Source organism: Neltuma alba, unplaced genomic scaffold, assembly GCF_004799145.2.
Source record: "Neltuma alba isolate B1F8T4 unplaced genomic scaffold, ASM479914v2 tig00012014_pilon, whole genome shotgun sequence".
Classification (NCBI taxonomy): Eukaryota; Viridiplantae; Streptophyta; class Magnoliopsida; order Fabales; family Fabaceae; genus Neltuma; species Neltuma alba.
In genome coordinates this window covers 707,593-851,771 of record NW_021636585.1, presented here as the reverse complement: position 1 = coordinate 851,771, position 144,179 = coordinate 707,593, and the positions used below count along the sequence as shown (strand labels likewise).

Sequence of the window (144,179 nt, the reverse complement as noted above, 5' to 3'; positions counted from 1 at the left end):
ATAGAGAGTTACATCAGCTATGGTAATATTTCTCTTAACTATATGTGTTATCTTTGTACTATTGACTCTGTCTCAGAACCTTACTCATATAATGAAGCTGTAAAGAATTCAGATTGGGTAAAGGCTATGAAGTGTGAGATAGATGCTCTTGAAAATAATAGGACTTGGGATATAGTGCATCTACCTAAAGGAAAGAAAGCTATAGGGTGCAAATGGGTATTTAAAATAAAGTACAGACCAGATGGGAGCATAGACAAATATAAGGCTAGGTTGGTAGCTAAAGGATATACTCAAAGGGAGGGGATTGACTACCATGAGACTTTCTCCCCGGTTGTTAAGATGGTAACCGTTAGAGTTATTCTTAAAATTGCTGCTGTAAATAAATGGAATGTTTACCATATGGATGTGAATAATGCATTCTTGTAGGGAGACTTGAAGGAAGAAGTTTACATGTCCTTGCCCCAGGGCTTTGAGAGCAAGGGGGAGAACATGGTGTGCAGGCTAAGAAAGTCTTTATATGGGCTTAAACAAGCCTCTAGGCAGTGGAACTGCAAACTAACTTCTGCTTTACATGATGCTGGTTATTTTCAAAGCAAACATGATTATTCAATGTTTACTAAGCAACATGTTGATGGTCTTGTCTTAATATTAGTCTATGTTGATGACTTGCTGATCACTGGAAACTCAGAACAGGGAATAATGGAGTTAAAAGACTATCTGCACAATAATTTTAAAATCAAGGATTTAGGGGACATGAAGTACTTCTTGGGAATTGAAATTGCTAGATCTAAGAAGGGCATTATGCTAACACAAAGAAAGTATTTGTTGGATCTTCTTGTTGACACAGGCTTGAGTGGATGCAAGCCACTCACCATTCCAATGGCTCAAAATCTGAGGTTAAGAGCATATGAAGAAGGAAAGGATAGCAAAGCATATTTGCTTCCAGATCCTGCACGCTACAGGCGACTAGTGGGTCGTTTAATATATTTAACCAATACTAGACCTGATATTTCTTTTGTTGTGCAGGTCTTGAGTCAATTTATGCATATCCCAACAAAGACACACATGGCTGCAGCACTTGGGGTGATCAGATACTTGAAAGGGACACCTGGCCGTGGTATCCTCCTAAGTGCTGAAGGAAATTTCAGACTCAAGTGCTTCTGTGATGCAGATTGGGGATCCTGTCCTACTACTAGAAGATCAGTCACAGGCTATATCTTGAAGTTGGGAGGTTCATTAATCAAGTGGAAGACTAAGAAACAAGCTACAGTTTCTAGGTCATCTGCAGAAGCTGAATACAGGGCCTTAGGTTCTGCAGTCTCAGAAATAGTGTGGATGGTTGGATTATTGAGTGACTTAGGGATCAACCAGACAGAGCCAGTTGATGTTCATTGTGATAGTAGAGCGGCTATGCATATTGCAGCGAATCTAGTGTTTCATGAGCGCACGAAACACATCGAGATTGATTGTCACTTTGTGAGAGAGAAGCTCCTGCAAGGATTGATCAAGCTGCTGCATGTCCGATCTGCCAGTCAAGAAGCTGACCTCCTCACTAAGTCTGTGGGTGCTGAAACATTGAATAGGATGTTGTCCAAGTTGGGTGCTGTTGACATCTTCCGCCCTCCAACTTGAGGGGGAGTGATGAAATATATAGGGTGTTTTCCATCTTGTGTATTGGGCCTATAAGGCGCGGCCCGTTTACTTTGATTATTGTATGACTTAGGAACTTAGGGAGCTTGCTGTGTATAGTCTATAAATAGTGGATCGGTTAAGTGTGTAAGTGTACATTGATTTTCCGTTTTCATGATTAATAGAAAATGACCAGTTCTTCTGGGCCCACTCTCTTTGTCAACACAAAGTCATCCTGAAACCCTATTGATCCCTGGACCAGTTTATAGTAGTTACCCCTCCCTTAGCTTTCTAAAGACTGTGCACGGAAACAAGGCTTAATTATTTGATGCTTGGAAAAGGAAGCAACCATATCCGAATAAAGAGAAACATCATGGGAGGCCCTTTTAACTAGCAGCAAAACCGTGTATCAATATTTTCTGTCCACTTCTGATTCCGATAGACCCAAATATAATACAAAATCCAACAGAAAACGAGTGCTGATTGTTGAACCAATGCGGAAATAATGTGTAACATGTATTGATCGTACCATAACTCTCTCCCCACATGAGTACGCCAAGACAGAACAGATGGAAACCAAATTGCTCTCGCTTAATGTCAGTCAAAGAACAAATGCCATTTAGTTTCAATATCTTCGCCACAGATCACACATTGTAGATCCACCTGAAGATGATGATCATTTAAAGTAGACTCAAGAGGCAATGAATTCGAAAACCATCTCCATAAATAAAATGTTTAACCGTGGTATTAAATTCAGTTTCCTCATTAACACCCAGAATTGATTAAAATCCAATTGACTTATAGGTGTTGATTGAACCAACGACTGGTATCCTAGCGCCACAGTATAGGTGACCCTCTTATTTCCTTTCCACATAGTTCTATCCACACCATCAAGTAAGGAGAAAGGTGCCTTAATGGTTCACAAAGCAGGAAAATTAATTTATGATTCCAAGTTCCTCTATGTTGCAGCAAGAGATCAGCGACTGATGACAAAGTCACAGGCCGTGGACACCGCATTGACCGCCAAAGGCGGCTAAAGAGGCTTATGGAAGACCCATTACTAACATTCCAGACTAACTTTGACAGTATTAAATCCCGAACCCCACAACTATCTTTCCAAATTTGTGACTGCACCCAACGAGACACAATTAAACCGTCTTGCGTGGAATGAACATATTTAGCTTTGAGAGTCAAACCCGATAACGAAGAATCCTGAGCAATGATCGTACGCCAAATTAAATGTTTTTTGCTAAGGAAGCACAATTAAAAGCGAGTCTTTCTAAAACTCCAAACCTCCCAAATGCTTTGGTAAACGAAGTCTGTCACAACTCAAGTGCAATTTCTTTTTTCCATCATTAATACCCCAGAAAAAATCTGCCATCTTCATGTCAATCTGATGAGCCAAATAACGCGGAATCATATGGAAGGATAGTTGGTATACCATCATGGAAGAAATTGCAGACTTTATAACTGTAATACGTCCTACTTGAGAGAGAGTTGAAGCTTTCTTAATCCCTCAACAAATTGATGCTCCCCCCCTAGTTCTTTAATAAAATGGGATCGATTGTTTTTCGGAAAAATGACACAAAAATAATATTTAAACTTGAAAATCCCAAAATGGTTACTTGAATAAACAAAATCCAAATTTAAGTATAATTGATCAATTGGGATTTACAAATTTGCTGAAATGACCATATTGTCGTTTTTTTTTAAAATTATTTTTGAAAAACCAAATACCCTCATTGGCCGACAGGTTGCTGGAGTGCGCTCCGATGCCAACACGACCGCCAGAGCTCAAGTGGCCGCTGTAAATCGGTCGCCGGAGCTCTGGCTGCTGGCAACTATTTTTTTAAAAAATTTTACAACTTCAGTAACACGATTAACAAGTTTAGTATAATAGTTAACAACAGGTTTTGTTATAAGTATCAAATAATTAAATAACACAACTCAAAATATTGATTAATACTGGATTTGGTCTTAATTATAATACATCCTTTGTAAACTACAAACAATGTATTATAATTAGGATCGGAGGTAGTATTAGTTAAAGACAATATATATGTAAAAAAAAATGTGACTTATTTTCTTAAAAGACCCTTATTTTATTCAGAAGGAGATTAAGTGGGTGAGGGAATAAATAGCAAAAGAGATGAGAGACAATAAGTGGAAAAGAGAGAGACATAATAAGAGGTAAAAATTAAAAGAAAATGCATGCAATAGCTTATAAAGAAAATCAAGCTCCTTCAAAGATTTAATTCAATGCGTATATTTTAAACCAGAAAAAGTATAAGTTTGGATACAAGTCAGATGTGATTTATAGTAAATTTCTTAAAGGTAAGACCCAATTTTTTTTTTCAATTTCTTCTCTCTTAACGTTTCAAAAACCATAAGCATCAAATTTTTACTTATAATGTATTGTAGCTTGTACCCATAAGTCAAATTGCTCCTATCACAAACACAAACACTGCAATTAACTTTTGACATCCTTTGTTATTAGATTCAAATAACTAAATTGTGTGGTTTAAGAAAATTATTAAAATTAGTTAAAAATAATAAATATAAAAAAAATATACTTTTTCTTTCAAATATGTCCTCATTATTTACAAGTAAGTAGGTGAGAGTCAGGGGAAAAAAATATAAGAGAGAATATATGGGAAAATGATGACAAGATAGAGTATATTAATTAACAATAAAATGGGTAAAAATTTGTTTAATACCACTATAGTCTGTTTTAATTGTCACTTGTGGTAGTTTCTCACATGCCAATAGGATCATTAAATACATAAAATCTTTTACTTTTACCCTTATTAAATAGCTACCATCTCTCTTCACATTTATATTTGTCGCTCTTAATTTAATTAATAGGGATATAATTAAAAATAAAACACTAAAAAAGTACAAGTGACAAATAAAAAGGACCAAAATTTCTTCCCACAAGTGATAATTGAAAAGAACCAAAATCTCTTCGTACAAGTGACAATTAAAACGTACCAGAGTGATATTTAGACAAAATAAACGTAGACCTTATAAAAAGATACGTACGAATTCAAAAATTTAAATCTTATAGTATGTATCAGATGGAGTATATTATATCATTTATATTTACATCCTTTTAACTTATGTTCTGAACCAAACTTCTTTTAAATAATTCTCCAATTCTAAATTAGAAAATTGATTTTGATTATTATGAAAAACTTTAATTAATTTTATTTCTCATATTTATCATTTTGAAAACTAATTTATTTAATTTATAGACGGATATATAATTTAATAATACATAGCAACATTTCAGAAAGATCATGTCAAACTAATTTATTTAGCTTCCTTAATTTTTTTAAATTAATTAAATAAATTAGTTAAGTATCTCTTTTTTTTTTGGTGTACTAAGTATCTCTTATATTAAAAACATGATAAGTATAAATCATTTTGTCCCTTGTTAAAAAATGCCTAGTGACATGAAAGTGTTTGTATGAACAAGAGGTCATAAATTTAATCATACTTTCTTGTTTTTATAAGATCCTAATTTTTAAATTGGCTCCATTCTTTTCATGAGATTCAATTTAGAGTTATCTAAACATTAAATATATTTTTTACCAATTTAATTTCTTAAACCACATGATTTGGTTATTAGGATTTTATAAGAAGAACCAAATTAAAAGGGTATGTTGTTAATATTTGTTTCTCTAATTTAAAATAGTCCATTTCCTTAAACATGGGTAATACGCAAATTTGTTAGTGAGTAGTCCCTTCGGGGATATCCGATAAAAAAAATTTATTAGTGAGTAGTAATTTATAAAAGGATTCTTCGAACCCGTAAAGCCCACGTTAATCTCGTTGAGTTCCTTGATAATCAACTAACTAAAACTTATTTTTCATTAAAAAAATAGTCAATGTACTGTCATACTTTTCTTAAGGCCAAGAAATGACCTGACATTCAATTGAAATTTGAAACAGGCTCTACACAACAATACTTTTTTCTTGCCGGAGCTCTATATTTCTTCAAAGTGGGCCAAGAAATAAATTTCGACTGGGAGGTGAAGGAGATCCCTTTATCTTTGTGAGGGACGCGACACTCGAAGCCTTGATATCTTGCTCGCACCGCAAACGATAAATTTTATTTATTTATGCTTATTAAAAAATTAGTTAAAATCAGTTTAAAACAATAAATATGTAAAGTATGTTTTTTTTTAAAAAATATGTCCTTATTAATGAAGAGAATAAGTAAAAGATATAATAAATAAATCAAACAGGAAAGAGAATATATGTTATGGGTAAAATTAAAAAAAAATGCATTATGTTTAGACAAAAATGAATGTTATCTTATTTAAAAAAAATAAAGTCCCTTTAACACAATTTATCTTATATTTTGAACCGGAGTGAGTACTAATTTGCATCCAACTTTGTGCTCCATGGGAAGAATAGTGGCAAGAAAAAAAAAAGAGCTGACCCTGAAAGTTGAAGCACCAATTATGTTACTAAGAAATGTTGATCAGGCCTAAGGTTTAGGCAATGAAACTCGTTTTCACATGACAAAGTTTGGGAAGACTGTCATTAAGGTTATTACATTAAATGGATGTAAGCTGAATTAAGGAGTGTTAATTCATAGAATAGATATGAATCCATTTGAAAGCCGGTGGATCTTTCATATGAAGAGGAGGCAGTTTATAGTAACAAAGTCTTTTGCAATGACGATCAACAAGAGTCAAGGAGAATTATTGCGGCATGTTGGTTTATTCTTGACAAGGCTTGTCTTTGCGCATAATCAACTTTATGTTGCACTGCCAAGGGTTAAAAAGCATGGTCTTAAAATAGTTCTCAATCAAAGCAATGGCAGGAACAGCAAGACAACGAATCTTGTCTACGAGGAGATCTTTCAGAATGTTTAAATTTAACACGGATTGTGTTAAAAGTTTTGATAATTGTGTTACAATCATGTGTTTTATATGAATTTGTTCAGTTTAAAAGTTACATATATGATTTTTGCAAGACTAATGTAGCAGTTAAATTGAGCAAGAATAGCTTTGTCTATGGTTGGTGCTTCGTGTATCGTGCAGGGATGGTGGTAGTTAAGAGAAATCAGAGAATCGAGAAGTTCATAAGACACTACTTCTGTTATCTTGAATTGGCTCTGTGAAGGGTAATGCAGAGAAGGAGTAAAGATTGAAAACATCTTTGATTGTGACAAAGGGAGAATTACATTTACCATCATATAAAGCCAAATTTCTCTTCATATAATGTTGAGAAGGCAAATAATTCCACATACTAATGAAGAGTGACCATCTCTGTGAAGACGAATAAGAGTATCTTTTAACCAACCCTTAAATTCTGAAAAAATCATTGAGGGATTCTCATTGAGAAGCACCCAAACCAGAGAGATCTGCTGAGTGGACAAGAAATAAATAGATGATCCAAAGTCTCTTCTGCTGCACATCCAAAAGGACAAGATCTAGAAGTATTCAAGTGGTGATTATTTAGAACATCACATTAAGATTAGTGCACTATGTAAGAGCTTCCAAACAAATAGTTGTTGTTTAAACGGGGGAGAAAGCTTCCAAAAAAGTTCTAGAAATCATTAGTTCTATTACCATCAAGAGAGAGGAGATAATAGTACCTATCATTGACCTTGCAAGAGCCCGAGGAATTGCCATTTTAATATACTACTTCCGGTCTTTAATATAAGACATCGTTTGACTTTTATTTCGGTCTTAAATATAAGACACCAATCCACTTTGTTTATCATTTTTATCTATTTTTTCCATAGTAGTTCTAACCAATATACTTAATTAGCAAGGATATTTTAGGAAAGATAACACCTACTTATTACAAATAACTAACTTATTAACTAGTTTTCTTAGTCTACTCAAATTAATCAACTAACTTTTCTATTTAAGACAAGAGGTAGTAATTGATTAGAGGAATTTAAAATGGAAAGTGGAGTTGTGGGGTTTACATTAGCATTTTTTTTAGACTATAAGGTGCAAACTAGCGAAGAATTTAGCGAATTAGTTAAAATGATTTATATCATGATGAGTCACTTGTGCAACAATCAATGCGAGCCAGAAAATTAGAACGTTGCACCTGCTTCCAAAATTCATTGGTTAACTAGAACCTTCCACCAACTTCTTTTGTTCTCTAAAACTCGGCCTTCCACGTGTCTTGCTTTCACATCCACGTGAACAACGTGCGTAATTAATTTATTAATATAGTATGAAACTGAAATGCTAACATTTATTAACATTTGCTAGCTAGTTCAGATATAAAGAGAAGTGACAACTTTCTTGATATTGGGGGAAAAAAGTCCGTTGTTCGTTTTTGGGAGGATGGACAACTTTAAGCTCTCTGAGTTGACAAGACTATGCAAGGAATGCATGGTGAATATGGTGGTCAACTCGGGGTAAGTGTGTAGTGATAACAACTTTAGTTATCAGAAAATGGAATTGCAACCAAGAATTGGTTTATTAACTATGCTTATCAGATTTTTCATGTAAAATATAGTCAAGAATTGTATGCAAAAAGATTATTTTAGGTCTAAATCTACTTAATATTCATCTACATCTACGATGTTTTGTATTTCATTACATTTTGCCAAAATGCATGATCATAGTTCCTTGAAATTCTTCAACCCAAATTGAGCGAGAATATTGATGGTCATGTGGCAGTTCAAGAAAAATGCCGAGACAACACATACAATCTTATTCTCAGATTGGTATCAGACACGAGCCCCTTAGTCTCTACTAACTTTGGGTGCCACCTAGTTGAACCTACTTTACACCCCAGTCTCGAGACATATCTTGCCCTTTCTTTTAAAGAGTTTCATTCTTGCATTGTTTTTTTTTTTTTTTATGAAAGTGATATTCAAACTTGTGCAAGGTCTGATACCAAACCTTAAGAATGAAACGCTAAGCATCATACCAAAAGCTTGAGTTAAAAGTCCACACTCCAAGACTCAATACGTATTATTCCCTTCCTTTTAAAGGAGGTTCGTCCTCAAACCTATTTTTTGACGGAAGTGAAATTTGAAATCACGTAAGGTCTGATACCAAACATTAGGAATGAAATACTAATCATCATACCAAAAGTTTAAACCGATAGTAGAAAGCACCCCAATTTCTTTAATCCAAATCAGATGCAATCCCTAATCTCTACCAACTTTGGATGCCACCTAGTTGAAGTCGATCTACACCCCAAACTTGAGATGTATTATTTGCCAAAGAAGATAAAAAAGTTGAGTAATTTGAAAAGTTTATCTCTCTCTTTTTATAATGATGATTCCAATACTGCATAAATCCTTGTTGTTGTTCCATCCCAACTCACTTGTTTAAAAGTTTGCAACGACAAAAAGAGTTGTTTTTATTTTTATTTTTTAATTTATCCTATTAAGACTATAAAAATATTGTATTAAGATTAAAATGAGAGGATGCTTTGTCAATATTTAATTACACAGCTATCATTTAAATTTGATAAGTTAACTTTTTTTCGTTAAGTTAGACTAATGGTGTTAAGATTGAAAGACTAAAAATGTATTTTATAAACCTAAAAGATTAAAATAAAAATTGATATAAACATAAAGGATTGAATGCATATTTTAGCCTATTATTATTAATATTGTTGTCCTATTTTATTATTATTAAAAAAATCCTATTAGATATAAATCTACTTTCAATATGGCTAAAAGAAGCTTGTGATATTTTAAGATTTACTCAGATTTTTTTATTATTTTCTTGGTATTTTATTATCATTTTATTATTTTTAAATAGACATATAAATTATGTGCGTGATTTTTTGTTTTCTTCTGTTACAGATACATACACAATATTGTGATTTTTTTTAAATGTTAACTAACTTTTAAAATTCTCAATTTTATTTATTTATTTATTTTATATAAAATCAAATAGATAATTTAATTTCTCCCTTATGCAATCTATTATCCTATTCTTTTTAGACATATTACTTAATCCTATGTCTTTCTTAAGGGCACTATTTTCACTTTAAGTCTTTAATAAGAATTGGGATAGTCAACTTATAATAATTAAATTTTAAAGCTTAATGAAATGTTATTAATAAAAATTAATTACAAGACAAATCAAAAATTTAAAAACGCACTTGTTAATTTGATTAAAACAAGGGCATTGATTAAGACATAAACTACTATTTTTTTTTTTTTTTTTTTGCATAGTCTTAGTTTTCCTTGAGCTGGAACCTTTTGACGAGTAAATGAAGATGTTTCGAGAGTCTTTTTTTGAGGGAAAAAAAGAAGCAGAATAGAACTATTATCAAGGAAACAAATTGAATACCCACAAAAACATATCCACACTTAAGTTTGTAGAAGGGAAAGCACATGATGCCTTTTTCTCCTTTCCTTTTGTGTTTTTTGGGCCAAAAACAATTAAATTTTCTTTTGTTAGATCAATTCTTCAAATTTTGCCAGTAACCTGTAAGATAAAAAAGTTTTTAAAGTTTTGAAAAATTCACTTGTAAATTGTGAAAAAGGCCTGTGAAAAATACATAGGATGAATTCTGAAGCCTGTTGCAAGTTGATGGAATATATGCAAAAAAACTCGACAATTCAAAGTGAATATGAAATAATCCCTGCTTTGTTATTACTAAACAACAATTCACAAATGAACATGAAAAGTAAAGATTTTAATTTATAGGATAAAGTTTAAGGTCTGTTTCAATATGATGCAGCTATACAAGTATCCCAACTAGAGTTTCTCTTTGTTTGGTAATACAAATTACAAACCCAAAGCACACCAACCTACACTCAATTTTGTATCAATCTTCAGCGAGTTTCTACATAATAGAGAGTCTTCTACAAGGCATGCTTCACTTGAATCCTCTGCATTTGTTTGAACTGAGAATTCAAGTTACCTCGAGAAACAAACGGATGCATCAAGGAACTTCAGCATGCATACCTTGGATAAAAATGTGAAAAAATATATGCACCACGACAGCCCATCATTGAAATAAAAAGACACGTGAGTATATGTGAAAATATGATGTCAAAAAGAGGATAAAGTCACAATAGAAAAGCTTTCAATAATGAGAATAATGGTTTGATAAATGTATTTGATTTAACTTAACGGCATATAATGGTTCAGAGCAGACATGTTACAAAAATAAACTCCAATGGCATATAAGGGGGGAAAAAAGCTTTGAGATATTGGATGCTCTTTTATGGGTACTTCTAAAGTATTTGAGCACCTTATTCCAAATTAAATTATATGTAAGTTAAGTAAATTAGTTGGGTAAAAACAATAATATTATAGATAAAATGGGCAGAAGTTTCATTTTAGGGTTTGTTTGACATGAGGGAATTAATGAAAAGGAAGGGAGGGCAGGAAATTTTTTAATGAGTTTGATTTAAAAAATTTTAAAAATGGATTAAAAGCTTCTAATTAATTTATATTACTCTATTGTCTTACATCTTATCTTTATTAAAATTTTATAATCCCAATTCTCTAGTTTTTTAAATAGAACCCATTAAAATTTTTACTGTCATTTTTACTTCTTCATTTCTCTCGTACCAAACATAAGGTTAGGATCAAAACCAATCTCCTATAATTAAGACCAAAGAAGTATGTCGTATAAGGGAAAAAAAAACCAAAGAAGTATATTATTATGGCCAAGATATATTTTAGAGTAGCTAAGAATATGTTCCTACTAAATGCATGAGCATGAGTTGAAGCGGAATCTTGTAATCAATAGAAATAGATTTTACTGCTAAAGAGATGGAATAGAATGTCACCTGAATCATTTTCTTCACTTGAGAATTCGTCCTCTCCTATAATTAAGTTAGATATCAAGCTATTGGTTAGTTTGAGAAAAATTAACAATATCAATGGAAGGAAAGGAAACATTAGTGCCAAAAGAGGAAAAAAGTGTCACCTAAATCATTTTCTTTATTGAAAGATGTCAGCAAATATGCAGTCAATTGTGTGAGGATGTCAAGGTCCTCATCAACTGGAGAAAAGATATTCTTGAATTTATGAAGCGAATCTTGTCCCCACTCTGCTTCACTCCATTTAAGAGCTTTCCACCATTCTATTTCTCCTCTTATCACCTTTAGCTTTTTGATGACAATTCTGCAATGGAAAGACTTTGGAGTTTTGGGCAGTAGTAAAATCCCATCTGCTCTAAATTTCTCCCAATACACACTCCATTTGAAATGCTAGTTAGTTCAGGTACGAAGAGAAGTGACAATTTCCTCAATCTTGGGAGGAAAATGTTCATTGTTCGCTCTTGGAAGGATGGACAACTTATGATGCTACTTACTTTGGGACAGTCTTCAACTATAAGCTCTTCCAAGTTGGCAAGACTACGTAAGGAATCCATGGTGAATAAGGTAGTTAACTCAGGGCAAGTGTGCAATGTCAACAACTTTAGTTTATGAAAAATGAAATTGGCAAGAACTGGCCTGTAAATGATTCTCCTTAGATTTTTCATGCAGAATATAGTCAAGAATTGCAGGCAAAAAGATGCATTATGATCTGAGCCTGCTCCGTATTCGTCCTCATCTCCAATGCTTTGCATTTCATTACATTATGCCAAAATGCATAATCGTAACTTCTTCAAATTCTTCAACCCAAATTGAGCGAGATTGTTGATTTTCATATGGCGGTCCAAGAAAAATGCCCAGGATTTAGAGAGAATGAACTTTACTTCATCAGAAAAATCTTGACCATTTACAAACTTTAACCTAGGACAACTTTCTTTGAATATCACCTCAAAAGACGGCGGTACACGTGATATCATTCTTGGCTTGTGATAGCCAATAACGAGTCTAAAATTAGATAGATGCCTTTTTATGGGATTCAAGAAATTAACTCTTGGAATATATATATCCAATGCCTGCAACAATTTTAATCCATTGATTTCTGCAAGAATGTGTTCAACATTGTTGAACCACCATTCATTATCTGAGTTAATACCAATCTTTAGTACTTTCAAATGAGTGAGTTTGGATAGAACATCAAGAGGAACCACTGCAAAGCTAGAATCATCATTATAAAAAGAAAGAGATATACTTTCCAAATTGGTCAACTCTTCTATCTCTTTTGGCAAATGTGTGATCAGTGTGCCATCAAGATCAAGTGTTGTGAGATTTTTGAGTCGCTTAATCTCTGCGGGAAGTTCCAAAAAAAGCTCACAATGGTTCAGATAAAATTCTCTAAGCTCCTGTAGGTTGAAAAGTGAGCTTGGGAGTTCATGTATGCTCGTGCATGACAAGTCGAGGATGCTAAGCAGAGGCACATGATTAAAAAATGAGGATGGAATTGTCATCAAATTAAGGTCGTTGTCTCTCAACAATAAAATTCTTAGTTTGGGAAGATTTGTGAACCGGGGAAGATGTGTAATCAAAGTGTCAGAAAGATCGCACACCTCAAGATCTTGGAGTTCCCAAATTTGTGGTAGTGTCTCCAATCGCTTACACCCGGCCAACATCAATTTTTTAACATTCTCAAGTTTATTAATCTCTGGTGGCAGTTCCAGCAATTGCGAATAGTTTTCCAAAGACAAAGCTTCAAGCTTCTGGGGTTCTGCTTCTGGCAGTGTTTCAAACATACAGCCTTCCAAATTCAATTCTTTAAGTTGGGGCGGCAGGGTATTTGGAGCATATAAATTTTGTATGTGAGTGTTGGATAAGTTTGGAACTTGGAGGTTTGAAATTGCTGATGCCAATACTCCTTCACTCAAGCTCTTAGGAATGTTCCCTCCGAATGCCCGTAAGATAATTTTAATATCCTCAGGCAATAGGATATACCGACCAAGGGTGTCTTCAAATTGCAACAAGACAAAACATTCCATGAAATTTTGTAAGATACTTTTTGCTTCTTTCTTCGAGCCTATTAACTGTTGAGAAAACCAGCAAGTAAACAAATGATCATCACTTATCATCAAATCTTGGGATTCGAAGACCATTAAACACCTTACAAGACGAACCTTTTCTCTCTCAGAAGTTACATTTGCCCATATGATGTTGAAGAATGCATTCACTATTGGTTCACGATCATGATAACACAGATTTTTCAATGCAAGTTCCCAGATTTGAACATCTTTCACCCCTTTCAGTGACTTTGCCGTCAGAACAATGGCAAGAAGATGGCCACCACATTTCTCCACAATTTGCACTGCAATTCTTTGGATGGCAGTAGATGAGTGTAGAAACTCATTGCCAACATTCTTGCAGAAGAACACCCAAGGCAACAGATGATCCTCTGTCTTGATTGTCAGATCCACTTTCTCGCTCGATTCATAATTTTGCCGTGCTGATGGTAATGTTGTTATAAAAACCACGACATCTTCAGAATCCCTTTTAATTGGTAAACTCACCTTTTGGGGGTCTAATTTTTTGTCATCATCCCCATCCACCATAAGCACTAAATGTCTGCTTCGTTTGTAACTCTTTGTCGATGACTCTGTACTGGTAGTTTGGTGGTGCCATGTTGGAGGATTTGAGAGCACTAACTCTCTTTTGATCTGCTCATCAATGTGATTAAGATCAACGATTTGAAGATCATCAAATGTTGCACGTATTTGAGAATGTGCTTGTATTTTTTCCACAACAGTTCGTTTTTCTGCATCATTTCTGGCTGAAAACCATATGTTTTGAATCTTGTCATCTGAAGTTAAACTGTGGTTCAGTTGATGGACAGCAAGATCAGTAGCTAAGAGGAGAATAGGGTGGGGAACATGTTTGAGGGGTGTCTCCTTGCTGACGCTACCACCACTTATGATCTCTTCTGTTATCCCCCGTGGTATAAGTACCTGTACATATCTCAGTGGGCTTGCCTAAAGAAGATGTTGAACACTTCTCCTCAAACTATCAAAACTAAGCAGTTCCATCTCCAGTGAATTATAGACATCATTGATCCATTGCCGCAGAAGGTGTTCATACCCAATTCTCATGGGGTAGCTCAAGATGAGGTGTATAAAGTTCCATATTTTCATCAACCTTGACACATCTTTCCCAAGATGCTGTTGAGGGAAAACAAAAAAAAAACAAAAAAAGATTCTTCAAGGAAGATATCATCAACAACAATGACAACAAAAACATTTTAATTAAGAGTGAAGAACATGGTAATTTCCCTCATTTTTTTTCTTTTAGCTATAAACTTGCTTTTGTTTAAAAACTATTTAGGAGTGTTTAGATGGAAACCAAACCATGATTTTAAAAATAATTTTACTGATATACAAAGTAAATATGTGAAAAAATATGTTTCGATTTACGGAAAAATACTCTTAAAAAGCATTTATGGGGATATCCAAACACCCCCCAGTCTGGGTTTAGAAGCAAAGCAACCAGAGCTCAAAAAGTGCATGAAGTGGGGGAACAGTGCAGCTTAAGAAGCTCACATCATATATCTGTCAGATTGGTTGAGATTTCTCTCATTCCCAATTCTTATTACTCTCATGGGGACAAACCTTTTATAATATATCCTCGTCAAACTTACACTTTCGTTCATTCTTCGAAGAATGGCATGCAGCTCAGCCGACTCAGACATTCTTCGTGCTGGTTGCGAGGCTTTCAAAGTTCAAAGAATAATGCGTTATATAAGAGATAACTGAAATTTTGACATTGAAACGAACAATATTATTACATTGAAAGTTTCATCCTACAACACAAAAGCATACATGTTACAGATCAAACAGGTTTTCAAATTAGAGGACTTCTTTGGAACAAAATCCGTACTTATGACCCCCAAAATCTATCAAAATTCATCCTACAATACAAAAGCTGTAACCTTTTGACAAGGAAATGAAGATTTTTTGAGAGATTTGTTTTCTGACAGAGAGAGAGAAGCAGAATAGGACTATCATCAAGGAAACTAACTGAATATCCCCCAAGAAAAACACACTTGTTTATTTTATTTTTTCAGGAGGGAAAAGCTCATGATGCCTTTTCTCCTTCTTTTTGTTTTTTGGGCCAAAAACAATTAAATTTTCTACTAGATGAATTCTTCAAACTTTGCAGGTAGTTTGTAAGGTAAAACTTCTTGAAGTTTCGGAAAATTCTGTGAATTTTGAAAAAGGATTGTGACAAATACATAGGATAAATCATCAATTTCATAATTTCACTCAGAGGAGGGCTAGTCAATCAATGATAAAATGAAAAAGATAAAACCGCTGGCTAAATTTTAGATTATACAATTTGATTTTGAAATTTGAGAGGACTAACAGAACATCGCAGAATGACAAAAATTTTGCATTTCATTCTCACAGGATAAGCCTACATAATATATCATTGTCAAACTTACCACGTATCTATTACGATAGACACGCTGCTCAGCTGACCCAGACATCATTGGTCGTGCCCATAGCCGCCGGGACAACTTTCAAAATCCAAAGAGAATAATGTGTTACTAAAAAAAAAGAAAAAAAGATTTTGTTATTAAAACGAACAACAACAAAAATCTAACTTTTTATTTGTTTATTTATATTCTTTTTAGCTTTGCCAACCGCCATTCACAAACAAACACAAGGGTTTTTTTATCTTGAAATTAGATATTTCAATTAACTTTCATATAGCTTTCAACCTGGAGAGCTTGATTTATGTATATGATATTTTTTTTTTGTTTAACTTAAATGCTCACCTCTTCTATTTTGAAAATATACATTTAGTCAAATATATTAACATAGTAAAAAAAAAAAATTCAGTGTGATACATATAGCTCACCTGTTGGTGCGGCAAGTAACAAAATTAAAAAAATTCATAAAAAACTCTAAAATATTGCTTTTTAATTAAAAGTTATATTAAAATAAATTATGTTTATTAATTTACCCTCACTATGCTAAAGGCTTAATTTATTTGTATCCATTGTTGGTTTTACAATTCCCAGCCAAGAACTTGCAACAAAATTATAAAATAATCAACTTTATAATGATCATTAATTATATTTATGTTAAATAGGATTATTTTGGTCCGATAAAAAGTCTAATAAAATTATTAAGGGCTAACTAACTAATGGTTAGGTGGCTGACCAAAAAACAAAAAACTAATGGTTAGGTGAATGGAAGTGGAATCTTTAAAATAGATATGAGGTCTATGTAATTTAACTTTTAATTATAAAGAAGCAACATGGTTTCATGGTTTCGTTCTAATGGAAGAGGTTAATTTAAATACAAGGTTTGAAGCACTTATTAATTTGATTAAAACAAAGACGTTAAATATATATAAGCTAAGGTTTCTAAATTGTTTTTAATAATCTTAATTTCCTTATTAACCTGGAACCTTCTGACGAGGAAACAAATTGAATATCCACACAAAAACAATTCACACTTGTTTATTTTATTTTTCAAAGGGAAACCACATGATTCTTTTTCTCCTTTCTTTCTAATATATTAAAACATTAAAATTAATTTTTATTTAATTAAGTTTTATATTTGCAATAAACAGTATTCTTAATTTTTTGGCCAACAGTATTCTTAGATCTATACCATATATAATATGCGATACAGACGGACTGAGTGTGTCATCACTCTTAAGGGAACAATTGGAATTTTATGTTGTTAGATCAATTCTCCAAAATTTTCAGGTAATTTGTAAGGTAAAAGTTCTTCAACGTGTGAAAAATTCACTTGTAAAATTTGAAAAAGGCTTGTGAAAAATGCATAGGATGAGTTAGTTGTGAATTTGACAATTTTACACATATTATTGAAGGAGGTAGGAGGACTTGTAAATCATCATAAAATGAAAAAAAAATTGAGGAACCCATATGAAAAACGCCAGTGGCTAAATTGTACTTTTCATAGTTTGATTCACAAATTTGAGAGGATTTATAACACAGTGCAAAATGATAAATATTTTGCACTTGGTTTTTAGGTAAAAAAATAGTGGGAAAGTTGTGAAACTAAAAAATAACTTATAAAAATGGGAGGAAAATCCGTAAACAGGCATAGAAAATTTAAAGACGCATACAAACTACATGGGTCGCACTTTTAAATCTTACGGGTTTGCATGCATATTGTTCAAGAGAACTTGTATATAATACTACTTCTAGTTTTTAATATCAAAGCTAGATAACTAATATGAAAATATTAATAACATCAGTTAAATTAGTTCTTTGGAAGAAATATATAATCAAGAAGACGTTGCTTCTTGGAATAGTTTGTTACTCACCGAACTGCCACTAGGGCTGTCGGACTTGGATGAAGTCGTCCCTCCTGATTGCGGGGCCTTTCAAAAATCAAAGCATAATGCATTAAGAAGATATCAAAATGTAATTAACATACATGATCGCACCTGCGGCTAGTTTTTACCAATCTTTATACTACCGTCAGTTCCTAATATAAGAGCTAATTTGACATTTAATCTGGTCTTAAATACAAGACTCCAATCCATTTCGTATCATATTTATCTATTTTTTCTCAAGGTATAGTTCTTGTAGTAGTTGCACATGTTAAAAGTTTCATTGAATGATAGTTCTAACTAATACACATGATTAGTAAGGGTATTTAGGAATGACAATACCTATTTATTACAAATAACTATTTTATTTAATTAAGTTTTATAATTGCAATAAATCGTATTCTTTATTTTTTGGCCAACGGTATTCTTAGATCTATAGCATATATAATATGCCATACAGACGAAATGGGTGTGTCATCGCTCTTAAGGGAACAACTGGAATTTTATGTTGTTAGATCAATTCTCCAAAATTTTCAGGTAATTTGTAAGGTAAAAGTTCTTCAACCTGTGAAAAATTCACTTGTAAAATTTGAAAAAGGCTTGTGAAAAATACATAGGATGAGTTGTGAATTTGACAATTTTACACATATTATTGAAGGAGATATGAGGACTTGTAAATCATCATAAAATGAAGAAAAAAAATTGAGGGACCCATATGAAAAACGCCAGTGGCTAATTTGTACTTTTCATAGTTTGATTCACAAATTTGAGAGGACTTACAACACATTTCAAAATCATAAATAATTTGCACTTCATTTTTAGGTAAAAAATAGTGGGAAAAATGGGAAGAAAATTCGTAAACAGGCATAGAAAATTTAAAGAACATGCACGCAAACCACATGGGTTGCACTTTTAAATCTCACGGGTTTACATGCGTATTGCTCAAGAGAACTTGTATATAATATGACTTCTAGTTTTTAATATAAGAGTCAGATAACTAATATGAGAATATTAATGAAATCAGTTAAATTCGTTGTTGGTAAGAAATATATAATATGGGGAAAAATTTTAATTTGGAAGATAAAAATAAACTGAAAGCTTATATTTATGATCAAATATAGCCAGCCCCCAATTATCTCTTATATTAATGACTGCAAGTTGTAAAATTTAAAATTTTTTATAACTGCCAATTATAATAATGGTCCAGGTCAATAGCGGTCAAATGATCAAAGGTGGACATTTTGGTCATTTCCCGTATATAGAAATGATTGTCAAGAAATCAAGGACTTGTTTGGTTCCATTATCTGTTATATGTTCTTAAAATATGTTTGAATTTTTTGTTTGAAAAACATACTACCACTGCTCCTTAATATAAGATTTAGTTTGATTTTTAATTTGGTCTTAAACGTAAAACCTTAATCAACTTTCTTTCTCATATTTATTCTTTTTTTTCCTCAAAAGTAGTCTCTATAGTAATGATAGTTCTAACCAATAAACTTGATTAGTAAGGGTATTTTAAGAAAGGCAATATCTATTTATTAATTTTTTAATTTACTCAAATTAGTCAACTAGTTCTTATGTTAAGGACTTATGTTAAGAACCAGAGGTAATATTTCAGGGTGAAAAATATTTACTTTAATAGCGTGATTGTTATTAATACAAGTGCAATGTTCTTTGCCTCTTTTCTAATTTTGTTGAAGAGAAACAAAACATAAAAAAATGTTATGATTTGTTGCTGTTGTTTCTTAGAACAAATTTTAACTGTTTTGTTTCTCAGAACATATAGCCGAAAACGCATCTTTAAATATTTTTTTATTGTTTTATTTTTCAAAACCAACAACTGTTTTGAAGGAAACCGCACAAACCTTATATTTTGAGATGATAATAGCATGAATATAATCAAGAAGACGTTGCTTGTTGGAATAGTTAGTTACTCACCGAACTGCCACTAGAGCTGTTGGACTTGGATGAAGTCGTCCCTCCTGATTCCGGGGCCTTTCAAAAATCAAAGCATAATGCATCAAGAAGATATCAAAATGTAATTAACATACATAATCACACCTGTGGCTAGTTTTTTATATAAGAATTAGTTTGACATTCAATTTAGTCTTAAATATAAAACTCCAATCCACTTTATCTCTTATATTATTTATTTTTTCCCCAAGGTATAGTCCTTGTAGTAGTTATATGTGTTAAAATTTTATTAAATGGTAGTTCTAGCTAATACACATGATTAATAAGGGTATTTAGGAAAAACAACACCAATTTACAAATAACTAATTTTTCTAATATATTTACATTAGTTAATTAGCTCTTATATCAAGTACCGGAGATAGTAAATTATTCACATGTCATCAGCGCATGCATGGCTTTGTTCCTTAGCTGAATTCCATACTATCTCCCATCCTTAACATAAAATCTAGTTGACTAAATTGAGAAAATTAAGAAAATTAGTTAAGTCATTTATTTGTAACAAGTAGGTGTTTTTTTTTCTAGAATATCGTTATTAATCTTGTGTATTAACTAAAACTACTATTTGATAGAACTTTTAACATGTGCATCTACTACGAAGATTGTTTTAAAAAAATAGATAAATATGAGAGACAAAATGGATTGGGAGTCTTATATTTAGGACCAAATTGAATGTCAAATCAGCTCTTATATTAAGGATTAAAGGTAGTATTTCTATTCACTTTCAGATGGCTTTTAATTTCTATGGAAAAAGAAACTTGTGGCAGTAAAATTTTTATTGCATTTTCGTTTTCTCGACCAAAAAATTTTATTGCCTCACATTGCCTTGATGCAGCACTTTATTATTGGATATGTAACACTCGCACTCTGATGTCTTCTAGAAAAGACATGTTGGAGTTAATCCAGTTTTCCCCCCATCAGCTAACTATATTAGTGTATCTTCAATACATCAATTATTTAGTTTTAGTTTTACACATATGCATATATCAACATATAGCTTACCGATCCATAGCCCGCTGAATCGCCAATAATATGGCTCTTCGACATATATAGGTTTGAGGACATCTTAGGGGAGAAACTTAAAATATATATATATATATTTCCTGCATCCATCCAAAATAAAACAACAAGCATTAACATTTGAGATATTCTGTTGGCAAAAATAAAAATTGAGATATTCTGACGTTAAAATATAATAAAATAAATAGAATAATACAAATTGCAAAATGTCATAATGTCCACATGACCATGTATTACTAACTTATGTTTACCCTTTCAACATTTAAATTATATAGTTGATCCGCGTGGAGTTTTCATTATTAAATGACCACTCTCTCTTAAGGGGTTTTATCATTTCTCTTTTATATATATATATATATATATATATATGAACTTTGATCTCACACAAGTTTAAATTAATGCTCTGTTTGAATGAGAAGAAAAGTTCATAGGGGAAAAAATGAGAGGAGAGAAGATAAAATTATTATTATTTGATGATGAGCCCATTTATGAAAAAAGAATACACTTATTCCAATCCTTTTAGATAACTAATTTATAAAAATTAAAAAAATTAATTAAATTAGTTATTTATAAAAAAAAAGTACGTTGTTTTCTTTAAAATACTTCCTTTAATTAAGATCAAAATAAACCCCTTAACTAACTAATTCCTAGTCCTACATTGAGGACGTGAGGGAATCAAACTTAGAAAGTCTGCAACCAAAAACAACATCGCCTTTTCATACACAGAGCATTGCATACATTAAACTCCAATAACGCTAACAATTTTTTTTCTTTCAGTCAAACTTTGTGAAGGAACATGGAGTCTCTTCACGTTGTTTCATACAGCTTAATTATATCAATCCAAGCCACCATTAATTTGAGAATTTTTCCCAACAATATTTATTTGATGCTGAAAGGAAATTGTGAAATTGATGGAAAAGCCATCATCAATAGCATGCATGGCATTTCATATAATATAAATGGAATATTAGTGCGTGTCTTAATTAAATTAACCTCACAATATCATGTAGAAAAACACAAGAGAATTGGTTCATCACAGAGGAAAAGAATGAAAAACGACTGAAACATGATTGAAGTGCTTTGGTTAAATAAGTGTTAATTATTTAGTTCACACTCATATATATATATAAGCAGACAAATCAAACTAAATTGTATCTATGAATGGATGGAGTAGTGATGAAGACACAGCAGCTAATTAAAAATAAAAATTGATCCTGAAAACTTTCACATGGGAAAAGATCAGAACCATATAAAATACCTGGGAAAAGGCTATTATAGCTCAGTTCTTCAAGTAATTTTGGTCCAGAACTCACTCGCCCAAAATTTTTTACGAAAGCCTCGAATAGCTCGGAAAGATAAGCATTTCAAAGCAAAAACGGAAAACAATTAGTTAGATAGGATGGTAGAGAAGGCATGCTTACCTGAGCTTTAAAGGACAAAGAGAGTTGAAAAGCAAGCACTCTTGTTTCTTTCTACCAGCCCTTGTCGTACCAAATAGAGAATAGAGCCAATGAAGAAATAGAAGTGACTGAGAGTCTAGCACTTTACCGGCGGACTGATGAGAACCAAGCGGAGGGGAAGGGGTAGGGAGGGGGGGGGGAGCGGCAATGGAGATGGATTGAGAATAGACAAGTGTTACGTTTTAAGTAATTAAATCGCAAAACTGAGGGTAATTTTGTCTGAAAATTATTATAAACAGGATATTTTTGTCTCAAAAATTTTCAAATTTTTCAACACCGTTGAGGTGGGTTTAAGTAAAGGGAAAATTTCACTGTAGGACCGCACAAGACAATTAATCTCAAAGAGCCCCCAAAACTTTCTGAAATCTCACTGCAGGACCAAGGGGCTAATCTGATATTAATTCCACAAACGAAATGACGCCACTACCCTTAGCATCAGGTGAACCAGTCCACATGTGAACGGACTGATTCCACGTGTGAATATATGTATTTCTTCTGTAAATTGGCTAGTTCCCCTTGCAAATGCGATCTCCCGCACTTGTTCCCTCACGGACATATGCTTTAGGTGAACCAGTCCACATGTGAACGGACTGATTCCACGTGTGAATATATGTATTTCTTCTGCAAATTGACTAGTTCCCCTTGCAAATGCGCTCTCCCGCACTTGTTCCCTCACGGACGCATGCATCAGGTGAACCAGTCCACATGTAAACGGACTGATTCCACGTGTGAATATATGTATTTCTTCTGCAAATTGGCTAGTTTCCCTTGCAAATGCGCTCTCCCGCACTTGTTCCCTCACGGACGCATGCATCAGGTGAACCAGTCCACATGTGAACGGACTAATTCCACGTGTGAATATATGTATTTATTCTGCAAATTGACTAGTTCCCCTTGCAAATGTGCTTTCCCGCACTTGTTCCCTCAAGGAAATAAGTTTCTACTAGGGGCAGTGGCGTCATTTCGTTTGTGGAATTAATATCAGATTGGCCTCTTGGTCCTGCAGTGAAGTTTCAGAAAGTTTTGGGGGCTCTTTGAGATTAATTGTCTTCTGCGGTCCTACAGTGAAATTTTCCCTTAAGTAAATGTTACTGATATAAAAAAATCACATTAAAAGAATTATTTTCCTTTGAGCGGGCAATACTCTAACTTGATGAAAGAGTACAATAATACTCAATAACAGTCAAATAGTTCAAAAAACAATACATAAATACATAGCTGTTACATTGCTTCACGCCTTTGGAAACCCTATAAAAAGAAATACTAGTTTCTTATTTTATTGCTTTAAAAATTTACACAAAAATATTTTCTTATCCAGGCATTCGCATTCAAAATTAAGGGGGATGAATACGATTTCGTTGAAGAAGAAACGATTGACTTGGAAAAAAAAAAAACAAATGGGATTTGAATCTCCAAGGCAAGCATCATCGTCACAAATTTATACATGATAAACTTTTCGATAGCTACGCTTTCTCTAGAATATTGATTAGATCTAAAATAGATGAGATCATGATATTAATCATATATGTGTTAACTGTAAATTAATCATCCTGAGGCGTTGACCATTGGATTGCGCGGCAAGTCGCCTTCTTCTTCTTCTTCTTCTTTTTTTAGTGTTTTATTTTTTTATTCTAATATCATACTCATTAATCAGTCGTACTCCTTTTTTTTTTTTAAACCATGATTAATCAGTCGTACCCGCAATTGGGCTGATCTTAAAGTCAGAATATTATTTATTTTAAGGGGGAATTAATTATACGTAACTACTGAATACATAAGTAATTCCCCATGCCACCTACCAAATACGGCCAAAGGTGTGAAGCGACGTAACTGCTTTGTATTTATGTATTTTTTAATTTTTTTTCCATAACTAATTGATTGTTATTTAGTACTTCTCCGGTCCTTAATATAAGACCCATTTAACTAATTTGATTAGATTAAAGAAATTAGGTAAGTTAGTTAATTATAAGAAAATTGACACATTTTTCCTAAAACACCATAATGATCTTTCTTAATACCCCTCTCCCTCTTCTACTTGATTATGGTTTAGGGGTATCCATACGGGTAATTTAGAGAAAAATGATAAATATGAGAAATGGGTCTTATATTTAGGACCAAAACCAACTCAACAATTGGGTCCTATATTAAGGACCGGAGGAGTATTATTATTGATTCGGATTGCAATATTGCTGGGCAAAGGGAAGGTAATTCTTTTCTGTCTGCGTCGTACGAGGAAAATGGTAGAAAGGAAAGGAGAGGGAAGAAAAATTTTAATGAGTTACATTTAAAAAATTGGAGATACTCTTTTATTTTATATATTCATTTTATTAAAATTTTATAATCTACTTCTCTAATATTTCAAGTTGAATTCGATTAAAAAATTTTTCCCCTCCATCTAATTTCCCTCATACCAAATATAGGGTTAATATGATTTTTTATCAATAAAATTTAAACGCATTATTTTAGTTAAAGAGCATTAAGCCCTTTTATTCAATACAGAATTATGCATTATTTGGTTTTTGATTACCTCTCACCAGATTAAGAGGAAGAAAACTTCTTTCTACTTCATCAGTGTTATGTATCATGGGGAATTTGATTCAAAATCTTGTCTAGGCTAAAAAATCTAGCTTCATCAAATAATTTTGACCTCTATTCTCTTCAGAAAATCTTGATTTGGATAATGACTTATAGCTCTTCAAGGAACTTGTCCAAGAATTTGGTGAAAGTGATAGGTTTCAGGAAGACACCTTAATTATCACAACAAACTGCACTCTCTTATCCATTCAAATGTCATTGCTGAAGATCTCATTGCATTGATTAAATTTTATTTTTTTCCTGGTTTTCGTCTATGTACCTTTCACGCCCATGCTTTTATAAAAAATGGAGGTTTATTATGTATCTTTGTACTTTTATTTATGTATTTTTTTTAAAGAAAGAAGATTTTATATTCTCATCAAACTGCTGAATCGCCTTAGCCACCGGCATTTTATTTTGGTACGTGGGATTGGGATTGGGCTAGGGAAAGGTCAACTTGATACGTTTGGTATGAGTGATTGGAAGTAGCCATAACCCGCGGAATGCTGTTGAAAAATCTGAAAAATTTTGAGCCGAAAACACCCGGTTTATAATAATTTTCAGCTAAAAGTAACTTCTTTTTAACACACTACATACCTCTGATTCTTAATATAAGAACTAATTTGACATTTAATTTGGTCATAAATATAAGATCTCAGTCTATTTTGTATCTCATATTTATTCATTTTTTCTTGAGGTAATCCTTGTAATAGTTGCACATATTAAAGATTTCATCAAATGATAATTCTAGCTAATATACATGATTAGTAATGATAATTTAAAAAGATAATAAATATTTATTACAAATTACTAACTTAGCTAACTTTTTAATCTACTCAAATTAGTTAACTAGCTCTTATACTATCCCAAATCCTTAATATACGAGCTCGTTTGACTTTTATTTTTGTCATAAATATAAGACCACGATTCACTTTGTCTCTCATATTTATCTATTTTTTTAAGATAATCCTTGTAATAATGGTAGTTTCAGCTAATACACTTGATTGGTAAGAATATTTTAGAAAAGATAACACATATTTATTATAAATAACTAACTTAATTAATTTTCTTACTCTATCCAAATTATTCAGTTAGCTGACGGAGGAGCTAGCATATACCTAACACTTGTCTATTATCTCAGTCCATCTCCATCGCCGCTCTCACTATCTGCTTGCTTGATTCTCATCAGTAGTCCGTCAAGAAAGTCGTGGCCTCACCGGTAAAGTGATAGGCTTCTACTTTCTAGTTTGGCTCTATTCTCTATTTGGTATGAAACCTGATATCATCCCACACGGCTGGCTGGTAGGAAGAAACAAGATTGCTTACTTCTCAACTCTTTCATTGCTTCAAAACTCTGGCTTGCAGGTTAGCACGCCTTCTCTACCATCCTATCTAATAAATTGTTTTCAGCTTTCGCTTTGAATGACTTATCTTTCTGATCTATTCGCCGTGGCCGGCTTTCGTCAAAGAGTTTGGACGAGTCAGATCACTATCGGTATATGCTTGCTTCCTGATCTGCCATATCATCGCTATTTAATTGTTTTTCGTTTCTAAATGTTTAGATCCAAATGAATTTACAAGTTTTCTAGAGAAATGAGTTCTGGACCCCCGAGGATTCCCCCCTCTTCCTTCATTTCTTTTGGGGGGGGGGGGTAGCCTTTTCCCACGGCTTTTCGTGTTTTGGTATATCTCGATGAGTATTAAGTTGACGTTGCCGAGCTTTTTACCCAGTTGAAAGATTTCAGGATCAATTTTAGTTTTAGCTTCTGTCTCTTCATCATTCCATCCATTGATAGATAGTAATGGACCAAATAATTGACGCTTATTTAACCAAAGCACTTAAATTATGTTTCACTCGCTTTTCATTTTTTTTCCCCTCTGTTTTATGGACCAATTCTTTTGTGGTTTTCTATGCATGACATGATGAGTTTATTTTAAGACATGCACTATATTGTAAAGTTTTATAGCACTCTGTAATGCTCTTCATCTTCTAAGCAAACTGTCTCCTCTGAGCTGCTTCGCTCATATCAGACCTTCACCAAAAATTGAAATCTTTCATAGGGAAATGAACGATCAGAGACCACCTCAGAAATTTTGGGCCCCCTTAATTTTGGGTTCTACCTAAATGTTTTTTTAAGCTTCTTTTCATCATTAGATTTTACATAAAATGAATGATATTTTGATATCTTATTTATAAAAAATAGTTTAGTTTTCAATTTTTTCACAATTTTTCAAAGATTTAAGGGAAAATTGGGAATAAATCCCTCATTGAAAAATTAATTGGCAAATGAGACCTAAAAACTTTGTGTAACTTAACTTTCTTTGTGTGCAATTTATGTTCCCTTATTTACAATAATTTTTCTTTATGTGATGTGCAATTCAATTTCTATTTGTGCAAATGAAATTCTCTTATATGCAAGTCATCTTCCCTATGTGCAAACTAATCCTTTATATCTAAATAATGTTTTGTGCAAACTATATTTCTTTTGTACAAGTAATCTTCCCTTGTGCAATTAATCATCCTTTGGCTATTTGCTAGTTAAATATGTAATGAGGGATTTATCCCCAATTTTTCTAAAATTTAATACTGTAAATCGTTCAGTTTCTTTTTAACTCACATTTAAAATATGAAAATAAAAAATATTTAAAATAAAACCTACTTTTACCAATAATTTGCATGCAGTTTAATAATTACGAAATAAACAATTTTCGTTCCTTACCTTCATTCTTAAAACATTTCAAAAATTATAATTATTTTAAGGATTACCGTACCATTATTATTAACCTGGAACCATGTTAGAAAATTCAGGCATAGCAAATAATAATTCCAGGCTCCCACAAAATGAAACTTGGAGGATGTTTCGCAAACAAAAAACAAGATCGAAGACTAAATTAGTTGAGATACTATCTCAACGGCTAGTGAGTCAGACCGAGATCAACTCAAGGTCAAATCAGTCATATTAAAATAATATGATTTAATTGAAAAAAATACAACAATATTAATAATCACTAATAACAAAATACAATAAAACGTAACAATAACAAAATACAAAAGTATTAAGAATTTTGATTTTTACTATTCCTTAATAACTAAAAATAATAATAACTGATAACAAAAGCATTATTAAAATTTATTTAAATCTATAGTGACTGAGATATTAGGAGTTGAATGAGAAAAAAAGAACCAACAGATACATAATCATCAAAACCGGTTCACTTCCGGTTCAATACTGGCTCAATTTTTGATTGGTTCAGCACTTAAACCAAACCAAACCATTGGCCGGTTCACTGGATTTCTAGTTAAATCAGCTAGTTCGATCAGATTTTTTATTTACTTACATATTTTAATTAAAATTAATATGCCAATATTTACATATTTTAATTTAAAATTAATATGCTAGTATTTAAATACCATCAGCATTTTTTCATTAGTAAGTTTAACAATGTCAATTTTAACGGAAAGGAATATGCTTTTTAAATTTAAGGGATTAAATTAAAACTTGATATAAACTTAAAGGACTAAATATATAACTTTGGCTTAAATATTTTATTTAAATATGGATTTTTATTAAATTTTATTTTTTATTCCATAATAAGAAAAGAATAAAAATACATAATAGAACAAATAATAAGTCAAGAACACAGAAATAAAAATGAAAATTTTTATTTTCTTAAAAAAAATTCATGAAATATATTTTCTAAAGAATCAATAATTAGTCACCTGGTAAGTTGTAATTATAAACGACGATTTAACTTGGCATAGACTTTTTGTCAACTACAAGTACACAATGTAGTTGCATTATAAATAAAAATATCATTCTAATCTTAAATGTAAGTCAATCTTTATTTAATTCTCATTGGAAATAGATAAAGAAGGGAAATATATGAAAGTGATTTGTAAATATTGAGAGAAAAAACTTTCATAATTAAGGTAAAATTGAAATTTTTTGTCAATTTAATGTATTTCTTAGTGTGTAAGAATGCATCATAAGCGACTTATATTAAGAATAAGAGTGGTTGCTTAAAAAAAAAAAAAGCACCAGAGTGTAAAGTTTTCCGAAACTTGTAGAAAAAAGAAGGATTCATCAAGGTTGATGCTAAACAGTCATTTTCATTTTACTAAGTAAAGAGGGAATTCTTTTTTCTAAATTAAATGCATTTTGGTAACTGTACATCAGAACTTATGTCTGATTAGATGTCGTGAAATTGATGAGTATATTTTCATGATTTACTTTATTATAGTTTATATTGGTATGTGGGACTTGAGAGTAATTTCTAATCAGAAATAAATCTTTATGTAGGTTTTTTTCCCCAAATGTATTATATTAATTCGTTATCAATTATCACAAGGATTTTTTCTGAAATTTTGAAACAATTAATGTTTTTTTCTTGGGCTTGGTGTCAAGAAGGAAACTGAAGATTTTTCCCCCAGAAAAGTTGTTGGTCATGGGGGTTTCATCTAATTCTGTTTTAATGACTTACGGATGTGTTTCTTTAAGCTTTTTTCATTATTATACTATAAACAGTAAATAAAAATACTGAAATGTTACACTGTAGGAAATATTTAGCAAAATGTTTCACTAGAAATCGTTCACCATACCATAAAAACAAGTTTAAATTTATACGAAAATTGCTTACGGAAAGAACCATTTTCACCTCTTGTCAACATATTGGGTGTGATTTTTATGTAAAAAAACCGTTCTCATTAAGAACGATTTTAGTTTGTACCTTCAAGCCATGGGCCCCCTTCAACACATTCATATTTTTATAACTTTATTAGTAAGTTTAAGGAAGGGATTTAATTACTAAAACATAGAAGAGTATGTAATAACAAGTTTGAAAATATGAAATGACAAAAATTCAGGTTGGTTACCTGTCATTAGGATTTTTTAATAATTAAATATTTTCCTTAAAACCTCATGATAATTCTCCCTAAATTAAATGCTCATAGTCTTTTTTTTCCCCTTTTTTTGATATAAGGAAGGAGAGCCCGTCTCAAGGGAATTTGAATATTCTTAATAAAAATTATTTCATTAAGAATCAGTTAACTAATTCATATATATGAAAATAATGAGAAAATGATAAAAAGAGAAGCTGAAAATTGCTAAATACAAAATCGGATCTGGTAATAACACTTTATTTAGTGTTGATAACATTGAATTTACATATAATAATAAATTTTATTGACATTCCTTATTTGATATTTAATAATTTTCAGCTTCTTTTTTGGTCATTTTTCTGAAATAAATAAATAAACTAGTTATTAATAGAAAAGCTTAACATAATTTTTGTAAAATGGATAGTTACACTTAAAATATTCTTTTATTTCATTATTGTTTTGAAGAAATGTTAATAGAGGTAGTTTGAAAAAACATTAGTATCATTGTTGGTTCTTATTACAATTTGTTCGAATTTTGTTTCTGTCCCTATAGTTTCGTTCAAATGCATATAATATAGATAATATAAGTTTGAAAAATTATACAAATCATTTAAATTTTTAATTTGAAAATTTGAAACACATTTTTTGCTACAAAAATTTATAAACAAATTTAGTTAAGTATATATTTATTAATAGAATTAATCAAATGTTTAATCATTTTTTATCTATATTAACTATTTCTTGAACTTCTGTCCAAGATAGTATGATAAAATAATAAATAAATAATTATTTGTGAAAAAATAAAAGTAAAAAAGAGAAAAATCTTAGGGCCTGTTTGTTTTTTGTTCCTTGTTTTCTTATTCCCAAAACAATTTTATAAAATTGTTTTTAGGAATAAGTTTTGGAAACAAAAAACAAAAAACTTTGTTTGGAAAATAATTTTTAAGAAATCACATTTTAAAAAAAATAAAAAACTATACTTTGACAAGTGGTAGTTATCACCGGTAGTGATAAGTAGTAGGTAACAGAGAAGAAGAGAAAAAGATTTCTCTAATTTTTCAAAACAGAAAAAATAAAAAACACAAAAACAAAAACAAGAAAATATGTAAAAGTTGTTTTAATTTTTCAGTTGTTAAAAACATATTATTTTTTTATTTTTTTAAAAAATCAACTAAAAACATATTGCCAAACAAGTTTTTTTGTTTTTCTATTTTTAAAAACAAAAAATTGTTCTCTGAACACGAAACCAAACAAGCCCTTAAATTCTTTGAAATAATTTTAGTCAAAATTAAGGATTTAATATGATCAAGGTAGCTTAGTAAATAAAATTTATTTAAATATTTTTTAAAAATATTCATAGTAGTTTGAAATGTTTTTAAAATAGAAAAAATGTTCTCATAATTAAGGAAAAATGCAAGAGAGATTAGACCCTTAATAGTATTCTATTCTTAAAGCGCTAGTTTTAGTCAAAATTAGAGATTTAATATATGATGACTATTTTTAAAATAGAAAATATCTTTGTCTAATTAAGACAAAATGCAAGAGAGAAATTAGATCCTTGATAGTATTCTGTTCAGTGGTAACATTCCTTGAACCGTTTGCCGGTAGGTTTTTGAATTTCCTCAATGATTCTGGAAGCTGCCATAGTTACCGGATTTACAACTGCAGTGGGGGCACCTCTTGCGAATTTTGTGCTTCAACAATTAAAGTCCAAACTTGAAGAAGACACTTCGCTTGGTGACATGCATAGAGCGCTAAACGATGGATTAGAGTGGTTACTTGCTTTGCTAACGGACAAAGGCAATGAAGTGTCGAGCAATATACATAAAGATACATCCAGTGTTTACCTGGTTTGGACGCACCGTGTATCAACAGTTCAGGAAAAGGTGACTTCCTTGAATAACAAATATGAAGAAGTGAGGGGAAAGAAATTGTGTTTATGGAGAAAGAGGGGTCTCAAAGAGAAGATCAAAACGACACTCAAAGAGGTAATCGAGCTTCTTGAAAAATGTCCAGAACAGATTCTAGTTAAGCTGCCAGAGCGCGTCATTAAGGAGACTGGTGTTCCATCAATTGCGGAGTACCCGACTCTTCACAATGCCTTCTAAGAAATTCTAACTCTGCTACAAGATGATAATAATGGAGTGAAATGCGTGGCACTTCATGGACAAAAAGGGGTGGGGAAAACAACACTAACGCAAAACTTAAATAACCACTTTTACCACACCTTTGACAAGTTGTTTGATATGGTGATTTTCATCAAAGTGCCTGCTGATGAGCAAACTAAAGACCTTCACATTTTGCAGAAAATTGCAGATCGAATAAAGGTGGATAGAGAAGGTTATGAATTTGAAATTGCTAGAAGAATACTGGAAGTGCTCGAAGGCAAAAGATATTTGCTGATTTTAGATGGTGTAAGGCGCACACCCGATGGGATTTGGGAAAAATTGGACATTTCAAAAGACATCAAAGATAGTAAGGTGGTGATAACGACTCATTATCCTCTTGCTTTGAAGTCAAAATGTGTTCAAAGGAAAGTCCAGCTCGAAAGGTTATCTACTAATGAAGCATGGAAGATGTTTCGAGACATTGTTGGTGACAACCTTTTACCAGACATACCAACAGCTCGACAAGTATGCACGAGGTTCTGCTCGTGTCTTCCCCTCCTTATAAGTCCTATTGCAAGGTCTTTTAAATATCAAGAGTCTCCCACTGATTGGCAGAGCGCTTTCAGTGAATGGACACCTTGGCCTGAAGTTGGAGTTGATGGTTTAAAAGAGTTATACTCAAATTTGGAAATCTGTTATCAACTGTTGGGTGACGAAAGTAAACAAAAATGCTTCCTTTATGCTTCACTATATCCTGCAAATAGCAAGATATACACAAATTACTTAGTGGAGTGTTGTATAGTTCAGGGCTTTCTTGGTGATGTTGATGAAGCTACCAAGTACAGTGCCATGCGCAGCCGAGGTACTAAGGTAATATTGAGGCACCTTGTAAATGTCGCATTCTTGGAGGAAGGGGAACAAATGAGGTATATTAAAATGAAGGATCTCTACAGGCAACTTGCTTTGTATATATCATCCAAGTTTTCAGATTTAGAATGTAGAACTTATGTTGATAATGAAGAACATGACGAGCCCCTTAGATCGAAATCATGGCAGCATGCCAGATGGATTTCCATGGTTAGCAGTAAAAGGGATGGTCTACCAACAAACCAAAATTGTGGGAGTCTTCAAACACTGTTGCTACAAAAGAATCTAAAGTTGGTTGAAATCCCACCGGCCTATTTTGGTAGCATGGGCAATCTTATTGTGTTAAACTTGTATGGTACCAAAATAAGGAGTTTACCATCTTTGTCAGGATTAACTAAGCTCAAGGCATTCTATCTAAATGGTTGTTTAGACTTGACGATAATTCCATCTCAGGTCCAACCACTTAGACACCTTGAGGTTTTTGACATTCGAGATACTAGAGTGAATTTTGTGCCATGTTTGGAAAGTTTGCGGTGCCTAAGAATCTCATACATTGGAAGCCTCAATCAAAGGGGAGATGCAAGTAATGATCATCCAATTTCAGTGGTTCAGAAATTAGAAGAATTGACCATCGAAGTGAAATCCCTACCGCAATGCTGTAATGAGGTTGAAATTGTTATGCAAAAATTTGCTTCTTTAAAAAACCTAACAACTTTCAGATGCAAATTTCCTTCCTCAGAAACCCTCGAAAAAATCCGGAAGACTATCGAATCATGGAGAGATGAGAAGCAATTACTTCATTTCAAGTTTTTGTGGGATGTGAAGACTCAAAACATTTGAAAAAATCATTGAATCTTTTGACTCTATATAGAATTTTCCAAGTATGTAAAGCATTGCAATGTTGAGAAAAAAGATGGCTTGGCAATCACTGAGATGCTCTTTTAAGTTGGCTCCTTTGAGCTAATTTGTCACAAGAACGTTGGAAATCTATGAGAGTTGCCAAAGACATCAACGTTGGTGTCAAAAGTACAAGACTTGTTTATTCAAGCGTGATGGCTGACTTAGATGTCTCCCTGTTGCTCATAATAATCTGTAGAAGGTGTAAGACTTGTATGTTTTGTTATGCTTTCAAATGATACTACACTGCAAAATCTCAGAAAGTATTGTCATCCTTGATATTTGTTTTAATGTTTACTAGAAGTTATTTTGGGTTATCTTTTTCCTTTTGTATCTTAGGAAGGTGAACTTGGTTTGAACTAAGACTTATTTCCAGGATGCCCCATGTTCTAATTTGCGGGTTCTATGCTAATATGCTACATATTTGAACTAAACAATGGTAAAATTGTCAGCATCCATTGATCAGGCTTATTGCACTTCACTGGCGATCCGCGAGTTCTATGCTAATATGTTTTAGTTTGTCTTTGAACTTCAATTGGTGCGAGACCTGAAGCACTTTTCTTATGTTAAAAGGAGAACCCTCTAAAAAATCTTAGATTCGTCGTGTATTAACGCTATCACAGCCTATTACAAGTTCGTGGAATATATGCAAAAAGCTCAACAATTCAAAGTGAATATGAAATAACCGGTGTTTTGTTATTACTCAACATTTCACAAATGAAGAGCAAGTAAAGATTTTAATTTACAGGACAACGATCAAGGTCTGTTTCACTACGGTGAAGCTACAATTATTCCAACTTGAGTTTCTCTCTGTTTGGTAATATAAATTACAAACCCCAAGCATACCATCCTTCACTTGATTCAGAGACTCTTCCACAAGGCATGCTCCACTTGTATCCTCCGCATTTGTTTGCTTGCTTGAGACGGTTAATAAGAATTTCAAGTTTCTTGAGAAACAAGCGGCATGCATCGAGGAACTTCAGCATGCACACCTTGGATAAAAAATATGAAAAAACATATGCATCCTGACAGCCCATCATTGAAATAAAAAGATATGGGGATACATTTAAAAAGAAAATTACAGCGCAGTCTCACAGAATCAATTTAATTATTAAAAGGGTTAATTAAGATGCAATTTTATCTCGCAAGTTTTCGCTAAAGAGCTTTGGGTATTTGAAAGTTGTTTTAGGAGTAAATTTGCTCCAAAAATTTAAAATCATAACAATATTATCTCCTACTATTAAAAATGTTAACAGAAGTTGAAAATCATAATCATGAGTGTGTTTGAAACCCTTTACATAAAATTTTTTATCCTTGACTCCTTATGTTTAGATGAAAGTATTGAGTCAGTTTTTTTTTAATAGTATATACATACACACAATTTGATGCAAACCTTATATACATACATACATACATATATATACACACGTTATAAAAGAATGGGATAATTAATCCGCAAATCCTTATAGTTTCAACGAATTTTGAATTAGGTCCTTATAGTTTTTTTTCTTTTTATCAGGTTCTTATACTTTCACTTGTTTTTAATTAGGTCCTTGTATTTATTTTTCTTTTTATGAAGTCCTTATAAATTCACCTTATTTTTAATTAAGTCCCTGAATTTTTTATTCTTTATTTTATAAATTCTAATAGTACTATTATATAAACATAAAATAGTATATATTATTTAATATTAGTTTATAAACAATAATATTCTAAATATATTGAATTATTATAATGATTTTATTTTTTTCAGCAAAAAAATTAATTGTTCTAAAAAAATTTCCTGAATTAATTAATTCTATTACTTTTTTATTACATAATTATTAATTTAATTTAATTATTAATATTTTATATTTCAGTATTAATCTATTTGATTAAGCTTATATTTAATTAAGAAATAAAAATTAAAACTACATGGACCTAATTAAAAATTTAGTGAAATTATAAGGACTTAATTAAAAGAAAAATAAATACAAGGACCTAATTAAAAAAAGGATAAAAGTATAAGGACCTAATAAAAAGAAAAAAAAACTATAGGGACCTGATTCAAAATTTGTTGAAATTATAAGGACTTGCAGATTAATTAACCCTAAAAGAATTTAACAAATTGCATTGTCATGAAACATAAACATAATGCGGCTTATTTTTTAAATTATGTGCAATAACGAGAACCTCATTTAAAAAAATATATTTGACGTATAATATATTTATACTAGATTCAACCTTTGTTTTGAATAAATTGAACTTGTCTTGAAAATTTTCAAGCTTCCATTAACCAAATAAGCAACTAGAACTAACATAGACATAATGATAAAACTTTCAATATACTAATAATAGAAAGTATCGAGATGGAGGCATATATAATGGGGAGAAAGACAGAAAAATGATAGTTAAATAATGAAATCCCCAAATGGTCATATAAATAAGGAAAATTTCAATTTAGGTATAGATGATCAAATTGGGATTTGTAAATTTGCTGAAATGATCATATTGCCCTTTATTTTTCCTTTTTTTTAAAAACCAAACACTCTCACTAGTCAGCTAGTCACCGGAGCTCCGGTGTCGCTAGCAACTATAGGACTTTGGGTGAGTAGCCAGTTATTGGAGCTCAAATGATCAATCACTCGAGTTTTAGTGGCCTGCATCTATTTTTCTTTCGGAGATTTTTTTTCAATTCCGGTAATGTGATTAACAAGTTCTTTAATATTATTAATGTGTTCACTATAACAATTAATAACATGTTTTTTTACAAAATTTTGTAACTTGAGAACGTAGTTAACAAGTTCTGTAATGTTGTTAACAAATTTAGTACATCATTTAACAATAGATTTTTTTAAAAATTTAAAAAGTAGCTTTTTTACAACTTCAGTAATTCAGTTAATAAGTCATATGATGGTATTAACAACTCTCATGACGTTATAAAAGTTGTAAATATCATTACATGACTTGTTATTAGAGCTGTTAATGGTACTATAAGAATTGTTAATATCATTTATGACTTGTTAACCGCGTTACTAAAGTTGTAAAAATGTTATTTTTTGAATTTCCTGAAAGAGTTATTGTTAACTATTATACCAAACTTGTTAATCGCATTACAAAACTTATTAATTGCATTATTAAAATTGTAAAAATGCTACTTTTTGAATTTTTCAAAAAACTTGTTGTCAACTGCTATGCTAAACTTGTTAATAGCATTAAAAAACTGGTTATTCACATTACTGGATTTGAAAAAAATTTCAAAAAAATAGATGCCCCCGCCTAAGCTCTGGCAATTGGTCATCGATTGGCCACCGGAGCTTCAGTGATAGTAGCCCACCTGAACTCCAGTAGCCACCGCCAGCACTAGAATAGTTGTTAATAGTCTTTCATCAAGCTGCTTTGGATGGTACAAAGATTGCTCTCACCCCGTTGCAGATTTCTCGCGTTTTCCTTCTTCCATGAGCATTTGGCAAATCTGTGCTACTTCGTTGCTATTTCAATGAATGAGGAAATGCATAACTTTTCATGCTCATATGGTCCTCAATCCACATCCAACTTTCATTGAAAACAAAAGGAGAGGTCAGCCAAGAGAGTAGTTAAACAATTTTGCAACATTTACAAAATATTGATTTTTTGAGCAAGTATCATATATAACAAGTGTGACCTAATGAGAATTTAAAAATACATAGAAGATGATATGGGTGTATCATATCAAACAAATCTTTTAGTGCATGGCAACACAATCTGCTCAAGAAGAGAGTCGTTGGATTGGTCAGATGTGGAATTGTAAATTCTTGGATGACTAGAAAAAGCCAGTTCAAGTTGTGTTCGCACTGTAGTCATATGTTTCATGCGCTGAAGGTTTAGTACAACATTCCATAGTAGAAAATGACTCAAGATCTGAATTGGATGCCGACTTGCCTCTCTACTTTACACTGTGATGTAAAACTAGCTCTGACACCCGGGAGGCTTGTGTGTTAGTGTCACTTCTCCTGTAGGTGATTTTAGAGATAACTAGTTGAAATAAAGTCAAGCTTACAAATACACACAAATTTTTGTACAGTCTTGTAAATAAACAAAGATATGTGGAATATAATCATGCATATATACTTGCTGCTTCTTTAGCAATTTGCTTTCGATCCACTAGCATTCTCAAATTAGAAGGCTGTGAAGCTGTAGATTTTAACGGGGCCAAGGACTCAAGGGAAACTGTTATGCTATAGATATAAATTCCACTGATTAGAGGAAGAAAAGAGGTCATCTCACATTGAAATAACAACATATATCAAATATACAAATAGATATAGAATTACCCGAAAGATAGTAAATATCATCATCATCGTCTACCTCAGATTGAGTCCTTCAGTTGATCTAATTGTTCACGGAGGAATTTGATCCACTGGAAGACTGCAGTGGTTCACCCACTATCCCCCCTATTTCAATATCATTTCACATAGTGAATTAAAGAAACTGTCATGTGGATAATTGATAATTCACCCTATCCAAGGAAGTAAACAAGGTTATTGAAAAGAAAAAAGGGAAAGTAATTAAACAAGGTTAGATCTACCTGGATTGTCATCATCATCCAACTTCAATTGACTCATAGTGTTAGCCTGTTTATCAATTGGAGAAAACAGGGAATCAAAAATAGATGGCTGGCCAGGCCAGCTATTCCCTATTCTTCTTCACTCCATGTCAATGCCTCCGACCACTTGGCTTCTTCTTTGATGACTTTCAAATTTTGACTTGACAGTTTCCTTTCTATATAAGAATAATTGACTTCATCAATGGCAAACTAGTGCCACGTCCTGGAAATATCCCCATCCACAGATAATTTTACTACCGTGCTGGTACTTAAGAAAGAAATCCACATCAGCTAAAGAATATAAGATGAAGCAGTACTCTTAAATAGGGAATTATGCATGCAGAAAAGAGACATAAAAATTTGGGAAAATTTCACTGTAGGACTGCAGAAGACAATTAATTTCAAAGAGCCCCCAAAACTTTCTGAAATTTCACTGCAGGACCAAGAGGGCAAACTGATATTAATTCCACAAAGAAAATGACCCTATTGCCCCTCATGTGAACAAGTATGGGAGAACCTATTTGCAAGTGAGGTTAGATAATTTACAACATGCATAGATATATTTACAATTAAAATTAGTCCATTTACACATTACCTTCTTCACCTGAAGAATGTGTCTGAGTGAATAAGTGTGGGACAGCCCATTTACAAGTGGGACTAGACAATTTGCAACATACATATATTTATTTACAACTGGAATTAGTCCATTTACATGTCACTTCCTTCACCTGAAAAAGGTCTCCGTGAGTGAACAAGTGTAGGAGCGTCCATTTGTAAGTGGAATTAGTCAATTTGCAACATACATACATTTATTTACAATTAGAATTAGTCCATTTACATATCACCTCATTCACCTGAAAAAGGTGCCTATGAGTGAATAAGTGTGAGAGAACCCATTTACAAGTGGGACTAGTCAATTTGCAACATACATACCTTTATTTACAACTGAAATTAGTTCATTTACATGTCACCCTACAATAAGTATTATGAGGGGCAATAGCGTCATTTTCTTTGTGGAATTAATATCAGTTTGCCCCCTTGTCCTGCAGTGAAGTTTCAAAAAGTTTTGGGGGCTCTTTAAAATTAATTGTCTTCTGCGGTCCTACAGTGAAATTTTCCCTAAAAATTTCCTTACGATTTGGTAGAATTCAATATCAGAAGTTCCTTGCGTATAATCCCATTATGTACATGTGAAAAGAGAGTCTGGTATCACATCAATTGAAATTGTCTTCTTTTCACACTAATTCTTTTTATTTGTGGTGCAATTAAGCAATGGTGAAACTATCTGCATGCGTTGGCCTGGCTTATCACAGTTGACATGGTTATATATACATATATATATATATATATATAGTTGCATGCCCCGATGCTTAGTGTGTCTTCGATATCAATTGATGTGAGATCAGAGTCTCTTTTGACATGTTAAAAAAGAAAAATGGAACGCTTCAAATAGTTTTAGATTCATTTTGGCATTGAAGCCTAATACAGATTAGTAGTATGTATGTATCTCACTCAATTTGAGTTCCGAGTGGCTTAGCTGAATTACGCGAACCCAATAATTCTTCAATCCAAGCCAAATTTTGTTTGGATGATAAGAGATTTATATATAGATGACATATTGATTTATCTCTCAGGAACTCAATTTACAGAATTTTAAAATAAATCTGTTTATGAAAAAATTGAAGCGTGTAATATCCCTGGTTCCTAAGATCCATCTTTCATTGAAAATAAATGGAAAGATCATCCAAACAATTTTGCAACCTTTACGAAAGATTGATTTTTCAATCAGGTACCATAACAAGTATGACCTAATGAGAATTTGGAAATATATAGAAGACAATTATGGGTGTATAACATAAAGGACTAAAAGAAATTTGAGATACCATGAGATTTAATCAGATTTTTCTGATTATTTTTGTTTATATTTTTTATATTTTTATTTCTTTTTAAATATTCATATAAATTGTGTGTGTGATTTTTCGTTATCTTCTATTACAGATACACAAACAATATTGTGATTTTTCTTAATGTTAGTTAACTTTTAAAATTGCCAAGCTTATTTATTCATTTGTTTTATATAAAACGAAGTAGATAATTTAATTCCTCCTTATTCAATCTTTTATCTTATTCTTTTGGACATACTGCTTAATCCTATGTCCTCCTTGAGGGCACCATTTTCACTTTAAATCTCGGGATGCTACATAATTAACTTATAATAATTGAATTTTAAAGCTTAATAAAATGTTATCGACAAGAATCAGTTAGAAGACAACTCATAAATTAAAAAACGCGCATGTTAACTTGATTAAAACAAGGACATTAATTAGGATATAATCTAACGCTTCTAAATTTTTTTTCGGGACAATCTTATTCTTCCTTAAGCTGGAACCTTTTGATGAGAAAATGAAGATATTTTGAGATTTTTTTTTTGGGAGAAAAAGAAGCAGAATAGACCTATTATCAAAGAAACAATCTGAATATCAAAAAAAAAAAAAATATATATATATATATATATATACACACACACTTGTTTATCCTGTGACTTTTAAAGGGAAAGCACATTATGCCATTTTTCCTCTTTTTTTTTTTTGGGCAAAAGACAATTAAATTTTCTATTGTTAGATCGATTCTTCAAATTTTGTTAGGAATTTGTGAGGTAAAAAAGTTCTTGAAGTTTTGAAAAAAAATCACTTGTAAATTGTGAAAAAGGCTTGTGAAAAATACATAGAATGAATTCTGAAGCCTATTACATGTTCGTGGAATATATGCAAAAGGCTTAACAATGCAAAGTGAATATGAAATAATCCTTGTTTTGTTATTACTCATGAATAATTCACAAATGAAGAGCAAAAGTAAAGATTTTAATTTACAGGACAAAGATCAGGGTCTGTTTCATCAACCTGCACTCAATTTCGTATCAGTCATCAGTGAGTTTCTGCAAGTATTGTCCATAATAGGGTCTTCTACAAGGCATGCTTCACTTGAGTCCTCCGCATTTGTTTGAACTAAGAATTTCAAGTTGTCTTGAGAAATAAACCAATGCAGCAAACTACTACTAAAAAATAGACTTTAAGCAACGACTTTTGGCGGCGATAAAAAAAGTCGTTGTAGAAAGTCAACTTTCAGCGGCGACACTAGAAGGTCGCAGCCAAAAGTATGACTTTTAGCAGTGACAAAAATGTTGTCACTGAAAGTCAACTTTTTGCAGTGACTTTTTGAGTCGCCGTTGAAAGTATCTTTTAGCGGCGATGAAAACATTATCGGTGAAAGTTTACTTTTCAGCGGCGACTTTATGTAAGACCTTCAATGATGACATTTACCAGGGCTCACTTTCAGCGGCGACTTTCTAGGGTCGCTGCTAAAAGTCATGTCGCCACAGAAAGTTGACTTTCAGTGGCAACTATTAGTATCATTGCTGAAAGTCTTTTAGTTCTCCATTTAGCCTCAGACTTTTAGCGGTGACTAGTCTCACTTTCATTTGCGACTTTTTAATGTCACTGCTGAAAGGATAATATGATAATATATATTTTATTGTATAATAGTAATAAGCAAAGTCAATCGAGCTCGACGGTAAAAAGATTAGATAGGAAAGGAAGTAGTCATGAGTTTGAACCCTGAAAAAGACACATTTAAGGTGAAAATATTTAGACGGTGATGTTGCGAAGAGAAGTCATGTGAGAATGATGTGAAGGAGCACCAAGCACCCGGAAGTTTTTTTTGTTGTTGACTATCATGAAATATTAATTTGTAGCATTTATGCCTTGAGTTAACCCCACTAACTGTAAGGGCCTGTTTGGTTTGAGGGTAGGGTGGGGAAGGGAGGGAAGGGTAAAATGGGGGAGCGTGGGGAAGAGTTTAACGTTATCTTGTTTGGTTTCATTAAAGAGAAGGGGAGAGATGGATATCTAATGATTCCTTATTTGGTTCAAGAGAGGGAGGAGAGGGATAATGATGATCAATTTACTATTTTATCCCTACATTTTAATTTTAATTTTTATTTATATATTACAAAAATTAATTTACATCTTAGTTCAAATTACATGGTTTAATAAAAATGCAATATTGTTGGGTTAATATGCGTAGTAAACAATTAGTACAGTAATTTTTTTATTCTAATTAGCATAATAATATATTTTAAATAATCAAATTAACAAATTCACTTTTCTTTTAAGAAAATGAAATTTTTGTTTTCTTTTGACTATGCTTTTTCTTCCTGCTTTAAAACATTTTAGTTAATAAAATAATATTTTTGTAAAAATAAATTAATTTGTAATAATATAATTTTTAATTGTAATAATATTTTTATTTTATATAAATTTTTATTATAATATTTTTAATTATATTAATTAATTTATTTATAATTTTTTTTTCTTTGAAATTAGTTTTCTAATAATATATATTTTATTTTTTATGGGTATTAATGAAATATTAAAAAGAAAAGAGGATAAAATGGTCTAAGATCTTTGCTGCCCTAAAAAAAATCTCAATTTAGAGGGGAGTCAAAATAAGAGAAGGTGAGGGAGGTCTCCTCTTCCCTCCAAAATTTCTAACCAAATGAGAGGAGGGGTTCATTTTCCCTCCCCTCCAACCAAGCAGACCCTAAGGGCCTGTTTGGTTTGAGGGGAGGGTAGGGGAAGGTGGGGTGTACGGGTGAACAAAACCAAACCATAATCGAAAACTAAACCAAACTGAACCTAATTTTGGTTTTTCGGCTCGGTTGTTTTGGTTTTCGGTTACATATTCAATTTTTATTTTTGTAATAATTCGGTTTTGGTGTTCTGTTCAGTTCGTAGAAAAAATTTCGGTTATAACCAAAAAACCGAAATAAATATTATATATTTATATTTAGTAAATATTATTGTAATAAATATACACATATGAGTTTATGTGAACTCTTTAAATATATTTATATTCAATAAATATGGTTATAACAAATATTATTATAATAAATCATATTAAATGATGAAATATTTAATAACTAATAGTTGTAATTGTGTTTTATTATTATTAATAATTTAAAATCACTTTCATATTTATATATTTCGGTTAATAAGTTAACCAAACTGAAATATTTTAATTAATTCGGTTTCGGTTAGTTTAGTTATCGGTTTCGGTCTGGTGTTTAAAATTTATTCTATTCAGTTATTCTGTTAATTCGGTTATCACCAATAACCGAATCGAAAAATCGAATACTCACCCCTAATGGGGTGGGGGAGATTTTATTGTCACCTTGTTTAGTTTGATTAAAAAAGAGGGAAGGAAAGGATATTTAATGATCCCTTATTTGGTTCAAGAGGGGGAGGGGAGGGATAGTAATAATCAATTTATCATTTTACCTTTTCATTTTAGTTTATATTTTTTATTGATATATTATATAAATTAATTTAAATCTTAATTTAAATCATATAAATTAATAAAAACTCAGTCTTATCATGTTAATATGTACATTAAAAATTGGTATAGTATTTTTAATTTTAATTAATATAATAATATATTTGAAATAATCAAATTAACAAATTTTATATGCTCTAAAAAAACTGAAAATTTATTCTCTTTAGGTTATGTTTTTTTTCATCTTTAAAATATATTTAATAAATAATATATTTATAAAAAATATTTTATAATATTATAATTTTTTATTTAAATAATTTTTTTATTTTTATAATAATTTATATTAATGTTTATTATAATATATTTTTTAATTATAATAATTTTATTTTTTATTTTTTACTTAGGATAATATATTTTTTATTTAAAATAAATATTATAATACTATATTTTATGGGTGGTAAAAGAATATTAAAAAAATCATAAAGATATAATGATCTAAAAATTTAGTTCCCCTCTAAAAACCTCTAATTTAAGGGGGAGCTAAAATGGGGGAGGGAGGAGAAGCCTCCCTTCCAACAGTTTTAACCAAATAAAAAGAGGGGCTCATTTTCCCATCTCTTCCCTCCAACCAAACAAATCTTAAAGGTTGATTTTTCATTCTCTCTCTAAGGGGGTGTTTGGGAAACCCAAAATCATGGTTTCAGAAGCACTTTTCCGCAAAACGAGGTAATCTCCTCCACATATTTACTTCGTAATCCATAAAAACACTTCTGAAACCATGGTTTGGTTTCTATCCAAACACTCCCTAAAACAATGAAAGGAAGATTAGCTCGAAAGGTTATTATCTGAAGCTCAGCGATCAGGAGGCTGGGAGTGCCACGTAACTTGTGTTCTGACTAATAGAAATCCTCCAAATCACACAGTGGTACCCATGCTTGTTGCAGTCTTTTATGATCTTTTTTCCCTCTGCACGCGCGCTTTCTCCTCTCTCGACTTTCCCTCTTTTTTTTTTTAATTTAATTTTCTCTCTCTTTCTGGTAAAACTTTCTCTACCCACTTTAAATTTTATCTATATATCATATTTTTGCATACACTCACCTTCTTTCTTCATTTTTAATTTTATTTACTCTATAATTTAAGTAATAGCACTTCGTTTGAAGCTTTAAATGGAGTTATAAAATAGTATTACTAAGAACATTGAAATGACTCGTTTACCTTTTATCAAAATATAATTGTTTCAGCAATTTAATTAAAAAAATAAGAAAAAATAAAATGCTTATATAAACATAAGCTATCATCCGTAAATATCAATAAAGCAGCAAAACGGGTTTGACAATTTACTTTTTTGGTACAGGAAGGATTACTTTGTTGGATTAAAACATTAATGCACCAGCAATCGGACGAAAAAATGAAGAAAAACAAAAATACTTTTATAAACACAAGTTATTATAAGCAAATGTTTGTCATTGAAGTTAAAAGGAAGCCTAATTGGATATTTTATTTAGTTTGATTCCTTTTATCAAAGTTTGCTTATAATTTTCACATCTTTTTTTTGTCAAATAGTTTTCACATGTCAACATAAAATAAACCATCAAAAAGAAAGGAATTTTAAAAAGTTGAGAAAGAATTTAAAGGTTGAGTTGTAAAATACTACTTTAATCCTTAATATAAAAGCTAGTTAACTAATTTAAATAGATTAAAAAAACTAGTTAAATTAGCTATTTATAATAAAAGTTAAACGAACTTTTATATTAAAGACCGGAAGTAATATGAATTATGTATCCAAAATATTTTAAAATTTAAAATTTTTATATAATTATTTTAGAATTTTGGAAGTGGAAAAGCAACAGTATTATTTAAATGAGAGATTAAATAAAATTAAAAAAAGAAGAGATAGAGAGAGGGACGGAGGGAGAGTGTGTGAGGGCATACGAAAATAAAATAAAGAGACAAAATTTAAAGTGGATGGAAGAAGTTTTATTGGGAAGAGAAAGAAAATTAAATCAAAAGACAAAAAGAGAGGGGAAGAGTCGGTTAGAAGAAAGAGAGCGCGTGTAGAAGGTAAGACGATATATAAAAGACTGCAACAAACATGGGTCCCACCATGTGATTTGGAGGATTTCTATTAGTCAGACACAAGTTACGTGGCACTCATAGTGCATGTAACAATTCCTCAGCGATCAGTGTCATAGAGGAACCAAGTTGTCAGCATCGTAATATATTCAGAGGATTAAAGACTCACCACGTGCAACAAGGAATTCAAACTAAATATTTTCGCCTAAATCGATTAGAACAATGAAAAGGGGAAAAAACGCAGGAGAATGAATCCATTCATTCAGCCACAAAATCGAATCTATTAGAATCAGAGTATGATTGAAGTATCCAACCTTTTCCGATAACCTTGCGATTTCGATGTTTCAGAGGAGTTTCTGACGCTTGGAAGACGCGGTCATGGTTGTAGCAACTTAACGAGAATGGGCTCAAGAAGCGATGGTTCCGTGATTAGGATGAGGACTGAAAAAATGAAAATTGTTCGTAGCTTGAGAGAATATGCATTGTAAATTTGGTGATGTCTCCTAAGACAGAAACGGCAACGGCGATGACGGATACCAGAAGCCAGAACGAGAGGTCTGGGAGGCAAACAGGAGGCCAAGGGAGTATTTTCTGGCAAAGGATTCAGAGTCCATGGGTCTCCAGTGCCGGCGGCCGAAGGCGCAGTGTAAGGATTGGAAAAATATCGGCAAAAAATAGGGAAAGTGGATCTTGTGTTGTGAATTGCAGCGAGGTTGTCTGGTCTTCTTGCGATGCGAGGATTCCAACTTGGACTCCCGTGGCGGTGATCCATGCTTTATGGGATTCAAGCCTTCACAGCCGCAGGTAATAATGCATGGAGGATGGTGGAGGAGTTGGCCGGCTAAGTCGGGTCTCTGGTTCTCGGCTAAGTGGGGATGGAGGGATTGAGCAGAAAAGGAGAAAGGAAAGAAGACAAGACTGAAGAGAGAGCTCCAGGTGCGCCGATGAGGTGGCGAGGAGGGAATATAAAATGGCTGTTACACAAACAAGTCGGGTCGAACGATCTTAGGATTAACAGTCAATGTCATTCGAGCATTGAATTCGGGGAATTATTACTACGAATTACTCCCTCCGTTTCTTATTATAAGAGACAAATAACTGAATTACGTTGATCAAAAAAGCAGTTAAAATTAGTTAAGAACAATCAATGTGTAAAAAATATAATTTTTTTCCAAAAATGCCCTCATTAATAAGGAGAGAAAGTATGAGAGAAAACAATTAAATTATTGAAAGAAAGAGAAGTGAGAGGGAGAGAGTGTGTGAATTTGAGACAATAAATATGGGTAAAATAGGAAATCAACACAAAAAAATAGAGACAACTTTTAAAGTGTCTCTTATATATAGGAATATACCATAAGCACTAAATGTCTCTTATAATAAGGAACGGAGGGAGTAATACTTTCATAGCAAAACAATTTTTTGGGTTGATCCTCTGTGTATTTTATCGGGATATTTTAGTACTTTATCTCTTACTTTGCGGTTTTCACACCCATACTATAATACAGGAAAAGGATATCTCCACTAACCTTTTTTTTTTACTTCCTTTTCACTCACTATTTCCATCATTAGAGCAAATTTAACGTTTGAGATTTATTTTATAAGAATATTATTAAAATATTAAATATTGAATAAAAAAATAGATAAATAAATTTATACTGTTAAAATTTGATATTAGTAGTTTAAAATGATAAATTTTTATCATATTTAATATTATAATAATTTTTGGGTTAATGTACAATTTTAATAACAAAGTTTGTTCTAAGGTGTATTAGGCATCATAAAGTTTATTTGAGTAATAAAATATATATGAAGTTGTCAAAAGGAAGCTTTTGGCACCACGCCATTAACGGTTGTTAATTTATCATTAGAAGGGCCCACGAAGTTAGTTTTAAGATATATTTTTAACAACAAAATTTATATCAAGGGGCATTAGGCACTATGAAGTTTACGTAGGTGGCAACATATACATGACCTTTCAAAAATAAAAAAAATAAAATTATCCAACTCCCATAAAACGTCTATTAATTTTAGTTTTTTGGGTTCCACTAAATATCACTTTTTCTCTCTACTCAATTCTACTTCCTCTTCTCCTTAGTATAATAGACAAATTTACAAAAATAAAAATAAAAAAGTAAAACAATTATTTAAATATAACATATAGTACATGATCTCTCTAAAATATTTATATGTATCATTTGATTATATATTAGTTTATAAGCCAAACAAATTAATTTGGAGAAAAACGATAAATATAATGCTTTAAAATAATTTATTTAATCTCCTTAAATTAGTTTATTGCGTCATATAGTAAGGACTGGATGTAGTACTTGGGTGTAAGCAATGAACCTTATATCTTAGAAGAAAAAGGTGTTGTTTTGCATAAATACATATAAAAGGCTTGGAGGTTGAGAAAACGACATGACAGAGAAAGTGTGCGTGTTGATTATGATAAAAGAAAGATGGATTGACTTGGAAGTAAAAATTGATAGAGGGAAAATATAACGTTTGGTGGGACCTAAAAGAATAAAATTAATAGATGTTTATGGGAGTTGAAAAATTTTGTTATTTTTTCTTTTTTAGAAAGTTCATGTATATTTTTGCATCCAAGTAAACTTCATGGTGCCTAATGCCCCCTTATATAAATTCTGTTGTTAAAAATGCATCTTAAAATTGACTTTGTGGGTTCCTCTGATGGTAAACTAACAAACGTTAACGGCGTGGTGCCAGATGTCCCTTTTTGACAACTTCATATATATTTTTGTACCCAAATAAACATTATGGTACTCACTGCCTTTTAGGGTAAACATTGTTGTTACAATTGCACTTTAACCCATAATCTTTTTACTCAATTTTAAATCTTAACCATTGAAAGTTAATTCAATGATGGAGAAATTAAGTAAAAAGGAAGTGGAGAGAAAAATTAGCGGAGGCGCCCTTCTCCCACTAAAACACTAATAATAATTTTTATCTTAAGAATTTTTTTTTAACCGATTATCTTAAGAATTCAATTTACTGAATTTTAGAATAAGTTTGTTCATGAAAGAAAAAGTCTATATATTTGCTTCGTTACTTAAGTTTGACCAAGTCCAATTATTAATCTCAACTTCCTGTTCAGGCAATCACTATCATTAAGATACTTTATGGACTTCCTCCGTTATTAATACAAGACGTTTTTAGTTTATATCCCACGTATTAAAAAAAAAAAATTAGGTTAAGTTATTCATATATATTATGTCAAGTTTTCTAATTACATACAATAATGTATCCTATTTTTTTCACGTAGGTTTATAATTAACTAATAATATTTTAAAAATAAGATATATTATCACGTGTGATTAGAGAATTTAACATAATAGATATAAGAAATTTAATATAATATTGTCATTAAAAAAATTAGTATAAAGTAATTGAGAATATTGAATGTTTTAAAAAAAATTTATAACATGTTAAAACCGCTATCAAGTAAAGTCATTAATTTTTATGCAAAACTTAATTATATGAGTTTCGAGCGCCTTTTTCTTATCTTTCCTGATTTTCTGCAAGTGCTTTGGTGAATCTTGAGCTTCAGGTACGATTTATATCTAGGTCTTTGCCTCTATTTTCTTTCGTCTTTGCTCTCCTTCTCGACCTCTTCTCCGGTTCCCCTGTCTGGCCATCATGGCTAAGAAAGTGATTCATTGGCCTACCTTTAAATCCCTGGCTCCGAAAATCTGGAATGTAGTAGGCCGTATTAAGATTGACGATGCTGAGGATAATAAATTTCTTTGTAAATTTGACAGTATTGATGATGCTGATAGAATTATAAGAGAGGGGCCATGGAGTATTATGGGATATAATGTGGTGGACAGCCCGGCAAATAGACATCCACAGGAATTAGTTTATCCACGCCCCCGAACAGTACTATAAGAATCGGTATTGAACATCCCCCTGTAATTGTACAAGCTCCCATAGCAATAACATATTTTGGTTCAGGCATTTGCTCATATAATCTCACTAAAGAAGGAGCCATACCTGACCATCCTGGCTGGCTTTTAGTGAAGTTAATTTGAAAATTTATGATTTCTGGGTTCAAGTCCATGTATTTAAGTTTGGAGCAAGTAGTGGTAAGGGCTGGCCGTAAAAGATCCAAGATTGAATGGTAATATTGCTCGTGCTTTTGTTAGAGCCAAAGTTGAGGTAGATATTTCAGAGCCTTTAAGTTGTGGTTTCTAGCTCACCAGACGTGATTGTTCTCGTTCTTGGGGGGATGCTAAGTATGAGCATTTGCAACATTGCTTTATGCCTGTAGTAGACCGGGACATGAATCAAGGAACTGTAATCAAGCAGCGAGTATTCCGTTTGGTAAGGGGCTGGCAACTCCAATGGTAAGGTTTATAACTGAAGTAATTTGGGCTGAAATTCCTGGTACTGGAGGTATGAATGAGAAAGTAGCAGATCAGGCTGAGTCGAATTTTCCTGTGAAAGAAGTTGAGATGAGTGAGGGTTCACAGAATATGGAAGCCATGTAGTCTGTTTCGAATGAAAAATATTATTGAAAAAAGGAATGAACTGAGGAAAGATGCTATAGTGGACATGGAAGGGCTGTGATGTGGTTTTTGCCAATGATACTGCCCCAAATAGCGTTTCTGATCCTAAGGTTGAGGGGAGTTCTCGCAGATTTGTTTCTCTTAAAAAGAAAACCCCTGTGAAAAATGATGTGCCCCGTCCGGCGAGTGGTCATTCTGGTTCTAAGGAATCCTCTAATATAAAGTACATTGTTGAGCTTCGACCTGAAAAGGAAGAGGTGGCTCAACCTGATTCATCGAAGTTGATGATTTAGTGGAAAGCACCGAAAGTTGAGGAGGAGTTAGTGGGCAAATTGGGCTTGGTTAGCGTGAAAAGGAGTGCAGATGATAAATAGCCTTCTCCTAATCCTAAGTGGAGGAGGTTGCTGCCCAAGAAGAGGATATTCAACAAGATTTAGTAGTTACAGCAAGTGAAACGTTTCAGATTGGTGAAGGAGTGGTTAATTCGGCTAGGAACAAGAAGAAAAAGTCTGCCGCTGCTAAGAAACTCAATTTAGATGGCTTGGTGGAGGTTCTGATTGGTGTTACTAAGGCTGAGGGTGGTTTATTACAGGGTTGATTGGAGTAATGTGTGTTCTGCTAAGGATGAACGGCATGGTGGCTGGCCGGAAACAGCCACTAAGGAGCGATGAGTATTATTGCTTGAACCTGTCAAGGTTTGGGACCTATATTGACAGTTCGTCATTTAAAGCACAGCTGCGTAAATATTTACCTCGTATTGTCTTTCTTTTTGAAACTAGGATGAAAAAGGAGAAAATTGAAAAACTTAGAAAGAAGTTCAAGTTTGATTTTGGTTTTTATGTTGATCCGATTGGTTTATCTGGTGGTTTAACACTCTGGTTTTCTTCTTCTGTACAGTTATCTTGTGGCCGTAGTTCTCGCCACTTCATTCATGTCAAGTATGAAGGATCGATTGATGGTTGTTCTGGTTACATCACCTTGGTGTATGGCCTTCCGGTTAGAAGAGAAAGAAGGGGGTGGTGGGCTCAGATGGCTTCCTTAAATCCGGGTGATCAAGTACCGTGGGCAATTATGGGGGATTTCAATGATTTGCTCTATAGTTCTGATAAAGAGTGTGAGGATTTATGACCTTAATGAGCTTAGAAATTTTCGGGACTTCATGGCTAATTTGTGTATAATGGAAATTAAGTTGAAAGGTAGGCAATTCACTTAGATTAATAAAAGGGAACGAGATGCTTTTATCGTGGAAATTAAGTTAATGGCATCTTGCGTTTATTATCTTCACATGTGCTTCACTACTGAACTGGCTCCCAATTTATGCTTATCCGTGACATGAAGGATCTAACACAATTTTTAAATATCAATTTATGTCTTTTTTTCAATTTTTCTAATGACAGCTTTTGCCAGGACATAACAAATTGATTAATACAATCATCAATTAGCAAATTAGAGGGACCCACCAGACTTAAAAAATTGACTTGTAAAAGATAATAAGGAATATTTAACCACACACCGTGGTACAGATTCTAAACGCCTGATACGATAAAATCCTAGAAGAGAAATAAAATTCATTAACCCAAATTAAAAGGACTCTAGCTATAATGATCAATTAGCAAAAGTTCATATTAGATACTCTAATGTAAAAATCAATTTGAAGAACAATGACCAAAAGTGAAAGGAAAATAAAATATGAAGGGTATTCAAGAAAGGATGAGCTGAGAAAGGAAGGGGTACCTTTTTTTTAAGAGTGAAAAGGTAATTTTTATTGATAACTAGTAATTACAAGAGGACTACAGAAAAACAAGAGGAAGAAGCGATAAAAGAAATAGACCTAGATCAGAGAAGAGCCATTTGTTTGTGATGATTCTGCACTGCAATTGTATAATCGCTTAAGGCTAAAACTTGATGGACCAAGCCAATGGGATTGGTGTCTTCCTGGGAGAAGAGGAAACGATGCCTTGCGTCCCAAAGTTTCCAACACAAGAGTCCAAACGCAGTGCATCATTGTCTATTTTGATTATTAAGCTGCCAATTTTCCTTAAACCATCTCTCATACGGTTGTCTGAAACATTGCTACTGAGGCAAGAACTAATAGATTCCAAAAGGAGGAGGCTAAAGTGGGGTATCTGAGTACATGATTTAAGTCTTCTGAAGCTTTTCCACAAAATTCACAGCAGTCATCAGACGCCATCTTTCTCTTGAGCCTAACTTTGTTAGTAAGAAGCTTCTTATTCATTACTAGCTAGAGGAAAGTTCTGACGCGATGTGCTCCCGGCCACTTCCAGACTAAGCTCCAATGGGACCTTTCTTCATTCCATTCACTCTTTTTCAACAATCTATAAGCAGAACTCAGAATAAATTCATTGGTATTGGTGAGACGCCAGATGTATGAGTCTGTCGTGTTTTGATGCGCTGGCCATGGGGGCATTGGTCCGCACTATCGGATCAAGAATTTGCTAAGGCAAGTGGTTCACAAACTCCTCCCACTTCCATTCTCCTTCTCTGGTCATGTACTGGCGCAGAGTTTTTTGACCCCCATCCTCGGTAATTGGTCAAAATGAGAGGTTAGTTAGGGGACCTAATTCCCCTAATCCGCTTTCCATCTCCTACTCCCTCCGTTTCTTATTATAAGAGACATTTGATGCTTATGACATGTTCCATATATAAGAGACACTTAAAAGTTGTCTATATTTTTTTGTATTGATTTCCTATTTTACCCCTATTTATTTTGTCTCCAACTCATACTCTCTCTTCCTCCCACTTCTTTTTCTTTTAATAATTTAATTGTTCTCTCTCATACTCTCTCTCCTTATTAATGGGGGCATTGTTGGAAAAAACATTATACTTTTTACACATTAATTGTCTTCAACTAATTTTAACTGTTTTTTTTATCAACATAATTTGGTTATTTGTCTCTTATAATAAGGAACGGAAGGAGTATTTTCCAAGCTAACCCCAAGTTCAGTTCATCTTAAAGAGCCATCAAGCCTTTCCATAAATGCAAGCCAGTTTTGGTCTTAGTTGCAACTGACTTGCTTTTTGGCCAGCCATAATTTCTTTTTGAGGAAATTGCAATAAGATTCCACTCAAGGGAATTAAATATAAAAGAGTCTATTGAAATCATCAAACTATTTTAAAGTCTCAAGGGACCTCACTATAATAAATTTTATTCAATTAGTTACCAACTTGCCTCCCTTTTTAAAGTTTGCATTGACAATTGAAAAAGTAGTCGTTGACAACTTAAGGTGTAAGAATTAACAACTATCACGGTAGATATTGATAATATATTTTCTCAGTACATCACAAAATGTAATGTGTGAGTTTTCAATACCTGCTGCGATGGTTGTCAATTCTTACATTTTACGTTGTTAGCGATTGCTCTTTCAATTATCAATACAAACTTAAAAAAAAAGGACAATTTGGTAATTAAACAAATAAATTCTCTTGCAATAAGGTTCCTTAAGACTTCAAAATAATTTGATGATTTTAAGGAACTTTTTTGTATTTAATTCTCTTAGGTGAGACTTTGGTGCAATTTTTCCTTCTTTCCAATGATCTGCACCCATAGTAGGTGTGGTGTGGTGTGGTGAAAATGGCGTGACCAAGCTTCATGAGAAAAGCAGTGTTTTGTCCTTCGACGTCTTTAAGTCCGCATCCTCCATGTTGATTTGGTTGACAGACTTGATCCCATTTCAACAGATGCATGCTTTTCTTATGTTCCGTGGAGCCCCAAATAAAGCTTCTGATAATTGAATGGATTGCTGGGAAGTAGTGACCGGCAAATGTATGTTCTTATATTGGGATAGTGAAATAGTCTCTACTGAGGCAAAGAAGACCACACACGCTTTTAGATTGGTGTAACATCATCTGCCTTGTGCAAAGCCCAATGTAGGAGATTAATTAGCACCATCTAAAACGAAGCCTGAGGCCTATTGTGAACAGTAAACTGAGTGTGGAGTTAATAGGCCATATTTTGAGTCGGCTTGACGGATGGGTCATTAATAATATATGGATGGCTATTCTTGCTACGATCAATCCAGTATGAGGACAAAATCCTTAATAATGGTCAGAGCCTGATGTGGAAAATGCACAAGAATTAATAAAAGGATTTACTTTTGCATCGACAGGGATTTATAATAAGTAAAATGGATTACAGAAAAGAAGTCGGAAGGTTTTGATGATCGCCATTATTTGACCAATCTCAGATTGGTAGATTTACAGTGGAGGAAAAGGCAATAAAATAATTAAAAAAATTCCATGTCAGTGCCAAGTGTCATTTTGCTCAATTACCCCAAAAAAAAAAGTGAGATGGCAAAAACCGTTACATTTAACAGTGATATTAATATGTCAAAATTGGCTTCGTTAGTATTGCTAACAGACAATCGTCTGAACTTCACAAAATTCTCTCTTATATAAAATTACCAAATAAATGTATACACCCCTTGACAAATTAATAACAAATTATTTGAGGATTGCAACAAAGTAAAAATAATCAAGGATAATTTTGAAAGCGAGTCTCTGGATTCCTAGACTAATTCGTGATTAAAGAGGACTGTTGTAAATATTATGTATGGGTGTGTCAAAGGAAGAGTCCCACATTGCTTGGGATTGTGGGGGTCCAAGTAATAAGAGGTCTTGGGCTGCTAAATGGGCCAAGAGGAGGAGTGGACTCGTACGCACAATGGGCCACCGGAGACAAATCCGGCAATTTCCCCTCACCCCCTGTGCATGAGTCAAACGCAGTATTGGGCACCTTTTATGAAAAATATCTGTCTAATTAATACCTCCTTAATCACCATTATACCTCTTCAATATTTGTAACTGACGTCTTTAATAAGTCTAAATCCTCATTAAGTGAGTTAATGATATTGAAACTGAAACTTAATTGTGTTTAAGTGCCCAATGCTCTCTTGTGATCCGCGGCCTATAAATGGGGCATGAAACCGAAGTTCACAACGACTGAGCTTTGAGCTTTCGGGCAACTCTCTTCCCTCCTCTGGTGTTCTGCCTTACTGAGTTCTTTTACCTTTCGCTGTTCTGCTCACCCTGTTCTTACAGGAAGAATCCGTTTAATCCTGGGGAGTGCCGCTTCTTGCTTTGCCGGTAGTTGCGGAATAGCTCTTAAGGACAGTGTCTGTAAGACACGACTCGGATTTACCGTTCTCTGCAGGTGCTGCTGTCAACAGGGTTTGCCTAGCATTATAGAGGAGGTGGAAGATCTACTGGATCTTGGAGAATTTTGGTGCTACCGCAACCAATCTTAAGAGCTAGTTGCATCAATTGTTTTCACATTCATTGGCGGCAAAGTTACCGAAGAGGGAGGCGTCTGATCTTTGTCCTATTGACATTTTTGAGACTGCATAACAGAGAAATTGGCTGAAATAAGCTGCTACTCTTCTTCTCTAATGAAGAACTGAGATGACAAGGGATGAACCTCTGGTAATTGTAGAGGCTAGGGATGAATTGAGTGTTGAGTTTTAACTCACATACCCGGGCACGACCCCCTAATATGGTGATCTGAATTGGTGGTAAATGTGAACCCGATGAAAGCATGAGTTGAGATAGTGAGTATGATGATATTCTTGAAAAGATGGGTTTTGAGGTGTGTTATATGATTAAGCTGGCCATGACGGTTGAGAAACCGAGTGCCAAATTTGCCTCTTTAATCAGACTCACTGAACCTTGTGGATACTATATTTGGATGAAAAGTCTGGAGGCATGAATGCCATTATTGTGTAGAGGTGCTGTTGAGCGTGCTTCCCACGAGATGGTTGCAATACTCTCAGCTTCATCCACCGTCGCAGGTACATGTTCTTCTAATTTAATACACATCGGTGTGCTAGCAAAGTGTTAATCAAGGTTGAAAAGAAATTATTGCAAATTGAGAGTACAAATATTGATGTGTTTATTAATCAAAAGAATTATATTGCTTGTGAAAATTAGCATTGGCGTTGATATCTAGCACGTGAATTAACGAGAATTCACTGTGTTTAAAGTCATTTACATGTCAGTTGTGTGAAATTGCTTATTTGACATTCAAATTAAAGCTTGAGGCTTTGTCAATATGCAAATTAAAATTTGCATGTGATCTGGAAATCTGACTAGTATATGTCAGTCGGAAGAGTTACTTTTTGTGTGAATGTTTTATATATTTCTGTTATGAAGATGTTAATGGAATCTTTATTTCGTATTTTAAAGTAAATAATTTTTGGAGTGGTTACGTAATAAGCATTCAAGTTTTACGAATATCAAGGATGAAATTTAACGTTGAGTTATTGGGTGAATGTTACTGTTGGTGAATTTAACCTCTTGCATCCGTTGGAGACTTGCAGTCTTAAAGGTTTTATTGCATTTAATTGATGAGTATATAAATTGGTTTCAATAGGTGTTATTACTTTACTTGTGTCAGTAAAATAATTTACTTCCTATCCGTTGGAGGACTTATCGTTTAATGAGTATATTAATTTGGTTTAATGATTGGTAACCTTCTAGTTTATTTCAGCAAATATGCTGTTGGTTTCATACGTTAGTTCTCTTTGCATTGATTCCACGTGCATCATTGGGTTTCATGTGTTCTAAAAATGGTTAACGTTGGTGGGTTTTATTCCTCCACATTGAAAGCTTCGTTGGGTTGTTCAATATATATGATTAATCTGGTCTCAATAATTGATAACCTCCGATTATTATTTCATTGGGGTGATTTAAATGATCACTTTTAGTATGCCAACAGTAATTTCTTCAAAGTACTATAACTGATCATTTAGAGTAACTATATACCTATAATGTGTGATGCTGCTTTTATGTCGGGGAGAAAAAAAAAACACTTGTATTGGCGTTGGCATTTGGAGTTTTCAAATAATTTAGTATTTAGATATATGGTTTGCTATATGTGTGCAGTAATAAAATATTGTGAGAAAATTTCTAATTTAAGTAGAATTATTATTGATAAGGTATGAAATGATTTTCCCATAAAAATGAAATATTTGAAAGTGTGGGGGTGCCTAAAATGTGGGGTACCTTACAGAAATAATATTGCTGGAGAAAAATATTTTTTAATTTATGTTAGTCTCATTTTGCAAATCTCAATATGTGTGTTGTGATTTTTAAAATAAAAAAAAAAAGTGGAGGTTTTGTTATTTGCTATTGAGAGCAAAATTTTGTGAATTATCAAATTTTTCTGTGTTGCTTAAAACAAACATTATGTGGGTATGAAAATTTACTCATTTATCTAGTGTAGAGATAAATGTGTTTTAATTTTCATAATATCATTATTTGAGGATAAATAACTTATCTTGATATAAATATGTATGAGTATGCACAACTATTGTGAATATTGAATGTGGATTAAGTGTTAAAATCATAAAGGAATGAGATTTTGAGAGAAATGTTTCTAAAGCTTGGTTTTTGAGAACCAATATGTGAATATTCCTTGTGATGCTAATATTTTGTTTAAGGTAGTTGTGCAGCTCAACCTGTGTATGCACAAATTCTTGAGAATTTGTTTGCATTAAATAATTAATCGCTGTGATATAATCTTTGTTGTAAGGTTAAGCATATATCTAATTATGAAGTCCTATGAGGGAAATGAAATACTTGAGGGATACCATAAATTTTGGTGTCATGTACAGTGGATTCCCGTGATATAGAGATACACGGATGTTAAACTGAATTTCAGTTTATATGAGAGAAATTCACTAGTGATCATTCACCTTTAGCGGTGATTAGAGGCTAAGATGTTGAAAATTTCTTAGCAGATGTTTTGGTGTAAAACCGACACTTGTCGATGAGTTGTGATTGCTAAATAGCAATAACCATTGTAGAGAGAACAATGGTGCAATTGGAAATCACTTGAGATACAATATGAATAAGCATGCTTAAAAATTGCAGAGTTATCTCAATCAATTTTATGAGGTCAAAGTGGACCTAGCGGATCCGTTAATAACCCTAAAAAGAAACAAATCAGTCGAGGGGAACGGGACTAATGCCACTTGAAATTGACAACGATGGCAACCCAACCTTTGTGATTGGTGATCCTATGAAGAAGGTTCAATGGGTAAGAACAAGTCGTTTGTCAGTTCTGCTAGCACTGAAACAAAATACTGGTCCCTTCCTATGGCATGAAAAAGTGCTAGAATGCATTTTGGTGAGGCTGAGCGGAAGCTCTTAATGATTTCGTAGTCCTACGGGACAGTGCGCTCATTGCAGGTACACTTAATGAAATCACCTCTACGAATGTGGAGTGGGGCCGCTCCTATGAGATCGTGGCAAAATCTCTAAAGCATTCGTTATGCACCAGGCACGCGCATGGCCGTCTTAACGCGCAAAAACGCCGTTAACAGTGAAAATGTGGGGGTATAATCTGACTAATAATGCCTCTAGTATACGCCTAAGAGGTGTTGGTTTTAAGTTCATAGGACCACCAACATCTTTGTGTACTAAGTGTTATTGGTCTAGGTCGGGTTTTAAGTCCAAAGGACCACCAGATACAATGGTTATACTCATGTGTGTAACTCAACTAAAGGTACTTCCTTTGACACATGTGGGGGATTGTTGTAAATATTATGTATGGGTGTGTCAAAGGAAGAGTCCCACATTGCTTGGGATTGTGGGGGTCCAAGTAATAAGAGGTCTTGGGCTGCTAAATGGGCCAAGAGGAGGAGTGGACTCGTATGCACAATGGGCCACCGGAGACAAATCCGGCAATTTCCCCTCACCCCCTGTGCATGAGTCAAACGCGGTATTGGGCACCTTTTATGAAAAATATCTGTCTAATTAATACCTCCTTAATCACCATTATACCTCTTCAATATTTGTAACTGACGTCTTTAATAAGTCTAAATCCTCATTAAGTGAGTTAATGATATTGAAACTGAAACTTAATTGTGTTTAAGTGCCCAATGCTCTCTTGTGATCCGCGGCCTATAAATGGGGCATGAAACCGAAGTTCACAACGACTGAGCTTTGAGCTTTCGGGCAACTCTCTTCCCTCCTCTGGTGTTCTGCCTTACTGAGTTCTTTTACCTTTCGCTGTTCTGCTCACCCTGTTCTTACAGGAAGAATCCGTTTAATCCTAGGGAGTGCCGCTTCTTGCTTTGCCAGTAGTTGCGGAATAGCTCTTAAGGACAGTGTCTGTAAAACACGACTCGGATTTACCGTTCTCTGCAGGTGCTGCTGTCAACAGGGTTTGCCTAGCATTATAGAGGAGGTGGAAGATCTACTGGATCTTGGAGAATTTTGGTGCTACCGCCAACAAGGACTACCATTTGGGCCGGTTCAAGTGTTCTCACATGTATACAAAATCCATGATATAAAGCCAATATGCCCATCTAATCATCTGCTGCATTTATTACCTTCTGATGTTGAGGAAATTCTATATATGAAAGAATTAAGAATATTGCTGGAAAAAACAATCAACGAGAGGCACAATATAGAATAAACTCACATAAGTACAAACAAGGATTTCTGTCTGTTAAAGTAGAAAAATACAAAGGACAATCCCATCACACACTGACATATCCATTCCCATTTAGAAAGAAAGTACAATGGTCAAGCTTTTAAAACTGGAACAATAAATCAACTCTCAAACACAAAGACCAAAGGAAACAGTTCAAAGCACACCAAACAACAATACAGTAGTTTTATGGAGAAACTGAGGAAGTGAAGTAACATCTTCTGTTGAATCCCAGGCGCAGGTAAGAATCAAGCCTTCTATTCCGAATCCCAACCAAGTATTTCTGGGGAAAAAGAATAATACAAAGAATTTCTTAGATGTGGCATCACAATAACGTTCTCACTTAAATGTATAGACCTTTTAAGCTATATATTGAACTTTGACAACATCAACACAGGTATGAATATTTGTTTTATATATAACTCCCAACATCTTTTCTGCAAAATTGTTCTAACTTCCTCCAAACGCAGGATTTAGATAGTGGGTTGCATTATACACTTTCTCGATGTGATGCTTGCAAGAAAGCCAATTTTTTTCGCCAAGTACAGGTATCCTCTTATCAGAAACAATTCTATTCAAGACATTATCAGGCACTAAACATAAGTACATCTTTTAGCAAGAATTTGAATCTTAATCTATCACATTATGAGGAACTAACCCTTTTATTGTAAGTTACGGTCTATTATATTGTTTAAGACAGAAATTGGTCTTGTGAGTTTTGTTTTTTTGAAGTAATGAATTTAAAAGAATGATATTAGTAAAATGTGATTCAATATATATGTCATGTCAATTTTTAAGATGAAAATAAATGACAATGCCGGCTCTTAAAATGTATTCAGAAGTTTATCAAAACATACTAATTTATTTTTAAAATGATGTGACGTATTTAAAACCATATATATTTTTATGGCCAATATATATTCTACACCAGATAAAAATATATTCCTATCATGCATAAGCATGAGCTCAGGAATCTTGTAGTCAATAAAAATAAATTTTAATGTCAAAGAAAAGGAGTAAAACGTCACCTGAATCATTTTCTTTATTGAAAGATGTCATACGCTCATAGGTAGTCAATTGAGTGAAGTTGTCAATTGGAGAAAATATGTGGCTGAATTTCTTTGGTGCAACTTGTCCCCCCTCTGCCATACTCGCATTAAGTGCTATCCACCATTTTGTTTCTCCTCTTATCATCTTTAGCCTTTCGCTTGACAACTCTACAATGGAAGAACTCTGGAGTTTTGGACAGTGATAAAGTCCTATCTCCTCTAAATTTCTCCCAATACACACTCCATTTGAAATGCTGGTCAGTTCAGGCACAAAGAGAAGTGATAACTTTCTCAATTTTGGGAGGAAAACGCCTGTTGATGGTTTAGAAGGGGATATACAACTTATGATGCTATTTACTTTGGGACAGTCTTTAACTATAAGCTCTTCTAAGTTGCCAAGACTCTGTAGGGAATCCATGGTAAATATGGTGGCTAACTCAGGACAAGTGTGCAATGCTAAAAACTTTAGTTGACAGAAAATGGAATTGCCACCATGATTTGGATTTTTAATGATACTTCTCAGATTTTTCATGTAGAATATGGTCAAGAACTGCATGCAAAAGGATTCATTTAGGTCTGAGTCTGCTCCATATCCATCCACATCTATAATGCTCTGCATTTCATTACATTCTGCCAAAATGCATAATTGTAGCTGCATTAGATTCTCCAACCCAAATTGAGTAAGACTGTTGATGGTCACGTGGCGGTCCAAGAAAAAAGCCCAGGCTTTGGAGAGAATGGACTTCACTTTATCCGGAAAAACCTGACCATTTACAAACTTTAAGCTAGGATTACTTTCTTTAAACACCTTCTCAATAATAGGCGGTACACGTAATATCATTCTTGGCTTGTGATAGCCGATAATGAATCTAAAATTAGACGGACACCTTTCTTTCAGATTCAAGAATTCAACTTTGGGGATATATATATCCAATGATTGCAACATCTCTAATCGATTGATATCTGCAAGAATGCGTTCAATGTTTCCGAGCCACCATTCATTATCTGGGTTAACAGCAATCCTTAAAACTCTCAGCTGATTGAGTTGGGATAGAAAACCAAGAGGAATCAATGCACAGCTGGCATCATCATTATAAAAAGAGAGAGATAAGCTTTCCAACTTGCTCAAATATTTTACCTCCTCTGGCAAATGTGTGATCAAAGTGCCATCAAGATCAAGTATCATGAGATTATCAAGTCCGCCAATGTGTGGTGACAGTTCCACAAAAAGCTCACAATCTTTTAGATAAAATTCTCTAAGCTTCTTTAGATTGCAAATTGAGTTTGGGAGTTCACGTATGCTGGTGCGTGACAAGTCGAGAATGTTAAGCAAAGGCATTTGAGCAGAAAGGATGCTAGGCGTAGGCATTTGATCAAAATTCTGGAGTTTCCAGAGTTCTTGTGGCAGCGTCTTCAATCGCTTACACCCTGCCAACCTCAATGTTTTAATATTCTCAAGCCTAGCAATCCGTGGTGGCAGCTTCTGCAGTTGCGAACAGTTTTCCAAAGACAAAGATTCAAGCTTTTCGAGATCATCAAACATTGCTTCTGGCAACGTTTCTAGCGTACAGCCTTCCAAATTCAATTCTTCAAGTTCAGGCCGGGTATTTACCTCATATAAATTTTGCATGTGAGTGTTGGATAAGTTTAGAGCTTGGAGGTTTGAAATTGTTGATACTGATGCTTCTTTACTCAAGATCTCAGGAATTTCCAACCTGATTGTATGTAAGATAAACTTAATATCCTTGGGCAATAGGATATGCCAACCTTGGGTGTCTTCAAATTGCAAGAAGACAGAACATTCCATGAAATATTGCAAGGTGAGTTTTGCTTCTTCTTTCGTGTCCACTAATTTTTCAGCAAACCAGTAAGAAAACAATTCATCATGAGTCATCTTCCAATCTGAGGATTTGAGGACCATTAAACACCTTATAAGACGAACCTTTTTTGTTTCAGAAATTACATTTGGCCAGATGATGTTGAAGAATGCATTCACTATTGGTTCGCGATCACCATAACCCAGCTTATCCAATGCAAGTTCCCAGGTTTGAACATCTTTCACATCTTTCAGTGACTTTGCCATGAGAATGATGGCAAGAAGATGGCCACCACATTTCTCCACCATTTTCACTGCAATGCTTTGGATGTCAGTAGATGAATTTAGAAGCTCACTACCAACATTCTTGCAGAAGACCTCCCAAGGCAACAAATGGTCCTCTGTCTTGATCGTCAAATCCATTTTCACGCTGAATTCATCGTTTTGCTGTCCTGATGATAATGTTGTTATAAACACCACGACATCTCTAGAACCTATTTTATTTGGTAAATTCACCTTCTGGGGGTCTAGTTTTTTATCAACATCCCCATCCACCACGAGCACTAACTGTCCTCTTCTTCTATAATTCTCTGTCGGTGACTCTACACTAGGAGTTTGCCGCAGCCTTGTTTCTTCTCTTTTGGTCTCATCATCAATCTGATTAAGATCAATGATTTGGAGATCACCAAATGTTTCACGAATTCGAGAATTTGCTTGTATGTTTGCCACAACCGTTCGTTTTTCTGCATCATCTCTGGTCAAAAACAGTATGTTTTTAATCTTCTCAAGGAACAACCACTTATGTGAAGTTATTGTTTGAGTGAGTTGGTTCATGGCAAGACGAGTAGCTAAGAGGAGAATAGGTTGGGGCACGTGTTTGAGAGATGTCTCCATGCTGACGCTGCCACCATCCATCCCCATCCTCTCTTCTGTTATCTTCCATGGTATAAGGGCTTTTACATATGTCAGTGGGCTGCCAAAGAAAATAATAGATGGTCCCGTCAAATCACCATAGATCCAACCATCCAGTTTGTGTTCATACCCGATTCTCATGGGGTAGCTCATGATGAGGTGTAAAAAGTTCCGTATCCTCATCCTCGCTAGCACAACTTGCCCCCGCAGCACATGTTTCCACGGCTGCCGTTAAAAAGGAAGAGAAAAGAAAAGAAAATATTCATAAGGAAGATATGATCAACAACACTAACAACAAAAATATTTTAACTAAGAGTTTGATATTGACGCCTATTATTATATTTAAAAAAATCCAGTCATTGGTAGAAGATACAAGATATCAACAGCAACAAGAGACGTTACTCCTACCAGCCTGAATCTCTTTTCTAAATGAACTCTGTCTAATCCAATCATATGACAGCCGCCGAATCTAATATGCACAATTACTCACATATTATCTATTTATCAATTTATTTTAGCTTTGCAAGCGCTACTCACAACGTATTAACCATAAGGTTCTGAAATTCAATATTTCAGTTGTCACTTTCTCATAGCTTTCAACCCAGAGGCTTGTGAAAATACGTAGGCATCAGTTGAGAATTTCACAATTTGACTCTTTCTTTCTTTCTGTTTTTCAAAAGGAGAAATTGTAAATAATCATAAAAACAAAGATAAAAAAAAACTGAGGGATCTATAGAAAGAAATCACCGACTAAACTGTACATGTCATGTTTTGATTTGCAAATTTGATAAGACGACTTATAGGACACCGCAGAGTGACAAAAATTTGTGTCAATCATTTTTTTTAAGGAGAAAAATGGGGAGGAGTTATGAAATTAATTAAAACAACTTATCAAAGCGGGAGGGCATTTAAAAAATATGCATAAGAACCACGCAGGGTTGCACTACTGAATCTCACGGTGTCTTTTTTTTTTTTTTTTTGCGCCAACGAATCTCACGGGTTTACATTCATATTGTTCAAGAAAACACAAACACATATTAAATTACTATCGGGTAGTCCGACTAGAGTCAATGGCAGCCAAATGATCAATGCTGGGCAGTTAAAATGAATAAAAATAACTTACTAGATTAATGCCAACAAGAAGACATATGACGCCTCAAAGCATGTAATTCATTCAGAAGATGCAGATATTTTAAGATTAATGGACAAATAGCAACAAACTACAAACAAAGAATATAATATTTAGCCACTTCCTGCCCATATGATCATATAATAAATTTGGAATCCCACCACACAATGCGAGAGCAAATTTTCAAAGATCAAAAAAAGAGAAAAGTATCGAATTACTTAGAGCACTTCGTTAATCTAGGGAAAATACTTATTAAGAATACATACATTTTATTTATTAAGTTAGGGGTGTTCAGTAAGTTAAAGATGATTGGATATTTTCAAGGAAATCATGATTTGGACTCTTATAGTTACCAGGCACACCTTCACATGCCAAAATTAATTACAATTATCATAGTTATGCAGACAGGCACAACCAATTAGATTAACGCCTATTACTTATGTGTGTGTTTAATATGCTCCTCCGGTTCTTAATATAAGATCCAATTGTCAAGTTAACTTTGGTCCTAAATATAAGACCTGTTTATCATATTTATTATTTTTTCCTAAATTACTCCTATGAATATTCCCTCAACCATAATCAAGTAAGTAATTAAGGAAGGATATTAAGAAAGATAATTATGGTGTTTTACGAAAAACATATCATATTTTTTATAATTAACTAACTTACTTAATTTTTTTAATATAATCAAATTAGTTAAATCGGTCTTATATTAAGGACCAGAAGAGCATAAATAAACCCTAGAAGGACAGATCAGACGCCACAAACAAGGGAAATACATTGTCAGTCTGCCATACGAACTTACCTCACTTAGACAAAATCTTAGGAAACACATCATCAAACTTACCTCTCCATATGTCGCGCCATAACCCGCCTGTCCCTCCAATTCAGCGAGTGCATGGCCTTCTACATGTTTTTTCCCTTTGTTTGTGTCCCTGTTTGACGACATCTTGGGGAAGGAACTTCAAAATTCAAACATTATCTTTGCCTGCATCCATCCAAAATAAAAACCTACATAAAGATTTGTTTCTTCTTAGAAATTACTCTCGAGTCCCATATAACAATATAAACTATCATAAAAATACATTCTCTATCTGATCTCCTGACGTTTTTAATTTAATTACTCGGTAAGTTTTGATGTACAGTTATTAAAATCCTCTACAACAACATCCAAGACGAGAAGAATAAAAATGACTGTTTTAGCGTTGACTTGATGAGTCCTCCTTTTTCCACCTGCTTTGAACAATTTTGTTTTTTTTTTAAAAAAAAAAAAAAGATGTATAATTCTTACAATGCAACTGGACTGAGGGCCCCTAGTTGACAAAAAGTCTCTTAACAAGTTAAGCTGTTAATAACTTAAATCGTGGTTTTCACTACATTTTATACTGAGTCACTGACTTATTGATTTTTTTTTAAACAAAATCAACAAATAGAAAGTGCAAAAGCGAAAAAAAGGCGGAAAAAAACTAATACCTGATCACCTTGATGTGACCACGTGATCCCTATCTAATTCTAACTCACACGTAAGAAAAGCAGGCTGCGAAGAAACTCTGGCAAAACCCAACGGTGCTCCAAGAGCTTCCTTTAATTACCAGATGATCTGCAGCACCATTTGCATCCCTGGCACAAGAAGAAATAATAGCTGACTAACGTATGCTCAGCAGTCAGCATGCATCTCCCTTGTTTCGTCCAGACTTATTATTTATTTTAAAACATATTTTATGAATTTCTTAAAAAATATTTTTTCCCATTATTTATTTCTATGGTCTTGACTTCTTGTTTGTCCCGTTATATATTTTATTCTTTTCTTATAATGGAATAAAAAATAAATTTTAATATAAAAAAATTATGTTTGAAGAAAGTATTTATTTAGACGTGGTTTCGACAGGAAATATTTATTCTTGTATCTAAAATGATGCTTGTTAAAAAAATGTCCTTGCTAATGTGCAGCACCTTCTTCGGCCACCGTTGAGGGGGCGGGCTCATTGTCGAGGAACCCAAGTTGCTATGGGCCCATCTTTCCCGCCAATCCAGTTTGATGCTGAGTTGACTGGCATTGTTTTAAAAAAAAATTGCAGTAAGATCCCATCTAAAGAAATTAAATACAAAAAAAAAATCTTAAAATCATCAAATTATTCTGGAGTCTTAAAAAACCTCATCACAAAAAATTTTATTTATTTAATTACCAAATTGTCTTTTTTTTTTAAGTTTGCATTGACAACTTTTTTTTAAAATTTGCATGGACAACTGAAAAAACATTTCAGGGATTGAGTCAAAGGTGAGTCATACTTAAGAGATTGAGTTACAAGATACTGCACGCACCTTAATCCTATGTCTTAAACTATAGTATTTATTTTAAATAGGTGTATCAACTAATTACTCCTCTAGTCTTATTAATAAGACAGAGAAAATATTTTTCTTAGCTTATTTATAAGGCAATAAGGCACATTATTAAGTTTTTAGCATGAATGTTTTATTTTGTTTTTCATTTATTATAGTACAGTTATTCTTTTTTTGAAAAAACATATATATTAAATAAAGATAAAATTAAAAAAGCCACTATATTCTTAAAGAGAGTTAATACAATTTAAGATTTTTTTTTTTAGTTTGTATAAAATATCACGTAAATAAAACCAGAGGAGTAAGAGTTTGGTGGACGGAATGAATATTTCAATTATAGAGAACCAACAGGCTTTGATGTTAGCAGAAGAAACTATAGGCACTTAAATGTTTGGATGCAGAAAATGATGAGAGGAATGATCAAAATTACCATTTCTAACCTTCGATTTTCCAACCGGCGCTCCGGAATCATCTCCGTTTGACGACATCTTGGAGGAGGAACTTCAAAAACCAGACAATATATTTTCCTGCAAAATCCATCCGCAGTGGAATAACCAACATTGACATTTGATATATTTTGACCTTAAAATATACTCCCTCCGTTTTTTATTATAAAAGACAAATAATCAAATTACGTTGATAAAAAAAACAGTTAAAATTAGTTGAGGACAATTAATGTGTAAAAAGTATAATGTTTTTTCCAACAATACTCCTATTAATAAGGAGAGAGAGAGTATGAGAGAGAACAATTAAATTATTAAAAAAAAGAGAAGTGGGAGGGAGAAAGAGTATGAATAAGAGACAAAATAAATAAAGGTAAAATAGAAAGTCAATACAAAAAACTAGAGACAACTTTTAAGTGTCTCTTATATATGGAAACATGCTATAAGTATCAAATGTCTCTTATAATAAAGAACGGAAAGAGTAATAAAATAATAGTACTAGCCTAATTGTTGGGTTAGTTGGAACATACAACTCACACAATGTCATAATTCATAATGTCCTCGTGACCATTTATTAGTATTCCCTCCGTTCCTTATTATAAGAGACATTTGATGCTTATGGCATGTTCCTATATATAAGAGACACTTGAAAGTTGTCTCTACTTTTTTGTGTTGATTTCCTATTTTACCCATATTTATTGTCTCCAACTCACACTCTCTCTCCTTCCCACTTCTCTTTTTTTTAATAATTTACTATTATTTTCTCTCATGTTCTCTCTCCTTATTAATGAGGGTATTTTTGGAAAAGAAATTATACTTTTTACACATTGATTGTTCTTAACTAATTTTAACTGCTTTTTTGATCAACGTAATTCAGTTATTCGTCTCTTATAATAAGGAACAGAGGGAGTAGTAACTTATTTGATCCGTGGAGTTTTTCATTATTAAATGATCCCTCCCCCCTAAGTAGGTTTATCTTTGTCTCTTTTTTTGCCCCCACTCCGTGTGCGTGTTCCCGCAAGTTTCGTTATCTGATGACAAGCCCATTTTTGAAAGGGATATAACTAGTTCATATGAGCTGTGAAATGAGATGTCTAAATCTAACCATTAATTCCATGCTTTAATGTTTGTTTGAACTCAATATAAATCCGATCATTCTACAAAATTTCATTCTATTTTGAAAAATAATAAAGCCTTCATGTTCTTTCATATGTTTGAGAATTCTGTCCGAATATTTCTTTGATGCTCAAACAAATTGTCAAACTGATGGAAAAGCATTCAATAGGGCTCATGCATGAATAGTAGTATTTCATATGACTGCAAAATATAGTTCAAAAAAAATATTAAATTGATAAAATCTTTCACTTTTGCCCTCATTAAAAAAAAATATGGATATTGGAAAAAAGGTAATATAATACTAGTATATTTTTTCTCACATGTTACCTTTCTCTTTACTTTCACTATATTTCTTCCGTCCCTAATTATAAGATCTCTTTTTTTGAATGGATCTATCCTTTTTATAAGATCCTTTTTAAGTTTGTCTGAACATTTGATACATGTTACCTATTTTAATCCTAATAAGTTCTCATATAATTCTCCCTCTATACATTCTCTTTGTATTTATCTCATTACATATTAATTGCTTTTAACTAATTTTAACTGTTTTCTTAAAAAGCACAATTTGGCCAAAAGGTTTTTATAATTTGGGGTGTTTGGATAGAAGCCAAACCATGGTTTCAGAAGTGTTTTTACGATTTACGAAATAAATATATGGAGGAGTTTGCCTCGTTTTGCGGAAAAGTACTTCTGAAACCATGGTTTTCATATTGCCAAACACCCCTATTATAGACGGACTAGTAATTAATAGAGACAGAATTAAAAATATAATATTAAAAATGGTACAAATAACAAATAAAAAAACCAAAATTCACTGATAACTAATACGCACCAAAGTGGTATAATACATGCCTTAAAATAACCTCATCATGCATAAAAAAACACAAAAGAATTGGTCCATCAAAGAGGGGGAAAAAAATCAAAAAACAACTGAAACATAATTTAAGTGATGCTTTGGTTAAATAAGCGTTAATTATTTAGTTCAGACTCATAAGCAAACAAATTAAATCGTATCCATAAATGGATGGAGTGATGAAGAAACAGCACCTAAAACTAAAATTGATTGATCCTGAAAACTTTCACCTGGGAAACGCTCGAAATCATCAATCAAATACTCGAGATATAATTACATACAAAAATACGAAAACTCATGCACTATTAATATGCACTGTTAATAGGAATAATTCAAAAAATATAAATTTGGGAAAATTAAAATTTTACATTTATGTTCAAATCAAAATAAACTTCTCAGCTAAATTGGAGGAGAGTAAGTCCAAAATTATTACAGGTAATCAAACCTGGACTCATACTCAAGCAAATTAAATTGTATCGACAAGAAGCAGCATCTAAAACTAAAAACTAATCCTGAAAACTTTCACCTGAGAAAAGCCCAGAACCATCATCAAATATCAAATACTCAACATATATAAAAACACGAAAGCCGTATTTTTTTTCCCTTCGTTGAAGACGACCAAAAAAAAACAAAAACTTGATGGTCCAGAACTTATTCACACACGCACCGATCTGATTTACCTAGAAAACTGTTAAATTTACTTAGAAAGATAAGCGATTCAAAGAGAAGACGAAGGACAATTAATTAGGTAGGATCTTAGAGAAGGCATGGTTACCTGGAAGCAGGATTTTTGAAGGGACAGAAGAGTTGAGAAGTAAGCACTGTTGTTTCTTCCTACCCGCCAATGTTAGATATCAGGTTTCATGCTAAACAGAGAATAAAGCCAGAGGAGAAAGGGAAGTAAGCCATAGTGTAGCACTTTGCCGGTGAGGCTACGGCTTTAATTTCTGGAAGCAAGATGAGAATGAAGCGAAAGCGAGATAGCGCTGGTGGCCATGGAGAGGAGATGGACGGAGAATGGCATATTTTTAAGTGAGGGCCACCAATGTCGATTTTCTTGTAAATTAACAAATTATAAGATTTGGTGATTATCCCTCGTTCCAAATTCTAGACATATCCCATCAGTAGTTTTAGTAAATAAACAAAATTAAAAATTTGAATTTATAAAATTAAGGGAAAATTAACATAAAGGACCTAAAAAAAGTTTTATCTATTTGGAAGGATCTTAAAAGTTAAAATTATTTAACAGCATCGAATATCAAAATATAAATTTAAAAAGACCACATTAACTCTCAAAATTTTTGCTCCCACACAACAACACAGTCAAAAAAAAAAAAACTTAGAAGTGAGACCATCCTCCTCCTCATCGCTGCCATTTCCGAAGACAGCAGGAAAGGCCGTTTCGGGGTGAAATCGTCTTTCGCGGGTGGGGTCCCTTATAAAAAGTATTTGGAGAATAAAAATTATGATTTTAAAAATTTTTTTGGGTATATAAAAAGATATTTAGATAAAATTAAAATCATAATTTTAAAAGTGTTTTTATACTATATCAAATAAATATATGAAAAAATTTATCTCGATTTGTAAAACAGTTTTTTTTAAAAAACATTTTTATAGTGCTCAAAGACTCCAAAATAAATATATTAAAAAATTTATCTCAATTTATAAAAAAATATTTTTAAAAAATATTTTTATGGTATCCAAACACTTTTTTTATTATTTCTACACACACCAGAAAATCCTCCCTTCCCACTCTAACTGCTCATAATCCACGTCTAACCCTGAGTCCAGCCCAGTATGCTCGGTGTCGATGGTGGCAGTTCTCATATTCAGTGTAGAAGTCGCGGGTGTGAATGATTCACGTGGGGTCGGTGGGGCTGATGAAAAGCACATGGAGCCCTTGACGGAATGGAGCAAATAGCCAAATACAGAGCCCTGCGTCTAAAAATTAATATTGATGTCAATCATGAAGGTATGATTTCAAGCATTAAAGTATTTATTTCTGCGGCCAAAAAAAAGTATTTATTTCAAGCACTAAGGCATTTTGAGTTGCCTGTTTCTTTTCGCAAAAGTTTGGGGGTAATTTAGTATTCTTAAAATTTATATTTTAATATTTAGTTTTTTAAAAATAATTATAATTTTTAAAATCCTTCTTAGTAAATTTTTTTTAGGTCCTTCTGTCCATTTTTTCCTGAAATTAATTTAATTTTGTACTATGGTGATGAATTTAATGACATAACAAAAATATTAAAATATATATTAACATTGTTTTTTAATTTCGGATAAAGATGTCATGCATGATTAAATAATAATTATAAGTGATATTCATGTTAAAGACAGGACATTTTGATCAAAATAATGAGTCAATACTATAATATTACGATCAACTAATGATTGAATAGATGAAAATTAAATATTAAAACTAGAAAGAAATTTATGTAACATATATTTTGATTTTAAAAGAGGTTTATATGAGTTTTTAAAAATAAAAAGGAGTTGATGTATTTTAATCTTTATTTTATGTAATTTCATAAATAATTACATGTAAGCATAAGATAATTACTTTATGATTTTCATTCAAACAAAAATATTTTAAAAATAATGTCCTTGTCTCTTCATTAATGAAAAACTGGTAAATGACAAATAAATGTAAAGTAATAACAAAATCTAACAAGCCTCACTTCTCATTAAAAGCGCCCCAAATTTTGAATCTGGACCAAGAAACTGAATTTAGATTAGAAATATGTGAGCTGAACTTCTTCTCTTTTTTTTTTTCCAATTAAAAGATAGTTTGATGTTGCAAATGAAGCTCAAATCGCAAAACTGGACTTACATAACTAGTGGCAGCTAATGAAAAGAATTAATTGCTCTTAATGTCATGAATCAAAATATAAATTTTCATTAGAAGACGCATTTGCTAATCAAATCAAAGGATACTTCTTGTGCTTATTGAAAACAAATTGAACTTACATGTTACCAGAGGATGACATTTCACGTGGGAACTTGAAAGGGGCGGGGCAGAGCTGACAATTACTGGACGGAAGGCAATCGTCAATACTATGATGGATGGACAGCTGTAATGCACATAAAAATGAGAAACAGGCCCGCCGCCCCCACCCCTACTAAAGCTGTACGACCGTAATGTTGTTATCTTTCGTACTGAATTGGACGATTTCCGAACCCCATTTCAATTTCAGTCACAGCTCTAGAACCGAAGTAGGAATCATTTGGACAATGAAAAGAAATAAAGAGGACAATAATTAAGCATGTAATTTTCTTCGAATCTATTTGGTTAAAAAAAAAAAAAAAGACACAGGTGCGAACCGTGGCACTTAACAAATGAATAATGAAGGAAGGGAATCTCAATTATTGCTGCACGAAGACAAACAGAAGTATAAAACGCCGAAACATTAACTGGCGCATTGAGTTTTCGTTTCAAGAATTAATTTTACTTTGAAGGCAGTAAATTTTCAGAGTTACATGAGGGAACTGGAAATAAAGTCCCAAGGCTAAATGAAAGTTCTCATAATTTTTCCATAGTAGTGATTGTTTTCGAGGATCATCGTAATTCATAGATTCAATTTACATCAGTATTTATGCGGTTAATAATTCTCTTCCAGGGTGAAATGTTGGTTCTTTTTTTTAAATTTGGGAGAGCCGGATAATGCGCATTATATTTAAAAATGATACATAATTGACTTTTATTTCATCTTATTTTTGTAAATGTAAATTAGGGTAAAAATTAGCTAATATTTAAATTAATTTTTATAAAAAAAATCAGTTTGATAAGATTAAACTTGTTTAGATGATTAATAAAAAAAATAAATACAAATATAAAATTACTAAAAATACGTGAATTTTAGCATATAAAACACACACATGAGGTGATAATTTTAAGAGAATTAAGAGAATTAAAAATAAACTTGACTTGTGCTGGAAATCATGTGGTGAAATACTTTGTTTTATATTAATTTTATTTCGTTCCTTTTATCTTTTTATTTTATTTGTTTCTTTTCTGTTCCTCCATCATACCAGAGAACTGCGAATTTACGCCCAAGGCGCAACGCAAGAAACGGCTGGGCAGCAATTTTCACATCTTCACACATACGGAGACTCTGCTCTGAAGCTTCTTCACCCGGACCTTCGTCAAAAATTGAAATCTTTCAGCGGAACCGACACTCAGATGGTATTTGACAACGTAAAAAAAATACTTTTTCGTAAAATAAGATAAATTTCCTCATATATTTATTTTATAAATTATAAAAATATTTTTAAAATTATGATTTGATATAAACATCCGTTAGGACTGTTTCCAGATAAAAGCAAGCTAGCTTCTCTTCTGCTCATATTACTGGATGGAAGGCCATCCTCAGCACTAAGATGGATGGACAGCTGTAATCCAAAGAAAAATGAGAAGCAGGCCCCCTAGCCTCTACCCCTATTAACGCCGTATGAGCGTAATATTGTAATCTTTCGTACTAAATTGGACGATTTCTGCATCCCATTTCAATTTTATGAGATGTTTGAATAGAAACTAAACCATGATTTTAGAAGTGCTTTTGTAGTTTACAAAGTAAATATGTAAAGAAGTTTGTCTCTTTTTGTAAAAAAGTACTTCTGAAATCATGGTTTGGAAGTTGCCAAACACCTCCTTAGTTTCGATTCTAAACCCGGGTAAAGCCCATCGATCTGCAAAAATATAACAGGTGGATTGAAGAAAATAAAAACCATTTAGAAAACGAGGAAAGAATAAAAAAGATAATAATTAGACGTGTAATTTTCTTTGAATCCATTTGGTAAAAGATGAGGGCAGGTCGGAGCCTGCGTCTGAAAATTTCCAAGCGTTAAAGTATTTTGAGTTGCCTGTTTTTTCACGCAAAAATTTGGGGGTAATTTAGTATTATCAAGTTTATATTTTAATATTTAGTCTTTTTAAATAATCTAATTTTTAAAATCTTTGTTAATAAATATTTTTTTTTCTAGGTCCTTCTGTCCAATTTTTTCTGAAATTAATTAAATTTTGTAATATGGTAATGAATTTAATGGGGTAACAAAAAATATAAAAATATGTATTAACTCGTTTTTTAATTTCCGATAGAGATGTCATGTATGATTAAACAATAATTATAAGTAATTTGGATGTTAAAAAGGGGCATTTTAATCAAAATAATGAGTCAATGCTATATTGCGTGGATAAAGGTTAAATATTAAAACTAGGACAAAGGTTAAATATTAAAACTAGGACAGAATTTATGTAACATATATTTTGATTTTAAAAAAGGTTTATATAAGTTTTCGAAAATAAAAATGGGGTTGATATGTTTTACTCTTTAATTTAAAAAATAATTACTTGTAAGCAAAAGATATTACTTTATGATTTCATTGAAAATATTTTTAAATAATGTCCTTGCCTCTGAATTAATGAAAAACCGGTAAATGACAATAAATGAAAGTGATATCAAAATCTAACAAGTTTCACTTCGCATTAAGAGCGCCCCAATTTTTGAACCGGGACCAAGAAACTGAATTTAGATTGGAAATATGTAAGGTGAACTTTTTGTTTAATTAAAGATAGAAAATAATAGTTTGATGTTACAAATGAAGCTCAAATCGCAAAACTGAACTTACATGACTAATGGCAGGTAATGAAAAGAATTAATTGCTCTCCATGTGAGGAATCAAAGTATAAATTTTCATTAGCAGAAGCATTTGCTAATCAAATCAAAGGATACCTGTTGTGCTTATAAAGAACAAAATAAACTCGCGTTACTGAAGTATGACATTTCACGTGGGAAGTTGAAGGGGGGGGGGGGAGCTAACAATTACTGGACGGAAGGCAATTGTCAGGGCTACGATGGATGGACAGCTGTAATGCAAAGGAAAATGACAAGCAGGCCCCCCAGCCCCTAACCCTACTATGACGTTAATATTGTAATTTTTCGTACAAAATTGGACACTTTCCCAACCCCATTTCAATTTTAGTTCTGATTCTAATTGCTCAATCCGTAAAAAAATATGACAGATCGGATTGAAAAAAATAAAAACCATTTAGGCAACGAGAAAAAAAAATAAAAAAAGATAATAATTGTACGTCTAATTTTCTTTGGATTATTTGATTTTAAAATTTAAAAAAAGGTCAGAGTTGGCAAATGGACAATAGAGGGAGAGAATCTCCATTATTACAGGAGACAAATAGACTATGTCAGAAGGCCAGAAACGTTAACTTCCGCATTGAGTTTTCGTTTCAAGAATTAATTTTACTTCTTTTTTTTTTTGGTGATAAGAATTAATTTTACTTTGACGGCGGTGAAATTTCAAAGTTACGCGAGGGAACTGGAAATAAGGTTCCGACTTCCGAGGCTAAATGAAAAGTTCATAAAATTGTTTTCGATGATCATCGTAGTTGATAAATTCAATTTATCTCAGTATTCATGCGGTTAATAATTCTCTTCCAGTGTGAAATGTTGGTTCTTTTTTTAAATTTGGGAGAGCCGGATAATGCGCATTATATTTAAAAATGATATAAAATTAACTTTTATTTCATCTAATTTTTGTAAATATAAATTAGGGTAAAAATCAGCTAATATTTAAATTGATTTTTATAAAAAAAATCAGTTTGATATGATTAAACTTGTTTAAATTATTAATAAAAATAAATTTAAATATAAAATTACTAAGAAATATGAATTTTAGCAAATAGTACACACATATAAGGTGATAATTTTAAGAGAATTAAAAATAAGCTTAATTTGTGCTAGAAATTATGTGATGAAATACTTTGTTTTATTTTAAATTAGAAGTAAAATAGTTAATGGTGTATTAAATGAAAAGACAAATTTAAAAAGAATTAAAGAGAAATCTATTAAAAAATTGAATTTTATAATAAATAACGAAACAGTACTGATGCATGACATTTCACGTGGGAATTTGAGGGGGTGGGCAGAGCTGACAGTTACTGGATGGAAGGCAATCGTCGGTACTATGATGGATGCAAAGCTGTAATGCAAAGAAAAATGAGAAGCAGGCCCCCAGCCCCCACCCCCACTAAAGCTGTATGACCGTAACGTTGTTATCTTTCGTACTAAATTGGACGATTTCCGAACCCCATTCCAAGTTGAAAGTGTTTGGATGAAATCAAATTATAATTTAAAAAATAACTTTTAAAAGAATGGATATTGAGAAAAATAGATTTTGTGAACAATAAATTTAGTAAAAATAATTCTAAAAAATAAGAGTGTTTAGATAGTTATTCTCAGAAATACTTTTGATATATACAAATTACTAAAAAAAACATAAGCTAATATAATAATTACATAAACAATAGATTTTATGATATATTTTAATTTGAAGGAATAAAATTGTTAATAATATAATTTTTACCAACATAATTAATAATACATAAGATAATATAGTTAATAAATAATTAATATGTGTATATATTTATAAGATATAAGATTAAATATGTTTATAAAAAAATTGAGAGATGTTAAAGTCATATTAATGTTAAAATCTATTCTGACAGGCACAATCATACTCTCTAATTTCAACCAGAAGTAGAATGAATTCACTTCTCTTAAAATCATGGTTTTGGGCTTCAAAACAATGGTTTTAGCCTAAACCATGGTTTTTGGATTATTTCTCTAAAATTAATGCTGTTAAGGCGACATCCCATCCAAACTATGATTTTTGCCTCTCAAATCATGATTTTGAGGACACCCCAGGCCCTTTGTCTCAATTCTAAAGCAGGGTCAAGCCCATCGATCTGCAACAAACATGAGGTCGGATTGAAGAAAATAAAAACCATTTAGAAAACGAGGAAAGAATAAAAAGATAATAATTAGACGTGTAATTTTCTTTGAATTCATTCGGTAAAAAGAGAGGATAGGCCGGAGCCTGCGTCTGAAAATTTCCAAGCATTAAAGTATTTTGAGTTGCTTGTTTTTGTACGCAAAAATTTGGGGGTAATTTAGTATTATCAAGTTTATATTTTAATATTTAGTCTTTTAAATAATCTATTTTTTAAATCTTTGTTAATAAATATTATTTTTTTTTAGGTCCTTCTGTCCAATTTTTTTCTAAAATTAATTAAATTTTGTAATATGGTAATGAATTTAATGGCGTAACCAAAAAAATTAAATATGTGTTAACTCTTTTTTAATTTCAGATAGAGATGTCATGTATGATTACATAATAATTATAAGTAATGTTTATGTTAAAGAGGGGCATTTTAATCAAATAATGAGTCAATGCTATAATACTAGGATCAACTAATAATTGGGTGGATAAAGGTTAAATATTAAAGAAGGTTTATATAAGTTTTCAAAAATAAAAATGGGGTTGATATGTTTTACTCTTTATTTTATCTAATTTCAAAACAATTACTTGTAAGCAAAGATAATTACTTTATGATTTCATTGAAACAAAATATTTTTAAAATAATGTCCTTGTCTCTTAATTAATGAAAAACCGGTAAATGACAAATAAATGAAAGTGATAACAAAATCTAACAAGTTTCACTTCGCATTAAGAGCGCCCCAAATTTTGAGCCTGGACCAAGAAACTGAATTTAGATTGGATATATGTAAGGTGAACTTTTTTTTAAATTAAAAAATAGAAAAAACAGTTTGATGTTGCAATGAAGCTCAAATCGCAAAACTGAACTTGCATGACTAATGGCAGTTAATGAAAAAATTAATTACTCCTCCCAATGTCGCAATCAAAATATAAATTCTCATTAGCAGAAGCATTTGCTAATGAAATCAAAGATATCTGGTGTGCTTATTAAGAACAAAATAAACTCACACGTTACTGAAGTATGACATTTCACGTGGGAAGTTGAGAAGGCGGGGCAGAGCTGACAATTACTAGACGGAAGGCAATCGTCAGGACGATGATTGGTAGACAGCTGTAATGCAGAGAAAAATGAGAAGCAGGCCCCCTAGCCCCTACGTACTAAAGCTGCATGACCGTAATATTGTAATCTTTCGTACTAAACTGGACGATTTCCCAACCCCATTTGGTGTCCGTTCGGATAACGATAAAAATATCTTATAAACACGTTTTATGTAAATTGAAACAAAATTCTTTTCGCGTATTTGTCTCATATTTTATAAATTACTATTAAAAAATTTCTTATAAATTATTCTAAATGGACCCTTCAATTTTAACCCCAACTCTAAAACTGATAATATGGGTTAAACTCATCGATCTGTGCAAAAATGATAGGTTGGATTGTGGAAAATAGTTTAATTGAAGAAAATAGGAACTATTTACTCTTCTGATTCTATTTATAAAACACTTTTAATATATTTTATGCAGACTAAGAAAAATCTTAAAATGCATTAACTCTATGTTAAAATATAACAACTTTTCAGTTTTACCCATATTTAATATATATACTTTTCAAAAAAATAACTACCTATACCATAATAAATGAAGGATAAATAATACATTCATACTAAAAATTTAATAAAATGACTTATATAGGATAAAAAAAAACTTCTCTTTATTTTTATAAATAAGATCAGAGAAATAGATAACAAGAAAAAAATAAAAAAAATAATTGAACGGGTAATTTCTTTTGCATCTATTTGGTTAAAAAGAAAAACAAGTCAGAATCATGACACTTGACAAATGAGGGAGGGAATCTCAATTATTGCAGTGGACAAATAGACTAGCGAAAATTATAATTAAAAATCCTAAAATTTAAAAACGCAGATAAAACCTTATAACAACTTCATTACGAGTTTTAACAGTAATAATATTAACTGGCGCATGGAGTTTTCGTTTCAAGAATTAATTTTACTTTCGAGGGAAGTAAAATTTCACAGTCACACGAGGGAAGTGGAAATAAAGTCCGGAGGCTAAATGAAAGTTCCCATAATTTTTTCATAGTAGGGATTGTTTTCGATGATCATCGTAATTCATAAATTCAATTTACATCAGTATTCACGCAGCTAATAATTCTCTTCCAGTGTGAAATGTTGGTTCTTTTTTAAAATTTGGGAGAGCCGGATAATGCGCATTATATTTAAAATGATATAAAATTAATTTTTATTTCATCTAATTTTTATAAATATAAATTAGGGTAAAAATAAATTAATATTTAAATTTTTTTATTAAAAAAGAATCAGTTTGATAAGATTAACTTGTGATTAATAAAAAATAAATTTAAATATAAAATTACTAAAAAAACATGAATTTTAGTATATAATACACACACATAAGGTGATAATTTTAAGAGAATTACGAGAATTAAAAATAAAATTAATTTGTGCTAGAAATCATGTGGTGAAATACTTTGTTTTATCTTAATTTTATTTCATTCCTTTTATTTTTTTATTTTATTTGTTTCTTTTTTCTTTTTTCTTTTTTTCCCCTCCATCATGCTAGAGAATTGTGAATTTACACCCAAGGCGCGGCACAAGAAACACTTGGGTAGCAATTTTCACATCTCACACCTAAGGAGGCTCTCCTCTGAAGCTTCTTCATCCAGACCTTCACCAAAAATTGAAATCTTTCATCGGAATCAACACTCAGACCGTCTCGAGAAAAAAGCAAGCTAGCTTCTCTTCTGCTCATGTTCTGGGTAAGCACAAGTCTCATCACTACATTTTCTGATTTTTAATTAATTTCTCTTCTTAGTTGTGGTAATTATTTGACGTTGAGGCAGCTTTATATTCTGATTCTTACAGTCAAGCAGTGGTTATCTTCTTGCAGAAAATGTCAAGTTCATGACTTAACTCAGTAGACTTTTACTTTGATGCTTAATTCTGCTTATCAGGAAAAAGATAAAATTAACAAGACTGAACTATAAAAGGAACAGCATTTAAGTTTGGGATTTTATTCTTCTTTAACGCACAATGATCCATATGACATTACAGCATTTACTTATTTATTTGAAGAATTGATATTTGAATTTCCACACAGCTTCATTTTGTTTTCCCTATACATATTGGGATCCTCTGTCGGTCATCATGTTCTGGGTAAGTATGAGCCATCACTTATTCTTGTTCCATAATTTCTCTTATGAGCTGTTATAATAGTCAATATATAGACATAGTTCTGAATCTTGCAACCAGAGCAACGGTTGTTGAAAAAAAATGTCAAGTTCATGACTTCAGCTCAGGAAAGTTCAAGTACTTGAAGCCGCTTCTGATAGAAAAAGCTAAGAAGGGAAAGAAGACTAAAATAATGGAATTCTTGATTACTGGTAAGTGATTTCTGCTTCTTAAAGATATGTATATAGACAAACACACAAACAAAATGAGCTAATTTCGTTATTCTGATTTCATCTGAGTCAAAAGTACTCATATACGTGATTGCTTCTTCTGATTTGACTAGACTGTCTCCTTTGAAGTATAGATCTCCTCCAAGAGCTTTCATGGGGATCAAGAATCGGACCTTCGCCGTCTCAGTGTGCGTAAGCCATCACTCCTTTTCAATTAATTTCTCTTTCGCGTTTAATAATTTTGATGTTGAAAGAGCTTTAGTTTATATGTTGATGCTAGCTTGATACTGGGTTTTAATTTGCAGCAAAAAATGAATGTCAAGTAGATGCTTTTACTCAGGAGATTACTTGGAGCTAGCTGCTGAGTACGTGATTTGAATCAGTGAGGGATCCCTTTAACATACATATCCTTTTAGTTGTAAGATATCAATATCACCCTAAAGTGTAGCTGCCGTTTCCAACTAACCACGGCCAAATTATTAAACTTTACTCTATTTTTTTATTCCATATTATGAAAAGAATAAAATACATAAAAGGACAAATAATAAGTCACGAACATAGAAAAAATAATGAAAATTTTATTTTTTTAAAACATTCATGAAATATATTTTTAAAGGATTAATAAGTCTATTTATAAAATTTAGAGTAACATACACTAACCACCATTCTATATTAAATTATACAAAAATCTCCAACCTATTTTTTTAAAAATCTTCATTAAATTAAAATGTATGTTATACAAATTTTCTATATAATTGAGAATCCATTTCCATCCGCCCCCATTCTACATAATTTTTCATCTAAACTTATTTCTTTAGGTTTCTCTTAAATGCCTAAAAACATATTCCAAACACATTTTTTTTATCGCATCGCATGAATGATATAAGTTGGATTGTTTTAGAGATTACATAAATCATTTAAATTTATAATTTGAATTTTTTAAGTACATTTGTTTGCCACAAACACTTATAAACAAACTTGTCAAGTATATATCACAATTAAGCAGAAATTTGATTAAATTTTTTTTACCTACATTAACTAAATTAGTTGAACTTCTATTCTACTATGATAAAAATAAATAATTATTTTCAAAATAAAATAAAATTAAAAAAATGGAAAATATTAAATTCATCAAAATAATTTTGAGATAACAAGAAAATTAGTTTAATTAATTATTTGTAAAAAATGTATATTGGCTTTTTAAATTATCCTCTTAACAGTATGCATGGGAACTACCCTCTAGTAGGAACCTCTTACAATCAATAGGAATAGAAACAAGTTAGATTGATGTCTTACATAATTAGTTCTTGTATAAGAAAAGAAGGTAGTAAATATTTATTAAGGGTTTTCCTCAATTGTATTAACTGGTTCCCAATTATCACAAGGTTTTTTTTTTGAATTTTTGAAACAATTAATGATTTATTTTTCTTGCGCTTGGGATCAAGGATGAAATCAAGGACCCTTTTCCAGAAAGTTCGGCTTTCAGTGGCAACACAAAAAAGTCACCGTTAAAAATGTGATTTTTATCGGCAACAATTATAGTTGCTACTGAAAGTCACACATTTAGCTAAGGGTCCTGTCCCAGTCCCGGCAATTGATACGGGATAAACTGGGACGAGACAAAAAATAGGATAATGACGGGACATAAGACGGGTTTGTCCAGTCCGGTAGTAATTTTTTTATTTTTTATTTTATTATAATTATTAAATGTTAACAAAATGTTTAAGGCGTGTGTAATACAAAATGTTTATATTTCTAGTTTTTAGCACATTCGTAGTTAAATGTTTATTATTTATTTAGAGTTTTTATATTTGCTTATGATTTTTGGAATGATAAAAATAAATTTTAGAGTTATTATGTATCGGTTATTATTTATTTGGACTTTTTATTTAAAGTGGCTAAGCCCAATAAAATAGGAAAGAAAACAAAAAAAATGCTTTTAGAAGGGCTAAGCCCAAAGAACTAAAACTAGAAAAAAAAACAAAAATCCATTACAATAGTCCAACTAGAAGGCCAAAAAAAAAAAAGCTAAACAGGATGTCCTGGTCTAATCGTGTCCTGACCGGAACAGGGATAGCACCAAGATGAGATGAGACACAGGACAGATTTTCTATCCTGTCCCTGTTTATTGAAGTGGGACCGGAATGAGCTTGTCTTGATCCCATCCTGTTCGGTGAGCAACCCTGCATTTAATAGTCGTCACTAAAAGTTAGAATTCTAAAGAGTTGCCACTAAAAGTGACAACTTTCAACGGCAAAGTGGGACTTTTCGCAGCAATTGTTGAAAGTCATACTTTAGTGATGACTTTATTGTTGCCGACGATTCTTTAGAGTTGTCGCAAATCGTCACCAAATGTCTTTTTTTTTTTTTAGTGAGGAAAAGGTTAGATGGATATCACTGAAGGATAAATAAAATGCTAAATAGTGCACAACAAGATTATACTAGTTTGGTCCACCCGGCTCTCAGATCGCATAAAAGTTTCCACTAGGTTTCTAAGATTTAACAAGCTCTTTCTAAAAATACACTTTCCAAAAATTTTAGGCAAATCCAAAAAAGGTTTTCTTGTACATTCATCATAAAAGATTTCTAGATCCCAATATACCCAATGCCAGATAGCCGCCAAAAAGCACAAGTCGGAAAACACAATATGTGCCTTGGCCACAACTTCGTAAAGCAATGAATATGAATATTAATGCAATAGAGTGGTAACTCAAGTTTGTTAACCTTCAATAAGTATCCATCATACTCAAAGCTTTGTTTTCATTGGAAATAGAACTACTAGGTTGGTAGCTTGTATCCATTGAGTTGCATTCCATGCTTCTGATAAAGTGCTAAACAACATCATTTTTCCATTGCGTCCTTAAACTTGTGATAATCTTACTTCAATCATGTTATTAGTGCTTCATAAACTCATTACATAATGGAACAAGAATAGCTTGAGGTATATTGAGTCCTTTTGATAAGAAGCAATAATTGAAATTTGATAGTTAAGAAATTGATAAGCTTACTCAAGTAGAGTAAGAAGCTGAAGAAAAAGATAATACTCGAGTGAGTGGTTACTCAGGTAGATGTTTACTCGCTCATATACTCAAAAAGATGTAGAAGAAAGCTCAAAGAAATCAGACTAATAAAGTTTTTATTCAAGTAGATGCTTGGGAAAAGAAACCAGTTAAAGCAACTTTACTTGAGTGTCTTATTGAGAAGAGGAATACTTGAGAAAGCTATCAAATAAGGAGTAGAAGATATCATGATTATACTTATATTACAAAATATACTTATATTATAAATTAAAATATATTCAAATGAGTTAATTTGGAGATTATGAAAAATACTTAGGTCAGCTTTCTCATATCTCTTATGTCAATTTTTCCAATCACGCATCATCATGTGTTGACTCTTCGAATAATTCAAGTTTTCTCATGAGTTCAAATTGTGTTACTTATGAAGTGCATATTTGTTGCAGCTTGTTATTCATTTAGGGAGGTCAGATCTTGAGACTTAAGGAGACAATCTTTCCTCAAGCATATCAGGTTAGAATACAGACATTCTATGTCATGATCAAGTTTAATAATTCCAAACAAACAAACAAACTATTATTTCATTTGATATTATAATTATAGTTATTTCGTACAAATATTTTTTAAGAGTAAAATACTCTAATCCCTCTTACATTTTGCCTTAATTACATGACCTCTCCTCTATTTTAAAACCATATACTTAATTCCAAATTGTTAACTCCATTAATAATATTTTAAAAAATATTTGAATAAATTTATTTACTAATCTACCTTTTAATCATATTAGATCCCTAATTTTGGCTAAAACTATTTTGACGAATTTAAGATCCTTTTTTTTTCTTTAATTTTTTTTTTCGAAATAGTTATTTATTTATTTTAATCATATTGGGATAAAAGTTTGAGTAATTTAATTCACTTAGATATAAAATTTTGATTAAAAATATATATTTGACTAAATATGTTCATAAATAGAGCAAAAATGTATTTAAAAATTTATATGATTATATGATCTCTCAAACTTATATCATTTATACTATATGATAAAAAAATGCACATTTGAAATATGTTTTAACCATTTAAAAAGAACCTAAAGAAGTAAATTTCAACAAATGTGAAGAAAAATTAAAATTATAAAAATTTTATAATATACATAAAATTAATAAATTTTATAACATATTAGAAAGTTTGAAAGTATATTATTAGAATCATTTCTATGTTGTATAAAAATTATATTTGGAAATGTTTAAGTGAGAGGGGTATTTTGGTCAAGACAATGTTAAAAAGTTAAATTTAACGTCAGCTTAGGTGAATGAAAATGGATTTTAATTATATAAGTGAGATTTGGCTATCCTACATTTTAATTTCAAAAGAGATTCATATATGTTTTCAAAATAGATAAAATGTTTTGTAATTTAGATAAAATAGGAACGTTGTTTCAGTATATTTTACTCTTTTTTTAAATTGAGCAAATAATATTGTTTTGCCTGAAGAAACATTAACTCCACCAAAATAAATTCAATCAGGCAACTTGCTTCAAACAAAAAGGTGTGATTATTGCGTGTTGAATCACTTTTAAGAAACAATAATAATACCTAGTAAGTTAAGATTCGAACACATTTGTAGGATAAAACGTGAACAAGGTGATGATTCAAGCAGTCAGCTAATAAAAGATGCACGATTGATGTCTTAACAAGATAGTTTTAAAGCATTTTAAAATGAGTGATTCTAGCTATCAAAATTGTTTCATTAATATATAATAGTCTCAGCTAACATTTCCTGAACTGTTTCCCCCCAGGTTTTTGAGGTTCCTCAATGACTGTGGTCGCAGAAGGCGCGTTAATTACCGCGTTTGCAACTACAGTGGGGCACCTGCTGTGAATTTTGGGCTACAACAATTAAAGTCCAAACTTGAAGACGCTTCGCTTGCTGGGAGGCATAAAGCGCTAAATGATGTATTGGGGTGGCTGCTTGCTTTAAAAGCGGACAAAGACGATGAAGTTTCGACCAATATATAGAAAGACACGTCTAAAGTTTATCAGCACTGGACGGAGCACGTATCACATGTTGAGAAACGCGTGGCTTCCTTGAATCAAGAATATGATAAAGTGAGGAAAAAGAAGCTGAGATATCTCAGTTGTGCATATCTCGGAGAGAAGATCAAAACGGCACTCAAAGACGTAATCGAAATTCTTGACAAATGTCCAAATGAGATTTTTGCTAAGGGGCCAAAGCGGGTCATTAAGGAGCCTGGTGTTTCATCAATTGCTGAGTATTCGACTCTTCAGAATGCCTTCCAAAAGATTCTGACGCTGCTACAAAATGATGGAGTAAAATGCGTGGCACTTCATGGACAAAAAGGGGTGGGGAAAACAACAATAATACAAAACATAAATAACCACTTTTATGATAACGATAACAAAGTGTTTGATATTGTGATTTTCATCAAATTGCCATCTGATAAGAAGACTGGAGACCTTCACATTCTGCAGAAAATTACAGATCGAATAAAGGTGAATAAAGAAGATGACAAACATGAAGTTGACGAAGGTACAGTTGCTCAAAACATACAGAGTGTGCTTGAGGACAAAAGATATTTGTTAATTTTAGATGGTGTAAGGAGCCCACCTGATGGGATTTGGGAAAAGTTGGATATTTCAGCACACAAAAAAAGTGGTAAGATGGTAATAACCACTTATTTTCCTCTTGCTTTGAGTTCAAAACATGTTGACAGTAAAGTCGTTCTCGAAAGGTTGCCCCCTGAAGAAGCACAAGCTATGTTTCAAAACATTTATGGGGAGGCTTTACCACCACACGCTGAACAGCTATGTGATAGGTTCTGTTGTTGTCTTCCCCTCCTCATAGCTCCTATAGCAAAGTCTTTTGTATATCAGGAGTCTCCCCCTGATTGGGAGAGGGTTTTGAAAGAATGCACGCCTTGGCCTCAAATTGAAGTTGATGGTTTAGAAGAGTTATACTCAATCTTGCAAATTTGCTATCAACAGTTGGGTGATCCTAGTGCACAAAAATGCTTTCTTTATGCTTCACTATATCCTGCAAACAGTAAGATAAGCACAAATTACTTTTTGGAGTGTTGTATAGCTCAGGGCTTTCTTAGTGATGTTGTTGCGGATACTAAGTACAGTGAAATTCGCGGCCAAGGTATTAAAAAATTGAAGCAGCTTGTTAAAGCGGCATTTTTGGAGGAAGGGGAACAAATGAGGTATGTAAAAATGAATGATATCTATAGGCAACTTGCCTTGCGTATATCATTCAATTATTCAGATTCGGAATCTAAAATGTACGTTGATAATGGGGAACATAGGGAGACCTCTGGATCAGCATCACGGCAGGATGCCAAATGGGTTTCTATGATTGGCAGTAAAAGGGATAGTCTACCCGCAAACCAAAGTTATAGGAGTCTTCAGACACTGTTGCTACAAAAGAATCTGGAATTGGTTCAAATCCCATTAAATGTTTTTCAGAGCATGGGCAGTCTTCTTGTGTTAAACTTGTATCGTACTAAAATAAGTGAGTTGCCATCTTTGTCAGGGTTAACCAATCTTAAGGTGTTCTATATAAATCGTTGTTCAGGCTTAAAAATATTTCCAAATCAGATCAAACCACTTAAACATCTTGAGGTATTTGACATTCGAGATACCAAGGTAGATTTTGTGCCACCCTTGAACAGTTTGCGGTGCCTGAGAATCTCATACATTGAAAGCAGTAATTGTCTTGGACTTTCAAAGCTTCACGGATTAGAAGAATTGACCGTTGAAGTGACATCCCTAGAGCGATGGTGTGAGGATGCTAAAAATATTATATCACAGGTTGCTTCTTTGAAAAACTTAACTTTCAAATGCAACTTCCCCTTTTCAGAAATTACCCTTACAAAATTGCTAGGGACCAACGAGGCTCGCATTGATTGGGTGAGGGCTTTGATTAATTGTAAGCCTCCGCCTCAAGTTGGAGTTCGTGGTTTATCCCCTACTAAAGCCAGGGAGATGTTTCAAGACATTGTTAAAGTTAAACAGGTATGTAAGAGCTTCTGCTCTCGTCTTCCCCTTCATATAGATTCTATATTGCAACGCTTTTTATATGAAGAGTCCTCCCACTAATTGGGAGAGGGCTTTAATTTGAAAGCATGGAAGTGCTCCAAGTAATGTGACGCTCCTCTCTTTTCGATTTTTTCAAAAATTCTTTCTGTATTATATGATAGGATTTCAGATGTATAAAATGATTGGCGTCAATCAAGTAGCCAAAGTATCTGATATCATTTTAATGCATTATGGTTTTGAAGGCCTTGCCACGAGACGGGGAGAGTTCGTCAAATCTACCAATAACGTCATCTGCAAACCGGTGGGTAACTAATCGAAAAAGACAACCGTCTCTAGTTGTTGACGGCTGAGCTAATACCTTCTTGTTGGGATTATATTTTACATTTACATATTTGAGTGTTTTTTTGTGGTTGTTGGAATTTAAAGGAGTCATTAATCTTCTTATCCATTTTATATTTATCACATTTTAAACATATAGGCTCTTTTTTTTTTTCAATTTTCAAAATAGATTTTTTTTTGGAAATGAAAAAGCATGTTTAAAAATGTGCTTTCAGTTATGTGTTCGGAAAGAAAAAAGCTAAATTTATTTCAAAAAAAATCAGAACATATTTTCATTTTGTATTACTTTTTGTTCTACAAATTAGGACGGGTAGATTCCATTGTAGTTTCATGAATAACAATTATGCTTGTTAGTATTTTTGTGAGTGCTTTTTTTTTTGGTTAGTTTTCGTGTATTAGAATATTATGTTAGTATTTGCTTTTTGGTTTTTTTCGGCTTTGACTGTTAGTGTGCGTAAATGATATTTTAATGTTTTGTATTAATAAAATGTATTTTTTCTCAAAAGAAAATAAAAATTGTGCTAATCAAAGCAAACTATTGTTTCACTCTTCATTTTACCATTATATATATGTTTTTCAATTCCAAAAAAAAATTAAATATTTTTGCTCCCGAGGCTTGTTCTGAAAAATTTGTCTTCAATTATTCTATTATTTTGATGTTTGCTTATCTCATTGGCACTATCACTCTTTTTGGTTCTGTTGTTTTCGCCTCAGCTGAGTTGAGGGTTTTGGTCTTTTGGAGGCTACATTTTCATTTGCTGTGAAGTTTGACAATGATTTGTATCTTGTAGGGCGGGCGGACTTGCTACAACTCTGCGTAACTTGTCTCTTGGAAGTGATGTTAAGGCATGAAGAAGCACTGGAATGACTGATGTTGGTTTCGATTTGTGTCGTACTAATAATAGCTGTGGGATTGTCTAATAATGTTGCTGGTTAATTGGGTTTGAAGTGCTTTATTTTCTTTTGTTTCATTTGTATTTTTTTTTCAGCTTCAAAGACGTTATAGTAGAATTTGTGTGTTTTTCTTTGTTGAATTTGGATATTGATGTCCGCAGTTTGCTTTTGATGTTAGTAGTATTGACTTGATTTTGGTTGAGTATCATTTTCAATGCATGGAAAATGATCAAATCTTACAAATTGAATAAGAAGTAATGATTAGGAAAAAAATCACGTAGTGAAATTAATATTAGAGATACAAAACTCGATGTGGTGGAACAAAGGAGAACTGAATCTAGATTAATGATTAGCTAGCTTAACCATCAGTATCCTCACCCTATTCTGATTTTAGCATGTGGGTGATCTAAGAACATTCCAGTCTAACTTATCTCTCTTTGGTTTTCTGAAAGACCGCAAACTGTTTCGTGGCAATGATTGATCATCGCCTTTATCGTTCTTGGGCGATTTAGTTGGAATTTGTGCTTCAGACATTACTTCAGACTGTTTCCTTTTGGAGGTCGCCACTAATCTCATTGATAGTGTTTGCACAATTTGAGCCACCTACTGGAAGTCTGTTTTCTCTGAATCCAAATGTAAAATAATGCGTCAGCTAACCAGGGTTAAATCCAGAGACGTAATATTTATCTGGATTTTGGGATCAAAATTAAAATCATTGATGGAGAATCGTCAAATCCTTTTTTTTTTGTTTTGTTTTAGAGATGGGGTTGGGAGGCAGACCACACCTGCAAAACAAAACACCATAAAAGAATTACGTCAATTAAGTACTAAGGGAAACGAATAAACACCTAACAGAAATATTTCCACTTTGATTCCTAGAACTTGATGCTTGAGCTGCTGGCTGATGGAGCCTTGCGTCTTCTTTGTTGAGTCTGTATATAGGCAAGAATTTGCCATAAGAAATTGAGACGAATGAATAACAAGTAAACATTAAGTAGGGAAACTTTTAAATTCTTGATCGTAATGCTCACATCAATTCATGGATTAAAACTTTGAAATGACATCCGACCTTTAATTGTTCCTGGATGGGGATCACTTTCCATTATGACGATGCTACTTGCACCTAAAAAGAATAATTCAGAGGCAATTATAGAATTAAGTTGTGAAAACAAAACTTGGTATAGAAAGGGTTTATATTGTTCTCTTTAAAAGGAGTTATAGGTAAAATGGCATTAGACGGGGTGTCACTAATGATAACTTGTAGGATTTCAAGCTAAGGAATTTCTTAACGCTACTCACCAGAAGTAGATTCGAGGACGATCATGGAATCTAGACAAATCTATCAACAAGATTGATCTTTATCGATAAAAAGAGTAGATTTAAGACGTGGAACCATACTAAGCCATGATGAGTCCTAATTTGTGATAAAACAAGCCCTACCTGACAATAAATGTAGTCAGCTAGTAGCCATTACACTAGTCATAATCTGACAAAGAACTTTTGGGTGAAAATTATTTCAAAACTTAGGTAACATATCAGCACACCCAGACTGTCTATGTCAAGGCGGATATCCAAATTAGTACCAAGAAGGATGAAAAGAACAAAGAAGATTACCATTTTCTAATTATTGTGGGAGTTCCAAAAATATTGACATCAGGTTTCAATTCATCCTCCACTTCCTCGGATTTCTCCTTTCTTAGAGCTGCTCTTTGCATGAACTATTGAAAGAAGAAATATTATAACCATATTGAGTTGTGGAAATATCACAAATATGGAATTTGGAACCAAGCAATAATAAGGCCAAGCCTCAGACATTTTAAACTCACCAAAATCTAATTTGAACAGTCCATTAAAGGAAAATGGGGGACCATGTTTGATTCCTGTTTTACCTTCGAGTTCTTGAGCGTGCTGGAAAGCTCTTGTTTTGCCATTATGATTTCGAACCTTCCACCAAATGCCTAGATCAAAACCGAAATCCAAGATCATAAATTGAAAATTTAGGACCAATTGTCCTAAATAGATATGAAAAATTGAAAATTTAGCACTTGATCACTTATGTGAGAACAACCTTATATTCCTAGAGTGTCTATCCATATTAACGATGTACTCCTCCGGTCCTTAATATAAGACCCATTTAACTAATTTGATTAGATTAAGGAAGTTAGGTAAGTTAGTTAATTATAAGAAAAGTGACACATTTTTCCTAAAATATCATAATCATCTTTTTTAATACCCCTCTCTCTCTTCGACTTGATTATAGTTGAAGGAGTATCTATAGGGGTAATTTAGAAAAAATTAATAAATATGATAAATGGGTCTTATATTTAGGATCAAAACCAACTCAAGAATTGGGTCCTATATTAAGGAGCAGAGGAGTATATGATTAACGCACAGACTTCTGAAATTCAATTAACATGGCCATAATTTGATGAGTTAATACTTAGCTTAAAAATCTATCCATTGATCCTTATTACTTTATTTAAACATATTTATTTACTTGCTATTGAATTTGTGTGAATTGCAAATTACAAACAAATGGAAATTTTCTATAATTTATTTACGTTTTCATAGCTTTTCAAGCAAATATATCAAAGGATCTACAACATCCATAACTAGGCAAATTCAACAGGTGAAAATATGTTTTTCAGTCATGACGCCGAAAATAAAAATAAATCACAGCTTCTCATCTCCAAACTAAACAATCACATCACGAACAGTCGTTACCCTGGAATAGTTTGTGAGGGCCCGACAAATTCGTAGGGTTGACGAATGCAGGAAAAAAAATGTTTCCGGTTATTACAAATACTGCTAAGAAAAATGCAGAGACTCTTGGTCAAGAACCAGAGAATGCTGACAGATTGTACGTCAATGTAAATAAAGTTCAACTGAGAACATAGAGTAAAGAAGCAATAAGCGAAAGCAAAAAGAACAGAGAAGAAAGTCTTCGAAGCTTTCGAAGCATGCCTGACTCTCTCTCCTTGGCCACCTTTCACTAGTTTCGATTTCGGGTGGAAGCTCTTACAAGTTGACGCAGATGAGAGAAATCAAATCAGAGACACCCTGTGTGCAGCCTGAACCGAGGGATTTTATAGTGATTACTGAGATAAATAATCAATATATGTTGGTCCAAAATGGTAAATATCAAAAACTTAGGTGAATTTATCAAGTTCTTTATTTTGTGTTCTTTTTTATTTTATATAAATTTATGATAAAAAAACTTAACATAAATGAATATAAGCAAGTGGATATAAGTATTTTTTTAATACCAATCCACATGTTGCTACAGTCGATTCGTCATAGATTCGGGCACTGTGGACGAGAGATGCCGATGGATATATTTGATTCTTAGACGGGCTCGGGTCATGGACCGTTTTCTCCGATTGTGAACTTACAATAGTCCGTTCTGGATTTTAACATTTTGGGTTCAATTGTATCACTCAAAAAAAAAAAACATTTTACCAATAGGGAAAAAAAAACAAAAACATTTTACCAACAGGAGTTGAGTCTAGCGAAAGAGATTAGTCCCTCACAACATGGTGAACTAAGGTTCGAATTCCCGCTGGGAGAGGTGCTCACGTTTAGTACCCGATAGTGTCTCAAATAGGATTGCCTCCAATAGAAAGATATCTATGTTTTAGCCCAAAAAAAAATATTTTGGGTTCAATTCATGGGCCATTTAAACAAATGAATTCAGTAGAGGTTATTCTCTTACTACTTAATAGTAATTTATTTTTTGTGGCAAAAATAATAATAATTTATCTTTCTAGAATTCAAGTTACAAAATTTTAAAATAAATCTGTTTATGTGAGAAAAAAAAGTATATATTTGCTCCGTTACATAAGTTTGACCAAGGCCAATAACTACTTCCAAGTTCAGATTTTCAGGTTAGTGTCAAATAGGCGATCCTCTAAAGAGCATGCTCTTCCTGAACTCTCTACATATCTTTGGCGGCTTGAAAACTTTGATCATATTCATTAGTGCATTTGAAACCCTTTACACAGAAATTTTCATCCTCAATTCCATAAGTTTAGATGAAAGTATTGAGACAATATTTTTTTAATAATATGTATACACACAATTTGATGCAAACCTTGTACATATTATAAAAGAATTTAACAAATTTTATTGTCATGAACCATAAACATATATATATATATAATGCGGCTTATTTTTTAAATTATATGTCATAATGAGAATTTTATTTACAAAATATATTTGATGTACTACCTCCGGTCCTCAATATAAGATCTTATTTGATTTTTATTTTGGTCTTAAATATAAAACATCAGTCCACTTTGTCTCTCATATTTATACATTTTTTTTCACGGTAGTCTTTCTAATAATCATAGTTCTAGCCAATATACTTGATTAGCAATGATATTTTAGGAAAGACAACACTTATTTATCATAAATAACTAACCTAACTTATTTTTTAATCTTTTCAAATTAGTCAACTAGCTTTTATAATTAGGATCGGAGGTAGTATAATATATTTAATTATTTATGATAGATTTAACCTTTGTTTTGGATAAATTGAACCTGTCTTGAAATTATTCAAACTTGCATTAACCAAATAGAAACTAGAACCAATATTGACATAATGCAAAAAATTTCAATATACTAGTAACAGAAAGTACCGACTTGGCGAGAGAGAGAGAGAGAGAGAGAGAGAGAGAGAGAGAGAGAGAGAGAGAGAGAGATAGAGAGAGAGAGAGAGAGAGAGAGAGAGAGAGCATCGAAAGGGAGGCACATATAATATAATATTATGCTGTTTATGACAGTAGTGGATCGAGGAACATTTGCGATGATGAAAACCCCCAAACGAGAAAGCCTAACAATGGACAACACAACTTTAATCTGTATTTGAGAGGTTATCGAACAAACAGCCTAAACCTTATACACAAATTGAAGTGTGACATGGGGGCGAAAGAGTGTATTCACGCTAAAAATTTAATGAAGTAACTTGTAAATAGGATTAAAAAAACCTTCACTTTCTGCCTTATAAATAGAACCATAAGAGTATACGGTAATATCACTTTTAAAATTATGATTTGATTTCTACCTAAATATCCAATTAACGTATGAAACAAGGCCTAACCTCTAGAATGGAGAGAAAATGAAAAAAAAATTAAAGAAAAAAATAGAAAAGAAATCTCATTTTCTTCTTGACTTTTTTCTCCACATATGGAGAGAAAATGAGAGAAAAACTTAGTTTTGTTGTAAATAAAGAAGAAGAACAGAGAAGAAAGAATATCAATAAGAGAGAGTATTTCTCTTTCTATTCAATGGGGTACTGAATACATTGTACATGGCCTCTATTTATAGGCACGGCTTTACATCTTTGATAGAATCTACAGATATAAAGATAATTGCAGATAATGGGGATAATGGGAGTTACTAAAGATATTGGGAGATAAGGGAGATAATGATAGATACATGGACATCCATAAAGATATTATATTCATAGCACTCCCCCTTGGATGTCCATAACTAAATATGTGCCTCGTTAAAAAACTTCTACTAAGAAAACCCTGTGGGACAAAACCTAGTAAAAGAAAAAGAGTGCAACATTTATTGATATATATTTCATAGTGCTGCCTCGTTAAAAACCTTGCCAGGAAAACCCAATGGGAAAAAACCATAGACAAGGAAAAAAGAGTACAGCATACATTTACTCCCCCTCTTGACAATGTCAGTTGATATCTCTGAGTCTACGAAGTCCAATGTCATGAACAAGTCTCTCGAACGTGGTGGCTGGAAGTGATTTGGTGAATAGGTCTGCTAAATTTTCGCTGGAACGAATTTGTTGGATATTGACTTCACCATCCTTTTGAAGATCACGAGTGAAGAAGAATTTTGGGGAGATATGCTTTGTTCTGTCTCCTTTGATATACCCTTCTTTTAGTTGAGTAATACATGCAGTATTATCTTCGTACAGTATTGTTGGGATCATTTTACCAGAAGACAAGCCACAAGTAGTTTGTATGTGATGTATTAAGGACCTTAACCATACACATTCTCGACTTGTTTCATGCATTGCTAGAATCTCCGCATGGTTAGATGATGTGGCTGATATAGTTTGTTTCATAGATCGCCATGAAATGGCTGTACCGCCACATGTGAATACATAGCCAGTTTGTGATTTACCAACATGTGGGTCAGACTGAAATCCAGCATCTGCATAGCCAACAAGATCGGTCTTGGATGCATTCGAATAAAATAATCTCATATCCATTGTACCCTTAAGATAACGAAGGATATGTTTAACTCCATTCCAATGCCTTCGTGTTGGTGAAGAACTATATCTTGCTAGTAAGTTGACTGCAAATGATATATCAGGTCGTGTATGATTAGCAAGATACATTAGTGCTCCAATTGCACTAAGATATGGTACTTCTGGACCAAGTAGCTCTTCATCACCTTTTTCCCCGATTTCTCGAGGTCTAAAAGGGTCCTTATCCACCTCCAAAGATCTTACAACCATTGGAGTACATAATGGATGTGATTTATCCATATAAAAACGTTCTAGGATCCTTTTTGTATAAGTTTCTTGATATACAAAAATTCCATTTTTCAAATACTCAATTTGTAATCCAAGGCAAAATTTTGTTCTTCCTAGATCCTTTATTTCAAATTCTTTCTTTAGGCAATTCACTGCCTTTTCAAGCTCTTCAGGAGTTCCAATAATATTTATATCATCAACATACACAGCGATTATAACGAACTCATTTCCTGATCTTTTCATAAAAATACATGGGCATATTGCATCATTTTTATATCCTTCCCTCAATAGATACTCACTAAGCCTGTTATACCACATTCGCCCTGATTGCTTTAATCCATATAGGGATTTGTTTAACTTAATTGAGTATCGTTCTCGAGAGTTTGAATTGTGTGCTTCTGGCAATTTCAGCCCTTCAGGGAGTCTCATATAAATGTCATTGTCAAGTGAGCCATACAGATAGGCTGTAACAACATCCATTAGATGTAAATTGAGCCCTTTATTTACTGCGAGGCTAATCAAGTATCGAAAAGTAGTTGTATCCACTACTGGTGAATAAGTTTCTTCAAAATCGATACCAGGTCTTTGTGTAAATCCTTGAGCAACGAGTCGTGCTTTGTATCTTATGATTTCACCCTTTTCATTTCTCTTTCGCACAAAAACCCATTTATATCCAACCGGTTTTACATCTTCAGGTGTAAGGACTACTGGTCCAAAAACTTTTCGCTGTTCTAGCGATTTTAATTCTGCCTCAATTGCATTTTTCCATTTTGGCCAATCCTTTCTTTGTTTACATTCACTAATTGACTTTGGCTCATGATCCTCATTATCATTCATCACATCGAGCGCTACATTATAAGAGAAAATATCATCAACGTCGACTTCACTTCGGTCCCATCGTATCCCATTCATAACATAATTAATTGAGATCTCATCATTTTCACATATTTCAGGTACCTGACTTTCACTGAGAATTGGGACGTTAGCGTTGTCTGATGACTCTTCTGGAGTTGCTAACTTTTCTAAATTATTCTCGACTAGGCCATCTATACTTTTAACTCCTTTTTTCTTTCGAGGATTTTTATCTTTGGAGCCGATGGGCCTGCCACGCTTCATGCGTGCTTTAGAATCATTCACAATTGGTTGTCCATCAGGGACATCAAATTTAATAGGAGCATTAACAGCTAGAATATGTGATTTTGTTACTCTCTTCGGGTCAGTAAATGCATCTGGTAATTGATTTGCTAAACTTTGTAAATTGACTATCTTTTGAACTTCCAGTTCACATTCTTTTGTGCGAGGATCAAGATGAGACAGTGATAATTCTTTCCAGCTAATGTCCTTTTCCAACTTCTTATTTTCTCCCCTCATTGTTGGAAAAACTGACTCATCAAAATGACAATCGGCAAATCGAGCTGTGAACAAATCTCCTGTTGAGGGTTCTAGATATTTTATTATAGTGGGAGATTCATATCCAATATATATTCCCATCCTTCTTTGAGGCCCCATCTTGGTACGTTGTGGGGGAGCAATTGGAACATGTACAGCACATCCAAAGGTTCTTAGATGGGAAATATTTGGTTCATGACCAAAAACCACTTGTAAAGGGGAGGACTTGAGATAACTTGTTGGCCTGATGCGAATTAACACTGCTGCATGCAAAATTGCATGTCCCCAAGCAGAAATTGGGAGATTTGATCTCATAAGTAATGGTCTTGCAATTAATTGTAAACGTTTGATTAATGATTCTGCAAGTCCATTTTGTGTGTGCACATGAGCCACAGGATGTTCAACATCAATCCCAAGAGACATACAATAATCATTGAAAGCTTGTGAAGTAAATTCACCAGCATTATCAAGACGTATTTTCTTGATAGGAAAATCAGGGAAATGTGCTCTTAATCTAATTAATTGAGCCAATAATCTTGCGAACGCCAGGTTACGCGAAGATAATAAACAGACATGCGACCATCTTGTTGATGCATCAATTAGAACCATAAAATATCTAAATGGTCCGCATGCTGGATGTATCGGTCCACAAATATCTCCCTGTATGCGTTCTAGAAAAGTGAGAGGCTCACTTTTTAGTTTTCCTGGTGATGGCCGAACAATTAACTTTCCCTTGGAACATGCATTACATGAGAAAACATTGGATTGTGGTATTTGTTGACTTTTCAATGAATGTCCACATGAATTCTCAATTATTTTTCGCATCATAATTGTCCCGGGATGGCCTAACCGGTCATGCCAAACATTAAATTTGTTATCATTTACAAACTTCTGGTTTATAATGATGTGTACTTCAATTGTACTAATAATTGTATAGTACAAGCCAGAAGAAAATGCAGGCAATCTTTCTAGTGTGCATTTTTTACCTGAGGTTGACTTTGTAATAGCAAGATATTCTTGATTTTCCTCAATTGTTGTTTCGATATGGTATCCATTCTTGCGGATATCCTTAAAACTCAACAAATTTCTTTTAGACTTAGTTGAGTAAAATGCACTATCAATGTATAATATTGTTCCTCCAGGTAACAATATATTGGCTCTTCCGGAGCCTTCAATCAGTTTTGCACTTCCAGATATAGTCTGAACGTTGGCTTCTTGCATTACCAAAGAAGAGAAATACTTTTTATTTCTAAGTATTGTATGAGTTGTTGCACTGTCAACAAGACATAAATCTTCATGATTGACGTCAATAGGAGCCATTCTTCGTTACAAGGAACATAGTCAAGAGAGGGAGGAAGAAACAAAATTAATAAAAGAAAATACTCGTAATTTTATTAATTTGGAAAGATAACAACATTGAAAGTAGAAACTTTATAAAAGAAGATGAAAAAGAAGGAAAAAAAATCATAGAAATTTAACTTCACTAAAACAATTTATTGTTGAACATTCCCATCACCAATCAGGTGATCAATCTTTCCATTAGGATCAGCAAAGAAATCAGCAATATCCAAATGAGTGACATCCATGTTGCCATAATCAGAATCGCCCTCTTCATCAACAAAATTGGTTTCTACCCTTGGCATTTTGCCGTTGCCTTTACTTTTATTTTTAAGCGATTCTTGATAAAGGTCAACCAAATGTTTCGGTGTACGACAAGTACGTGACCAATGACCATTCCCACCACAACGATAACACGAGTCTTCAGAGTGGTTATTACTTCCACTAGTTTTTCTCTTGCGATTCTCATCATTCTTTGTCCTCTTTGAATAGGAATTTGAACCACCTCGATTATGACCACGACCACGTCCACGGTCAATGCGACGGCCTCGTGCACGTCCATGTCCTCGTCCACGACCACGTGTTGGTCCATTTACTACTACATTCGCTTCGGGGAATGGAGTGGAGCCGGTTGGACGGGATTCATGATTTTTCATTAGAAGCTCATTATTTTGCTCAGCTACAAGAAGGCAAGAAATAAGTTCAGAATACTTTTTGAAGCCTTTTTCACGGTATTGCTGCTGCAGGAGCACATTGGATGCATGAAATGTGGAGAATGTTTTCTCCAACATGTCTTCATCAGTGACTTTTTCTCCACATAATTTCAGTTGAGAACTGATTCTAAATATCGCAGAATTATACTCACTAACAGATTTAAAATCTTGTAGACGCAAGTGCATCCATTCATAACGAGCTTTTGGGAGAATGACAGTTTTCTGGTGGTCATACCTTTCTTTCAAATTGTTCCAAAGTACGAGTGGGTCTTTAATGGTCAAATATTCCATTTTTAGTCCTTCATGTAAATGATGGCGTAAAAAGATCATAGCTTTAGCCTTTTCTTGACTAGATGCCTTATTTTCTGCCTTAATTGTGTCTCCCAGACCATTGGCATTTAGGTGAATTTCCGCATCTAGTACCCAAGATAAGTAATTCTTCCCAGTAATGTCAAGAGCCACAAACTCAAGTTTTGTAAGGTTTGACATGATGGCACTACCACAAAAGAATATAATATTAAAAAAAATTGTCATGTATGGAAATTACATTGCTCTTCGTTAATGAGAAAAAGAAAAGAAAAGAAAAATTATAAATTACCAAAAGAAAACAAATGAAGAGAAAATTTGAATGACTTCTAGTCATGAGTTAAAAATTATATGGCTTCTAGCCATATGTTAGAAAATTAAAATTATGGCTTCTGGCCATAAGGAAGAAAACAAAGTTTTATAGCTTCTGACCATAAAGTATGTCATAAAGTTTTTATGACTTCTGACCATAAGAAAGAATAACAAAGTTTTATGGCTTCTAGCCATAAGAAAAGATAATAAAGTTTTATGGCTTCTGGCCATAAAGTAGAAAACAAAGTTTTATGGCTTCTGGCCATAAGAAGCAAAACAAAATTTTATGGCTTCTGGCCATAAGAAAGAATAATAAAGTTTTATGGCTTCTGGCCATAAGAAGCAAAACAAAATTTTATGGCTTCTGGCCATAAGAAAGAATAATAAAGTTTTATGGCTTCTGGCCATAAAGTAGAAAACTTTAAACCATATAGCTTCAAGCCATTTAGGAAAAGAATGGAGAAAAGAAAAATACTCATAGTGTAGAAGAGTATAGAAAAGTATAGAGGATAGACAATAAATCATGAAACATAATGTATAATAATAAGATCGGAATATTATACCTTTGTTAGAGCCCTCGTGCTGATAACGTGTTGTAAATAAAGAAGAAGAACAAGAAGAAAGAATATCAATAAGAGAGAGTATTTCTTTTTCTATTCAATGGGGTACTGAATACATTGTACATGGCCTCTATTTATAGGCACGGCTTTACATCTTTGATAGAATCTACAGATATAAAGATAATTGCAGATAATGGGGATAATGGGAGTTACTGAAGATATTAGGAGATAAGGGAGATAATGATAGATACATGGACATCCATAAAGATATTATATTCATAACAAGTTTTCCTTTATGCCCTCCATATGTTTTATACTATATTTTTAGCATTTTTTAATAATATTGAATAATGTATAATTCGTTTATTTCTTTTATTTTAAAATAAAATACTCTAATCACTCTCATGTTTTGTTGTAATTACATAGATCTCATGTTCATTTAAAAAATATATATTTTATTCCAAATCATTAACACCATTAAATAATATCCTGAAGAGATCTTAAAATATACTTTTTCATTAAAAACCATATCAAAATAAATAATGTTTACTTATTTATCTGTTCATTATACTAAATCTGTCGTTTATCTTTTAATATTAGTAGTTGTTAGTGATCTATTTAATATTTTTACTAAATTTAGATAACTTAAAATATTAAAAACTTAATCAAAGATTTAAATCATTTGTTAGCACAGGTATGTTTTATGAAATATATTTAAAAATTTTGAATTATAACATATTAATACAAGAATCTTAAAATTACATCGTTTTATAACTTCGTATTTTAATTAAAATTACATATATACAATTGCAAAACGATTTCAGTCAACACATACATTTAAAAGGTTACGTCATAAGTAGTTTTAATAAATAAACAGAATTAGAAATTTAAATGCATTCAAAAATAAAAATTTATATTTCTAAAATTAAGGGAGAATTAACATAAAGGACCGAAAAAAGTTATATTTATTGAGAAGAATCTTAAAAATTAAAATTATTTAAAAGAATCAAATACCAAAATATAAACTTAAAGAGACCAAATTAATCCTCAAATTTTTGCTTCCACACAACGCAGCAAAAAAAAAAAAAAACTTAAAACTCAGAACGCGGGCAACCATCCTCCTCCTTATCGCCGCCATTTCCAAGGACAGCAAGAAAGGCCTTTCAGGTGTGAAATCGTCTTTCGCTGGTGGGCCCCCTTATTTAATTATTTACACACACCGGAAAATCCTCCCTTCCCAGTCTAACTGCTCACAATCCACGTCCAACGCTGACTCCAACTTATTCTGCTTGGCGTCGATGGTGGCATTATTCAAACTCAGTGCAGAAGGCGTGGATGGTAATGATTTGCTGGCGTAGTTTTAATCTCAACTCTGGAGCCGGCTCAACTCGTCAATCTGCCAAAAAATGGCGGACCGAATTGAGAAAAATAGAAATCATTTTTCAAAAAATGTGTCGGATTAAGTTAAAAAAATAAGAATCATTTGGATGATGAGGGAAAAATAAAAAAGATAATAATTGAACGTGTAATTTCCTTTGGATTGATTCGGAAAAAAAGAGGTAAGTCAGAACCATGGCACTTGACAACTAGACAGTGGGGGGAGGAAATCTCAATTATTGCAGCGCGAAGACAAATAGATCATGACAGAATGTCATAAATAAGGAAACATTAATTGGTGCACTAAGCTGTAAAGCAAGGAAATATAGTATGCAGAGGATAAAGTGCCAAATAAAAGTCATGTGCAAAATAGAGATAGTATAGTTTGGATGATGAGGGAGAAATAAAGAAAACAATAATTAGGCATGTAATTTCATAGATCCTTCAGCGAGTTGAAAGATGAGGGAGAAGTAAAGAAGACAATAATTGGGCGTGTAATTTCCATTGGATCCATTTGATTAAAAAAGAGGGCCGGTCAGACCCATGGCACTTGACAAATGGACAATGGAGAGAGGGAATCTCAATTATTGCAGCGCGAAGACAAATAGATCATGACAGGATGTCAGAAACAAGGAAGCACTAATGGGTACGCTGAGCTATAAAGCAAGGAAATACAGTATGCAGAGAACATAGTACCAACTAAAAGTCATGTGCAAAATAGAGACAATTTGGATGACGAGGGAGAAATAAAGAAGATAATAATTAGGCATGTAATTTCCATTGGATCCATTTGATAAAAAGAGAGGGCCGGTCAGAGCCATGGCACTTGACAAATAGACAATCGAGGGAGGGAATCTCAATTTTTACAGCGCGAAGATGAATAGATCATGATAGAAAGTCAGAAATGAGAAAACATTAATCGATGCACTGAGCTGTAAAGTAAGAAAATATGGGGAAACTGAAAATTTTAATTATAAATTCTTGTATTCTACTTATAAATTCAATTATCTCATTTCTTCTCTCTACAATGTTATTGTTATCTTTTAGTTTCAAGAATTAATTTTACTTTACCTTCAAAGGAGCACAGTAAAATTTCAGGGTTATATAGGGAAACTGGAAATAGAATCCCCAGGCTAAATGAAATTTCCCATAATTTTTTCATAGGAGTGACTGTTTTCGATGATCATCATAATTCATAAATTCCATTTACATCAGTATTCATGCGTTTAACAATTCTCTTCCAGTGTGAATTGGTTCTTTGTTTTTTTTTTTTTTTAATATTGAGACAACCGGAAAATGCGCATTATATTTAAAAATGATACAAAATTAATTTTTATTTCATCTTATTTTCGCAAATGTAAATGGTAAAAATCAGCTGTTGTTTAGGTTTACTTTTATAAAAAAAAAATCAGTTTGATAAATTAAAACTTATATAAATGATTAATTAAAAAACAAATTTAAATATAAAATTACTAAAAAAGACATGAATTTTAGTAAATAATACACACACATAAGGTGATAATTTTAAAAGAATTATGAGAATTAAAAATAAACTTAATTTGCGCTAACAATCATGTGGTTAAATACGTTGTTTTATCTTAATTTTATTTCATTTCTTTTATAATTTTTTCTTCTTTTTTTCTTCCTTTTCTTTTCCTCCATCATCGTAGAGAATCGTGGATTTACACTCTAGACGCAACCCGAGAAACACTTGGGTAGCAATTTTTCTCTATTCACATCCTCACACCTAAGGAGACTCTCCTCTGAAACTCCTTCACTCAGACCTTCAAAAATTGAAATCTTTCATCGAAATCAACACTCAGACCATCTCCGGAAAAAAGTCAGCCAGCTTCTCTTCTGCTCATATTCTGGGTAAGCAGAAGTCATCACTGTATTTTCTGATTTTTAATTAATTTCTCTTCTGAGATGTGGTAATTATTTGATGTTGAAGCAGCTTTATATTCTGATTCTTACAGTTAAGCAGTGGCTGCGTTTTTGCAGAAAAATGTCAAGTTCATGACTTAACTCAGTAGACTTTTACTTTGATGCTTAATTCTGCTTATCAGGAAAAAAAGATAAAATGAACAAGACTGAACTATAAAAGGAACAGCATTCAAGTTTGGGATTTTATTCTTCTTTAATGCACAATGATCCATATGACATTACAGCATTTACTTATTTATTTGAAGAATTGATATTTGAATTTCCACACAGCTTCATTTTGTTTTACCTATACATATTGGGATCCTTTTTCGGTCATCATGTTCTGGGTAAGTATGAGCCATCACTTATTCTTGTTCCATAATTTCTCTTATGAGCTGTTATAATAGTCAATATATAGACATAGTTCTGAATCTTGCAACCAGAGCAACGGTTGTTGAAAAAAAATGTCAAGTTCATGACTTCAGCTCAGGAAAGTTCAAGTACTTGAAGCCGCTTCTGATAGAGAAAAAGCTAAGAAGGGAAAGAAGACTAAAATAATGGGAATTCTTGATTACTGGTAAGTGATTTCTGCTTCTTAAAGATATGTATATAGACAAACACACAAACAAAATGAGCTAATTTCGTTATTCTGATTTCATCTGAGTCAAAAGTACTCATATACGTGATTGCTTCTTCTGATTTGACTAGACTGTCTCCTTTGAAGTATAGATCTCCACTAAGAGCTTTCATGGGGATCAAGAATCGGACGTTTGCCAGTAACTTGTCTCAGTATGCGTAAGCCATCACTCTTTTTCAATTAATTTCTCTTTCGAGTTTAATAATTTTGTCGTTGAAAGAGCTTTAATTTGTATGTTAGTTGATGCTAGCTTGAAACTGGGTTTTAATTTGCAGAAAAAAAAAGAATGTCAAGTAGATACTAACAAAGTGAATTATTCAAGCAGGCAACCGACTTGTTAAAAAAAAAAGAAGGAAAAAAGGACAAAAAAAGTGTGGTTGTTGTCTGCTGAATCACTTTCAAGAAGACGATAACGGGTCTGTTTGAATTAATGATTGAAAAAGCAGCTTATTATCAATTTGACTTTTGAAAAAGTTAGATTGGATAAAAGTTAAATTGGGTGATATGAATTGTGTTTGGATTATATTTTATAAAAGTTAGTTTGTAAAAGTTAGATTAGGTAAAAAAAAAATTACTTGGACTATAATTTAATGAAAATAAGTTTTGTTTGTATGATTACCAAAATGGGTATGAGTTTTACCAAATAATAAAAAATGATTAAAAATTTGAATTTGCAAAATATAATAATGTTATATTATTGTAATAGGAAAAAGTTATATTTAATAAATAAAATATATTTAAGCTAGAAATCATATTAATGTGAAAATTTTTAAATCAAATAATATTACATAACTAATTGGATGATATACTTTGCATAATTTATGCAAATATAAAATAAAAAATAATATTAAAAAATTAAAAATATTATCAAAACTGTTAAAAATTATTTTCACTTAAGAGAATATTAAAAATAAATAACTAAAAATTGATTCGGAAGCAAAAGAAACATATAGAGAAAAGCACAAGAACAACATAGATATATATAAGGGCAAAAATGTTTTTTAATTTCAAAAAAGCTACTTTTTCATTAGTCATAAGTAAGTTTTAAGTGCTTTTATAATTGTACTTAAAAAAAGTAGCTTTTGACCTATAAGTCAGATTAGGTAAAAGCTGTGACAAACAGCTCCTAATTTTATAAACTAACTTATCACACTTATAAGTTACTTTTTTCCTCCCAAAACGCCACCCCAAACAGGCTGAACACCTACTAGATTTTTTTTTTCAAATTAAGAAGGGAAACAGACAAATGTATATGATAAAATACAAACAAGATGATAATTCAACGAGTCAACTTATAAAACAAGATTAATATTTTAAATACTACCTAGAATGCTTAATATAAAAGCTAGTATTGAAAATTTAGTTTGATGCTAAATATAAGACCACAATTTACTTTTTCTTACACATTAATTTTTCCCCCCCCCCAAAGTACTCCTCATGTTGATTATACATGTTAAAGGTTGCATAAAAAAATAGTCTCAATATACATTATTAATAAGAGTATTTTAGGGAATGTAACACCTACTTATTATAAATAAATAAATTTACTGTTAAGTAATTTTTTAAATATTCACAAATTAGTTATTTTATTTTATATTAAGGATTGGAGGCAGTACATAGTTGGAAATTTCTTAAAACGAAAATTTCTATCGAACTTGTTTCATTAATAACACTCTCTGGTAACGTTTCTTGAACTGCTTCATCGCGGGCTTTGAGGTTTCTCAATGGCTGAGGTGATAGCTGGGATAATTGTTCCCACGGCTACAACTATTGCCTAATCTGTTATGGAATTTCTGTGGTCCAAAGTCGTTGGAGACTCCATTTCGCTTGCTGACATACATGAATCGCTAAATCATGGATTAACACGGCTACTTGCTTTACAGAGGGACAAAGACAATGAAGTTTTGAGTCATATTATACAGAAAAATCCATTCGAGGCTTACAAGCTTTCAAACAAGTGCGTATCAAATATTGAGAAACAGGCGGCTTCTTTGAACAAAGAATATGTTGAAGAAGGGACAAAGAGACGGCGTATTTTTGGAGGGAGAGATCTTGGAAAGTATATCAACAGGGCATTAAAAGATGTGATCAAGCTTCTTGAAGAATGTCCGGAGAAGATTCTAGTTGATAAGCTGCCAGAGCAGGTCATAAAGGAGACTGGTGTTCTATCAATTGCAGAGTATCCGACTCTCCTGGAAGCCTTCCAACAAATTCTGACTCTGCTACAAGATGAAAATAAAGGAGTAAAATGCGTGGCACTTCATGGACAAAAAGGAGTGGGGAAAACTACAATAATGCAAAACTTAAACAACCACTTTGTTGATAACAATGCAAGTTGTTTGATATGGTGATTTTCATCAAAGTGCCGTCTGATAAGCAGATTAAAGATCTTCACATTCTACAAGAAATTGCAAATCGAATAAAGGTGGACAGAGAAGGTAATGAACCTGCTGATGTAGTTGCTGGAAGAATACGGGAAGTGCTGGAACAGAAAAGATAGTTACTGATTTTAGATGGCCTAAGGCACACACGCCGAATGGGATTTGGGAAAAGTTAGATATTTCACAACACAAAAAGCAGAGTAAGGTGGTAATAACCACTCATTATCCTCTTGCTTTCAACTCGACATGTGTTAATAGGAAAGTCCCGCCGGAAAGATTATCCCCTAATGAACCATGGAAGATGTTTCGATGCATTATTGGTGAGAATCTTTTACCACCCATACCAATTGCTCGACAGATATGTGAGAGATTCTGCTATCGTCTTCCCCTCCTTATAGGTCTTATAGCAAAGTCTTTTACCTATCAAGAGTCTCCTCCTGATTGGGAGGGGCTTTTGAATGAATGCACGCCTTGGCCTCAACTTAATGGTTTCGAAGATTTATACTCGGTCTTGGAAAGTGGTTATAAACTGTTGGGTGATCAACGTAAACAAAAATGCTTCCTTTATGCTTGTCTGTATCCTGCAAATAGCAAGATATACACAAATTACTTTGTGGAGTGTTGTATTGCTCAGGGCTTTCTTGGTGATGTTGGTGCAGCTACTAAGTACAGCGCTATGCGTAGTCGCGGTATTAATGTAGTATTGAGGCACCTTGTTAATGTCTCGTTCCTGGAAGGGGAGCAACAAATGAGGTATGTTAAAATGAACGATTTTTATGGGCAATTTGCCTTAGATATATCATTCAAATATTCGGATTTAGAATGTAGCACTTATCATGTTGATAATGAAGGGCATGAGAAGTGCTCCTTCAGACCAGAGTCACGGCAGGGTGCTAGATGGATTTCTAAGGTTGGCAGTTAAAAGGATTGTCCAGCAACAGACAACAATTACGGGAGCCTTCAGACACTACTGCTACAAAAGAATCAGAAGTTTGGTTGAAATCCCACCAGCCTATTTTGACAGCATGAGCAATGTTCTTGTGTTAAACTTATATGGTACTAAAATAAGGAGTTTGCCATCCTTGTCCGGATTAACTAGGCTTAAAGCATTCTATCTAAATCGTTGTTCAGACTTGACGATAATTCCATCTGATCAGATCCAAACACTTAAGCACCTGGAGATATTTGACATTCCAGATACTGGAGTGAATTTTGTGCCATGCTTGGAAAGTTTGCGGTGCCTGAGAATCTCATACATTGTAAAAAGTAATTATGATGGAATTTCGGAGCTTCAAAAATTAGAAGAATTGACCATTGAAGTGAAATTCCTACAGCAATGGTGTTATGATGCTGAAAAAATTATTCAACAAGTTGATTCTTTGGAAAGTTTAACAACTTTCAAATGCAACTATCTTTCTCCAGAAATTACCCTTAGAGAATTTCTAGAGGCCGGCAAGGCTCCCATTAATTGGGTGAGTTCTATGATTAAATGTGCGCGTTCGCCTCAAGTTGGAGTTCATGGTTTATCCCCTACTGAAGCGAGGAAGATGTTTGAAGACATTGTTAAAGCTAAACTGGTATGTACGAGGTTCTGCTCTTGTCTTCCCCTCCACATAGATTCTGGATTCTATATTGCAAGGTCATTTAAATATGAAGAGTCCCCCCACTAATTGGGAGAGGAATTTGAATGAATGGAAGTGCTCCAAGTAAATGGAAGACGAATGGAAGACGAATGCCATCTATATGCCCTTAATTTCTTGAGTATCATTTCGACTATATGCAAAATGATCAAAACGTCCACCTTTGCTCTTTTGACCGCGACTGAATCACTGTAGCCAGTTATTTAATATTTTAAATATTACTATATAATGGTCTCTTTAACTATATGCATGCAAACCCATGACACTTAATTACAACTGCAGCCTGTGTGAGATTTATATTTTATACAAAATTTATCTTATCAGAATCTCATACATTGAAAGCTGCGATCAAAGTGGAGATTCAACTAATCATCATCCAGTGCTTTACAAATTAAAAATATTAGCCATCGAAGTGAAATCCCTACTGCAATGCTGTCATGATGCTGAAATTATTATACAAAAAATTTGCTTCTTTAGGAAATCTAACAACTTTCATATGCAGCTTTCTTTTCTCATAAACCCTTGAAAAATTCTGAAAGACTATCAAACCATGGAGAGATGAGAAGATTTACATCATTTCAATTTTCTGTGGGATGTGAAGACTTAACAGCCGAAAAAAATCATTGAGTCTTTTGACTATGGAATGTTCAAGAATGTAAAGCATTGCAACGGTGGCAAAAAAACAAACAAAGACTTGGCAATCATTGAGATTGCTCCCTCAAGCTGAAGCATTGGAGCTACTTTGTCACAAGAATGTTGGAAATTTATGCGAGTAGGTAAAGACATTAACGTCGGTGTCATAAGTACAAGACTTGTTATGTTTGATCCAAATGTTTCCTTGTTGCTCATAAAAATATACATGTACCGGGAGGCATAAGACTGGCATGTTTCGTTATGCTTTGAAAAATATTGTCATGCTCGATATTTGTTTTAATGTGTACTAGAAGTTACTTCAGGTGCGTAGTCTTTTTTCCTTTTTCATATCTTAGGGAGATGAATTTGGTTTGAACTAAGCCTTATTTCCAGGATGCCTCTTGTTTTACTGAGCGGGTTACTTTCTTATTTTGGCCCGTGTTATTTATGGTTGCATCTCAATTAAGCAATGGTAAAATTGAGAATTGTCTGCATCCATTGATCTGGTTTATTGCACTTCACTGGGGATCCGTGAGTTCTATGCTAATATGCTTTACTTTGTCTTTGAGCTTTAATTGATTCATCGTGTATTAACTATTAAAGCCTATTACAAGTTCGTGGAATATATCCAAAAGGCTCAAATATTCAAAGTGAATCTGAAATAATCCTAGTTTTGTTATTAGTCAACAATTCGAAAATAACTCGGGCTATGTATTTTGGTGACTCAAGTTTTTTTTTTTTTTTTAAATGTTAAGACAGTTCAATTCCTTCAAATTTTAACTCAATAAACTATAAGCAAGTTGTTCTAAAGTAAAGTTTGAAGAATTAATCAATATTTGAAATAATTGAAAGAAAGTTAAGAGATTATAGTTTATATTTTTTAGGCTTCAGTGAAGAGTTAAGAATCTTTTCAAAATTATCCTTAATAAAACTAAAGACATAAATATTTTATTAAATGTCGTAGAAAATATTACATTAAGGATTAACAGATAAAATCGATGTACCTCGTCTATATATGGTGACTGATGAAATTAATATTAGAGATATAAAACCCAATATCGGGGAAAAAGGGAGAACTCAATCTAGAAATATCAAGCTAACCTAACCATTAGTATCCTCATCGTTTTCTGCTTCTATCGTTTGGGTGGCCTAAGAATGTTCCAGTCTAACTTATCTCCTTTTGGTTTTTTGAAAGACCCCAAACTATCTTTTGGCAATGATTGATCATCGCCTTTATCATTCTTGGCGATTTAGTTGGATTTTGTCCTTCAGACATTATTTCAGACTGTTTCCTTTTGAGATCGCCACCAATCTCATTGGTATTGTCTGCATAATTTGAACCATCTACTGGAAGTCCATTTTCTCTGAGTCCAAATGTAAAATAATGTGTCAGCTAACTAAGGTCAAATCCATGGATGTAATATTTATGTGGATTTTGGGATTAAATTAAAACCATTGATGGAGAATGATCAGATCCTTTTTGTTTTTACCCTCCAGAGATGGGGTTGGGAGACAGACCACAGCAACAAATTAAACACCATAATCACCAAGGACTTGATTCAACTAGCAAGGGGTCGTATCACTTTAACCAAATGTCTCAAGCTCAAGTCCTGAGAATGAAGCCGTGTTTACGTATTAGATGGTAGGACTTTGTCACCCTTGTGATCTTATTCAATCTGGATTATACTGGGTGCTCTTGTGCAAAAGAATTTAGCACCATAAAGAATCACATGTCCACTAAGGATCATAGGAAAAGAGAAACCGCCTAACAGAAATATTTCCAGTTTGATTCCTAGAACTGAGTGTGATTGAAGTATCCAACCTTTTCCGATAACCTTGCGATTTCGATGTTTCAGAGGAGTTTCCGACGCTTGGAAGAGGCGGTCGTGGTTGTCGCAACTATACAAGAATGGGCTCAAGAAGCGATGGTTCCGCGATCAGGATAAGGATTGAAAAAATGAAATTAAAGACTCACCACGTGCAACAAGGAATTCAAACTAAAATTTGGCGATGTCTAGCCTGAGACAGAAACAGCAACGGTGACGAGGGATACCAGAAGCCAGAACGAGAGGTCTGGGAGGCAAATTTAGTATCTGAGATTTATCTTATGAGAATATTATTAAAATATTTTTAAATAATAAAAAATAGATAAATAAATTTATACTGTTAAAATTTAATATTAGTAGTTTAAAATGATAAATTTTTATCATATTTAATATTAAGAATCTTTTTACTCAATTTTAAATCTTAACCGTTGAAAATTAATCCAATAACAGAGAAATTGAGTGGAGAGGAAGTGGAGAAAGAAGTTAACGAAGGCGCTCTTCTCCCGCTAAAACACCAATAATAATTTTTATCTTATGAATTCTTTTTTGACCGATTATCTTAAGAATTCAATTTACTTAATTTTAAAATAAGTTTGATCATGAAAGAAAAAGCTTATATATTTGCTTCATGACTTAAGTTTGACCAAGTCCAATTATTAATCTCAACTTCTTGTCCAGGCAATCACTATTATTAAGATACTTTATGTGCTTCCTCCGTCATTATTACAAGAATTTTTTAGTTTATATCCCACGTATTAAAAAAATATACTTAGGTCAAGTTATTCATATATATTTTGTCAGGATTTCTAATTACGTGCAATCATGTATCCTTTTTTTTTTTTTAATTAGATACTCGCCGGAGGCATTTGGAACATCTCAAAAATTACTTTCAATTTTTTTTTTACAAATTGATACAAATTTCTTCAAATATTTATTTTGTATATTGTAATATCACTTTTAAAATCATGATTTAGTTTCCTTTCAAATATTTCATTAACCCATGAAACACGGCTTAGTCTTTAGAATGGAGAGAAAATGAAAAAGAAAAAAATTAGAGAAAAAATAGAAAAAAAAATCTCATTTTCTTTTTGACTTTTTTCTCCACATGTGGAGAGCAAACGAGGAGAAACCTTTTTTTTTTATGCCCTCCATATTTTTTATACCGTATTTTTAGCATTTATTACTAATGTTGAAATGTTGAACAATGTGTGATTGGTTTATTCTTTATTTTAAAATAAAATACTCTGATCACTCTTATGTTTTTTTTTTAAGTTCACAGATCTTACGTTTATTTTAAAAATACACATTTTAGTCCACATCATTAATATCATTAAAAAATATTCTGAAGAGACTCTTAAAATATACTTTTTCATTAAAAACCGTATCAAAATAAATATTGTTACTTATTTATCTCTTCATTATGCTAAATCTGTCAGTTATCTTTTAATCTTAATAGTTGTTACTTGTTAGTGATCTATTTAATATTTTTACTAAATTTAAATAACTTAAAATATTAAAAACTTAATCAAAAATTTAAATAATTTGTTAGCACAGATATGTTTTATGAAATATATTTAAAAATTTTGAATTATAACATATTAATACAAGAATCTAAAAATTACGTCATTTTATAACTTCATATTTTAATTAAAAATACATATATACGAATGTAAAACATTTTCAGTCAACACATATATTTAAAAGGTTACGTTATAGCGATATTTATAAATTACCCGTCTCATTTTTATATTTCAAAACAAAACAAAAAAATACTTGTGAAAATGTTTGCCATCGATAAATCAATACAGATGTATGTATCCTCATCAACCTTACCGATGGATAATCCGGGGCTTTGCCAATCCATTTTCTGGACCCATTAAGGTCTGACGACATCTCGGGTGTTTGGATGCTTACCGGCGGATAATCCGATGCTTCTCCAATCGACTAGGACCCAGCTCGGTTTGACGACATCCGGAACTTCGAAAATCAAACGGCACACATTTTTCAGCTTCCACCCAAAGTCAAACAACAGGCGTTAACATTTGAGATATTTTGACGTTAAAATATAATACTCCTCCGATCCTAATTATAAGACCCAATTGACTTATTTGAGGAGATTAAGGAAGTAAATTAAGTTGGTTATTTATAATAAATAAGTGTTGTCATTCCTAAAATATCCTTACTAATTAAGTATATTGACTAAAATTATCATTATTAGAAGGATTATCTTGGAAAAAAATGCATAAATATAAGAGACAAAATGGATTGGGGTCTTATAATTAGGATCAAATAAAAAGTCAAATGGGGTCTTAAAATAAGGACCGGAGGAGTAATATTTTTTAAAGTTAACTAGACTGTCTCCTTTGAAGTTTAGATCTCACTATGAGTTTTTATGGAGATCGTGCCGTATTCATCCTTCTCAATTAATTTCTCTTGCGAGTTAGTAGATTTGATGTTAAAATAAAGAGCTTTATATAGTAGATTTGGTTTTAACTAGCAGGAAAAATTGAAAGTCAAGTAGAAGCTTTTTAGTTGGGAGATTATTACTTGATGCTAGCTGCTTAGTTCTTACCCAAATAAAAAGCTAAAAGTGGAGAATCAAAGAAAAGTGAACATTCCAAACGCTTGATAACTCAAGCAAGTGACTTCATTTTTTCACTTTATTCAACATTTCATTCTCCCTTAGCTTATTTGACTTAATTGGATGTGCTGCATTTCACTAGGCATGTGTGCATTGACCCAGAAACAAGCCAAAAGAATCCATTTATTCTTTTAACTTTATGCCAGTTTGATCTTTTAATTTTAAAGAAGTGTAATTTTAGTCATTTGATCCTAAAATAGTCAATCTTAAATGATTTTTTTTATAACAATCATGGTTGTTTAGAAATTAAACTTAATATGTTAGTATATGAAAATGTTTTATCAACATTCAAAATCTCAATATTATTAATTTTTACTAACGGTTTTAGAGTTAAAAAATTAAAAATATATATTTTACGAAAGTTTCGATAAATGTATCTTTCTAAAGTAAGTTCAAATTTTGTGTTATAAAGAGCACATCGGCTGCAGTGATTCATTTGGAGCGGCCAGACCTTCAGACTTGGAGATAACCTGTGCTCAACCATATCAGGTCAGACTACTCAGACTTCCTCTATCCCATTTTCATCTATCAAGTCTAATAAAGTAATAATTCCATTCAACAAATCATAATATAAATGTTATTGTTTTATTCGATACTATAATTATAATTATTTCATGCTAACATTCTTTTAAGTTAAGAAAATATGAACTAAAATCTTTTGATGTCATAATAGGACACCACTTTAGATATACTACCTCCAGTTCTTAATATAGGACCCTATTTGATTTTTATTTTGGCCCTCAATATAAAACCCCAATCTACTTTGTCTCTTATATTTATACATTTTTTTCTAAAGTAACCCTTTTAACAATGATAGTTCTAATCAATACACTTGATTAGCAAAGATATTTTAGGAAAGACAACATCTATTTAGAACAAATAAGTAACTCAACTTACTTTTTTAATCTCTTCAAATTAGTCAACTGGCTTTTATAATTAGGACCGGAGGTAGTATTTAGTTGTAGGGCTTGCCTCCTCTGCTTTGTGTCCGCTGCCTTGAAACAAGGCCGTTTTGACAGCTCTTCAGTGAGGCCAACGCGGCTGACACGGGGGAGAATAGCATGAGCGCATCACTTCCGACCTTTTTATTTTCATGCCTTTTTATTTTCATACCCGTTAGACCTGCCCTTATTTATTTTCCTTCAACTGCATAGTATAATGTATATACTCCTCCGGTCCTAAATGTAAGACCCTTATACACACTAGTATAAGGGTCTTAGTATAAGGGTCTTACATTTAGGACCAGAGGAGTATTATATAAGAACACACAACAATGCCACGTGTCCATGTGTGAATAATAGTATTGTAGTGATGATAATAATATTAGTGCTAAATTGGAGTACTAATAATAGTAATAATAAGAAACACTACAAGCTTCTCAACTTTATGGATTTTAAATTAAAAAAAACTCCCTTGAACTTTGAAAAAACTTTGTAACAAATTACCTAATTTTGAAACTTTATGCAAATAACCATTTTATTGGTAGTTTTATATTTTACTTATAAGTACATATATTACTTTTGATATTTAATATAAGATCAAATTATTTGAACTATAAATTATATTTTAAATTAAGGACTGGTGACAGTATTAAAGTTTAGTATTGTTGTTGGTAATGATAATAATAAGTGTTAATTGCACAAAACTCGTCTAAAACCATGTACATGTATTAAAGTTTATTATATTATTAGTATTATTTTTTTTTGAATTATTAGTACAATACTATTATGTTGGAAAAAATTGTCAGGTATATATATCAGCCTTCGTCCCACTTCACTTGTGGACACGTGGCACTATTGTATCTTACTCATCTGGTTTTATTTATAGGGCATAGAGAGAATGTATTTTTTAGTTCTATTTATAAGGCACTGAGAAATTTTTTTTTGTATAGATGTACAATTTTACCCCTTATTTATTATTGTGTTGACTTTATTTATATGAGGCATAAGGTATATTAAATAGAGATAAAATTAGAAAGTCATTAAATTTTAAATGAGAGTTAATGAAGTTTAAGGTTTTTTTTTATCTATATGAAATATGCTGAAAGTGCCTTATAAATAGGACCAGAGAAGTATTATATAATACAATATATATATATATATATATATATATATATATTATGCAGTTAACGGCCTCGTTTCAAGGCAGCGAATAGCAACGGATACAAAAAACAGAGGGATGCAAAAAGCAGAGGAGAGACGCCGAACCCGTATTAGCCCTAATTCTCTAATTAAATATTGTCATATATGATTCTTTACAATTAATAATGATATATTAAAATCTTTGAAATTTTATCTGCATAAATTTTTATCTTAAAAAAGTTATGTGCTAAGATTATATTGAAAAATTGTACTTCTATTGTTTTGCCAATATTATGTTACCTTAAACATATAAGCAGGGATTCTCTTCTGGCCATGTTTTGAGTATACCAGCATGAGTTGAACAATGAATTCAAAGTAGGAAATTAAAGGTGAAAAAAAATAGGAGGAGGGCTACCTGAAAATGTTTTCTATTTTCATTTAGTATGTTAATATAAAAATAAAATTCTCATATTGTAGGAAATTAGGTGCTCACATTTTGATTTTAATAGGTGAATAGATTCTCGTCGTTAGTTTTTTGAGTGAAAGATTGAATACCATTTAAATCAGAAAGTCGTAAGTCATCACTCTTTTCATGTAATTCCTCCTGTGAATTGTGATAGATATGGTGTTGAAAGGGCTTTACACACACACACAAACATGCGTACATATAGAGGTGGGGGGTAGATCAGAAGGCGGCTGAGTTACGTTTGTGGGATTCTACAAAGAGCTTGATGCTAGCTAGCTTGACACTGGGTTTTGCAGGGGAAAAAAAAGAGAGTCAAGTTGATGTTTTTACTCAGAAGATTATTGCTTGATCGATGTTAATTAGCTGCGTAGTATTTATCCATATCATGCTAAAAAGGGGAGAGCCAAGAAAGTTGAACAGTCGAAACGCTTGATAACTAGTAAGTGATCCTTATTTTACTTAATTCAACATGTCATATTCTCTCTTCTATAACTTCTTTTGCCTTTTAATCGGATATGCTGCATTGCATCACGCATTGCGTGAATTAACCAAAAATAATAACCATAAACTGCACTCATTTGTATTAAAAATGATTGTTTCAAGAAAAATCTTGGCATAGCAAGGGCATCTTCGACAAACACATCTAAATAGTTGAAGATATGAAGATCACCCCAAGTGTGGCTGCGATTTCGATCAAAACGGCGGCTAAGTAAATGCTTTATTCGAACACAATTTTTTATTTTTTATTTCATAATAAGAAAAGAATAAAATTACATAATAGGACCAAAACTAAGTCAAGAACATAGAAATATATAATGAAAAATTTTACTTTTTTAAAAAATTCATGAAATATATTTTCTAAAGAATTAATACGTCTATTTATAAAATTTATTGAAAGCCGCTTGATAAGCTAAGGCACCCTACATGCTGCCAAACCACAAGGGTATTGTTGACGTGTTGTGGAGGATTTTACTCGGTAAAGAGGGCCGGGAATTCTTTTTTCTTTGTAAATGCATTTTGGTAACTCTACATCAAAACTTATTTTTAATTAGATCTAGTTGAAATTGATGAGTATATTTTCATGATTTACTATGATAGTTTGGGACTTTTGGTAAGGGAAAAAAATTGTTACGTGCGACTTGAGTAGAGTCGGGAAAACAGGTCGAGCCTGTTTAGGTTCAGAAATTATGAGGGTTGGGTTTGAGATTTTTTTCCTCAAATAAGAAACAAGCCCTACAGGGCTAGCCGGGCTGAGAGCTTAAACGGGCCTACCCGTTTAGGCCCTTGTATAAATTTTTTTAAAATTTTTTTATGTAATGATAATATTATTAATTTTTTACATTGTTAATGATATTTCAAATATTTAGTTATTATTATCATTTTAAAATTAAATTTCATAGAATGGTTTGATTTATTTAGTTTTAGACAATAATTTGTCCAATTAAATTTTTTAAAAAATAAGTTAATTTGGACTTTAATAATGATTTGATTTATATTATATGCGTTGATATTTTTAAAATATATATTTGATAAGAGAGTATTTTTATACTTATATAACTTGTGATTCTATAATTTGAATTAGAAATTTATGAGTTTCAATAACAATGTTTCTCAAATTAAAGTAAAATAATAGCTAGATTGCAAAATTTAAAAGTAAAATTCCTATAAAGAAAAAAAACTTGATATTTTTGTTACAAAAGAAAAGCATATTTATAAAGAATAATAATCGATTATAGTGATGATGAAGTTTCAAAAGACTAATGATAATGTTTGTTTATTGCACATTTGCACTACAGATGAAACTTTTGGATGTTATCTTGTTAATAAATGTTTCAAATGTTCTTAGATGTTGATAGATATTTATATATGATAATATTTTGTATTTGTAACTTAATTTTATTCATATTTATGTCTTTATTAATATTTTATTGGTTTATTTTTATTTTTTTGATAAAAAATATGAGAAATATAAAAAATAACATTTTTTCTTAAACAAGCCAAAAGCCCGCGGGCCGCTACTGCGCCCATTAGCTTAAGGATGGAGATAGAGTGGGTGTGAAAACGGCAAGCTCTCAATGAATTTTTCTTCTCCCATTGTAGTTGTGTGCTAGGGTTTCAGAGTGAAGAACTAGAAAGAAAGCGATCAACTCTCTGAGACGTGTTCCTTCTCGAATCCGAATCAAGCAACCAGTATCTTCAACTATCTGAAATGGGTTTCTTCTTGAATTCGAACCCAACCTAGCAGTGGCTCTGATACCATGTGAAATATGGGCCAGATGATTAAACTAGACCCATCGTTACACCATAGTGAGAAAGAAACTCAAAAATCTTTATTGGATCATCACTGTCAAAATTACACCATCTCATCAGGCCTGAGTTGGGCCCATAATTTATACACAAATCAATGTAACCAAAACGACAAGCGTCCTAACTAAACTCAAGATTCCTAAAAAGAAAACACCCTATATCAAATGTACAAAACGATAATTTATATTCTGTTTTCTATTTCTTTAAACTACGAGACAAAGACAATGAAGTTTCGAGCAACATGCAAAAAGATACGTCTAGTGTTTACCAGCACTGGACGAAGTGTGTATCAGATGTTTAGGATAATGTGACTTCCTTGAATAAAGAATATGAAGAAGTGAGGAGAAAGAAGCTGCAATTTTGGAGAAGTGGACATCTCAAGGAGAAGATTAAAATGGCACTCAAAGAAGTAATCGAAATTCTTGAAAAATGTCTGAAGGAGATTATAGTTAAGCTGCCAGAGAGGGTCATTGAGGAGCCTGGCGTTCCATCAATTATAGAGTATCAGGCTCTTCAGAATGCCTTCCAAGACATTCTGACTCTACTACAAGATAATAGAGTAAGATGCGTGGCACTTCGTGAAAAAAAAAAGGAGTGGGGAAAACAATAATCATGCAAAACTTAAATTACCACTTCTATAACAGCATTGACCAGTTGTTTGTTATGGTGATTTTCATCAAATTGCTAGCCGATGAGCAGACTGAAGACCTTCGCATTCTGTAGAAAATTGCGGATCGAACAAAGGTGGATAGAAAAGGTGATAATGCATGTGAAGTTGCCCGGAAGATATAGCGAGTGCTTATGGGCAAAAAATATTTGTTGATTTTAGATCGCATAAGGCGCACACCCAATGGGATTTGGGAAAAGTTAGATATTTCAAAACACAAAAAAGATAGTAAAATGGTAATAACCACTCACTATCCTCTTGCTTCGAGGTCAAAGTATGTTGACAGGAAAGTCAAGCTCAAAATGCTACCCCATGAAGAAGCATAGCCTATGTTCCGAAACATTTTAGGTGAGGCTTTACCCCCAGAGGCTGAATGTAATGACTGTTTTTCCAAAACCCATTTAGATCAAAATTTTTAATTATTCGAAAGATTAACTATGATAGAAAAGAAGAAATCTTAAAATTTTAAAATCCCTATCATGGTTAAAAAAAATAAACATATATCACAAGCAACGTCGATGAGTAACTTGGGCCTTGGACTTCCAAAGTTCAGAAATATCATTTAATCCTTAGCCCAAATAAAACTCATACTTTTAAAAGAGTGTCATGTGCAAAGTCTTAGAAACCTCTGGCCTCTAATGGCCTTCTCATCAAATAGCAGTAATCAAAAATATTAATTTACAACATCAGAATAGATAAGCACTGTGTGTCAATATATAAATACTCATCACATGACAAAAAGAAGGCTATACAAGATAAACTTTATAACTAAGCTTCCACCATCTCCCCTGACGGACTAGCCTTAGAGCTATTACTTGAAAATGTTAAACCAAAAGGGTGAGACAAACATCTCAGTAACCAATTTTCCAACTCATCATACATACTAAGATGTGCTTGTGAGGTTTCCAGTGGGACAATTATTAATTCTTGAGAAATATAGATATATCCATAAAAATATAATTTCAATCATCCAAACCCTCACTATGTGGGCCAACACACAAGTCACATAAGTCTATCCCTCGCTATGGGAGATCAATTAGACATATAGGCCTATCTATCACTTTAAGGGACGAATAAGAAGGCTTATCCCTTACTATGGGAGACGAAAGAAGCCAACCAATATGCACCAATGGCGGCCTTACCACGTGGTAGGATGGGGTTCAATCCAAAATCCAAATAACAACTAATCATTCACAATATAACGAAAAATGTCTCAATCTTTTCTTAGTATAATCCATAAGATATAAATCATATATCTTTTCCAAACTTCTCAATCACAATTCCAAAAAAAAATCCCATAAGACGATTTTCATAACTCAAAAGGTATAGCATACCTACTCGAGTTCCAGATAACACATTATTATTCTAAATTAGCAAAATACTCAAAAAAACATATTAGTACATATAATAAGTGGAAAGTGGTTATCTCGCATCAAAGCAATAGTAAGGATTACCACAAGGTCAATCCTTTGCTTACCCAATAATTAATCTACACAATTAATATAACCACGTATTAATATGAGCTAATTAATTAATAATTAAGCTTATATATTAGTTAAATTCCTAATTTAATTTAATTTACATTCTAAATTCTCACAGCTCTCATAACCTAAAATTAAGTACAATCTTCTAATATGCCAAATTATTTATTTACATCCTCTAGATTATTTACTTCAATAAAAAGAATTTTTTTTCAATATTTCTAAATATAAAATTATTATATTTTAAATTCTAAAAATCCCATTTGAAGTTTAAACCTCAAAACTAAACCATCAAAAATTTAATAGTATCCCAAATATTTATATATATAAATAATCTAATCAAAATTTTAATGGCATATATATATTTTCATAAATAATAAACTTTAGCTAAAATAATTATTTTAAAACCTTTAGTCACCCAATAAATAAAACTAAACAGATTAAAATCTCAATAATATGTTAAACAACCCAAATAAGTTATTTAACTTAATTTTAATCAGTATAAATATGATATATCTCATAAATAACATATTTTTAATTGAAAATTAATTTTTAAATACTAAAATCAACAAATGGATAAATCTAAACCAGTAGAAATGATCTACTATAATAGAATATACTATACTGTAGTTAACACTCATCAAAACTAAATACTTGCTCCAAACTCTATACCAAACATTTTCTCTAAGTAATATAAAATTACTATCGCTAGATAGATCTGACTAAGTAGAACAATTTTTATGAAGGAAGTTTTGTAATTAAAAATAGTTTTACTTACCAAAATGATCTGTAACAATAGAGAAAGAAACCAGAGGGAGAGAGCGACGCTGCAAGCTAAAACACGGAGAGAGAGAGGGGGAGAAGAGAAGAAAAAGAGGGGGATGGTTAAAAAGAAAAAACACTTCGAGGTAAACTGAAGTTAAAGACCATAGGTAAAACAGTGAAAATAACAACTTGGAACCCTTTTTTTGAATTTTTAAATATTTAAATCCTTAGAGTAAAATCTAAAATGTTACACTCAGGGAGTGTTTGGCAATTTCAAAAAAAGTGTGTTTCCACCTTAAACCATGGTTTTGGACAGAGATTACCCAAACAGGCTGATTTTTCAGAAAATCTTGGTTTGGTCCAAAACCATGGTTTCATGAAAAGCAAAAAAAAAGTTGCTTTTTGAAAATGTGGTCCTTTTTCTTTCACATTGTAATACTACTTCCAATCCTTAATATAAGAGCTAGGTAACTAATTTGAATAGATTAAGAAAATTAGTTAAGTTAACTATTTATAATGAATAGGTATTGTCTTCCCTAAAATATCCTTTCTAATTATGTGTATTTGCTAGAAGTACCATTTAATGAAATATTTAACATGTATAATTACTACAAGGATTACTTTGAAAAAATAGATAAATAGAATAAATAAAATGGATTAGAGTTTTATATTTAAGTCCAAATTGAATATCAAAATAGCTCTTATATTAAAGACCGCAGTTAATATATTGTTAAAAGAAAAAAGAAAACTAGTTGTGAAAAAATATTATGGGATTTCATATTTAAAATCTTTAAGGTAAAATAATATTTTTCTGTTGGCAAAAAAATTATTTTTTAAAAAACATATTTAATCTTATATTTTATAAATACATATATACATACTAATTATTTATTAATTACGTTTTTTATATATTATTGATTGTGTTAGAAAAAAATATATTATTAAAAATTTATTAATTCAAATAAAAATATATTATAAAATCTATCTTTTATGTAATTATCATATTAACTTATGCCCTTTTTAGTAATTTGTACACATAAAAAGTGCTTCTGATAACAATTATCCAAACACTTTCATTTTATCAGAATCACTTTTTACAAAATCTATTCTTCAAAAAATCTATTATCCAGAAGCTATTCTCCAAACAATAGTTTAGCTTCATCCAAACACCCTCTAAACAAGTATGTCATAGGTTCTACTACTGTCTTTCCCTCCTCATAGCTCCTATAGCAAAGTCTTTTGTATATCAAGAGTCTGTTCCTGATTGGGAGCAAATTCTGAAAGAACACATGCCTTGGCCTCAATTTGAAGTTGATGGTATAGAAGAGCTATTCTCACTCTTGAAAATTTGTCGTTAGACATTGGGCTGAAGTTAGTCCTTGATGGGCCAAACTACTTGATCTAAAAAAAAAAAATTTCTTTGATCAAGAAAATCAATCACAAATTAGAAGCAATCAATCACAAACCAGAAGCAATTATGTTCCCCTCCATGTAAATTATATTGCAAGGTCATTTAAACATGAAGAGTTCTCGCACTAACTGGGAGAGGGCTTTGAAAGAATGGAAGTGCTCCAAGTAATCTTTTTTTTTAATCTGATGACCCTATCTTTTCGATTTTTGAAATATTAATTCTTTTAGTATTATATGATGGGATTTCAAATTTATATATATATGATGGGGTGTTTGGATAGAAATCAAACCATAGTTTCAAAAATATTTTTACGGTTTACGAAATAAATATGTAAAAGAGTTTTTCTCGTTTTGTGAAAAAGGACTTCTTAGGATTATCAAACACCCTCCATAATAGGCGTCAAAACATTAAGTACCTAAAATATTTGATTTCTTTTTACCGCGTTATGCTTTTGAAGGCCGTGCCACTAGAATGCGGCGAGAGTTCGTCATCTGCAAACCGGTGGGTAACTATTCGAAAAAGACAGCCTTTTCTTGTTGTCCGCGTCTAATATCTTCTTGTTGGGGTTATAGAGTATTTCATATTTACACGTGTGTGCGTGTGTTGGAATTTAAAGCAATCATTAATTAATCTTGTTATTCATTTTAATTCCAGAACATTTAGGCCCGGCCCTAGTTGCTTTTTTATTTTCAAAATAGAATTTTTTTGGGAAATACAAAAAATGTTTGAAAATTTGTTTTCAGTTATGCGTTTGGAAAGAAAAAAGTCAATTTTTTTTTTTTAAAAAAAGAACATCTTTTTCATACTGCGTTACTTCTTCTTCTGAAAAATTAGGAAAGAGGTAGATTACATTGTATTTTCATGAATAATTTTTAGTATTTTTGTGAGTGCTTTTTTGGTGAGTTTTCGTGTCTTAGAATATTGTCTTAGTATTGTTTTTTTCGGTTTTCTTCGGTTATCAGTGTGCATAAATTATATTTTATTTTTTTTGGTATTAATAAAATGGACCCTATTTATGGCAACAGAAAACAAAAATGGGGCTAATAATGCACACTATTGTTTCACTCCTCATTTTACCATTTTGGATATGTTTTTCAAATCGATAATTCAAACACTGTTTTTTTTAAATTTTTGCTCCCTAGACTTGTTCTAAAAGTTATTAGTCTACAATTATCCTGTTATTTTGATGTTTGTTTATCTCATTGGCACTATTGCTCATTTTGGTTCTGTTGTTTTCACCTTAGCTAAGCTGAAGGTTTTGGAGGCCACATGCATGTTCGTTTGCTATGAAGTTTGACAAAGAGTTGGATCTTGTAGGGCAGGTGGATTCGTTAAAACTCCACTATTCCCTTGACTTTCGGAAGTAATGCTAAGGCATGAAGAAGCACTGCAATGACTGTCGTTGATTGGCTCATGTTACGTTGCTGGTTAGGTTTGGAGTGCTTTATTTTCTTTTAATTTGTTTCATTGATACTTGCTTTTCAGCTTGAAAGAGGTTGTGTTTGTAGTGGAATTTGAGTGTGTTTTTTTGTTGTTGTTGAATTTGCAGTTTGCTTTTGATATTAATAATATTGACTTGATCTTGGTTTTGAGTACCATTTTTAATATATGAAAAACGATCAAAATGTCTGCCTTTGATCTTTTGACCGCTATTGACCTAAGCCGAATCGTTGTACTCATGGGCAACTATTTAATATTGTCTTTGATCCTCAATATAAAAGTAAGATGAAGTCTAAATTTGGTTCTAAATATTAGGTCTTAATTCATTTTGTTTCTCATATTTAAAATTTTTTCTTAAAATATCCATATTGATTGTAGAGAATTTTCACCAAGAGGTGCTTTCTGGTTCACATAATTAAAAAGAGTAGTTTAGAAAAAATAACACACATTTTAAATAATTTTCTGAATATTTTTAAATTAGTTATTTACTTTTATATTAAAGATTGAGGGTAATGTTTTATATATTACTATATAATGTTCTATTTAACAATATGCATGCACACCCGGCCCATGAGATTTACGGCTGTAGCCTGTGTGACAAGGATGGTAATATAAAAGGTGAAAAAATAAAAGACTAAGTTATTAAAATTATAAGTGAGTCAAAAGTTAAGAAAATGAGTTGTATCAAGTTATAGTTAAGAAATTGAGTTACAGTTAAGTTAAAAGTTAAAAAACTAAAAGATTGGTTTTGCTTTTTTTTACTAAAATTTGTTATTACAAACTACTCAGTTGTTATGAGACTTTTTAGTAGTTATTATATTCATTCAATCTTATAATAATGCTCCATAATTAAAAAGGATAAGAAAAAATGATTAAAATTTTTATGCATTGAAATTATGAATCATAAATTGAAAGCAAACACCAACCGTATGATATTATTAGTTTAGCGAACATGAACATTTTTAATTATGTGAAGCGGAGCAACGTATTTTGATTTTTCAAGCATATAATGGCGATAAGAAATAAGTGGATTATTAGACTCCATTAATTCTGTGCGAGAATTCGACTTTTGAAGACTTCATCCCACCGCAAATTTGCATTAATTTACATTAGAGTTTAATGACTTTCAATTCATAATTAAAAATGGTAAAAAATGTATTGAAAATATTTATAAATTGAAATTATAAATTACAAATTGAAAACAAACAACAAATACATGAGATTAATGGTTTTAAACAAGAGTAATAGAGAAATTGATATTTTGGACACACAAAGTTTTTACATGTGAAGTAGAACCCAACATCTAGATTTTTCAAAGCGGTCCCGAAATAGATTAATTGTGTCAAGAAAAATGTGGAGTAAACTCCCTTAATTTTTTTCCAGGAACGAGTCATTTGAATTCTTGATCCCTTGACAAATTTGTACTAACTTGCATCCAATGTTAATGACTGTCAATTCATAATTAAAAATGGTATAAAAAAAGCAATTAAATATTTATAAATTGAAATTATAAAATATAAAATGAAATCAAACATTAAATATACGAGATTATTGGTTTTAAGCAAAGTAATAAAGAAATTATATTTTGAACAGATTAACTTTTTAATTGTGTGAAATATAGGCGGCAACATTTAAAAAAAAACAGTTAATCCGAGTCACGGCTTAAGGACGCTGTCCTTAAGAGCTATTTCATAACCACCGGCAGATGAGGATGTGGCACTCCCAAAATTAAATGGATTCTTCCTATAAAACAAGATGAGCAGAACAGCAAAAGATAATAGTAAACTCAACAGGTAGAAAAACACATAAGAGGGAAAAGATAGGAACTTGAAAACTCTAGAAGAATGTGCATCCTAAACCTTAGATTGAAGCATCCTGTTACAGCTCCAATAATCTAGACGTTGCTAGCATCTTAAAGACAATAAAATGTTAGTTTTTGGACGTTGAAACCATTAAATTTTTTGATTGCAAAATCTCAAACGTTAGAGGCATATACGCAAGCATTCCGTTTAGAGTTTCATATTCAAATCATTTAATATAGTACAATTAAAATGATTAAAAGCACCGTTTATGATTTCAAATATTTAAAGGCATTAAACATTAAATTAAATAAATTGTTAAACAATTAATAAATATAAAATCTGTTCAGCAATTTAAATGATTCAACCGTTTATGATTTTAATGGGCCACTTTTAAATTTTTAAGGTATTGAAAATCTATTTATGACATTAAAACTCTTTAACATTCGATTTTTCTATTTCTAATAATAATAATAAAAATTTGTTCATGATTAATGCTCAGTTTGTTTTTATTTTCCCACATTCTCAAGTAATATAGGATTTTTTTTTGACACACCCTCACAAATATCACCACATGAAATATACCCCTTATTTTGATTTTTAAAACTGGGCCCAAGAAAGATAGCTTTGATCAGAAATATGTGAAGCAGATCTCCTTTCTTTTGCCTCGTAACGAGACATTTGAAGATACGATCTCAAGACAGACTTACTTTTTTTTTTTTTTACTAAAGTATAAGTATCTCTCTATTAGAGGCAATTCTATTCAAGATACTGTCAGGTATTAAATATGGACACTTCTCCCAGCTGGAATTCAAACCTTGGTTTGTTACATTGTGAGAGACTAGCCTTTCCACTAGACCTAACTCTCGTTGGTAGAATGACTTGCTAATTTGTGTCAAACTTAATGACTTTAGATTCGCGACTACTAATGGTTAAAACTAGGTAATAATAATGTGTATAATATTAAATTGAAACCAAACAACAAAGATATAGGATTAATGGTTCTAATCTAAAGTCATAGTGAATAGATATTCTGAAGAGAAAACATCTGTAACTTTGTGAAGTAAATCCCTTAAAAAGATTTTTCAAACTGGGCCAAAGATATATAATTTCAATCCGAAATATGCGAAGTAGACCTCATTAATTTTGTAACTCCCCCCCATACTTTTTATGAGAATGTTTTGGTTATTTTTATGAGATCCTACTTAAAGGCGTCTAAGCTCCTTTTGTCCCTAATTGAATTTTTATTCTTTCGCCATATTTTTTCTCATACTACATTCTATTTCATCATTTATCTCATTACTAATATTTCTCTCACTCATTTGCTTCCTTATTAAATAGAGACATACTTAGGAAAAATATAATGGCCAATTTTTATATATTTATTCTTTTTAATTAATTTTAATTTTCACCTAACCCTGTTGACTTCTAACTCGCTATTAAAAGTGGTGGTTGCACATCTAATTTCGGCTTTTTTACCGATATACGATAAACAGTAAAACAATATACCAAAATGCTACACTTTTGAAACTATTTACCAATATACTGCACTTAAAATCGTTCTTGGCAAGAACGATTTTAAAATTACACACAAGTCGTTCTTGGCGTGAACGATTTCAGAAATCGTTCATGCCAAGAACGATTTTACTTTTTCCTGTTCACTCTCTCACATACGAATCTCTGCCAATTTTACATGCAAAAATAAGAATTCTTGACAATACTCTCATGAGGCTATAACATCTATATTGCATTAAAATTTGAAAATCCCAAATTTTTTTATTTTTTAAGTAGAGCTTGATGAAATTTTCTGTTATTTCCTCTTCTTTTTATTTTTCTCATATCAAACAATACGTAACAAAAAAAATTATGCTTTGATTTTAAATTTTTAATTGTAGCAATTAAGCTGTAGGACTAAATTATTATTATTATTATTATTATTATTTTGGTCACAGGCATAAAAGGTCTATGCCCAATACTTAATTTCTCGTCAAACCGAACAAATGCCACACGACAGGCTTTTTTACCAAAATACTACAAAAAGTAAAATTATATACTAATATGCTGTACTTTTAAAAGTATTTACTAATATGCTACACTTAAGATCGTTCTTCAGGTGAATAATTTTTAAAGTCATTTATCTGCTGAATAATTTTTAAAAGCATATTGGTAAAAAAGCCTGTCGTGTGGTATTTGTTTGGTTTGACGAGAAATCAAGTATTGGGCATGAACCTTTTATGCCTGTGACCAAAATAATAATAATAATAATTTAGTCCTACAACTTAATTGCTACAATTAAAAATTTACAATCAAAGCATTTTTTTTGTTACGTATTGTTTGGTATGAGAAAAATAAAAAGAAGAGGAAATAACAGAAAATTTCATCAAGCTCTATTTAAAAAATTAAAAAAATTGAGATTATGAAATTTTAATGCAATATAGACGTTGTAGCCTCATGGGAGCATTGTTAAGGATTCTTATTTTTGCATATAAAATTGGCAAAGATTCGTATGTGAGAGAGTGAACAGGAAAAAGTAAAATCGTTCTTGGCGTGAACGATTTCTGAAATCGTTCACGCCAAGAACGACTTGTGTGTAATTTTAAAATCGTTCTTGCCAAGAACGATTTTAAGTGCAGTATATTGGTAAATAGTTTCAAAAATATAGCATTTTGGTATATTGTTTTACTGTTTATCGTATATCGGTAAAAAAGCCTCTAATTTCTTTATGGATCCACTTGGTGTAAACAGAAGCCGTTTGATTTAATGATCCATACATGCGTGCATCATCTGACAAATGGACAATGGAGGGAAGAACTCTCAAGTCTCAATTATTGGCATGGCAAGGCGCAAACATGCAGATCACGACAGATGTAGTAAAAACAAACATGGAAACATTAATTGGTGTTTTAGCTGTGAAGGAAGGAAATATATGCAAGGGACATACCTAAGCCCTATGACAACCGAAGGGTCATTTGGATTCGGATAAAGAAAAGGCGATTTGTTTTTAATTGTGCTTTTAAGAATTTAAGATGTGATAAAAGTTACACTGTGAAATGTGATTTATATTTAAATTGATTTTTGTAAATAAGTTAGTTGGTAAAAATAGAATTGTTTGGATAAATAATAAAAAAATAAAAAGTTATAAATTTACATTATACTCCATTTTAGAATATGAGCATCAAATAACTAAATAACACAACTCAAAATATTGGTTAATATTACCTCCGGTCCTAATTATTAGACTTCGTTTGTAAACTATAAACAAAGTTTTATAATTATGACCAGAAGTAGTATTAGTTAAAGACAACAAATATGCTAAAAAAAAAAATTGACATGTATGCAATAGCTTATAAAGAAAATCAAGCTCCTTCAAAGATTTATTTTAAACCAGAAAAAGTATAAGTTTGGATGTGGCTTATAATAAATTTTTTAAAGGTGAGACCTTTTTTTTTTTTTTGAATTTCTTCTCTCTCAACGTTTCAAAAACTGGAGGGATCAATTTTTTACTAATTGTAGCTTGTACCCATAAGTCAAATTGCTCCCATCATGAATACAAATGCTACCATTAACTTTTGACATCCTTTATTATTAGCTTCAAATAACTAAATTGTATGGTTTAAGAAAATTATTAAAATTATTAAAAAATAATAAATACATAAAAAGTATATTTTTTTCTTTCAAATATGTCCTCATTATTTAAAAGTAAGCAAGTGAGAGTTGAAAAAAAAAAAGATAAGAGAGAATATATGGGAAAACGATAAGAAGATAGAGTATATTAATTAATGATAAAATGGGTAAAAATTTGTTTAATCCCACTCTGGTCTGTTTGAATTGTCATTTATAGTAATTTTTCGCATGCCAATAAAATCACTAAATGTGTCAAATCTTTCACTTTTACCTTTATTAAATAGCTAACATCTCTCTTCACCTTTACACTAGTCTCTCTTAATTTAATTAATACGGATAGGGTTAAAAATGAAGTATTAAAAAAATATAAGTGACAAATAAAAAGGACCAAAATTTCTTCCTGCAAATGATAATTAAAAAGAACCAAAATCTCTTTGTACAAGTGACAATTAAAAAAAATTAGAATGATATTTGGACAAAATGAAAATGGGCCTTATAAAAAGGCACGGGAACCAAACTGCTTTTAAATAATTCTCCAATTCTAAATTAGAAAATTGATTTTGATTATCATGAAAAACTTTAATTAATTTTATTTCTTATATTTATCATTTTTAAAATTAATTTATTTAACTTATAGGCAGGTATATAATTTAATAATACATAGCAACATTTTAGAGAGACCATGTCACATTTGTTAAAATTAAATCATTTGTTTAGCTTTCTTAATTTTTTAAAATTAATTAAGTACATTATTTAAGCATCTTTTATATTAAAAACATGATAAGTGTAAATTATTTCGTCCTTTGTTAAAAAATGCCTAGTGACATGATAGTGCTTGTATAAACAAGAGGTCATAAATTTAATCATACTTTCTTATTTTTACAAGGTCCTAATTTTTAAATTGGCTCCATTCTTTTTATGAGATTTAATTTAGAGTTATCTAAACATTAAATATATTTTTTTACCAATTTAATTTCTTAAACCACGTAATTTGGTTATTAGGATTTTATAAAAAGAACCAAAAGAGTATGTTGTTGATATTTGTGTCTCTAATTTAAAATGGTCCAATTCCTTAAACATGGGTAATACGAGATTTATTAGTGAGTAGTCCCTCTGGGGATATCCGATAAAAAAAAAATTTATTAGTGAGGAGTAATTTATAAAAGGATTCTTCGAACCCGTAAAGCTCACGTTAATCTCGTTGAGTTCCTTGATAATCAACTAACTAAAACTTATTTTTAATTAAAAAATTAGTCAATGTACTGTCATACTTTTCTAAGGCCAAGAAATGACCTGCCATTCAATTGAAACAGGCTCTACACAACAATACCTTTTTCTTGCCGGAGCTCGATATTTCTTCGAAGTGGGCCAAGAAATAAATTTCGATTAGAAGGTGAAGGTGACCCCTTTATTTTTGCGGGGGATGAGACATTTGAGCCTTGATGTCTTGGTCCCACCACAAACTTGTACTGCCTCTGATCCAAAAAATATATGGTAAATTTTATTTATTTACGTTTAAAACAATAAATATGTAAGACAAGCATTTTTTTAAATACATCCTTATTAATAAAGAGAATAAATAAAAAAACGTAATAAATGAATCAAAAAGCAAAGAAAATATGTGTTATCGCTAAAATTAAAAAAAAAAACTCATTATGTTTAAACAAAAATTAATGTTATCTTATTAAAAAAACAAAGTCCGTCCAACAAAATTTATCTTATATTTTAAACTAGAGGGGGTACTAATTTGAATAGCTTTTTCTATGGCTGGTGCTTCCTGTATCGTGCAGGGATGGTGGTAATTAAGAGAAAGTGGAGAATCGAGAAGAGGGTTCATAGGACACTGCTTCTGTTATCTTGAATTGGCTCTGTGAAAGCTAAGGCAGAGCGAGGGAGTGAAGATTGAAAACATCTTTGATTGTGACTAATGGAGAATTACATTTACCATCATGTAAAGTCAAATTTCTTTTCCTCCATACAATGTTGAGGAGGCAAATAATTCCACATACTAAGGAAGAGTGACCATCTCTGTCTGACAAATAAGAGTATCTTTTAACCAACTCTTAAATTCTGAAAAATCATTGAGGGATTCTCACCGAGAAGCACCCAAACCAGAGAGATCTGTTGAGTGGACAAGAAATAAATAGATGATCCAAAGTCTCTTCTGCTGCACATCCAAAAGGACAAGATCTAAAAGTATTCAAGTGGTGATTATTTGGAACATCACATTAAGATTAGTGCACTATGAAAGAGCTTCCAAACAAATAGTTGTTTAAACGGGGGAGAAAGCTTCCTAAAAAGTTCTATAAATCATCAGTTCTATTACCATCAAGAGAGAGGAGACAATAGTACCTATCCTTGACCTTATAACAGCACGAGGAATTGCTATTCTGGTATGCTACCTCGGGTCTTTAATATGAGATATTGTTTGACTTTTATTTTAGTCATAAATATAATATTCCAATTCACTGTCTCTTATTTTTATTTTTTTTTCCAAGGCAGTTTTTATAATAATAGTAATTTTAACCAATACACTTGATTAGCAAGAATATTTTAGGAAAGACAACACATACTTATTACAAATAACTAACTTAACTAGTTTTCTTAGTTAACTCAAATTAGTTAACTAGCTCTTATATTTAGCACCGGAGGTAGTAATTGATTAGAGGAATTTAAAATGGAAAGCGGGAGTTGCCGGGTTTACATTAACATTTTTCTTAGAATATACTCCCGTGGTTCTATTTATAGGGCAGAGAAAGAAGATATTTTTTTGTCCTATTTATAGGGCACTGAGAGAAACTTTTTGTATGGATGTATAATTTTACTCCTCATTTATTATTGTGTTGACTTTGTTTACATGAGATATAACATATATTAGATATGGATAAAATTGGAAAGTTATTCAATTTTAAATGAGAGTTAATAAGTTTAAAGTTTTTCTTGATTTGTGTAAAATATGCTGAAAGTGATCTATAAATTGGATCAAAGAAGTAAGGTGCAAACCAGTGAAGAATTTAGTGAATTGGTTAAAATGATTTATGTCATGATGATTCACTTGTGCAACAATCAATGCGAGTCGGAAAATTAGAACGCTGCACCTCCTTCCAAAATTCATTGGTTAATTAGAACCTTCCACCAACTTCTTTTGTTCTCTAAATCTTGAGCTTCCACGTGTCCTGCTTTCGCATCCACCTGGATGCGTAATTAATTTATTAATATATGAAACTGAAATGCTAACATTTATTAACATTTTTTTCTATTCCATCCTTAATTATAAAAGCACGTTAATATCATTATAAAATTTCTACGACTCATGCGTACGTAAAAATCATGTTTTGATTACCAATATTAAGTAGCCTGGTTTTGCTTTCTTTTACATGGCTTCTCATCGTGGCCTCATATTTCAGCAAAAGAGTTTACAGGGTAATTTAAGTTTTCTTAGAATTCAACCTTTTTTATTTTTATAACACTATTTTCAATAAAAATATGTTAAAATTCAAAATATATTTTTAAAATATTTTTTAATCATTTTTATTTAGATACTCTAGCTTCATCAGTCTTTCACAGAAGACAATTTATTAAAAATAAACATGATATAATTTTGGTTTGCCCAAATAATTAAGATACTTATATTGTAAAAATACATAATTTGCTCCGGTTATATGAATAATTAGAAAATTGCACAACAACACTTGAATTAGTATAATTGGAGCAATTAATGTAGTTTGATTCATATTATTTTACATAAACAATACTTGTGTTTGCAGCCATCTCTGGCCGTTGATGGGAAGGCGGGCGCCCAAGAGAGAGTGATTTAGGTGACACAAAAAAAATTTCAATGAAATGCACAACCTATTTTGAAACGAGTTAGACCAAGCACAAAACCAAACGATCATGAAGATGCAAGCTTGAGATGGGAAAACAGCCATGCACGTAATATAAGAGAAAGGATATGGAAAGTCGCACACAAAGATTTATCTTGATTCGGTTTAATTCCACAATAACCTACAGTAAACTCATGAGATTTTAATCCACTCAATTTCTCAAATTTAATGGCCATTTGAGAACCACTACAGTCCTTCAAGTCTTGCGGAATATTATACGGAGATCAAATCACTACTACAATGAAGACTTTTTACTTCTGTTTTGCGGGGGACATGAAAAGAAGGGACATAGAAAGTACCCCCTTTTTACTTTTGTTTTGAACAGAAGCGAATAATGGTATTATCTACGTCTGTTTAAAATAGAAGTAAAAAAGTTTTTTTTACTTCTGTTTGTGCAAAAACAGACGTGAATTCACGTCTGTCACATTAAAATAGACGTGAATTCACATATGGTTTTGGTGAAACAGACGTGAATTTACGTCTGTTTTGTTAGAACAGAGGTAAATTGACGTCTGTTTTGGTGTAAAAACAAACGTGAATGTGCTCTTTTTTTTAAAAAAAAATTCACTTCGTATGTACTACTTCCCCTACAGCCACAATAGCCATAATAGCCACTTTCCAGCACGTTGAAATAGAATGAACCAGTCAATATTTTTAGCCAAGACATATCAACATCACAACTTCATCAATATATTGACACATTAACTAACTAGTCAAAAAAGAAGAACAAATTGCAAAAGTCAAAATTGATAACCTATTATCTCTATAAACATAAACTTGATCAATCCCTAGACCACCATTCTTGAAGCAGTTGCTGTGCCAAAAGGTCTCGGATGAAGTCAATATCATCAACAGTATATGAGCAGTCATTATCAAAAATCTGTAAATTGACAAATGAACAAATTTAAACATATGAAGAAAATAAAATAAATAACAATTCAATTTAAGAATTCAACAACTATTACAAAACTAAAATTATATTTACTTACCTCATCAAATTTTGTAGTACATCCACTCTCAATAATTTCAAACATATAACGGATAATGTAATATCCGCACTCTGTTGACCCTCGTTGCTTAGCACACTGCAAATCACAAGGAAATGATAATCTAAATTTATATATAAAATAACTCATCAATGAAAGAACTTCAATTCAAAGTACTCACGTTGGGATAGACCCAAGTTGTTGGGCCATTTTTGCCAGAACGCTTCCCACCGGTTATATAATAAGTCTTTAAAGCCCTATAAGCAAATGAAAACACAAGTTAAATAATTTATAGTAAAAACAAAATTATTGATCTACATTAAGGTACTTACGTGTTGAAAACGCCCCTCATCTCAGTGCTTGGACGATGACCCAAGGGATCAAACCAGTAGATGACATTGTCGATAGGACAAGAAACACACAAACTCCAATGATGACTGCATCATAGAATAAGACTTATACATTATTGGATATCACAATAATTCTTAGCAATTTAAGTATGTCTAAAAAATATAATTAAGCTACTTGCCCTTCAATAATTGGTGCCAAATAACAAGGTAATTTAGTGTCTCCAATCGTATTGCCCACATATCTGATTCTCCTATCTAGTGGGTTGTACTTCTTCTGGACACTTGCAGGGCATAAATATCCATACAAATTTCTCTTCTCCATTGATGACATGCATTTGTTATGGAAAAAGCTATCATTGAATTGAAATAAGGTAATTATTAGCATGTGCAAAGTAAGAAATTAGAAGTTTAAGTTAGAAATGAAAAAATAAACTTACATGATTGCTAATTGAAGCCATGCTATGTCCAACTCCTTCAAAGATAAGAATTCCCTGATATCGTTGTTGTCAAGTCCAAAGAAATATGATTTTTCTTCACCCACAATCCCTACAGGCATCTTTATGTTGACCTTGTTAATTGTTTTATATTCCTCATATAATTGTGCCAAGCAGGGATATCTATCAACATCTTTCTGGTCCTAATGAAACATCAAATAAACATAATAAGTATTATAAGTATTATGTTAAAAAAAAATTCACACAATACAGCATGACATTTTCTTACCATCAAAGGTATTATCTCCTCATCGACAAGGTGTCTAGGCCAAAGAATGAAAGTTCCAATTGCCTGACCTAACTTCACAACTTCAGTAGTCGGAATGGCACATCCGCTCCTGTCTCTCCCTCTCGAACAGTCGTAACTGTAACCCTCACTTGGTCCTCTGGAATTTGTTGGTGATGGATGGTGCTCCCGTGATTGTAGAGGAGAGCGTCAGCAACAACACACATCCTTGGGACCTCTAAACGAAGATAACAAGGTTGTCCAAAGTCCGGCATGGGACTACTAGGATCATGCTCTCCCAATGCCCTTGGTGGATTACAACTTAGTGCTAGGAAAGATGGGGGAATCCTAAATGAGAGAAATGCAAGTATTAAATTAAATAAGAAAAACGTTGGTAAAACTCAATATCAATTTAAGTGAAATTGATTACAAACCTGAGGTGTGCATTGTTGTTGAACTGTCCCAAGTTGCATGCTAGAGACCATAGATTTCATCTCATCACGAAGCTCAGCCATAAGCTCTTGTCGAAGTGACTGGCGTAACTGGGCCTCAATCTTGACCTCTAGCTCAGATTGGAGCTCATCATGAACTTGGTCTCGAAGTTTAGCTATCATCTCATCAGTGGGTTGACTTCGTAGGGAAGCTCGTGAAGTTTGTCCAAAATATTGGGTAAGACCAATTGTCCTCCCTTCTCCTCTAACACGTCCGGGGTGATCAGGCTTCCCAATCGCCGTCGCTAAAATGTCCATCCTTCCACTCGGACTAAATGAACCTTCACTACTTTGCTCTTCAAGTATCTCCTATAACATTTTAAGTATGATAAAAAATTAATGACAAAGTATAAGGACTATTACCATAAGTTAAAGTTATTTGAATTATAGAACTTACAATTTTTTTAGCAATCTCAGCAACTGCTGGATTAATATACTGACCCTTCTTCATCCTTGCTTCCTTCTATGACGTGGAGGAGGAGGTGGGGTCTGAACAACGATGCTAGGATCAGATTTTGCAGCTTCCTGCATCGCCTTCAAGTCATTCTGCATGATCCTCTCCTCAAGCATCTTGTAACCTCCACGAGATAAATAGTGCGGATATAAATTTTTAGCTTGCCTTTCTTTATTCATCGCACTTAATTCCTGTGAAAAAGAAAACAAAGTAAATTGAGTAAGTGAAGTAAATTAAATCAAAATTAAATGTTTTATAAGGCAAGGTACCTGAAATTTAGGATTATGCTGTGATGCCACAAACCTCCTCCAATCATCTGGATCAAGGAAGGAGTATTTTTGGCACGGATCATCATCTTTCTTAGGCTCTCGCACATACTGGCTCGTGAGTGTGTGCTTGAAATCTTTCCAGCGCTGACAAACTTGCTGCAACAAATGCTTTTTCATTTGCTTAGTACGAGGGATGTCATACGTTTGCTGCAAAAAAAAATGTTTGAGTTAAAGATCTCAATTATAACTATATTTACAAAAAAATAAATCAAATAAAATTAGAAAGTGACAGACCAAAATATATTCCCAAATCAGATCCTTCGTTTCCTTAGAAATTGACTTCCAATTAGGCCATAGAATGTTAACTTTGCTTCGGGCTACAGAGCCTATATAGCTAATGAATCTGTCCTTCTCTTCACCAATTGGATTCATATTGACATCAAAATCCACATGCCTCTTCTGAATACGACCATGACGTACTGCTAACTTCGGTAGCCTTGTACTACCTCTACCCTTCCTTCCTTCTGGCTTATTGACATCATTGCTGCCACAATCCTCCTCCATATCTCTATCACAATCCTCCTCCATATTTCTATTAGAATCGTCCTCCATATGCCTGTTGAAAAACCAAAATTAGATAAATAAGTAAATTATAATGAAATGCATTAACATAAATAATATTAAGTACATTGTAATGAAATAAATGAAAGAAAATAACACAAGGTACATTGCAAAATTACATTACTTAATCTGACTCTATGCATTGTCCCATATCCCTTCACAATGATCATCTCTTGCAGCATATTCATCATTATCTACCAATTCAACTTCACTTGGTCTAGGCGGATTTGAAGCAAAAGGTGGTGTCTTCTCAAGATTCATGGTTGGATCACTGTCCTTCTGCTTTTTACTTTGAAGGACAATAGACAATTTTTTATTCGCTGGATCAGTAACATAAAATACTTGTTTTGCTTGGCTTGCTAAAATGAAGGGCTCATCTGTATAACCAACCCTGCCAAGATCAACTAATGTAAATCCAAATTGTTGATCTATTTCAATACCATTGTTGTTGACCCATTTACATTTGAAGACAGGAATCTTGAAATTGTGTAGTTTACCTCCCATATCTCTTCAATAACTCCATAATAAGCCATAGATGCCAATTTGGGGTTTTTATCTTTCGAACTCGAAAAATGCATCGCTTCAGCAACCACCATTACCCCACTATTCTGCACAGTACTTTTGTCATCTTGAGCTTTTGTGTAGAAGGAATATCCATTTATGTCGTATCCACTCCAAGTAATAACTCAAAACAAGGACCCCAAGCTAACCATTTTATTGTATCAGACACATTGGCCTCTCTCAAAACTTTTTCATTGAACCATGTTATAAATGTTTTGTTATGCTCATTAGCTATCTGCATATCACTTTTCTTTGGATATTTTTCTTTTAAACTTTTTTTGTGATCATCTAAATACGACTGCACTTCTTCCATATTATTCAATATGTATAAGTGCGCTTGTAACACTTCTTCACGACCTATACTCTTTACCTTCAGCCTCCTTATTCCTTTACTTGTACCCTTTTCATGCCGAGATGGTGTTTTAGCTATAGATAGATATGTTTTGCAAAATTCCATAGCCTCTTCCGCTACATACCTTTCAACAATTGATGCTTCAGGTCGATAAGGATTCTTGGAATAATCTTTTAAGACTTTCATGTATCTCTCAAATGGATACAACCATCTTAGAAAAACAGGGCCGCAAAGCTTTATCTCCCTCACTAAATGAATGATCAAATGCACCATGATATCAAAAAATGCTGGAGGAAAGTGCATTTCTAGTTGAGACAAAATAACATAACCCTCATTTTCCAATTCATCCAATTTCTCTATGTCAATGACTTTGCTACAAATAGCATTGAAGAAGATACATAATCTAGTTATAGTGCTCCTCACATCATCTCTCATTGTGCCTCGAATAGCCACTGGTAATAATTGTTGCATCAGTACATGATAATCATGAGACTTCATTCCCACTAACTTTAAATCATGCATTGAGACAAGCCTTTTCACATTAGAAGAATACCCCTAGGGCACCTTGATGTCATGCAAACACCGACACAAGCTTGTTTTTTCGACTTTAGACAATGTGTGGGCCGCAGGTTCCATATAAGCCCGCTTACCACCCTCTTTCAATTATGGATGTAAGCGCTCTCGTATTCCCATTTCAGCCAGATCAAGTCTTGCGTTAATTCCGTCTTTAGTTTTTCCAAGTATGTGCAAAAGAGTACCGATAAGACTATCACACACATTTTTTTCCACATGCATCACATCAATACTGTGTCTTACATCAAGACTACGCCAATATGAAAGATCAAAGAAAATAGACCTCTTCTTCCATATGTTTTTCTCACTTGCAGCTTTTTGAGTCTTACCGAAGATGACATTGATTCTTTCTACTCGTTGGTAAACTTCCTCTCCAGTTAATGCCTTCGGAGCCATGTCATGCTCTGGTGAGCCATTAAAAACCTTTTTCAATCTCCGATATGGGTGGAACCGATCAAGAAACCTCCTGTGACCGAGATAAATTGTCTTCCTTCCGTGCTTAAGTTGGTGGAAGTATGTGTCTGCTTCACATATAGGACATGCTTTATGCCCCTTCACATTGTATCCTAATAGATTTCCATATGCAGGAAAGTCATTTATCATTGTAAAGATCATGGCACGCAACTTAAAGGACTATTGCTTGTATGCATCAAACACATCCACGCCTTCTTCCCACAACATCTTCAAATCTTCAATTAAAGGTGCCAAGTAGATATCGATATTGTTTCCTGGTTGTTTCTGTCCTAAAATCATCATAGAAAGCATCATGTACTTGCACTTCATACATAACCAGGTAGGTAGGTTGTAAATCACCAACAGTAGTGGCCATGCACTATGTGTGCTACTAAGAGTATCGTAAGGGTTGATTCCATCCGTACAAAGCTCAAGGCAAAGATTTCTTGGTTCAAGACCAAATTCTGGAAACATTTTATCTATTTTCTGCCATTGAGGAGAATCAGCATGGTGCCAAAGATATCTTCCATATGATATTCTCTTATCAAAATGCCATCTTAACTTCTTCGCTTCTGTTGCATTAGCAAATAAGCACTTAAATCGTGGTATTATCGGAAGACACTATAACACCTTCAAAGGTTGCCCTTTACTTGTCTCATCACCATCATAGTTACTAGTATAGTCAATGTTCTTTTTCACTTTATATCGTGAAGTTTTACATTTTGGACACTCACGTAGACCAGCATACTCTTTTCTATATAATACACAGTCATTAGGACAATCGTTTATCTTTTCATAGCCCATACCCATCCGAGACAAAATTTTCTTTGCCTCATACACATGATTTGGAAGAATGTTATCAATTGGAAGCATATCACTAATCAATTGAAGCAACTCTGTGAAACTTTTGTCAGTCCACCCATTATTTGCTTTTAGACTGAACAATTTCAATACAGCTGTCAATCGTGTATACTTAGAACACCCAGGGTACAAAGGCATCTCTACATCACTCTTCAAGTTATCATTTGCATGTGATCTCACAAAGAACTCTACCCCTACATCACGAATCATATCGCTCATTCTATCATTTACATCATCCATAACTTCCTCTTCTTCAAGTATTGAACTTGTTCCTACTTCACTATGCCATATCCATCTTGTATATCGAAGATTTATACCATCACAAAGCAGGTGATCACTAATATCATCAACACTTAGTCGCCTCTCATTTAAACACTTGACACAGGGGCAAAAATACATTCCGTTATTGCTAGGAGCATTCTGTTTAGCAAATTCAATAAATTGTTCTACTTCGTTCTCATATTCATCACTTGTTCTCAAAGCATTCATCCAACTATGATCTATTCCGTTACTACCTAAGGAATTTTAAACAATTTAATTCCATTCAGCACAGTCCCAATAAACATTAACCAAATTCAAAACTAATGATATCAATTGAATCCGATTCATTCCAATTACAACATAAAACAATAACTATATCATCATGCCAATTCTTAAAATTTAAAAAGACATAAAAATTACTTTTACAAGTAGTGGAGATTTTACATATTACATAACAAATATCCAAACATTATGAGAACAAAGTTTTCCATTGACAACTAATTAATGCATAACAATCTTTTTAATCTTCAAATCCATTATCCAATTAATAAACATCCAATTTTTAAAGCTTCCTCTTGAATGTAATCAACATCTAATTCAATACATATAGGAAAATTTTCTTTTAGAAATTTTGACAAACACTTTTTATATATTAATTTTCAAACAAGTTAGTTAATAAGGATTTCAAACTTCAAATCCATTACTCAATCAATGTAAACAAATTTTAACCCATCTAAATGCAATTTTTTCATTAATAATTTAATGTACACCCAATCCTTAGTCTAAATTCAACACATATAGGAAACTATCTAAATGCAATCCCTCTTAGGCATTTTGACAAACACCTTGTATGCATTATTTTTCTAAGAAGTATTAACAAGGCTTGAAATCTTTAAATTTTCTACCCAATCAATATATACAAATTTAAAACTATCTAAACACAATTCTTCACTAAAAATTTAAACAGCAACCTCAGAAACCAATTCAAAATTCCTCAAGCTACTCAAACCCACGTATAACATACTAAACCTACAATGCAACAGTTGAATGAACTTACCCTCACTGTTCTAGCGTGCCTTCGAATCAAAGACTATCACGGCCTGGAGAGAGGACGAGGACGATGAGCTGCTGTGCGTGTGAACTTCATGGCTTCAGCCTTGGTAATCGACGGTGAGCTGCTGCAACACAGAAAAATCAAGCTGATGCAGAACGCGTGATGGTAATGGAGGGAGGGCTACGGCCTTGAGAGAGCTGAAACTAGAAGGAGAGACCAAAAAATCTTCGAGTAGCTCACAGCTGCTGCACGTAGAAGACGAAAATGAGAGGGAGAGACCGAAAAATCAGAGTTGCCACGCGAGATAGCTGCGGGTTGGAGGTTTGCGGTACTGATATGATATGCTAGCTGCGGGCAAATTTTTTTTAAAAATCAGGCCACTTCACGTCTGTTTACTCCAAAATAGACGTGAACTAACGTCTGTTGTTTCACAACAGACGTTAGTTCACGTCTGTTTTGTGTGAGTAGACGTGAATTCATGTCTGTTTTGTGTGACAAGACATTAATTCATGTTTGTTTTGTGTGAACAGACGTGAATTCACATTTGGTTGATGTAAACAGACGTGAATTAACGTCTGTTTTCTCTAAAACAGGCATGAAGTCTCTTCTGTTTTTTAAAACAGACATAAATGAGGGAGGTAAATAACACATTTTGTTGTAGTGAATTTTACTTCTAATTTATTACCTTGTAAACTGCTGTCATTTTAAAAAAATATAATATATATTTAATAAAATAAAATTGAAAAATTATTAAATTTTAAGAGGTAATAGTATTTAAAGTTTTGATGTATTAAAATTGTGTTGTAAATAGCTGTAAATGTAAAAGAACCTTATACAACACCACTCCTTGAAAACATCTACAGTACGCAAGGCATCTAGCACAACAAAGAAACAAGTCTACACGGATGGCTCTATATTTACGTCGTGGACCCTAATTTTTATACTCTGCCCCTTTTATATATACAAGCAACAATTACCTAAATAACATAGATTAAATTATTGGTTAAAATGAGTCATGACATCCCTCAAATTGAGTTATAAATAAGCCTCCCTGTCTGCTCGCCACTTCACACAAATCAAAACTCGAACACACAAAGCCCCCAAAGAGAGAGAGAAGATGGGTCTGAGCAAGAAGCAGGCAATGATGATGATGATGAAGGTAGGTGTGGTTCTGTTCCTGATGGCTTTCGCTGATGCAGCCTACTACAACAAAACCTTCTGCACAGCCTACTGCAACAAGTCCCTCTGCATAGAGTCAAGCTCTCCTCAATGCCACTGCGGCGACGTCGGAGAAGCTTGCCCCTCTTCTCGTAAGGCCTGTCACCACCCTTGCTCATATCCTCCACAGTGTCGCTGCGGTGTGATAACCTCTCAAAATTCCTACATATTCAACTTGTTTTAGTGCTCTTTTATTTGCTTTGAAAGTCAATTCTGCAGGAAAAAAGCCTGAGGCGAGTAAGGAATAGAGACAAGAAGTGAAGAGCTGAAAAGAGACCATCCGTCGCGGCTTATGGGAACAAACGCCACGGCGGCTCTAACAAAGAGGAAGGTGCATTTCTATGTGAGGAGCCGCGGCGCCTAACCAAATCCGCTGTGGTGCTCAAGCTGTCTCGAAGAAATCCCTGTTTGGTGTAATCCACCGTGGCTGATGATCACATGCGCAGCGGCGCCTAAGCTACTTGAAGCAAAGCCATTCTGTGTAATCCGCCGCGGCGCCTGACCCCTCACAGCTATGCGTTTTATGATGTAACTTAAAAATTAGGGCATATAGAGGGGAATACCTAATTTTTTCGGACACACTTCGACTTTGGGGCGATTTTGGAGGCTTGCTCTGCTAGGGTTTGGAGCTTTGGAGGCTTGGAATCTTTGGGCTCAAAACTAGAAGAGATTCGAAGCTTGTAACTCGATTTTTCTGGGTTTCCTTTTTCTTCCCTTCTTGTTTCTACTATGACTACTAGCTACTTTTATAGTGGTAGTTCTTTACTTGATATGTATAGCTGAATCCGTTTTTCTAGGGTTATTTTGATATATTGTATGGATTGAGACTTGGTTTCACTATCTCTTGAGTGTTAATGATAATGTTCAGTTGTTTTTACCTTGAGCTTAATGCTTCTTTATGTCTGGCCATCATTTGGATTGATTGTTTGATTAGTTTAACTTGAGAAAGTTAAGTTAATCTGTGAACTTTGGTAAAAACATGCTAGTCCGAAAATTTAACTAAGTAAATAGACAATTTGTTGATAGAACAGAGATGTATCTGTTAATCTAGCATAGACTAAATGGGTTTTGGTTTTCAAAGTGTAACCTTTTCAAACAAATGCAAGATATTGCTGTGTTTTAATTGTGATTGCAAATATTTGGTTTTGACTTGAGAAAGCTTAATCAATTCTGCAAACCCCGGCTAACTGAACTTATTGTAAAGCACTGCTTGAGAAGTGATTAATCCAGTTTCATGAAGTATTTCAGTGAAGAATAACCCTAGTCTCTTAATTGTTTCAAAGTCAAGTTGATTTTATACTGCTTTAAATCATTGCTTTTCTAATTTCATTTCATAGACTCTTTTACAACATTTGTTTCACTTAACCTAATCAAGAACACGATCATGATTTTCAACTCATCTAGCCTTAGTCTCTAAGAGAACGATACTTTTTATATTACTTGCGACCCGTCCGCTTGCGGTTAAGCTAATCAGTGAACACGCTGACGCCACCAATTTCTGCTATGATAAATGTTCCCCTTGTGCTCAATGCTATGCAAACGACAAAGCCTAGGCATTTAGCTTCCTACTACTTTAGGCTTTGTTTCTATGTACGTGAATCTCCCATCTAATGAAATAAAGTTGGGAAAATTCTAACAAAATGATTCTTGAATTTGCAAAATCTCAAATGATGACCTGGACTACCAAAATTTTAAGAATTTTAAATAAAAATTTTGAAACGTTGTTGAATTTATAATGTTGTCCCTTATTTTATTTTTTTTTAAGAAACCCGTAAGTCACCCTTAACGGCTGCATGGCCGCCGGAGCTCCGATGACTAATAGATAGCCAGCTGGTAAGGGTGGCTTGAGTTTTTTCAAAAAAAAAAAAAGTAAAGAGCAAAATTTTAAATTCACTAATAGTTCAAAAATCCAGTTTAGTCATTATGACCGATTGAAAATTTGTTAAATTCATGTGACATTTTTGAGATTTTGAGCTTGAAGGATAACTTTTTTTAGAATTTTCCCAATAAAGTATCTTGTGTCCTTGCTTCCCCTTTTTTTGGGGCAAACTGGTTGCCTTCCTTTATTTTCATCATGCTGTTCTGATGGTCCCAGGTTTAAGGCTTATTTTTATCTAATAAAATATGTTAAAAATAACTTATAAATAGAATTAGAATCATGATTTCTTTTGGGAGGACCA

General features: G+C 32.5%; 6 protein-coding genes, 1 long non-coding RNA gene and 1 pseudogene across 10 annotated transcripts; 3 read left to right on the top strand and 5 right to left on the bottom strand.

Annotated features, from left to right (window-relative positions):
* Positions 1 to 10,251: 10,251 nt before the first annotated feature.
* LOC114721195 (disease resistance protein RPS2-like) lies at positions 10,252 to 15,149 on the bottom strand. Of its 4 annotated transcripts, XM_028907016.1 has the most exons (5): positions 15,084 to 15,149; positions 13,573 to 14,607; positions 11,518 to 13,482; positions 11,378 to 11,413; positions 10,252 to 10,544 (listed from the first exon to the last, which is right to left on the bottom strand). In XM_028907016.1, the coding sequence occupies exons 2-3, from the start codon at positions 14,002 to 14,004 to the stop codon at positions 12,172 to 12,174; spliced, it is 1,743 nt and encodes a 580-aa protein (XP_028762849.1). In that variant the 5' UTR covers positions 14,005 to 14,607; positions 15,084 to 15,149; the 3' UTR covers positions 10,252 to 10,544; positions 11,378 to 11,413; positions 11,518 to 12,171. The 4 variants fall into 4 exon arrangements, with proteins under 4 accessions (XP_028762849.1, XP_028762846.1, XP_028762847.1 ...); XM_028907013.1 differs by having other exon boundaries at positions 11,518 to 14,607; XM_028907014.1 differs by having other exon boundaries at positions 10,252 to 10,500; positions 11,518 to 14,607.
* Positions 15,150 to 31,908: 16,759 nt separating this feature from the next.
* On the top strand, positions 31,909 to 33,477 carry LOC114721179 (probable disease resistance protein At1g61180). Its single transcript, XM_028906999.1, has one exon. The coding sequence runs from the start codon at positions 31,909 to 31,911 to the stop codon at positions 33,475 to 33,477; it is 1,569 nt and encodes a 522-aa protein (XP_028762832.1).
* Positions 33,478 to 50,415: 16,938 nt separating this feature from the next.
* On the bottom strand, positions 50,416 to 63,397 carry LOC114721178 (uncharacterized). Its single transcript, XM_028906998.1, has 3 exons — positions 62,471 to 63,397; positions 60,868 to 62,011; positions 50,416 to 50,432 (listed from the first exon to the last, which is right to left on the bottom strand). The coding sequence occupies exons 1-3, from the start codon at positions 63,395 to 63,397 to the stop codon at positions 50,416 to 50,418; spliced, it is 2,088 nt and encodes a 695-aa protein (XP_028762831.1).
* Positions 63,398 to 65,312: 1,915 nt separating this feature from the next.
* On the bottom strand, positions 65,313 to 70,006 carry LOC114721185 (uncharacterized). The gene is made up of 3 exons (XR_003738034.1): positions 69,913 to 70,006; positions 67,156 to 67,252; positions 65,313 to 65,373 (listed from the first exon to the last, which is right to left on the bottom strand). It is a non-coding gene; the product is annotated as an uncharacterized LOC114721185 (long non-coding RNA).
* A 6,034-nt stretch (positions 70,007 to 76,040) lies between these two features.
* On the top strand, positions 76,041 to 88,630 carry LOC114721177 (probable disease resistance protein At1g15890). Its single transcript, XM_028906997.1, has 5 exons — positions 76,041 to 76,135; positions 85,180 to 85,336; positions 85,424 to 87,415; positions 87,682 to 87,740; positions 88,570 to 88,630. Exons 1-5 carry the CDS (start codon positions 76,041 to 76,043, stop codon positions 88,628 to 88,630), a joined length of 2,364 nt encoding a protein of 787 aa, XP_028762830.1.
* A 432-nt stretch (positions 88,631 to 89,062) lies between these two features.
* LOC114721176 (uncharacterized) lies at positions 89,063 to 90,603 on the bottom strand (annotated as a pseudogene).
* Positions 90,604 to 98,056: 7,453 nt separating this feature from the next.
* LOC114721175 (uncharacterized) lies at positions 98,057 to 99,103 on the bottom strand. Its single transcript, XM_028906995.1, has one exon. The coding sequence runs from the start codon at positions 99,101 to 99,103 to the stop codon at positions 98,057 to 98,059; it is 1,047 nt and encodes a 348-aa protein (XP_028762828.1).
* A 6,410-nt stretch (positions 99,104 to 105,513) lies between these two features.
* On the top strand, positions 105,514 to 107,032 carry LOC114721173 (probable disease resistance protein At5g43740). Its single transcript, XM_028906994.1, has 2 exons — positions 105,514 to 106,076; positions 106,189 to 107,032. The coding sequence occupies exons 1-2, from the start codon at positions 105,514 to 105,516 to the stop codon at positions 107,030 to 107,032; spliced, it is 1,407 nt and encodes a 468-aa protein (XP_028762827.1).
* The last annotated feature ends 37,147 nt before the right edge of the window (positions 107,033 to 144,179 follow it).

Coding starts and splice junctions, on each gene's coding strand:
- LOC114721195 (XM_028907013.1), bottom strand. CDS start 14,004: ATGGTGGATGGGGATGATGACAAAAAATTAGACCCCCAAAAGGTGAGT.
- LOC114721179 (XM_028906999.1), top strand. CDS start 31,909: ATGGTGATTTTCATCAAAGTGCCTGCTGATGAGCAAACTAAAGACCTT.
- LOC114721178 (XM_028906998.1), bottom strand. CDS start 63,397: ATGAGAATCGGGTATGAACACAAACTGGATGGTTGGATCTATGGTGAT. Junction 62,012..62,470: donor TAATTTCTGAAACAAAAAAG/GTTCGTCTTATA, acceptor TCGCAACTGCAG/AAGCTGCCACCACGGATTGC.
- LOC114721177 (XM_028906997.1), top strand. CDS start 76,041: ATGCATGACATTTCACGTGGGAATTTGAGGGGGTGGGCAGAGCTGACA. Junction 76,136..85,179: donor ACTATGATGGATGCAAAGCT/GTAATGCAAAGA, acceptor GTTTCCCCCCAG/GTTTTTGAGGTTCCTCAATG. Junction 87,741..88,569: donor ATAACGTCATCTGCAAACCG/GTGGGTAACTAA, acceptor TGTATCTTGTAG/GGCGGGCGGACTTGCTACAA.
- LOC114721175 (XM_028906995.1), bottom strand. CDS start 99,103: ATGTCAAACCTTACAAAACTTGAGTTTGTGGCTCTTGACATTACTGGG.
- LOC114721173 (XM_028906994.1), top strand. CDS start 105,514: ATGGAATTTCTGTGGTCCAAAGTCGTTGGAGACTCCATTTCGCTTGCT. Junction 106,077..106,188: donor AATGCAAGTTGTTTGATATG/GTGATTTTCATC, acceptor CTGCTGATGTAG/TTGCTGGAAGAATACGGGAA.